The sequence below is a fragment of the Centroberyx affinis genome, unplaced genomic scaffold (assembly GCF_046629955.1).
Source record: "Centroberyx affinis isolate AG114_WGS23_722 - 3 ecotype Tasmania unplaced genomic scaffold, CSIRO-AGI_Caff_v1 ptg001096l_1, whole genome shotgun sequence".
Classification (NCBI taxonomy): Eukaryota; Metazoa; Chordata; class Actinopteri; order Beryciformes; family Berycidae; genus Centroberyx; species Centroberyx affinis.
The window spans coordinates 1-129328 of NW_027279641.1; the positions used below are offsets into that span (position 1 = coordinate 1).

The 129328-nt window shown below is 41.5% G+C and overlaps 2 protein-coding genes across 3 annotated transcripts; one reads left to right on the top strand and one right to left on the bottom strand.

Annotated features, from left to right (window-relative positions):
• Window positions 1-173: 173 nt before the first annotated feature.
• On the top strand, window positions 174-7704 carry LOC139647686 (serine/threonine-protein kinase 10-like; the record flags this gene model as incomplete). Its single annotated transcript, XM_071523631.1, is given in 10 exon segments — window positions 174-299; window positions 1598-1670; window positions 1673-1779; window positions 2071-2163; window positions 2642-2771; window positions 3389-3513; window positions 4181-4369; window positions 5029-5154; window positions 5428-5541; window positions 7186-7704. Coding segments are annotated over 10 exon segments (1224 nt in total), but the record flags the coding sequence as incomplete, so codon positions are not given.
• Window positions 7705-7855: 151 nt separating this feature from the next.
• Window positions 7856-59819, bottom strand: sh3pxd2b (SH3 and PX domains 2B). 2 transcript variants are annotated; one of them, XM_071523629.1, is made up of 14 exons: window positions 59513-59819; window positions 55294-55374; window positions 42155-42230; window positions 34131-34207; window positions 27836-27927; window positions 22550-22575; window positions 21698-21733; window positions 18900-19031; window positions 18062-18163; window positions 15566-15683; window positions 14796-15001; window positions 14237-14283; window positions 13766-13891; window positions 7856-13197 (listed from the first exon to the last, which is right to left on the bottom strand). In XM_071523629.1, the coding sequence occupies exons 1-14, from the start codon at window positions 59582-59584 to the stop codon at window positions 11647-11649; spliced, it is 2742 nt and encodes a 913-aa protein (XP_071379730.1). In that variant the 5' UTR covers window positions 59585-59819; the 3' UTR covers window positions 7856-11646. The 2 variants fall into 2 exon arrangements, with proteins under 2 accessions (XP_071379730.1, XP_071379731.1); XM_071523630.1 differs by lacking the exon at window positions 21698-21733.
• Window positions 59820-129328: the final 69509 nt, after the last annotated feature.

Below are 129328 nucleotides of genomic sequence, written 5' to 3' on the forward strand. Positions count from 1 at the left end.
TTAATTATTACAGGGATTAATTAATTACAGGGATAGAGCATTGCCTAAATGTCAAATTGCCAAAATGAGTAAAATACTTGAGAGGTTGTTGAACTGACGATCATGCTGAAATGACAGTTCTAATACACGTACCTCTTTTGTGTGTGTGTGTGTGTGTGTGTGTGTGTGTTTAGCGTCAGGAGCTGCGTGAGCTCCGTTTGCTGCAGAAGGAGGAACATCGTGCTCTGGCTGTTCTCAATGCCAAGCTGGAGGCTCAGAGAGAGCAGATGCAGAGACGCTTTGACCAGGAGATGATGTGAGTCTCTCTCTCTCTCTCTCTCTCTATCTATATCTATTCTCTCTCTCTCTCTCTCTCTCTCTCTCTCTCTCTCTCTCTCTCTCTCTCTCTCTCTCTCTCTCTCTCTCTCTCTCTCTCTCTCTCTCTCTCTCTCTCTCTCTCTCTCTCTCTTCTCTCTCTCTCCTCTCTCTCTCGTGATAGATGTGAATGAATACACCAACATTTTGGTGCATAAGCTCCTTGATCAATGAAGATTGGTAGCTATTTAACCTCTGTATCTAGTATAGTTGCTAATGCTTTAGCACACTGTGTATCTCGGTAGACTTTGCTTTATGTCAAATGAATGTTGCTGAATACACCAAAGAGAAACTGCAAGTAATCTTCTCATTGCACAACAGTAAGAAAAAAAAACAATATTTTCCTTTAAGTTGCCTTTAAGAAATAATTGGTACTTTAATTTAATTTCCTGCTAGAGGAAAAGTGCTAGGCCTCTTAACTCCTATCGTTACACATGTCATATCTCTATCTTCCTGTCTATATATACACACACACACACACACACAACACGCGTGCACAGAGAGAACAATCTGCTGAGTTTACTTGTGCTCTGACAGATAAACAATCCGTTTTCCACGGGTCACTCTAGAGGATAAGAAGTTTAAGGTGATGCCTGTATGTCATGTTGTGCCTTCATGAACAAAAGGGGGATATCCTCTCCAGAGCCTCCCTCCTGTTATTATCAAGCCCCATATGTTCGCCTTTCTTGACTTTTTCATGTTGACTTTGCTCTTCTCTATCTACTTTGTATAGTCTGGTAGGAAGGAATGTGGACATTATCAGTTTAATTAGTTTTCATAGTTCTACTGCTGAAATCAGGCTTGAGACTTGATCCTTTGAGCATGCAGAATAGGACTGCATTATATAGCGTATTGTCATTGTTGTCTTTATGTATATGCCAATTGGTGCGACACTTTTATTCAAAGCACCTTACAGTACCATGAATTTGATTCTTTCATTTTCTCCTTGAGTTGAAGGACTATTTCCTTGACTTTTCTTATGGTCTTAAAACAAATAACTCTGTGTTTTTTCATATATGTACACATTTCTTAAACTTACAGTCTTTGTATATTAAGATTTGAAAACTCAACTGAATACTTAAAACAGGCACATGGTTCACCTTCTGAAGGATTCATGTATGATCAAACCAAAGGAAAAGTAACCAGAAGAGGGGGAAAATGATTGAGCAGAAAAGAAGCCCCACTCTTTGTGTGTCTCTCTGAATGTGTGTGTGTGTTTGTTTCACCCTCTGGTCCCTCCCAGGCCAAGAAGAAGTACTATGATGTGGAGCTGGAGAGCCTGGAGAAGCACCAGAAGCAGACCATAGAGAAGATGGAGACAGACACGCCTTTAAACTCAAAGACGAGTCCAAACGCATCCGAGCAGAGCAGGAGCGCGAGCTCCATAAGTTCCAGGATCAGATGAAACACAAGAAAAAGAGGCATGTGCACAAGTTATTAGGTCCACCTCGCTCTCCTGACCAGTTGAACCTTCTTGATTTCATCTGTTCAATCCAATTAAATCATAAGGAGAGCATGCAGCTGAAGGGAAGAAAATGGGTCACAGAATATTTTTTTAGCCTTGAAAAACTGAGACCTGGATTGCACAAAAGATGGTGGTTGTAATATTTTGTCTGTCCATCTTCACATAGTTTGCTTGCTTAGCTGTCTTTTGTTCTTATTCTATGACAAAACTTCCTGAATATAGCTACAACGGTCACTCTCTTGTTTCTTTAGGTGAAACAATCTGTTGACAGGCTGCCCAGAAATGAGCGTAAAGAATCCATGAAGCAAAGCATGAACACCTTCCAGCAGATGAAGTTAAATGAGGTAAGGTTGAAATAAATTAAGGGAGATTGGTACTCTCAAGTGGGACTCTCAAGGTCTATAAAATGTCATACATTCTTAACTCAACCTATGAACCACTGGAGAATAGATTCCATTTTCAGATTTTCTTTTTATTAACACATACAGTACAACTTTATTAAGATTTAAAGGAAAAGTAAGTTCTCCTTATCTTGCTCTTCCTCCAGTGGGATAAAGCTTTTTTTAAAAGAATATTGGTTTCATATATTTTAAGTACTGAGGCATCCATAGTTTCACTTACCAGCCACTTCTGAAAAGTGATCATATCACCGGCAACAGCAAACATTTTTTGTTCTCTTCTTTTGAAGAATATTCTGTTACTACTTCACCCAGTTTTTGAGTATTTGACTCATTATTTGATTCAACAGTGTCTTATCTCTATTTCATCCATTCCTGCCCTCCATACTTACATGTTCTTCTTCTTCTCCTTTCTGTGGTTTAGGAGCAGAACTTCTTGGCCGCCCAGAAGAACCACCTGGACACGACGCTGAAGAGAATCATCTCGGACAACAAGAGGGAGATCTCAGAGACGGAGAGGGAATGCCTCAACAAGAAGCAACATCTAATCAGAGGTACAATAAGTGTTCGATAGAGGGTTCAGTCTCAAACCAAACACCCAAGTGACCACTCCGCTTAAAGGCTCTTTGAGACACTGTGCACCCGGACATCCAAATGTCTGAACTCCTATGTTCTACTATTTAAACTCCAATGTTTTACCATGTACTGAATGGTTTGCTAGATTACAGTGTGGAGATGTTTCTAGCTAAGGGACAATCAGATGGCCATTTGTTACAGAGGGCTAATAAAGGGTGCGGTGAATCACTGAGCCACTTGGCAACTCGGCTTTGAAAGAGTCTTCTAGTTCCTATCCAGTGATCAGAACGCATAGATCGAATTATCAGCTGTGCAAGTGGGCAGAAGTGTTCGGTTGGTAGATGCCATGGTTGGGTTTGTTTCATACTGTGACTCTGTGCAAGCAATCCTTTTTTGGCAGGAATTTCAGACACGCAACTTCCAATAATTTGTAACAGGACTATTTGATTTTCCTGAGATTTTTCATTACGTTTTGTGTTCTGTGTACTAACATATTCATATTCATATGTCATATTTCAACACATATCTGTGTTGAAATAGCGCGCTTTGCTTTAAAGACGATTCTCCTCTCAATTCATCTCCCTGCTTCCATTAGAGCGAGAAGCAACGATTTGGGACATGGAGGAGAAGAACCTTTATGAGAGACACCAGCTGATGAAGCAGCAGCTGAAAGACCAGTACTTCCTCCAGAGGCACCAGCTGCTCAAGAAACATGAGAAGGTAACCCAGTGGACTGCAACTCCCAAGCCCCCTCGCCGCAATAAGTTTTAAATAAATGCTCCACATCCATAAAACATGTTTGTTCTTGGCATGTAAATTATCTTGATCACATGTCGGTTAACTCTTAGGGATTCAGGCTCAAGGGGTTTTCCAGGTTTCACCCCATCAATACATGGACCAGGTGCATCCATATCTGTTAATCATGCATGTTAGATTTCATACTGTAGTTTTGGTTCAATACTTTCAAAGACGTAGGCTATTAAAGCACACACACTGTAAGTCACACCTCTGTATGACCTTATGTGTTCATACACTATCAGTCAAAAGTTTGGACATTCGCATTTTTCTTTATTTTTACTATTTTCCACATTTTAGAATAATAGTAAAGACATCAAAACTATGAAATAACACAAATGGAATTATGCAGTGACCAAAAAAGTGTTAAACAAATCTATCTTATATTTTAGATTATTTAAAGTAGCCACCTTGATTGTCTAAGAAACACATTTCAAGCATTTAAGCATAAGCCTTTAGATCAAAATGGCTTTAAGATAATGAAAAACATAGTGCATTCAATCAGATGTGTCCAAACTTTTGACTGGTAGTGGATACTTGATTGCTTTGAAGAACAAAGATGGTGATATTATGTCTATTTGTGTCATTACAGGAACAGGAGCAGATGCAGTGCTATAACCAGCGTATGATTGAGATCCTGAAGGCTCGGCAGCAGCAGGAGAAAGGTCGGCTGCCCAAGATCCAGCGCAGTGAAGCCAAGACCCGCATGGCCATGTTCAAGAAGAGCCTCCGCATCAACTCAACCGGCAGCAACTCCGAGGACCGAGAGAAGATCAAACAGGTACAGGGAGAGGGTGTTAAGATATGGAGTTACATATATCACTGTTGTCATGTGAAAACCTTGTCACTCCAGTTTTGGTGATTTTCATGTTTTAACTTCAGCTGAAGGATTACGCTTTGCTCCATGGGTTGAGAAAATTCTATGACCCCTGGGCTTTTGAAACCATTTGAAACCCCATTGGATGAACTCAAAGGAAGGAAATAGACAAAGCTTGTCCGCCTTCATCATCTGTGGGCTGAGGCTGATGTAAACATAGTGTTGCTAATATTTTTCTAACTTTTATTACCAAATTAAACATGTTAAAATTCTAAGATGCATTAAGTGAATAAATATGTTTTCTTGGGTATTTGCTTGCTGTTATGCGCTATCCCCTACCCCTTTTCTCTCTCCCTCCTTTTTCTTCACCTGCAAACCATGAATGTTTTCTAAATTAATTCTTCCTCAAGTTAAACCATTAGGGAATCGACAAAATTCCCACAGAACTGATATCAAAACTGGTTGTTGGATGCCAGAAATCATTGACATCTGAATTGGGCTTCTGCATGAAAGCTCACCCTGGATTATGGCACAAAAAATTCCACCATCAAATCCCATGTATTGGTAAATATCAGGCTACATTCTTGTGTTTAAAGTCTTTTTCTCTCCCTCCCTCCCTCCAGTTTTCTCAGCAGGAGGACAAGCGGCAGAAGGCAGAGCGGATGCACCAGCAGCAGAAACATGAGAACCAGATGAGAGAGATGATCGGTCAGTGTGAAGCCAACGTCCGAGAGCTGCAGCAGCTACAGGTGACGTTGTTTCTCTCTGCCCCTGTATAAAAAAAACATGGACTGAGATTTTCATACATCGTCTATTGACAGCTGTCAGAATTGTATCACAAAGGTTCCTTGCCTCACTGCCATATGTAATCTGGCACAGTCCATGTGATTGAAGATGAATCCATATTTTTATAGAGTTTCTCTTTTAGTGGTGATGTTTGTGCTCACGTCTTCAGGACAACACACAATACAAATGCAGTGAATGCCCTGAAGTTGCTAACAGGACTTTGTTGTGTGCTTCAGAATGAGAAATGCCACCTGCTGATTGAGAATGAGACTCAGAGGCTCAAGTACTTGGATGAGCAACACAACCAGCAGCTGAGGGACTGGAGGGATCAGCTGAAACCCAGAAAGAAGGTACATGTTTCCTGTTGGGATGGTAGAATATAAAGTTTCATTATTATACATTATCACACATTTCACTCTATTTCAGCAATCTGCATGGGTATCGAATGCTTGCTATATTCAAGCTCCACAGACAGACAAACAGATTAAAAGAATTGTAGTTATTTTATGCACAACAAATGAAAGGACAGCCTATAATTAACTTCACTTTTACCATTTTCCAAATTCATATCGATGATTTTGACAAAAATACCAGCTCAGTGTCCTTGCTCTTTCTACTAGCCCGGAGAAATTATTATTATTAGCTCAGTGTATGTAGTCAAGCTTAACAAGGCAGGTCAATGCTCTAAAATCGTAAACATGCATACAAATTCACAAGTTTGTGTTGTTGTTCTTTGTTTTTTTTCTTCAAAATTTTTAGAGGACGGTTTATTTTCCGGAGGTGGCAGTGGTACATTTGCAAAAAAATTGATACATTTTGTGTTTTGGATGAGGTTAATTCGTAGTACTTAATTTACATTAGCTAGCTTCTTCTGTCATTGAGCTAAACAGATGCCTGCCTGTCTGTTAACGCTGTCACCTCAGCTTTAAGCGTTGTCGCTATGACAACAGCACAGAGTTCCAGTAGGCAGTGAGGAGCCCTTGGATTTTAAGGCGGAATCCCAAAAATACAATACAAGCAACTGAATGTCTGAATGTGAAGCACTGAAATTTCAGTGACACCTTAACTAAATGTAGGTGTAGATTCATGCATGGGACTGGAATCTGCTGCCCAATCTCAGTCTCCTAACTGGGCTACTAGCTGCCAGCCTGGCTCCAGACTGGTTCCTGAATCGTGTCCCTCACACTCTTCAGATTTTGAGAGTCTGGTGTTGCTCTGGTCAACAGCTTGTTCTCGCTCGGAGAAACAACCGAGCCACTCTGCACCTTTGTGGGCGGGACTAAAGTTTGAACCGTTCATGCAACAGTATTTCATTGTTGTTTAGGCAGAATAGTATTTGTTGAAACCCAACCCCTTAACCAACATATCGTGTTTGCAAAGACGATGTCTTTGTCAAAATCGACCAACATTCTTGGTGAAGTTAGTAAATACGTCCAGCATCAGTGTCACTGAAAATGATGTCAGAGCGGTGGGATACGACAGTCACTAATGATTGGTTCGGGGAAAATCCCCCCCCCCCCCCCCCCCCCCCCCCCCCCCACACACACACACACAGAAAACTGCTAACAAGGAGGCAATCTCAGGCTGAATAATCGATTGGGAATGAAATGGCCGTTCAGTCTGAATATCAGATTAGGCTGCTGCTCCTTTTTCTGGACTCAGGCGAGTTTAATTTCATGCCCTGACTATATACTATATAGTCTACCTGGTCTACTGACTGGTCTCCAGATGTATGAAGCAGACTGTAGGACAGACCAAGGAACAGAATATAGTAACGTCACAGTGTAGGAATGCAGGTGCCAGTGCTGCTGACACTTAAGATATTCCACCTGCAGTGCGTCACAGAAGCGTCAAAGTGGGAGTGTCAAATGATGCAAGTCTGCAGTCACTCGTTCTTTCGTGCTTACAAAGGCCAGTGAAGTTTCTGTCCCGCAGTGAGACAACTATAACCCCCCCCCCCCCCTCTTCTCCCCCCTCCCCTCGATCACCCCCAGGCCCTTGAAGAGGAGTTGAACCAGAAGAAAAGGGAGCAGGAGGCTTTCTTCAGGATGAGTGAGAACTCGGCATGCCCCAACCCCAGCTCACCCAACAAACTCTCCAAGTTCCTGCCTTATGCCGACTCCTCCACCACATAAAATGGCCCCTGTGACTTTGCACGCCGTCTCCTGGCCACTGTTAGGACCAGCGCACACACACACACACACACACACACACACACACACACACACACCTGGAGGCGTATGATTGCCTGCTGCCTCAGTTTTTATTTGCTTTGCCGGTATTGGCAGCATACTTATCCCTCCTTTAGGTTCCTTTTAATTTTTTTTTTAGGAAATATTTATGTTTTAATTCATGTTTTAAGTTTTTCTTTTGATTACAAGTGTTGTATTATTTGATGGGATTCACAGCTCATCATGCGCTTCAGGTGACTTGATTATATAGCATCTGCTTCCATACAGTGTTTTGATTTCCTTTTTCTGTTATAGTCTGCCTCTTAGAGCTTATCAATGAAACATGAGGCTAACTTGATAAAGTGGCCGTTGGATGGTCTTAAGACACCCAACCATTTATCAATCTTGATGATTAGATATTAGAGGAAAAACACTTTGTTGATTATTTGTTGGTAAGAAGTTGCTTGTTGTCCAAAGACGCCCAGCTAGGGAATTTCTTTTTGCATGAAGCGGAAAATGATTATAACGCTTCGTGAAATGCTGTTGAGCCAGTAACTAAGCACTTTTTCTTTACCCCGAAATGTCATTGCTGTCTTCCAAAGATCATCATAACGAAAAACAAACCCAAACTGATCTAATTCACTGATATATTTTGTGTGTCTGTATGTCTTGGCTCAATGACCTTTTTGTCTACAAGTCAGATGCATGTTGTACATCCAGTTGCCAAATTCTGCTTTTATTTATTTTTACTGTTAAAGGACAAACTAAACTAAAAATCCAGATTAATCACTGTAAATATTAATTTAAACTTTTGCTAATTTTCAACCAGCACCCATGGTTTGAAGGATCTGCATATTATAATTATAAGTTTTATATCTTGTTTGAAATGGGGGAGGAAGTTATATCCAAAGTTATCCAAATGTATTTTTTTTTTTTTAACATTTAAAAATGATTATTTAGGGGTGAGATTTTACCAGACGGGAAGACTAATTGTGTTTCATGTAAAGTGTCTCTATTGTGACATTTGTTTTCAGTTGTATTTTTACTGTAAAATCTCTATCACACTGGATGGGAACTGACCAAGCCAAAGCAAAATACTGTTGTTCTTTGAAGGATGTTAACAAATAGGGGATTTAAATCAGAGTTAAAAAAGATATTAAGTGTATAATTGTTCTGTTTCTATTAAATGCACTGTCTGCTAACCAAAGTGCAATATTATGTCATTGCTTAGCTTTAAGAGGTTTATTTTTTCATCAACTTTGCCTTCCCTTGCACTGAGAAGGGGAAATAATATGAAGGGTTTCATTCCAAAATTATATTTATCCACTTTTAGAAAAAAAAAAAAAAAAGTTGCTTGAAATGTATCACTAAAAATCTAGATTTTTCATCTTCAACACAAGGTATGCAAATGACTTTAATGGCTTTTTCAGCATAATTTAGTAAGAGTAGGTTTTACGTTTTTCAAATAGTGGATCTCATTTTGGAACATAACTCTTCATATGTTCTTTGAGGGAGTGCAACAATTTGGTCTGTTGTAACATACCTGTATATCTTGAATCTTGAACTGAAACTATATTTTGCAGCTGAAGACCTTGTTGCCTTTGAGTGAGATAAAGTGATTTCTAGACCAGTTTGGCCTGCAGAATTACATTGAATCAGGTCAGTAATCAGGTACAGTTTAATCTGATCTCTATCTCTCTCTTTCCTCTCTCTCTCACTCAAAAGTATTTTAATTTGTTGTAAAATTCCTCTTCTTTCTGTTGCCATGTTTAGTGGCTGCATTCATGTCTTCCTCCCTGCCTTAGTTTACATAACATTATTTGTATGGAGGGGTTGTGAGTGTGAATGAAACTGTCCATCAGAAGGAACCACTGTTGTAAATAACTCTTAATAAATACAGATTTTCTAATTACTAAACTATGTGTCAACATAATTTGGTCATCATGATACATTTTCCTGTAAGGTTCTCGATTACACAAATTATTTCAATTTAAACAGGTTATATAGTGAAGACAGCTGATTCTGGATCCCTATAATAGCCCCCTGATTTCCCTTAGTAATTTCTGTCACTTCATTACAAATTGGCAAGAAATAAAAAAGATAAAAATACTTTGTAGCAGTAAACATTTTTCTCTTAAATTTTTGATTAAACTTTCTACATCAATACACACGGTATGACAGTTGAAAAATCAGAAATGTTTATTGACTTAATATGAAAGTAAAGGAAGAGTCAATGTAATGAGAAATACATTGGAAAAAAAAGCAAAGTAAATAGCAGACTACAGTACTGAAGTAATCATACCAACAACCACCCCATACATTTGTCTTGCATTGTAGTGTTCAAATACTGTACTTGCCTGGCTCACCTTTGCCCAATTAAATATATCTGTATATGTACAATTGAATCCACCTGTCTGACTCAATTGTAGGTATATTATCACCTACAGAAAACACATTGTTGTGTTCATAGTGGGTAAGATAACAGAAGTTTGTATGGAAATGGGATGGAAGGTGGTATAACATTATAGCAACTAGGAGCAGAACAGATTGACAGATAAAAAAATGCAATAAATCAGCAAGTTACAACTCCCAGCCTTGTCAGTGACCCTGCCCAAAACCATTAATTACTACCTTTATGTTCATTTGCCACTTTCACCCATGATTCCTTTTGTAAACCTAACACTTAATACAAAGGTGTATACAACAATAATTTCTGGACTACTTGGTATGAAATCAGCAGCCTGTTGTTTCACATACATTTAAATCCACAAGTGTTTTTTTTTTCCCCAAGCAGTGACAGATTTGTCTCTTGGCAGACAAAACACAACTCTCTTTCTCTTTCCCCCAACAAGCGATTTCCATAAAGCAACCAACCAAATTCCTTCTTGTCCCTTCCTCTTTCTAATCATCACCCCCATCACTATAGAATAAAAAAGACATAGCAGATGGACCATCAGAGAAAAGTGACAACAGTTATGATATGACTCTCATTACTGTACAATAAAAACTATTTTGCTATGATGACCCTGCTTGAGACCAGTCAAGCATTAATGTAAAACATTATTTTTATACAATGGTCATATTTCGCTGTGTTATCCGAGCACCAAAATTCGGTTTGTAAAGAACAGACTGTACACTTACAATACTGTGAATCATTGCACAAATCACTGTAGTAGAGTATGTAGGCAAATGTGCTTGGCAAATAAAGACGATTCTGGTTCTTTTTGGGTGTGTGATAACTTCAAGATGAAGGTAAAAGATATGACAGAAAACATATTTTTCAAGTTCTCATTTTGGATTTTTTTTTACCCTCAACTTTACATTAGTGGATTCTTGTTGCAATTAGTATACAAAACATGACTAGACTAATAAGATGCTCCATGGCATTCTTCCCCTCTCCTCCACCATGTGCAAACCTTAAACCTACCTCATCTGAAATGATTGGAAAAGTGCACATCTGTTAAAAATCACTGCAACATTAATTATGCAGTCTAACAAGAAAACAAAACAAAAAACATTACAATGGCACGAAAACTAATATGCATGTCTCTAGTATAACAGCACTTAAAATCTGCTTGGCAAAGACTTCTCTTGTAGTAATTCAATTTGCACTTGAAAGCCCAGGTGTCCTTACTGAACTCCCCCAGTGAGTTCAGACGCAGTCTTTGTAGAAGGCAAGAATATTTTTTTTGTGTGTGTGTGTCCACTGCTGGGAAAAGACTGGCTGGATTTGAATATTCATCTGGCGTAGGCTTTTCTTCCAGAGGCAATACATTGTCGGGAACAAGTCTATTGATTTTTCCTAAAAACATTTTGAGAATCAACAGGGACAACCACTAGAACTGCATATATCTAAGCATCGAAGCACTTTGCATATTATATTGAGGCACCGTATCATAGAAGGCAAGGGCGTAGATACATGAACTGCTGTTCTAGGCTTGAATACGTAGTTGTAAAAGTGACACAGGCTTTGAGTAACATATGGCACAAAAATGTGAACAGAAGCAAACAATTGGTTTACCTAAGATTTGATGTAATATCTGGATAAAACGAAAAACAAGTAAACATCACAAAACCCAACAAAATAATGTGTTATTGCTGGTTCAGTTTAGCTAGAATACAATTATAAAAAATTAAATGTAACAAAAATGTGAAAAAAGGGTACCTATAAATAAAAAAAAAAAGGCTAATTAAATACAAAATAGTGATATTCTGTTTTTTTAAATCCTTAGTTTATTTTTTTTTATTAAAAAAGGGCCATGGATTTGAGAGGACATTCAGTACCTAAGGTTTCTTGCTCAGGTAATTCGAGGGGATCCAGCTCTCGTTTTCTTCTCCTACATTTTTACAGAACCACCAGCCACTGCTGTTTTTTTCCAGCACCTCGAACACTGTACCCACCTTGAAGCCGGACGTTTGTTCATCGCCTTCAAAGTCCGCCACAGCTAGGTACAGCTCATCCTTACTGGGCTCCTTGAGTAAAGGGGGGAGCTTGTCCTTGGGCGGGCCCGGCTTCTCGCTCTTCAGCTGGGGCTTGGGAGGAACCGGGACTTTATTGGCCTTGGGCTCCTCTTTCTCCTTGTCTTTAGGAGGCGGCAGAGCGAATGCTTTGGGTTTAGGGGGAGGGGGTCTGCTGAGTTGGGGCGGTCCGGGCCTGGTGACGTCCTGGGCTTCTTTTAGAGCAGATGGCGGTTTGATCTCGGTCGGGCTGGATGGGTCGGTCTTCTTGGGAGGAGGGGGTCTCCTTGGAACCATGGAGGGGGGTCGCTGGGGGACTTCTCTGTGGGGAGGCACTGCTGGTTTTGCAGGGGTGGATGAGCTCTCCTGGCTATGACCGTTGAGTTGTTTTGGGGGGAACCTTGGCTCATCAGAGGGCTTGCCGTTGTTGAGAGCAGGGATATTGATGGGGGGAGAGCTGGGAGGTGGACTGGGGTGGGGGCTGTTTGGTGCCGCTGAGGTGTCATTCTGATGGTTCACTTCTGCCGATCCAGAGCCAAGATCCGCAGGTTTTGAAGGCCTCAGCTTGCTCCTCAGGTTGGTGATATCTAGTTTGTTCTCTGCAGGGGGATCTGGTTTGGCAGCTGGGACAGGTTTGGGCCGGATCATTGGTTTGGGTTTCATAAACACTGCTGGGCCTGCTGCCTCTGGTTTCTCCTCGTGGACGTCTGGTTTAGGTTTTGGTGGCTGTTTAGGTACGGGTTTCAGATTAAACTTCTTCACCTCCTTGGCAGAGATCTTGTGGCCACACTCAAGCCCCATCTCATTCCTAAGGTGCAGGGCCTTGCTCTTGTCCTCTTTCTTGGGCTCTGGCGGTTTCTCTGGTTTGAAGGGGGGTGCCTTGGGGGTTACCAGGGGCATGATGACCCCAGGGGCTGGTGGTTTGGGCGGCAAAGGTTTGGAAAGATCAGACCTGGGCTTCTCCGCTACCTCCAATTCAAAGCTCTTATTAATGGACTCCCTACGAGGCGGCAGAGCTGGTTTCTCCTCCGCTGGAGGGGCGGCTGGAGCTGGAGGTAAAGGCCCGGAGAAGGTGGAGGCCCCCTTGCTAGCGCTGGACTTCCAGTCTCTCAGCTTGGGCCGGGCGCAGGAATCAGACGCTGCGGTTGGCTCATCTGGTAAAGGCTTAGACCAGCTGTCATCTGTGCCCGGGATGCTTGAAGAACCGCCACCATCTTCCAGCCTCAGCTTCTCCATCTCATTGGGCAGAGGGGCCAGGAAATTAGGTCGCACGGCGTTGCTGGTCTTCTTGTACTTGTCGATAAAGGTGACAGGGGCCCAGCCCTCTTTGTCATCTATCTGGATGTACCACCAACCGCTTGAATTCTTCTCAATCACCTGGTAGGTAAAAGAAATTATCACTTTAAGATTGATCACAATTGAAAAAAACACACTCACACACCTGTGCATTCTCTTTACCTTTTGGCAACAGTCTTCACTAGGGATGGGACGATATGCTGATGTCACGATACAATGACAGATATGCGGTATGGGGTTCACAATACGATGTAATAAATAAAAGTTCAGTGACAACAAAGTATGACTGTGCAGAATTATGTTTATTTCTGAGCCACAAATCTTTCTAGCAATGGCATTGTAAGCAACAATTTAAAAATGTCACTACAAAGTGTAAATAATATAATTTGGATGGAGAGCGTGTTAAATTGTGATGGGCAAGCTGTCTCATTTGTGATTACTACAGCAGAATAAAATGCAGATAATATTTTTCTGCCCCACAATATGTATTGTCACATTTTTATATTGCGATATATATTGAATTTCAATATATCGTCCCATCTCCATTCTTCACCTTTTTCAAACTGAGTGTGCAAGAAATTTTTTTTTATTTACTTTTTAATTAACTTTTTAATTTTGATGCAATGTTATGAAATGTCTGGAGTCTCACCTCCACTTTAACTCCAGCCTGGAAGCTAATGCCATCGGGGATTGTGGTCTGGAAGTCTGCTATGGTGTAGAACTCTTCCTCAACCTGAGGAGGGATGGGCGGCTTGGGCAGGTTCACACCGCGCGGCTGTGGGATGTGAGAGGGACACAGACAGATGAAGTGGATGAGAGTGGAGAGAAATGGAGAGATAAAGTGGATGAAGACGGCAGGAAAGGGTAAAGAAGAGCATATATGGCAAAAAACAGGAAAGAAAAAGAAGGGGAAAAGATAGCTAGAGGACAGGAATAGAGAATAAGAGGCAGAAGAAAGGAAAGAGGAGAAGGATGTTGTAGCAGAGGCAGAGAGTAAGGCTAAAGTTCAGCTGAGAGAGGCTCGGCACCGGTGTTATCTCGTGGAAGATAAACGCTTAACGCCAAATCGATACAAACCCCATTGTGTCAAATGGAGATCGTTCTAAGTGGGGGCACTTACAATGGTGAGATCCCTGCGTGGAGGAGGTCTTTGTCTTAATCCCACTTCTGTGGAGGGAAAAGACAAAAGTAATTAAAGGATTTACTCTTGGCATTGTGTTGTACATTTGCAGTGCAGCAGGGCCCAGCCTATCTGCAAAACCTGCATTCTCTACCTACACATTTTACATTTAGGTTTTCATTTCAATTTCCATTTGGAGTTAGTGTTAAATGTGGTGTATGCTGATCGACTGCTGACGAAGACGAGTCTCTTATACAACAACAAATACCACAAATACTAAATACATGACAGCAGGTCTAGAAGTAAAATTTGTCATAACAAATATCTTTTCCAGATATTTTGTTCAATTCCAAAACAAAGATTCCATCTCCTGACCTGGAAATTATAAAATTCATTCACACTGTTCCAGACATTGTAGACTAGTGTAGGAACCCTGGCATTATTTATTCATACATTCATAGATTGATAGCTTTGAAATACAAAGTGTCACAGCAGTGACAGTGAGCAGTTAAATGTATTTGATTTATCACACGCTGAGACCGTCGTTTAATACACTTACTGCGTTTGTTGTTGTCAGAGAAAGGCGAGAGCTTGTTTTCTTTCTGGCCGTTGTCTCGGTTCTCTTTGGCCGCATTGTTCTGCTTGGAGAACCCGTCTAGGTCGTTTGCACTGGCGTGGGCAGCGCCGCCTGCTGACTGTTTCTGGGCCTGGATGTCCGCCTTCTTCAGGTAGGAGGCTGGGGCCCAGCCCTCACGGCCCTGGTACCTGAGAGCAGGAGACATGTACACTCAATGACTTCAGCTGACAGATACAATACTGAACAAAGGCATGGTCGTATGCTGACTAGGTAGAATTGCTGACAGTCAATCTATACAATCAGATTTAAGTCAGTTTTCTACATTATAATGTAAGGTATCTGTAATGCCAAATACATTTTCAAGAAGCTCCAGTACATTCTGATAGTCACTCATACTAAATTGTTTTAAAGTATGCAACCTATACTTACAGACTTGACAACACTTGTCTCTTTAGTAAATATTGCTGTGTATATTTTTGATATTAAAAGTAGGCTACTGAACTGGCCATCTGCTATTGGCTGGTCATTGGGGTCAGGTGATGTCACCATCTGTTGTGCTCTATAGAAGGTGACATCACCTGGCACAAAAGACCAGCCAATAGCAGATGGCCAGTTCAGTAGCAGAATTTTCACCATTAGATGTCAGACTTCACACAGATTTAGGTTTGGGGTTTAGTTACTCTTTAACATTGTCAGAGAAGTGTCCCAGAATAAGGGAAATGAAAGTGATGTTGTTGATCTTTCTCACTTACCTGATCTTCCACCAGCCCTCCAGGTTCTTCTGGATCACCTCCACAATCATGCCTCTCTCCAGGTCGATCTCATCCTGGTCCCTGGCTGAGTATGGGTAGATCACCGAATACTTCTCCTCTGAGGCAGGAAAAAGGCAATGTTGTTTAATATAAGAAGATAACATCCGTTTTGAAGATTATAGTATAGGTTCACAAACAGGGGAGCACAAATAATGCTGATGTAGGGAATAGTGTGGGAGACAAAGCACACAATGGCACAGTCACAGTTACAGGGTCTTGCAGCTTTTCAAGGCAATTCAATTCTATCTATAAGAGCTTTTAAGAGGTTCGAAATCTCTCCTACAACACTGACTGTCTCTCTGTATGATCTAGGGTAAGATAGTTTCCCAATACAAAAGTGTATTGGTTTTTACAAGGTTTGAGCATCATCTTGTGGAGTGAGAAGATGTGAGATAAACACACAGAAAACACACATACATCCTCCACAAATATCCATCACAAACAGGACAAACTTAGAACTGTGATAGAAATGCAGTCATAACTATCAAAGTCATGATCTGATAGATTATGTATTAAGACTATGTGAGAAAGATTCTATGAACTACTGATTCTATGTGATTTGCTAATGGTCTATCAATTATTTTATAAATGCTGGTTAACTGAAGTCATAAGTACTATAGATTATTTTTCTTGACATGCAACATAAAAACAAAGTCCACTCTGCATGCAAGGGTTTAATTTACATGCTCGGATCTCTCATGCAACATACATGCACACATACACATAGACAAACATGCACACAGATGCACACAGTTGTGCACGTGCACACACACACACACACACACACACACACACACACACACACACACACTTAGAATAGGGGGAGAAGAAAGGCGTGCGCTCCACCTGGCCCAAAGCCTGTGCTGAATAGATCCCCTAACGTTCTGCGGCGACCCACGTGCCTCGGCAGTGACCAGAATCTCCGAGGCACTGACATCACAGTGACATCACAGCACAGTGGGCGGGGCAGGAAGTCAGTAAACAGGAAGTGAACATTAAATATGCCTTTTGATGGATGTATTTATCCTAAAGTTATTTTCAGTATAAACATTTTCAGTATCAGTGGCCCCAGTAGAAATCAGACTTCTTATAGTCTTGGTGCTATGCTCTACCCACTCCAAGTTTGAATATTCTTGAAAAGGTGTGTATTATCTTTTTCTATCATAGTGTTACAGGTGTCATTCCTGCTAGCAAGGACTATAGCTTCCCCTTGGTCCCCTCTCCAGTCTCAAATCCTGAGTCCTGTGCTTGCTACATGGTTTTATGCTCAATCACACATTTCAGTATGTCAAAACAAGTTGTGCTGTGGAGAAAACTGCCATATATTGTATTAGTATGCTTTATTATTTCTGCTGAGTCACTACACAACTTGTTTCCCACAGTTTCCCAGAGCATTGTGCCTGTCTCCACCAGACAAGTCAAGGACATCTGAATCTCACAAGATAGTCCCCCAGCTGTTTCACCCCCCTGTTCCCTCACATACTCCTCATATGTTTCCTGCTTTGCTTCACTAGTCAGAGAACTGCATTGGCCAATGCTGTGTATTTCCCTCCACGCTGCATGTTCATTATAGAGAACACAGAACTGGACGATGGCTGAATCAGTGTGATTTGTTTTATTCTCATCATGTGCAAATTAGCCTTATACTGTATGTCCCTTGGCTGGCACTTCCTACCTGTCAAGTATCTTTTATGATGCAGCCAAAGCAACTATAGGCCAAAACAAAAGCTGCTACAGTATGTCAGCACCAGATGGAGAGAACAGGATGGCTTATCAACTAGCTTGAGCAATAAAAGAAGATTTGGCTATAGATGGAGGGGAGCATTGCTTTAAAAAATGGTCCTGAACCCCAATTTCTTTAACTCCCAAAAATGGTTTGTGGGATATTTTGGGTCGGTCCACATCTGACAGGAATACTAATATGCTTTAATGAACCCAGAGAGAGAAAATTCTCATTTAGGTCCATAGCTGTCAAGATTTTAGAAGACCCTATTAATCACTAATCAGGCTCCCTCTGAGGACATAGAAACAAAAACTCTGAGGTGAAATCTTTTTTTTTTGAGAAATGGGCACCAGCCTCCTGCTAGCATTAAGGTTCAAAGTCAGAAAAATATAGTTATAGTTATCATTTCGTTGTAGTGGGAACACAGACACAGATTTATTTTTATCTTTATAGTTATTTTTCTAGATGTGAATGGGGCTTTAGTCATCAAACTATAACAAGTGTTAATGCAGAATGAAACTGTCAGTCAAAATCGCATGAAAAGTACAGTTTTACTTGCCCTTACTATGACATTTTTCCAAGAGTAAGGAATGACTTGCATGTACAGTAAAAATTGAGAGTAAATTTTCCAAACAGCCTCTCAAAATCCTGAACCTTTCCTTGAAGAAATCTTGGCCCTAAACGATGACACCCAGACGGAGAGAGTTGCGTACCTTCTTCCCCTGGCAGAGAGAAGTCGTCGGGGTCGTCCTGGGCCTCCAGGCAGGTGGCAGGGACCCAGCCCTGGGCGTCGTCTGAGCTCACAAACCACCAGCCTGAGGGAGCACAACACACACACACACACACACACGCACGCACACACACAGTGGCACACCAAGTCCTCTAAGGCTACAGAACGGCATTCAATTTAAGAATTCATGTCAATTCATTATTGTAATGAATAACTGTTATTCCCAGACTGTTATCTGTTCATATTTGTAAACATGAATGATTCTCTCCCAAAGCCACAAATTTGTGACGCAATTAAAGTCTGGAACAGTTCCACAGGCAGCAAATGTGTGACTCAATTTGTGGACAGATTTTACCCTTTAATAATACTAATAATAATAATAATAACTTTATTTGTATAGCACTTTTCTAAAAACAATGTTTACAAAGTGCTTTACATACAATAAAACCCAAAGAGACAGTGATGTAAAGTCGAAAAAATAAATAAATAAATAAATAAAAAAATAGAAATAAAAGGTAACACAAGAGATACACAGATACAACTAGAAAACGGATAACAGTGGGTGCCTAACCACATTAATGCCCAGTCAATACAAGTTGTCCCCTAAAGAGACTGTAATAAATAAGTAAGTAAAAAACAAGTAATAAAACGAGAAACACAATTATTTACCCAGGAGAAATTAATTGAGCTTGGACAATCTTTTCCAGCAATGCCCTGCTGGCTCCTGAACCAGCAATCTTCCAGTCACAAGCCTGCTTTTCTGACCTTTAGGCAATGAGGCCATGAAAGAGTATAAATATTATCTGCCAGACTGGACTTACCTGACTCGTTCTTCTCGATCACCTCCACCACCTGACCCACATGCAGGCTGATCTCAGAGCTTTCCTGCTTCTCGTAGTCTGTAACGGCCACATACTGGTCCAGGAGCAGAGGGTCAGCTGAGGTGGAGTCTCCTGTTATGGGAACACACCAAAGCAAAGGGACATGTAACTCTTTTCTCTCTCTGGTCTTTACTCGGGCAGGCCAAGGATGAAATCTCAATCATATTACACTGCAAAAAACATCCATCTTAATGAGTCATTTAGTCTCATATTCAGCATTCAAATCTTATTTTTCTTAAACCAAGAGATAAATTCTGCCAATGTGGTCAGATAACTCCACCTGTTTCCAATGCAGTTTCACTTCTTTCAGTAATTTTCTAGAAATGAGTGTCACTACTATCAAGTAAATGACACTCGATTTTACAAAAACAATTTGATTTGCATTGGAGACAAGTGAAATTATCTAACCCCATTGGCAGATTGTTTCACTTACTTTAACAAAATTAGGATTTTAGGACTCAATAATGGACTAAATGACTTGTTAAGATGGAGATTTTTTGCAGTGTAGAAAGCCTCCTCTTCTCATCTTCTCTCATTCATTAACAATCCTTTGGAATAGCTGTTAATGTGAGGGATGAAAACAATTTCTATTAACTTGGAATTATAAGGTTCCATCTGGCTTTGAGATATTGAGCTTTTAAAGTTTTAGCAACTCATTGACTGAATGTAATATAACCTTTTAAAATGTCATTTATTATACGCACTTAAATGAACTTTTCCAAAAATCCAACTTTAGCCACAGGCTCTTAGAAAAAGCCAAAGACCTATTTGTAGAGCTACATTAAGCGAATAGCTCATTTTTTTATGAAATGTCAAACTAATTCCAAGGTCACAATTTGTTCAACAGCTGCTGAGTAAAAGGAGACAGTGAGAGGAGGCTTATCTAGAGTATGGAGATTCACCCAGGCAAGACACAGACGAGGAGGTGGCAGGTGTGATTGGAGAGATGAAGTGGAAGAAAAGGTGAGCTGATATAAAGGAATGGAGGGAGGAATGAAGGATGGGAGTGACTGGTAGGTGTTAGGAGAGTGTACAGGGTAGGAAATGGCAAAAGACAAAGGTTATGCCAATCATCAACATGGATGTGACTTCCAACACCGAAACAAGACCCACCACCAATGTTAGCACCAAGCCAGCCTGGAAAAAATAATATTTCATAAGCTGAGGGCTCACAATACTAACCAATGCCGCTAATAACTGATAACTAAGGACCACAATTTGCAGGTTTCCCCAGATATTAACAGATTTAAATCAGCTCAGGACATCAGAATTATTTTAAAATGAAATATACCTGCTGGTTGAAACTACATAGCACCCTGACTATTAAATGACCTTTGTGCCTTTGTGCGGAGGGTTGGAGGGGTGAAGGTGGGGACGTTGTGGTCCAGCACAGCATGCAGATCACTGAAGGTGCTGATGGATGCATTTTCCATCAACATGTGACTTCAACACAAGAGCAGAGCGGGATCGATCCAGAGTGGGCAGCAGCACACACTGATCTTGTGATTTTGTGCAACTTTTGTCATCAGATGTGGGTGGAACAGCATCTGAAAAGACTTTTTGTTTTAACCTACTTAGATGCCAGAAGAGTTTGCAGTATGGGACACTATAAGAAGAACTGAAGAGTTCAGAAAACTACAGGGATGTATTTGAAACTAAATGTAGTGTGTCAATCTGAAGTCCACATGCAGTAAATTCTATTTATCTGGCTCTTCAAGCAGGTTAAAATACCATTTGACTTGCCATGGCCATTCTTCAGTGAGCAGCTAGGCAGAGTTGCCTAAACAAGGTTGATTGTTTTCACAAAGGTACAGCCTTTTGCCAGGAAATCTGGAATAGATTTTTGACCCTGTGTCTGGGAGATTGGAGTTTTAGTTATACCAACAATTCTCTGAGGCAGGACTTCTCTGGAGGGGAAAATAATCTCATTGGATTATTAAACCTCAATGGACAGAGTCAAAGAACAATAGAGCAAGTAAGCTAACTTGCAAACTTGGATGACACGGAAAATAAATAAAAAAATATAAATGGTAATGAATCAATTTTTTAATTAATTCATAACCATGCCGTTCACAATCTTGAAAGGTCAGCAGCTCACTATCTTATAGCAAGGAGGTTCTATAGCTATAGGCTAGTATGGCTAGTTTGAACTTGGAAGGTCAGCTAGGCTAACTAGCTAACCTACATAATTTAGTATGGCTAGATTAGAAGTAGCAGGAGCAGGGTTTGTATAGCTACCCTCACTCTTAATCCTTGTCTTTTTCACTGGGTTTCAGCCTACTAACTTTACTCAGACAGAAAACCTTGGTTGTTTGGCTCCACCCATTGAGGTTCAACCAATTAAATTATTTCTGCCTTCAGAGCAGCTCTGCCTCAACTCCAATCTGCCTCACTTTGTTGCTTGCTGCTGGCAACATTGCCAATCTACATGACCCAAGAAATTGCCTATTGTATCCATGGTGCATATGATTCTAATTCAGCTACACAGTAAAACCCTGCCATCATCTTCAGCCCTCTCTACTCTATCCCATCACTCCACACTTGAATGCACCCAAGAAATCCCCCACACTGGTTCTAAAGCTCACCAACTATACTCCACCTTTCCCTACGGTACCAAAGCAAGCCCCAACAGAGCCACATCCCACCTGCCCAGGCCAGGGGAGGAGAGGGGGATCAGGCCGCTAGCAAACCGCGGGGTCACACACACAGCACGGCCAAGCATGACAGTCTGTTACTACCTCGCTTTAGGAAAGTAGTCGCTCTCTCCACAATCCCTGATGGAAAGGAAAATGAATGGAGAAGAAAATTGAAAAAAAATGACATGGATGCAACTTAAGAATGTTAGATGAATGGAGAAGATAGAGAGAATAAGATAACAAGAAACAGTGATACAATGGCAAGATGGTTTCTTTGTTGCCAATAATACTCAACACAAGGCAAAAAGCCGAGACTGTTCAGGGTAGAAAGAAAATTTAAATGCCTATATTTCACAGACCGGTGCGTTTCAGATACAAGTATTTGGCTGTCAAGAACATTGTATATTCAAGAGGGAATCAGGCCTGTGATAGTATTTAAATGAGCTAAATGTTATATTGCAGTGGAATGTCCCTTTAATACAACAGAGAATATGTGCAATACTATGTCACCACTAGATGGCGATAATGTCATGTATTAAAAAATGATATATCATAAATATATTGCAGAGGAATGACAGTATTGCTAATGAAAAGAAGTCAGACCTCGGTCAAATAGCATTTAAATACTTTTTATGGTTTGTTTTAACCTTCTTGTATGGGGTTTGCCATAGAGCTCAATCCAATGATTGCCAAAATTATGAAGTATTTTAAAGTAAATTTAGCATATATTTCTATGGCTGACAACTAATTTGACTTGATTTGATTTGTATCCAAACTGTCCTGATGCTGTAAAGCTCACCCATCGGTAAAATAATTAACTTATTAAACATACCTGAATCTATTTCTCCACTTCACTTAGCCTTTTATTTCAAAAACAAAATAAAATATCACACCATAACAAACACCGTCTTACCCCATATTAATTCCAAATACATAAATAAAGCTGTGTCTTACCTGATTTCTTCTTTCCGATGGGTTCCCTGGAAAACAGAGGAAATAATCACATTACCACCAGGAGATATCAAATAAATTTGCAGAGGTAAAGGAAATGTTCCTGGCCATTATGAATATTTCCAATTGGCTTGAACATGTTTTAGCTATAGTAGGACAATGTGTTGTGTATCAACACTGTACACTTTTCAAATGTTATGATTTGCCTTCATATGTACAGTCACTTCCAAATATTAACTGCACAGCACCTACACTGATTATTCTAGCCAGGCACTTAAACTGATTGCAGTAACATTTACCTTTCTCTGTCAGATGTATTACAATGTTACAGATGCATATGAGAAAGAATAGGGCTCTGTCTCTGTCTTTCTCTCTCCCTCTGTCTCTCTGGATGTCTCTGTCTCTCTCTCTCTTTCTCTCTTTTTCTCTCTCTGTGGCCTGTGTGAACAGGGAGATGCTAGATAGCTGATCTCTGAAATTACGTCTGATGTTAAATTCGATACAGCATCTGCTGTGTCTGGTTTAGCCATTAGCAGGACAAATAGTCCATCACTCCACAGCAGCAGTCAGGAGCTGATTCAATGTCCAGATGCCCAAAAAGTCAATGATGGCTAAAGCTAAGCATTTTGCTTTCTCTTTCTCTCTGTGTGTCTCCCCCTCCTTGCAATCTAAATATCCCCCCCTTGCTTTATAGCCTTTTCTCTTCTTCCTCTTTCCATCTCACATCTTCCACTTCCATCTCCCTTGCTCATTTTCCTTGGCGACTGTTCCTTTCATTTTCCTGCATCAACATGAATGCTCTCAATCACATAAAGCATTGTTCGATTGGCAGAGCTGTTAATTGTCAAGACTCAAGTCACAATAAATCTTTACCCATAAGTGAAGCCATTAACGCACTACTGAAAGAAAACCCTAGGCAGGCCAACCCAAGCAATACGGATGATCTGGACTATTGAAGGGCAGCAATGTGTGTGTGTGTGTGTGTGGGTGTGTGTTAGTTTGGAGCTGAGGTGAAAACAGGGTCAAGCAATGCACCAGACCGAGCCAATGATCTGAAGGCTTGGTCTAACATAATTACTGTATTTTAACCAGTTTAGAGCATTGGATCAAACAAATCACCCCCCCCCCCCCCCTCACGTGTTATTCTGTACCCCGTTACTAAAAAACAATCTCACCACTACTGGGCCGACTTCAATTTCCAACTTTCATGTGAACACTCACATCAAATAATAACAATAATTTGGGTGAGTCATGGTGGCCAGGGAGCTGTTGAATAGGAATACAGAGCATCACCACAGAGAGCAGACAGTTGGGTTTGCGTCAGTCTGGACTGTTGCACAAAAGAGGCAAGATGGGGTGACGTCTACCAAAGCTAGGAGAGGGATAGAGTCACTCCGGGCTTCACTTCTCGGGGGCCTATTAAACTAAAAGCCAGCTGGTTTCTAAATTCGGAGCCAGCCGATGCCATAAACAGGTGCCAAACCACAGAGGTCTCGCAGAATAATGATTTGAGTGAGTAATCGATCCCCCTTCTCATAATCTTCTCTCTCTCTTTCTATCTCTCTGTTGTAGTAGGCTCCTCCCACTCCTCTCCTCTTTGTATACAGGCTCCTCTCCTTTCTTTCCATCTTCTCTCTTCCTTAACTCTCTTACTCTCCTTCCAACCCCTCCTCTTCTCAGCCCCTTTTCCTCTAGTGTCTTCTTATAAAGTCTAATCTCCTTTCCTTCCCTCTCCTCCTCTCCCTCTATCTTCTACTCACTTCTTCGTATATGATCTCCTCTCTTTTCCCTTTTCCACTCTTCTCCTCCCTCCTCCTCACAACACTTCCTCTTTCTACACAGGCTCCTCCCTTTACGTCATCTTCCCTCTCATGCCCTCTCTTTTCCTCTTCCCTTCTTTCTCCACCCTCTTCTTTCCTCTTCCTATAAGAACTCCTTTCCTCTTCCTCGTCCAACTTCTCATTCTCTCCTCCTCCTGAGATGTCCCTCTCTGCGAAGTAGATTTATAGACGGGTGATAAATCTTTTTCCATGGTGGCCGGTGTGTCTGTAGACCAGCCCTGCTGTCAGTCAGCCAACCAACAGGCTGCATTAGCAGAGAGCTGTAATCCAATTTCAATAAAGACAAACCAAGGTCTTTTCTATATTCATCTTCCTCCAGTAAATGGTCCCTCTCTTTCCTCCCTCTCCCACCGCATGCTTGGGGTTTTGTATGAGGACTGAGAAGGTATGTGTCCTTGGCAACCATCTCCGAGGGAGGACAGAAGACTAAGTGTGTGTGTGAGCGAGCGAGCGAGTGAGCGAGAGAGAGAGAGAGAGAGAGAGACCTAGCAGTCAGCAACCATTCATACAGATCATGGCAGACAGGCCTTCAGTTCTTCCAGACATTTTGTGCATTTGTCATCAGACAATTAGGCCCTGGGTGACTATTTTGTAGATTTGTCTGTCTACTCTTGACTGCAATCATAAAACTGGCAAGCAGCCACTGAGGAATGAAAAGTATCCTCACATAATGAGTACACAAGTATTAATTCCTAACTTGGAAAACTCCTTGCTCTTACTTGATTTGTGCATACTGAGTGGTTGGGCAAATGACATTGTGTCAGGAGCGTTGTACTTTGTGTTATAATACAATAACCAACACTTTTGTTGGAAGTCTAGTTCCGAAAAGATTTAGTCCAATTTTTAATGGGTAGTTTGATATTCAATCATAGGATTGCTCTGATAAAAGCTTCAAATGGCATCATAAGATGAGAAGGATTATTATTGAGTCCTTTCTTAAATACTCAAGTGAAGCAAGTGTTTTCATATTCATAACACACTAATAGGATGCAGTTTATTTTTCATGAGGACAGATACAGAATGTTAGAGCTGTTAAAAGCCAGGGATGAGAGAAGCACCTGCTGTGTGGCATATTAACATAAGAACTGTAGCAAGGTTTGTGAAACTACCTAGCTGCAGGAGACAGTACTACACTTACAAAGTGACGTTCAATCCATTCACATGCCTAGTTACAGACAACACATATTATGGCAGGGTGACCTAGTGGTTAGAGTGCCTGTCCCATAACCAGAAGGTCACACTTTCAATCCCCATAACAGCTATGTGTCCTGTCTAATTGTCCTTGAGCATGACACTGAACCCCTATCTGCTCACTCAGTGTAAGTCACTCCTGATAAGAGCATTAGCTACATACCAAGACTGTGAATGTAATTCTGGTGTTGCTTTCAAAAAGATGTGCTAATAGTGACAGGTATTGTGCTGAACAGTAAAACAAGATGTGCCGTCCCTCACTAGACACACAGATTTGTTAAAAACATTATAGAGAAAAGGCTTAAAAATGAAAAGAGCTGTTTTGAAAATATGAAGCTAGAAAAATAAATTAATTTTTGCACACCTAAAAGCCTTAACAAGTCTAGGTGTGTGTGAGTGCTGTTGTATGAATAGGACAGGGGTTATAAAAAGCTGTATTGTATGTGTGTGTGTGTGTTGTATATGTGGCTGAAAGGTTATTTTATTTATGTGGAGTATTTTATATATGTGTGTATTCTATCTCCTTATTTGTTTATTGTTACTATTTTGCCTTTTTATGTGAAGCTCATTGAACTTACCTGTGTATGAAATGAGCTATACAAATAAAATTGACTTGACTTGACTACTGAGAAAGAAATAAAATCCTGCACAGGCAAACATGCTTTGATTGTGCGAAAATATGAAGCTGAGAAAAAAAAACATGAGCTAGAGTGTTAAAAATTAATGCATAAGTGAAGCGAGATTTTGCAATTTAACTGGCTCAACAGTGTTTCTGAGTCAACATATTGGGCTGTATGCTGCCATGATAAATACAAACCCCTCATTGATTGAGGTAAGCTGACTGAGGGAAAATTACATGAATACACACACTCACACCTGGGAGCTGCCCAGTTTGCCACCAAACAGTCTCAGAGGAAGTGCCTTGCTCAAGGACATACCAATAGCAAAAATTAAAGACCCCATGAAATGGCATCTTTACTTTGATTTTGTGGTGGGACATAAGGCAGTGAAGGATCGTTCAAAAGCCTAAACTAATGGAATATGAGTCAGGGAGAGAAAGGCAGTTTTATTTGATGGGAGGGGTGCGGATCTGATGGTTTTGTTGGTTAGAAATGTATATTTACACCTATTAGTGCAGCATGAGGTCACCATTAAAGCGACTGTGTTTTCCAGGAAGTAAAACTAATGGGACTTCATTTCATGGGGACTTTAAGAGAGTAGAGAATCTTAGACGCTCACTTCCAGAACCCAGACTTTCCCACCTAGTCCAGCAATACGAACCAAAAAACCTCCCAGTCACAAACTCTCTTCTCTAGCCGCTACGCCACCGCTGCCCCTACATGCACTCGAGGCATATATCACAGGACTTATCAACCCAATTTCCAGTCGACCGAAGCGACTTCTCAACGCCCGGTGCCACACATCAGCATGCGATGACAGAGAGGTTAAAACTAATGCCTCAGCTGACAGCTGTTGGTGGTGAGAACGTCCCCAGGGTCACAGTCTGCGCCCCACGTTACGGTCTCCATGAAACCAGTCGCCTGTAACCTCTACCGCCCTAAAGGTGTTGGTAACATTAATAACAACACGTTTGTAACCGAGGCTTGTGTGTGCATGCGTATGTGTGCACGTGTGTGTTGGGTCGTGGTGGTCGTAGTCCCTTTATGGCTTGGTTTTGGCACATAGTAACTGTCAGCACTGGGTATGACACTAATGTGTTGAGTGATATTTCCAAGAGACAACTGAGCAGGCCTACCTCAATCGTCTGAACTGAGCTGCCGCTACATGCGAAAACGCAAACTCAGGGTTTAAAGGACTCGTTAAATGGGTTTCTGTAGGTTAGAGAAGCCCCGGAGGTACAGCAGCAGGAGTATGACATCATATCCATTAAACGGTGTAATGTGTGTAGCGCTGATTACTGCCGGGACGCAGCTAACTGCCGCCGGGGCATGACATGACATGAAATGATATCCGTCAGGAGAACAATGAGGGATGTTTGGGGTTGTTTGTCAGCCTCAGGGTAAGATTGTAATGCTGGAGGAGCCGAGTGTATGTGTGTGTGTGTGTGTGTGTGTATGTATGTGTGTGTGTGTGGTGGATGGGAGGCTTGGGAAGAGAAGAATGTGTATATTTATGTACTTGTGTATCTGTGTTTGAGTGCATGTCTGAGTTCTTGTACTCACTTCTTGATTGTCTGTCTGTCTGCATTTGTGTACTTCCCCTTTGTGTGTGTGTGTGTGTGTGTGTGTGTACTCACTCCTTGGGTGGGTTGAGGTCTTCAGGTCTGGTCTCGAAAAACACTCTGACCTCCTCGCACTGGGAGATGTAGACTGGCAGCTGAATGAGGGCCTGCAGGCAGAGAAGACAGCAGGTTAGAGAAGTTAGAGAAATACACAAACTGACAAGTGCAATCAGCTCAACATGTACACAAGTTAAACAGAGGTTAAAGATGGTCGTCAGCACGTTTTGCCCACACAGAAGGCAAACGATTATTATATATTTGTTAGACATTAGGAGCACTTTCAGGCAAAAAGATCTGTAAGTCCCAACCTACTATCTTCCTACACAGAGATAAATGCTGTTATTGTGTATGAAAGACATGGAGCAAATGATTATTATATATTTTTTTAGACATTCAAAGACTTTAAAAACAAAAGAATCTGTAAGTCCCATCCCACAAACGTCCTACGTAAAGATAAAAGTTCTATTTTCATTAAATGGCATTAGGCTTGGGCCAATATTCGATAATAATTGGATATCGCCCAAGCCTAAATGCGACAGAATAGTTAATATTGGACCTCAATTCAAGTATTATTTCCATATTTATTGGAATTGTCCCCATTAGTGTAAGAACTTCTGATATGAGAGGCACAGAGTTAAGATTTCAAAAAGAAAAAGCACATCAATAATGCGGAAAAGTAATAACGTTGCCCTCCTCTTTTGAAATACTGCTCCGTCATGCCATCTGGTTCTGCTCTCTTTCCTCGCACTAAGCTCAGCTCATTGATCCCTCTCGCCTACCTTCCTCCTTCATCTCATGCCTCTGCTGAGGATCACTAGAGGCATAGAGAGACAAGGTCTGACAACACTGCTGGAGATGAAAGACAAACAACCGCATTCAGTTCTCTCTTTATTAGTCTGATCTCTCTACCTCTCTCTCTCTCTGTCACACACACACACACACACACACACACACACACACGATTAGACAAGTTATCACACAATCTCTTTCCCTTTCTTTCTTCCGCTCTGCTTCTCTCTCTTCTCTCTGGTGTCTGTTTTCTATCTCTCTCTCGTCCTCTTCCATCTCTCTCTCTCTCTCTCTCTTTCATTCATCTTTCAACCGGGCCTCCGAAGGGCAGCAGAGAGACAGATAATCACCTCTACAATCTGACGCCCCCAACCAGACGACAGAATGACTGCCGCCAACCACCAAGTGTTTGTGGACCGCACGGTGATTATCACTCCGTGGAGCGGTGCAGGAGCTAGGCCGCTCCCTCTTTCCTGCTGGCAGGCAAACCTCAATGCTATCCATCAAGCTTCCACTGCTGGCCTCTGCCTCTGATTTTAATAATCCTAAGTGCTTCAATACTGTCCTTTAAGGGAGGAGAGTTGCAGTCTCTCTCTCTCTCTCAGATATAACATCAGGGTTGACGGCTATGGAACTGAGGCCAAAGACCAGTCAAGGTGTCCTTGTCTAGTGTGACACACTGCCTTGTCATACTTAGGACCAGAACAAGTCCATGCCAACAGCTTGTGTTGAAGGAAAGGAGTGGGACCACTGCCATGGACAAAGTAGAACCAGTGTTCTCCATTAGCCACAAGGTCAGGGGGAGTGTGTGTGTGTGTGTGTGTGTGTGTGTGTGTGTGTGTGTGTGTGTGTGTGTGTGTGTGTGTGTGTGTGCGCCCACGTACATGTTTGTTGACCCATGTGTGCATGCAATTTCCAAAGATTAAAATGCTTTTTTTATGACCCGCAAATCTCCCTTTTCAGCTAAATTCACACCAAGAGGTTCTAAAGCTCACTAGCTGATTTAAGCATTTTTACGGGTGACCTCCAGCGCACCCTCCATCGCGCGGTCCTGGAGCCCAGAACGGCGCGCTATGCCTGGGGTCAGAGTGCGTCCTGAATTGGCCATCCTCTCCCTGGATTTATGCCCCTCCTCCTGTCAGCCTGCAGCCCGTCCGCTCATTACAATTCTCCCCAGGGAGCAGACGGTAGGGAGGCTCGGGGCGCATTACAGCAAATGGACTTTATGGGTGTTCTTTACAGCGGGCAGCATTAAGGTAATTGTGTGTGTGTGTGTGAGTGTATGTGTGTGTGTGTGTGTGTGTGTGTGTGTGTGTGTGTGTGTGTGTGTGTCTTTGTGTGTGTCTGACGGAGGAAAAATAAGACAGGGAAATAATAGATCTACTTGTGCACTCCCAGTACAATGTACAATGTGACGGCACACAATAACAGCGCACATGAAAGCACATACAGTATATGCAAACAATGGGGGTTTCTGAGGCCTGACAAACACCAACAAAGGAGGTTTAAGCTTTTAAATTATGTAGTATATTTCCATCTACTACCTCAAGGCACCCTCTCCATAACCTTTCCTTCTCCAAAAACATGCATATTTTAAATGATCCTACAAAAAAATATATATATATCTATAAAAGGGCCAATCTCTTGGCCAAGTTTTCAGTAAAAAGTGTCTGCATACATAAAGTATCTTAGAGAAAGTGTGTTCATCTAAGACTAGTTTGCCTCTCGCAAAAAAAATGTTGTTGGCATGAGAATAAAGCATATTATGACATATTAATAAAGTTAGGATTCCTTTGTTTACAAAATAGGTATCTTTAGGAGGATAAAATGATTAATGTCAGGTGGAAGTGTTGCTTTTCCTAAATGGATACACAGCTTTCTGAAGTGATGCCCTTCACTAAGTTGCATGACTTGACTAGTGATCCTAGCTCAGCACTCTTACACTTGGTTTATGCACATAATCCCAGTTTTCTTCTTTTTTTTTTGACTGCGTTTCCCGACTTGAACAATAACATACGATTTCATAACCAGGGGAATTCCATATGAGTCAGGTTGAGGCTTCAGCTGTACGACAGAAGGGCTGACACAGCAAAAACATGAAAAAGAACTGTAATGGCTCTCCGGTTTCATCTTGTCAAGCTGACTGCGTATGAAGGTGGTTGAAACTCATCACCCAGACAGGCCTTTGAACCTCAGGGTGAGGGGAGTTGATAAGAGAATTAAGGAAATAGGGTGAGGGAGGAAGGTTTGATCTGACCCCAGGGTGGTCAGTTGACCTGTCAATCAACTGGATGTCTTCCCTAAGTGGTGAATGGTACGCTCACCTGCCACTAGTATCGTAACAACAACAAAATTTTGACTTAGATGCCGACGCCAGCCCAATTTTATTGAAATAGGTTCTGCTTGGTGGACCAGGTGTATTGAAGGGTAAACATTAATGATTCAGAAAAGGTCTCAAGTCATATTCTTTGAATTCTTTGTACGGGACGATTTCTTTATCTCACGATACAATTTGATATGAGATATGGGCTTCACAATTCAATACAACTCTAATTCTATTTGAATACAGAGGCGGACGATTCCTGACAGCTATCACCCTGTTGCTAATGTGTGGATGTTATGTCAATCAAAAGGCCATTATTAAACTCTAAGTCCACAACAAAACATTACTCAAACTATCAATTAAATGAGAACAACCTTTCAGACTCTTCCACAATAACAACTGTGACTGCAGCAATCCCACAGACTTCCATTGAATGGCAAAACTATTCCTTCCCATAAACATCCACACCCACACAGACACAAACCCGCAACATGCCCCACCCCCCCACCCCCCACACTCCTATTTTTCAGATAATGGGTAAAAGATGTTGCCTCTTCCAGCTGTACATTCCTTTAACCCCAAACGACCCTCTTGATGAAGCAGAGCCATACATTCGCCACCCCCCCGCCAGTCCTCACCACTGTTTACTATACATAAACACAGTCTTCACTAACTGGCAACAGGCCTTGAGATCTGTTGTTTTCATTGAGGAGGGAAGAAGTGACAAAAAGCCCATCAGCACCACATCAGAAGAGCTTTACTTTACGATGACAGTAATTTGTACAGTGATGGTTTAACGAGGCTTTTTTCTGCGGGTCGTTTTGGATAAGAGCAGCGGCTCCATGACAAAAAAACAAGAGTTGAATATGCAAGAAGGCATGACTAAGGCCGGGGTCAGAACTACCTTGCAAAAACATCCTCAAATTTCCCCCCCTCAGAAAGACCCAAAGACGTGTGTATGGTTTAGAGGCCCTAAGGCGAGCCTTTTAAAACTAAACAGCAACATGGGCTGTAGATGTGCTGACTGGAGCAAGCTCAGCACCAGCTAGCTCTTCCCCTTTGGCCAGGATCCCTGACAACCAGATAGTTAAAACCACAACACAAGATACCAACTCATCCACCCCCTGTTATTTCTGAATACCAGACCGCTGTTTCACATCTCATATCACTCAGCAGGCTCCAAGAATCTGGTTTGTTTTGTTCATTTTTCATCAAATTAAGTATCGATTCGACACCTTTTGCCGAAAAGACGTTACTCCTTACTCCAGCTAACCGGTTAGAAACATGAAAGATTTTACCACTATTACTTTTAATTTATTTAGAGAGAATTAAACTTTTCATTGTTGGTTAGAGGCTGAAAGGCAATCTTACTGGGTTTGTTTACGTTGCTATGGTTACAGTTCTGCTACAGTCTAGCCAATGGATGTTACAGTTGTTTCTATGGTTGCAGTCCTGCTGAGCTACTATTTTTGGAGGAGGGTTGTAAATTACTTTAGCTTGTAATAAAAGCATTTTAAATCAATATTCTGTCTCAAATGATTAATGTCTTTGGTAAGCAGCCGTGTAATAAGCCAGATAATTTACAGGCTGTACATTATCCGTTACTTAGCAGATGTAAAGTGGCATGGCGGTGGCATTTCTAATAGTGAAACAGATAACACCAACACATCAGAGCACACCGCTAAACTCCCTTTAAAGGGGAATCCCTGCAGTCTTATGTTTTGCTAAACACACTTGGTGAATGTTCGGTGAAGGGCCTTAACACACACTGATCTGTTGTGTCTGTCCGTCTCTTTCAATGAGAGCTGTCCATTGTCTGCACAGGGCTGATGACGTGTCAGTCTCTGTCACATTTCCATCATTTTGACAGAAAATGAACAGAAAGTTCAACCCACTTTTTCCGGACAGAAGGATTTGTCACCATCCATTTAGCCAATCAGAGTCATTCCTATATTTGTTTTGGAAGAAATAGTGGCGAACACAGACAACAGTACGACCAAAACAAAGATAAAAAAGAGAAAGCCTGATATAATGTTGGGATGACTGGAGGTTTTCCAGGTCAGATTCTTATATAATTGATACTGTATAGTCTGTTTCTTCTTTTTTCTGTGAAGTAGCACTGTTATGAGCAAATATTTAGGCTACTGTATTTCTGGCTCTCCCACCATGTTGACATTCCAAAGCAGCCCAGCGGACAGATAATTCTCATCAATAATCCTGTCCATTTTCTGACGGATCAGTGTGGCCGCAGCCTAATACAATACCAGGAGTGTATACATTTATAGCATGGGCAGCCCCATAGGGGAATAAACCACTAGACTTGGTGGCAACATGTTGGTGGCAACAGGTTCATCCTCTTCCTATTGAGCTACACAAAACCACAACAACAAGACGCAACTGCCTAGAGCCGGCTAAGACAGATGCACACAACAAGATTATTTTGTGATACTCTATTGATCCCTAGAGGGAAATTCTCTAGTCACTTGTCTCCTGCAGCAGAAGAGACACCACAGCTTGCTCAAGGACACTTCAGCAGTTTGGATGTCTGCTGTCACAAAGGCTTCCAGTTCCAGCTTCCAGTGCCAAACGGGACTTCCCGTTGTAGCACGGCCTCCTTACTCATTATGCCACACACCACGCTGCTTCAATTTAGAAGGCTGGGGCAATAACATTATTCATATTGCTGTTCCCGGAACACTGTGATCCTAAAAATCTGGTTGTTATGGAAATCTTAAAATGTGCCAATGCTTAATTTTAATGGATGTGACCCCGTTATATCCGTGGGTGTGCGAAACAGCTAAACTGACTGTCTATCTGTTTGACAGCTGGGATATCTGAGAGGAGAAGGTAATGTTTACAAATTGGGCAAATTTGGGACAATAAAATCATCATGGGAAATGTTCAGTTCAGCCACAAATTGTCTTGAAACCAGATGGTCTGGTCACTCTCAATGTAACATAGCATGTGCCCAAAGAAACAGAGAGATCCTCATAATGCTTAAATAAACACAGAGTGCATAAAAAGATTATTTTCCATTTTCCTGTTCAACAGTAAGTTGGAACGTGGGCGGGATACATTTTTTTCTTTTCCATTGAACTGTACTTTTTACCTTGAGGACGTATTTAACTTCCCTGGATCCGTCTAAAACACCAGTTACAGTTTTCCAGGTTGAGGCCACATGTGGGTCAGTCTACTCACCCTGCAGTACTCGTTGATGGGCCTCAGGCGTTTCATGGCCACATCTCTGATGTGGCTCCTCCTGAACAGGATCTTCCCTGGAACAAATCAGGAACAACGGTGTTAGAGACCGGCGGTACAGAGAAGTCCAACTTTTAATCAGTTTCAGTTGTCAATTAAGATTATTTTCAGGGAAGTTTTTTGCCATTGCTTTCAAAATGTGCAGATAATGTGTTCATAGAGCCTTGTCTTTGATTTTAATAATTCATGCTTGCAGTAAAGTAAACTGAAATTGAAACTGAATCCTTAAAAGAGCACATTTGGACACGTGGACAAGACAAAGTACAGAAACATAACAAAAATGAACTAAAAGATCAGCAGAATAACATTTTTAAAAAAGGTATATGTACATACAAGGTTCCTCATAAGTTATTATCACCAAGTGAAGTTATTTTAAGATGCTTGATTGATCAGCCTGACTGCAGGTATGAATTTTGACTATAAAGTATTGAATGATTATGAAGTATTGAATTTTTCAGTCATATATTTCCTCATCAGTAACACTTCAAATAAACAGCTACCTAAGTATCAGTAATAGTTAAAAACATTTTGATGTTCATTGCGATATCGGCAGTACTTTTTTACAACATCACTCAATTCTTACATTTTCATTTTGCTGATGCTCTTATCCAAAGTAATGTACTAACTTTTAAAAAGTTACAAATCCAGTGAAGGACAATAAGGACATACTGGCTTTAGAAAACATAGTTAGTCCATTAGTATGCAGACACAATACAGTAGCGTCATCAATAACTCTTTGACAGCACAATGAGGTGGGTTAAGAGCTAGGTGAATGGCTGGCCTTTCTAACTCATGAATAAATGATTTCGGGAAAGCAAATTACGTCTGCGTGACATCTTAAATGCTACTCCCCTATTCTTATCTCCAGTCGCAAATAACCACAGGCACGGAGGAGCTGGGGTCGCCATAACAATAACAAGAAATGGCTACAAATAGGCCTCTTAAAACACTCTTCTAACTTTTATGGTATGCAGGAAATTCGAGAGCCAACATCTATTTTCTTCTCCATTTTAACTGGTGAGGGTTCTCCAGTAAATTCACTGAGACAGCTCTAATGCACGCATGTGAACTGGGCATCAAGTCAAGACTGTAAAAAGATCCTGAGTACAAAAAAGGGGCACAGTTTTAGGAGTGACTGTATCGCCTCCATCAAGGGCTTGTGGTATTTGTTTAGAGAGAGAATTTAAGGCAGACTCGGTGAAACATGAATCTATCGCACAGGAGATCGCCATTGAGAAGTCAACCCCCTCCAGGTCCGCCTTATTACCCATGATGCCTGAAATGGCTTTTCTGCTCCCTTAAGCAGCAGAGCTCAAAACCGCAGATGTCTGTTTTGTTTGTGTGCAAGTGTGTGTGCAAGTGTGTGTGTGTGTGTGCAAGTGTGTGTGTGTGTGTGTGTGTGTGTGTGTGAGTGAGTGACATACAGACAAACTGATAGTGATAGACACATAGAGACTTATGTTCATGTTGTAATATAATGTTTATCAAGTTTTACTGTCTTGTAATGTCAATTGTGTTGCAAAATCTCTGTTGATAAAAACTAAAAATATAGACAGAGGGGAAGAGAGAGAGAAGAGAGGCCGAATGTGTACAAAGTTTCAGATTCAGATCTCACAAACTTTACACAATAACCGCAACTACCAACACCCAACCTTCAACCCCTCCGCCTCCATACAGTATCCAACCATCTCATCTCTGCCCCGACCGCGGTCTGCCAGCTGACTCAGGTGGGTGGGGAAAACAGAAAGAGGCAAAAACCAGAGGAAATAAACACTCATTTACATTTCCTCACTTGAGGCACCCCTTCATCTCTCTTTTCCATGTGACTAACGAGAAGAGTGCTAATATTTTGTTTTATGTACGGTCAGCTTATCTATTTTGTTTATGATTTATCTCCAAAACAACCTGGTCTAATTGTGTAACTTGAAGCCTATAACTATTTGTTTTAAGCAGCTAAAGTCACCTAGCATTAGCTAGCCGGCACAGCTAAGATATATACAATTTGACTGACAAAGAAGTGCCAGTAAGAATATGTAACATACATTTCAAGGATATTATTAAAGAACAACACTCTAAATGGAGCTTGTCAGTTAATAAGAATTACACCTGGTTGGTTTGGAGATAAAAAATAACCTCAACAACGTAGGCTAATGTAGCCGACTGCTAATATGAGATTATGGATAGGTGAACCACTTCTGTGAGCTGGTCGGACATTCAACATCAGTGGCTACAGCCTTTGAGTTCTTGGATAATTTCTCTATTTGTCTTGACTACTTAATACTGTATGTGATTAAGTACAGAAAATAAGAATGAAGGCAGTAAATGTGAAGCAGAGTGCATCTGTCAGTCAGTCTAATTTCTCACCACATTAATGCAGACGAGGAGTATCCTGTACCATGCGAGGGAGAAGATTAAATGGGAGATTAATGAGACAAGACACTCCCAATCTCATCAAACCGTTTTGGCGACATGTTGCCAGAGAAACCCAAAGCAGACGCTGCGTCTGGACAGCGTCTAAAACTAAAGAGTTAGTTGAAAGTCAAGTCTCCTCCTCCTTGTCCACCTCCTCCTCCTCTGTCTCTGTCTTTTTCTTTCTCTCCGTCCCTCGTCACTTCTCAAATAGAAAGCTTTCTTGACAGTTTTCCAAAGCTCTCGGGGGTCAGAAGAAAAGCATTGACTCAACACTGTCCACTCTGTATGCACGGCAGACCATGGGTGCAGCCGATGAAAAGGGCTTGTTTGGGGAGTGGGGGGGGAGAAGGAAAACCGCTGCCTTGGAGCCAAGGATTAGTCAGGACAGGCTTTATGGTAAATCTGAGAGCCAGCAGTGACCAGGGGTATCAAACAACTTTTGTTTCCTGGGGAGAGTGAGTGAGACGGAGAGAGAGAGAGAGAGGTATAAAGAGACAGAGAGAGGGAACACACAGGTCGTTCTCCCTCACCTCTCAGGAAGAAAGAGGAGTGTGTTAAATGGAAATACAGTCAGACAAACTGAGAACACACAGAAAGTTGCTCTTAGCGCTGCCTCCTATTCACCCCTTAGTCTATATGTCACTGGATGAACCAGATCTAAATTCCTCCTGTCTCTGACCCTATTCTCGCTCTTGTGGGAATTTTTTGCTGGCTAAAACTTTTGCTTAATGCTGCGAAAAAAGGCGTGTATGTGGAGCTGCTAAGTTACAGCGTGAAACAATGAGGTGTGTTTGTGTCTGTGTGTGTGTTGTAATTACTGCGTTCTTGTGTAAGTTGCTGACTAAGAGCAGACACGACTTCATAAGCCGCCGTAAAAGACAGGTATGCTCCTGGCACACCGCACTCAAGCAGACAAGAGCAACGATTGCTTCTCTCTCTGCAACCTGAGGGGAGTAATGCATTAAGACAAGACATGAACGTGACGGGAATGGGGCATGAGCAACAAGGTAGTTTTAAGTGTTATTTTGTCTCGTTTTGCCCTTCACAGAGGCCTTCAACAGGGGAATGCAAGTTATTCAGCTCCACAGAAATACTTTCTAAGCCCTGATTTGTAAGGCTGAAGGTTTGAAGTTTAGCCAACGTACTGTAGGCTACCTCTCTACAGTGGCAGGCGGAGAAATCTCCAGCCAAGCAGAGCGGCTGAACACAGTATGAAGATCTATCATTTAAGGGATTACAAATTTATAGTCTCTTTCTGGGACCCAAGTTCATGAAAGCATATCACGTCTTTTATCATGCTGGGGGCCCAAAGGAAACAGACCCACATTCCACCTTGGGTTCTCACTCATAGTTTAACAACCTGGGGTTTAGATGATTGGTGAAGAGCACATCAACTGCTTTTCAAAGGGTGACCTACTGACACTACGCATTAAAATGCAGCGTTCAGGGTTCTGGGGCGAATAGATCAAATTCATCACTTTTTCCCAAAGGTTATCTATGTTATGTAAAAACATAGCATCGTGTGAGGTATTCAGAGGAGAAATGCCCAACAGGCATGTGTAATCTTGAACCAAGAAAAAAAAACAACAACAACATAATCATACAGGCAAGAATGACAATGAAGAAGTCAAAAATGGGCCTGTTTTGGAACTTTAGAAAGCTCTTCTTGAAAGGTCAAGGATGGACAGAATGTGATAGCTTGGCCTCTAATTTGGCAAAAAAAAAGGCAGTAGACATTCTGCAATGTACACACAGACAGACCACTTTGCTGATGTGAAGATACCAAAGGAGTAAAAACAGTTTGGGGCCTTGAACAAACCAAGCCGCGAAGGGAAAACCACTTCCGTGCCATGTTAGTCTGGTCTCAGACCAGACTTTTGCTCCGTCAGTAACACATTTTTACCACCATATGGTCTCGGTTGTCAGGAAACTTCCTGTGAAAATCAGACCCACTTCACTTCAACCTCCTCACAGAAGTGCCTGATCTGATCTGGGATCAGTCATGGTTGATCATCTAAAAAAAATTTTAAACCTTAATTTATCCAGGGATTGAGCATGCATAATCTTTTCCAAAAATACCCTGCTTCACATTCATACAGTTCCACATATTCAGTCCTGGGAGCCGCCCAGTAGAACCAGTCTTCTGTTGCTGGTCTCTCAGCAGATCCACTGGAGCAGTTTGAGGGTTAAGTGCCTTGCAGGAGGGAGGGGGAAGGGTCTCTCATTCACTCTCTGCCCAGATGTTCCCAGCCAATCTGGGGATTTGAACCCGCAACCTTTGGGTCACCAGCCCACTTCTCTAACCCCTTTACGGTGACAGATCCTAAATCACTGCTCAGACCGAAGGTGACTCCAAATTAACACCAGCTGGTACTACAGACAGGCAAGGTCTAAGTGGGAACAATATGCTAGTAGGAATAACACTGATACCCAGTTTTAGTTTTCTGTTCAAGCCACATATTTTTGGCTGGACCGCAACAGCGGGGCCAGCCCTACAAATGTGAATGTCTGTCACTCACTGACTGACTGACTGACTGACTGAGTGATGAAGTTACACCATTGGTCGGCCGTGGCACATGGCACATCATAGGATCACAGAGCCAGAAAGTTAAGTTTCGTTTTCTCCGCCATCTTGTTTCTCCGCTGAGATCGGGAGCCTGTTTCTCCCACACAGTAAGCAGGCTGACCAATATCATGCGTGTAAGCTGAAGCTAAAGTAGAATCTATACAATTATATCATATCGCCATTTATTTCGATGCATATGCGCAAGCTCAGTCCACCTGACAGTCAGTCCAGCCATATACTAGGTTTTGACCTAGTCTTGTTAGATCACTGGTCAACCAAATCTTGACATCTATTTTAGATTGTAGGTGAAAGTCGCTCGATATCAACCCAAAGAAAACACTGGAGCACACAAATCACTGGTTATAATATAATTTAATAGGTCAAAAAGTCAGAAATTGTCTGATGAAGACGGAATTGCATCGAAACATAAGTGCTTGCACCTATTAAATTAGATTATAACCAGTGATCTGTGTGCTCCAGTGCCTTCTTTGGGTTGATATCCAGAGACTTTCACCTGCTGAGTTGAGATACAGTGCTGTGTAAATCACTGCACCTTCATTCACTGATCTATTTTATGTTATTTAAACCTGCCATACTGTTGCACACACATCAGCTTTTACATGTCAACCAGACGTTGGTATGGTATGGATTAATAACTTTGTATTAATAGTAGCAGGCATAAAGAGAGACTGGCATCACTAGCGAGTTATATGTATCCTGCAAGTCAAGGATGGCTGTCTGAATCGCCTACTATAGGATATGTATTTTAGATACTGGAAACCTCAAGAAAAACCCCACAGAGCAGGATGTCAAACAGCTAGAGAATGTGTTTCCTGTCGCTTCCTGACAGATGAGTGGGTGGAGGGAGAGAGATCTGAGAGGGGACAGAGAGGTAGGAGTTAAATAAAAACCACCTGAACAAATGTCAGTTCAGTGTCTTTCATTCAGGGGGGAAAAAAGAAGGAAAGGGAAAATAAAACACTGTAACTGAAAACAGCAGGAGTGAATGTATCTAACAACCACACTGAAAGACAGAGAGAGAGGGAGAGATAGAGAGAGATAGGAAGAGAGAGAGAGACAGACAGACAGACAGACAGACAGACAGACAGAGAGAGATCCTTAATGGGAAATGGACAGCAATGCAAGAGAAAATCAATAAATTTCCAAGCCGAACAATAAAGGCAGGAAGGAAGCAGAGAGAGTTAAATGTGGGTGAGCATGGTTAACAGTATCTGTGGTCAAGTTTGGTTTGTCTGACTGTGTTTCCATTTAAATTAAAATCCCCCCCCCCCCCCCCCCCCCCCCGAGAGGGCAAATAAGAGGTAGTAAGAACGGCCTCCATTGTTTTCCTATCTCTCTCTCTCCCTCTCTCTCTCTTTTTTTCTCCCCCAGTCTGAGTTCATCAAACAGTGAACAGTGTAGGTGTGTGTGTGTGTGTGTGTGTCTATCCTCTCAATGAGTTCCAGACCTCCAGCTCGCCTCAGAAAAATCCTATCCCCCACCCATCCTACGCCCAGCAGGGGAGAGGTGGGTGGGGTCTTTGGGGTGAGGCTGTCTCCCAAACACTCATAAAGGATTACTTTCACCAGGGACTCAATCGCTCTATTTCGAAAGGTAGTCCAAAAACGCCCCAAAGCCCTTATTCAAAATAAACTCCACTGCCACTTGTACTTGCAGAGGAGTATTGGAAACTCTTAAAAAGCAGCAATCTTAAACTCCTCTGGTCAGTTTTTAGACGAGAAGATGGTGAGAGAAACTGACTCCTAACAAAAGTTTGCAGATTCCAACCATGCTACAGTTCAACTGAAGGCCAATAAAGATTTTTAGACTGAAGTCACCGAAAGTTGATATTTTGTGCCAATATTGAATGTCTTTAATCTTGACCATTTCCATGCCACAAAATTACAAGTATTCAGTGTTTCCCCCAGAGTTTTATTTTTGCCAGAATGGAAAAGCCTTTGAAACTGCATTTTTGACCATATGACACTAGAACTCTGCATTGCAACCCATAATAATGACATTCTTTTAAACTCTGGGATACATAACTCTTTAAATGAAGAACTAATTTAGATAAAACATTAACACAACACTGAACAATTAAATGAACAAATATGCAAATGCGCAAGGAAAAATAAATGCCAAACTGCTATCCAATGCGCCTATCAACAGCCATATGTGCTGTAAAATTAACTCCTACCTTCTCACTCACTGTAAGTTGGTCTGAATTAGAGCGTCAGCTACAGTAAATGTTTAAAATGCAGATGGAAAAACATAATCATGCTTGATCCACAGAAACAGTGAGGTTATGAGAAAGTGTGGTTGCAGGAGGTTATTCTGGTCTTACTGCCTACCTCTGCTTCATTTACAGTCTATCACTGAGTCATTTCTGTCTGTGTCTATATTTTAACCCGGTGTGTGTAGGTGTCCGCGATAGAGAAATCAAACGGAGGGACAATGAGCGATTAAAGTGGTAATCCTCGAGTTCCTTGTTTTCTTTTGTTGTTTTTTTTGGCAACATATTGAGCAAGAGATCACTTGTCAATCAAACAGTGTGTTCGGTACTGTGACGTCTTTTTCCTTGGATTTTCTGTTGATGAAGTTTGAGTTTCTGTAGGTGTCACTCTTTTCTTTGTCTGTTCAGCCATGGTGGCTATCGCTGCTCATGCTAACTACCCAGTTCTTCTTCTATTTATCCCAGACAAATTGCTGTTACTGCTGACAGAAAACTGAAATGCATCACTTCCCGTGTGCCAGAGGATTGTTCCCAGGAAAGACCTATCTAACGGCCAGTGTTTAGGACAGCAAGTGCTTTAATGAACTAGCTATAAGTTGATTCACTATTGCTTTATATCAATCGGCGATAAAGAGTAGGAAATTGTACATTTATTTATATGAAAATGAGATTATTACTCCAAGTGTGTAATATGTGTGTGTGTGTGTGTGTGTGTGTAGGGGCGTGGAAGATGACTGTGTGTTTAACTCTTACCTGGCAGGAAAGGAATGATCCTGCGCTTGGGATCTTTCTGGCCTCCTTCCACCGGGAATTTATCCAGCAATTCCATCTGAAAGACCAAGATTAATTAAAACTAATGACTACACAAAATACAATACACACACTGACACACATACACACATGAACACGTACAGAAACACGCACTTCCCATTACACACAACTGGAGAGCTGGGGCTGGAGAAGAAGGGTTCACATTTTTACAAATCAGCAGTTCCTAAAAGGAATTCGGCCAATAAAGGAAGGCCTGCCAATGATTAGGAATGCACTGAGCAGATGGTATGGTTTTTCCTTTCCAGTACACATGCTGCTGTCTCTGCTGCTGCTATGGGGCTGTTAGCAGCAAGGCAACACTGACATAGTGGAACATTTCTCCAATTTGAATAGTCCAGAGAGCAGCGGTTCCCTTGTCTCTCTCTCTCTCTCAATCCCCATTTCTCTGGATCTCACTTTATCTTTATCTATCTTTCTCTCTCCCTCACTCTCTGTCTGTCTGTCTCTATCTATCTATCCAGTTGTTTGGTCTCTTTCTGTTGACATCTCTCTCACTCTCACTTTTTTTTCTCTTTCATATTGCACTGTAGGTTATGTTCCATCATCTTGGCCACTTTCAGTTCAATCTGTGTGTGCTTGCACACATATGCCTGAGTGTGTGTGTGTGTGTGTGTGTGTGTGTGTGTGTGTGTGTGTGTGTGTGTGTGTTATTGGCCTCCAGCTGCATACGCCAAGCAGCTGGAGGCCAATAAAATGACACCTGGCTGTGTCGACCAATGAACTCTCTCTTGCACTTTCTCTTCTCATTCTTCATCTTTCTCTTCACCTCTCTCACCATGTCTCTCGCTCTCTCTCTCTCTCGCTCTCTCATCACCTCTTCCCTCCCTCTCTCTCTCTCTCTCAGCACAGACACACTGCACTCAAAAGCATTGCGTCACTCTTAGTCCAGCTGAGCAGACCATTACATGCTAAGCACAACAAAACGCAGGAGGTTTGATGCTGCCTGCAAGCACTTTCCTGACAGCAGATCTGCACTTTGTCTTCGCTTACGGATCCCTGTATGGTACTTGAGGAAAAACCGCCTGAAACCTCCTGCCAGAAGTCTTGAAAAATACTTGCAATGTTTGAGAAAGGAGAGCCTGGAAATTTCTTTGATATTGCACCCTGAGTGTAAAATCAAATATACCAAAAACACAAAAGGGAAGACTCTCACATTTCAAAGCTCATTTTATTCCACTACAGATAAATATTGTTAGGGGAAGTCAGGGAAGTGTTTGATGGATGAACCCCCTATAGCGCTTTTCACACTAGACGTTCATGCTTTAAGTTATATTTGTTTAGGGCTAGTTGGAGGTGCTTGAACTAAATTCAGTGTCATCCTCAGCTCACAGCTAAGAGCCCACTTAGCTAAGAATTAAGACAGTTAGCCCTGGGCGAAAGAGCTGTGGACACTGTGAAAGAGCATGTGATGAAAGTAATACCCTTCTCTGACTGTGTTATGTGCAATGTGAGGCTGATAAAACAGTATCTATCAGGGCTGTGCTCCATGGAGGCATCTGAGGGTCAAAACAAATTGCCCTGCTGTCTTCTTGATAAACCAGGAATGTTTTTCATTCCCTTCTCTATTAAAAATCTGTGAACCTGGACTGGTATGTGTGATTCACTCCTAGGTCTGAATGTAGAGGAATGTGGGAATATGCAGGACTGGCAATGTACAACTAGGAATATACAGTCCTAGTTTTTATGTACATCAGTAGTGGTATGTCTACTCTCTATACAAGATGGTTGAATTCATAGCTCAGTGTGTTGTGTGTGTGTGGGTGTATTTTCTCTCTTCCACCATCAAATGTCAAAGGAAAATGCAGGCTTCTGATGTGGTCAGTATGGGGGATTGTCTATTTGATGTGGTGTTCTCATTTTCACGCATCTCATAGTTGAGGATGTGAAGCACCCAGCTTGCTGCCCTCATAAAACATGATTGACAGGTATTCATTCAAAACAGGAAATTGGTGATCTGCCCACTGGTGGTCCACCTACTCCTGAATTCCAATCCAAATTTGTGAATCATAAAATGTGAACTATAAACAACAAACAGGCTGTTGCATTCCATCTGCTCAACCAGACATCACTTTCACTGAAATCTCTCAGTAGTTCACATGAACTTCTAATTATAAGATATATACACTACCAGTCAAAAGTTTGGACACACCCGATTGAATGTACTATGTTCTTCATTATCTTAAAGCCATTTTGATCTAAAGGCTTATGCTTAAATGCTTGAAATTGGTTTCTTATAGACAAATATAAATAGTGAAGTTGATGCCTTTCCTAAGCCTTTGCCTTTCCATCAAGGCAAATGGTGGCTACTTTAAAGAATCTAAAATATAAGATAGTTTTGATTTGTTTAACACTTTTTTGGCCACTGCATAATTCAATTTGTGTTATTTCATAGTTCTGATGTCTTTACTATTATTCTAAAATGTGGAGAATAGTAAAAATAAAGAAAAATGTGGTGTGTCTTTTGACTGGTAGTGTACTTTATTTCAATGTCATCATATGCCTATAGTTTCTTAGGTAAGCAGAATTAAAGCACCTCCATGCACACCAGCTGTACAAATGAAGGAGAGTAAAGCTGTCAGAAAATGTCCGTCGGCAAATCTGAAAGAAACAATAACAGTCCGATGTCGGATTGAGCCAAAAACAGCAGAGAAAGGAGGGAGAGAGGTGTGAGCCGAGGTGAGGTGAGAGAGAGGGTGTGGGAAAGACCCAGACCTGTGCCAAGCGGTATTTTCAAAAACTAGTTTATGGTTTGTTTTAGGATACTCAGGTGGAGAGAGGTGGTGTTTTCTATAGAACAGTGAGCGGCAGAAAGTTTAGACAGCCACAAGTCAATTTAGTATAGTTCTTTTTTTGAGAATTAGCAATTTACTTGACACTTAACTTGAAACTGTACTGATGTGGTAAACCTCATCCATCTGGTAGGCTGACTGGCACTGCCGCTAAAAGTTATTTGCAAATACTATCTGACCCGGTGTGAAAAACATGACAGATGTTCCAAGGATGTAGGAAGACATGTGTTTTACAGGTGAACAACGATGTACAAAGGAATCTTCAGATCTGCACATGTCTTTAGCTGTAAAGATGTGTGTAAATTCTACTGCTGGCTAGCCTGGGTCCAACTTCCTGAATCCCGCCCACTTTTCAGATTTTGTTGAGCGATTCAGAGAGTTTGTTGTTGCTCTAGTCCAGTGGTTCTCAATGTGGGGTCCGGGGACCACCAGGGGTCCTTGAGGGGGTTCCAGGGGGTCCCCAGCAAATTGATGAATTGTTAAACTTCACAATTATTTAATTTACAATAAGTTAGAGAATTAATAGTCATAGTTTCACTGTTATCTCTCTCTTTTGGACAAAATCATATCTAACAATAAAAATATTCTCAGATTTGGGTCCGAGAGACAAAATCTCATCAAATGGAGGTCCGTGGCCCTAATGTGGACTAAATTAGGGGTCCTTGATATGAAAAAGGTTGAGAATCACTGCTCTAGCCAACGGCTTGTTCTCGCTCTGAGAAACAATCGAGTCAGTCAGCGCCTTTGCGGGCGGGACTAAAGTTTGAACAGTTCGTGAAACGGTTTTTCATTACCGTTTTGGCAGAATGGATTTGTTGAAATAACTCCCTTAACATATTGTTACACATTATATTAACATATTGTCTTTGCAAAAACTATATTTTTGTCAAAATCGACCGACATTCTTGGTAAAGTTGGTAAATCCGCTGGCTAACCATGGATGTAGAGGCTAACTGGCTGCGCAGCATCAGTGTCAGACTGAAGTAACGTCAGAGCGGCCGGATACCTCAGTCACTAGTGATTGGTTAGGGAAAAATCAACCTCCCCACACAGAAAACGGCTAACGAGAAGGCAATCTCAGGCTGAATAATGGAGTGGTAATGAAATGGCCATTCAGTCTGAATATCAGGCTATTGGCCGTTTCTTGCAGAGCCAGAGGGTCTCCACCTTGTTTCTCCAATAACTCATGCTCACAACTAATGCTTCTAAATCCCCAGTGTCTATTTGATCATTTTATGTAATACCATCATTTCATATACATGGGAGTTCAACATGTCTCATAAAATCGATAACCTAATCTTCAAAACCTCCGAAGAGCTTCAAAGAGCCTTTGTGAACTCAACAAATCACCAAGCATGACATGAAATGTACCAAATATGAAACTGTTTTTTGTATCTAAATCCCATTTGTGACAGATGTTTGACTAAATAAACCTACACTCCCCTCTCAAAGGACTGCTGATTAAGTATTCCTCTCCTCTTTAAAAATGAGCAGAGCTGGCCAAACAAAAAGAACAAGCAGTCCATCGTGATAAGCCTACAGTGGAGAACTGATTCTTACAGGAAAGTAATAGCTAAAACACCGGGGCCTCATTTACCAAAAAAAAAAATATATATGAAAATATGATGAAACAACAAATCACAACATCTATACTCTTCATACCTTGGGTGATGACAGAAATTAGTTTTGACAGTTTTTTATATATTTAGTTTTAGTTTTTTTTATATCTCAGAAAACTGGAGAAAATCAAAGTAACCATTTTTCATAAATCATAACTTTGGCTTGGTTTTGGTTGTGAGAATAACATTTGTGCAGAGGAATCTTTTATATATGAGGCCCCAGATCAGCTGTCAGGCATGACTATCAAACCAATTATAGTCAGGGTTAAATGTAAGTGTGATTTTATACAGCACGTTAAACACAAAACATGTTTGACCAAAGTGCTTGACTTCTGATTGGCTCTGACTGCGAAAGCTCTACATCATACAGTTAGAACCACCATTTTCTCTGTTAAACAAAGCAATAAAACAATGAGAAGACACACAGTAAAGAGAGTCCTGAACCCTCTTTCCTCTATCACGACATAATGAAAAAAGCAAGATATACAAGTCTTTCAGCCCTCTTTCTTTAGTTCTACACAGACATGAGGGGATTAAAAAAAAGAAAAGCCCTAAACCGACGTGACATTTATCTGTCTGGCTAAAGAGTCAGATGCCTCATCATAGAGACAGAGCTTCCACTTTAAGAGCTAGAGAGAGAGACACAGAGAGAGAGAGAGAGAGAGAGAGAGAGAGAGAGAGAGAGAGAGAGAGAGAGAGAGAGAGAGACACACACAAACAGAGGGAAAGAGCCAATACCCCACACGCTGTAATTGTTCCCATGCGTCTGCCTGTGAGCGAGACACACCCAGCCTCTGTGTCCTTTTTACCATCTCTACTCTAAACCCTGTATCTACTCTGTAATCAGAGCCACTCACACGAGAAAAGGCATCTGGATGGAGTAAAGATGTCTCTTCAGGCAGCCGGTTACATCATGTACCCAACATCAAATATTCATGCTTTCCAGGCGGGCGGATGACAGGCTGAGGCGGAGCACAGCCGAGCTTCACGTGCCTATTGTAGGCTATGGTGAAGTATGTTTGCTTAACGATGCCCTGCTGCGTTCCTCTCAGTTGGAAGGAAATGCATGCTGCGTTAGCATTATACAGATTAGCATGATAACCGATTCATGTAAACATTTGTTGACACCACACACTGATCACATCGCAATAAAGTTGCCAGAAACATCTCAATTCAGTCTCTTTAAAGTAAACTAAAGTCATTTTACTGTGAATATGGTGTTTCCATCTGGATTAGGGCTGCAACTAACGATTATTTTCATTGTCGATTAATCTGTCGATGATTTTCTCGATTAATCGATTAGTTGTTTGGTCTATAAAATGTCGATCAGTGTTTCCCAAAGCCCAAGATGACGTCCTCAAATGTCTTGTTTTGTCCACAACCCAAAAATATTCAGTTTACTGTCATAGAGGAGTAAAGAAACCAGAAAATATTCACATTTAAGAAGCTGGAATCAGAGAATTTTGACTTATTTTTCTTAAAAAAGTACTCAAACCGATTAATCAATTATCAAAATAGTTGGCGATTAATTTAATAGCTGACAACTAATCGATTAATCGTTGCAGCTCTAATCTGGATCATTAAAGTTTGATCTTATCTTAGTTAAAAACATACGGAAATTTCACTTATTTTGTGGCCGACTGACTGTATTCCCATCCACAAACACAGGCCATTGACATATATTCTACAAACGGGAATACATATCAATATCTGTAGAAGTGGTTCTATCCGGTTGGAGTGACATCACAGGAACAGAACTTTCCACTGTCACATGACAAGTACATCCAGTCATACTGTAAGCCTTCAAAACGCTGTCATTTCATTTGACAAATGCTTGCTGGGTCAGAGACTAATGTAATTTTCCAACAGGCTATTATTTGTCTAGTCCATATCCTCTGTAACCACATCAACCAGCCTTTGAACAAAGGCTTTATAAAGAGGATGTGAGAGGCACCAGACTCATTGTGAAAGGCTCCGGAACAATGGCTGCTCTCTGTGCGACTTCAGTGTCTATATCTTGATAGGATTCTGATTCTTCCACTCAGGCTACTGTACATTCCTATCTGATGTGGATGACTCTCTTCTTAAAGGAATATGCCAAGTTTGTGGGAGATTGGCCCGTTGGTCGACTCACGCGTTAAGCAATGAGAACTTAAACACCAAAATCATCCATGTTCCCCTGGCAGGTCGGTCGCTCCCGTCTGGCGGTTTTGTGTAGGATACAATTTAGGTAAAATGTACACAAAATGTGATGCAAAAATAAACTAGTGCTTTGAACTAACAGAGACTACTTTGGAAGTGAATGTGGTGGGTGAGGGGAGATTTCACACAGTTAAAAATCACTGAGCACCCGATGAGTAAGCGGTTACTCATGTGAAACGGTTCCAAAAATAAACCTGGCTACATCAGCCATATTGAGTCAATGATATTTTATTTTTAAAATGTATAAATCCACAGATCATTTAATGAAAAAAACACTCAACTCTTTACTACTAAAAGGGTCAGTTTTCTTACTTTGGATAATGCTAGCCACACAATCACTCAACATAGTCGTATATGCTAAAGTGTTAGCATGGAGCACTGGAGCAAATGATCTATCGAGGACACATGGATGATTTTGGCAAAAACTTGGTGTATTCCTTTAATTTCAATCTCCATGACATTTACATTAGAGTGTGCTCAAACAGTTTAGCAGTCCCACAAAAACTTTACACGATCATGGAGAAAATTTTTATATAATTTCCTCCCTAGAACCATCTACTGTAAAAACACTGATCATGAAGTGTTGTCTGCAATGGACGCTAAAACTGGGTCTAGATATAGTCTAGATAATGTTAATGTGATATTTTATAACTCCCTGTAGGGACATTCTTTTCTCCCTTAACCCCCTCCAGGGAGGTCAGAGTGGAGTGGGAGGGTCAGCTATACAACAGCACCCATGGGGCTGGCAGGGATTCAGTGTCTCCTCAAGGACACTTCAGCAGGACGGAGGCTTGTCGACAAAGGGGCTTAAACCTGGTTCCTCCAGCTGAAGGCTCATCTCCCTGCTCAATGTGCCACCCTGCTGCCAGAAACTGCTAAGAAGTGTATTTTAACTTAAAGGCATACTGAGTAGGATTTTGCTGGTTGTGGCTTGTAAACAAAGTTGGCCCCTCCTCCCTAGCTCAACAAGATGCGAAGCGCACGCCCCTGAACGCGGTTGCTAGCGAGGTGAAACTGAATCTGGGGTTGGCTGTCAGCCGTTGGTGAGTATTGAAGCAGAGGATGGGGATGGGATGAAGAGCGATGCAGAGTTGGCCTGTTTTCTGTTGGACAGGTAGGTAGAGTTTGGGACCGCTACCATAACCAGCGTGGCTTTTAGATATAAAACGATTCAGCTGTGTTTTTTGGTTGCAGTCGGACACACCCACTGCCAAACGGTTGACACCCAGTAACGTCCCAAACATTCAGAAATAAGAAAATCCAAGCAGAAGGCAGAGTCTCTGCAGACACACACACTGTCACACTAGACTACCAATGGGCCATAAGTAATGATTGAGTAGGATCATATTTGGATGAGTTTATGCTATTTCAAGGGGGAAAATCCTGCTCAGTATGCCTTTAACATCGATCATTTGGTGGGTGCTTTTTGCCAAAGCGTCTTACAGCATCCTACAGAACTGCTAACGCTGGCTTTTCTAATGCTGTAAACATTGAGTTTTACAGGGCCGTGGCATTGTGTGCCCTCTCCTCATCATGAGCTGTTAACAAGACTCACTGGGAGCATGCCGCCTGTTGAGCTGCATGGGTCAACATCCCAGGGAGGAGACTGGGTTTAGACATGCATTTCCTGACTCCATGTCTGCCTTCCCAGCTATTTGCTCTCTCAGCACACAGACTCCAAACTACTGATTATTCTACTGAGGAGAATTGAAGGGTTTCAATCCAAAATGCTATATATCCATTTTTTGGGGAAAAAAATGTTACCTGATGTTTGTTACTCAGTAGTTGTTGCTTGTTTTGTAAGTAAATAGATAAAAATAGCTAACAACTTCGATAATATCCAATAGTGAGTTTTACTTTGAGATGCCAGTAATCATTATTTCAGAGCAGCTGTCATTTTTTTTGTTTGTAAAGAAAGTCTTCAAATAAAAAAAAAAAAAGAGAAAAGACGAGAAAAAATGGTAAAGGGGGAGAAAGGAGCCAGAAAGCAAAAAACAAAAAAGATCTCCCATTTCACTGTTGGCATGGTGTGAGTCTGGGACATACTGCCTAGAAACCACATCCATTCCCAACAGTCATAAACAAAAAGACACGAATAGGGAAAGAGTGAAACTGAGCGTTCTGGTGACGTAAACTTTTTGAATGTTTGTCTTTTGCTTTCATTTCACTGAATCATAAAGGCTAGCATCTCCAAAGCAGATCATATGGTTGTATGGAAAGAACTAAAACAAAGTTCATTTCACTGCGTTGAATAGTTTGGTTGAAAAAATGTTAAGATGACTCTACATTTTCTAACAATGGATTATTTTGGACTATTATATAGTTTCCTTTCATAGTATTCCACAGGTAAACACATCTTTAGTCCAACTTCTAAATCTCTTCTAAAACGACCCCTAACACATATACCATAACCAGTCCATGGTGCTTTAGCAAAGTATATCTATCTTTCATTCAGCATTTCCTAAGTAATAACACATTATGGGAAGTTACCCCCAGAACAAAATGCACGAATAAGGATGTAGAAGCTCAACTTTATTGCGAAAATGCCCGACTTACTGTGCACTAGTAGGAAATGAGCACATTTTTGCTGTTTTGTGAAATGCTCACAACAGGCAGCCCCATTGCTCACAGCAAAACATTGTGCACCCCTCCTTTGTTATTTGATTACTGCACATGGAAAATATGTGACAGCTGTGCGACTCTGAAGAAGCAAGTAACAAAGTATTGGATTTTACACAACTTTACGCTACAGTAACAAGAGTTTCTGTACTCAAACGAGACTGAGAAAGCTGGGAGACTGGGTTTGTGTGAAGTTGAGTGGACACGTGTACAGCATGGAAACTGCTCTTGGTGGCATGGAAATACAATTACAAAGCCACTAGGATGACCCCATGGCAAAAAATCTCTGCACTTTCCGTCTTTCTGAAGCAACCCATTAGTCAGTTTGTTGTAGATGTTTATTTGGAGGTTGTCAGGATGAAACGCAGGGACAAAACACCAGTTTTCTATGTTAAGATGCAAATTAATTCATGTTCAATTTGTTTCTCGCTTGCACAATAATGAGTAGCTTTTACAATAGATTGCACAACTTATATGCATACTTGCTATTGCCTACATGCATGGATAAATGCAGGGAATGGGGTGTTGTGCCTGCCTCTCCATAGACAGCTTAGTCATTCACCAATACACATAAATGGATACAACTCTCCCTTATGCTATTTAGGGTGAGCAGCCACATATAAACCATGGTTAGAGGAAAGACATTTCGGTGGGTGTGAAGCAGCAGAAATATCTTCTGGCTCTCTGTCAAGCAGCCTCAGAGTCAGGAGGTGCACACTGTACTGCCAGACAAGCAAGGTTTCAGTAATTAGAGAGAAGTAAACGCAGTTTCAGCCATGATGCCGGCCTTGTTCCCGAGTCTGTTAAGTTAATACTATGCTATTTGTGTTCATCACCTTCATCAACAGGTAACCACTTAATCTAAGAAGGAAGGGGAGGCATTACTGGGCCAGATAATGTAACATAAGCCCTGCTGTTAAAAAGGTGAAGGAATGTGAGTTAGCATCGAGACATCGTCTATTTTTTCCCCTTGTTGTCAAGATCACTGTCTGCTTAATATAACTCGGTCTGTATTTTGGTTGTTAAATGGAAGAAAACAAATGATAATACCTTATCCGATTACAAAATAAGTGGATTTAAAACATAAACCACTAATCATTTAGGTCTGAAAGAACACAAATCCCCTAAATAAACGTAGACTTTAGACTGACATCAGAATGTACTTGTCTCTGTGAAACAACTCTATCCTGTGGCCAGTGATCACACACAAAACCATGTTGCTGAGGTTCAATTTAAGCATCAGCTGCTTGGACTGGCCACTCTGACAGGATGTGATGAATAACACTTCCTGTCTGGCTCTGGTTTTTTTGGTTTTGGCTGTGAGCAGGGACACTTCATCTGTCACTTGTTACCAGCCCGTCTCTGTTCATTTCAACCCCTCCTGCAACACATGGCTGTCACCGTGAAGACAGCGTCACGTCACTGAACGAGAGATGACCCGGGCTGAAGGGAGAAAGGGGAGGAGGATAAGACGGAGAGACGGGAAAGAGGAAGAGAGGAAAGGGAAGAGAGAGAAGCTGGATGACTCAACTATATGTCACTATTCTGGCCAGACATCTGATGTCAAACCGATACCTTGTCTCTCATCATAGTCTGGTAAATTAAGTGAAGGGAAGGGAAAAATACAGCCTTTGTGCCCTCAAAAATCAAGGCAGGTTCTGTAAATTTACACAAGGTCAATATCAAGGAATTATTGATTTTTTTAAGAAGATTAAAAAACACAACTTCATGGAATGCTACAAACAACTGCATATAAAACATGTATAATCCCTTTTCAAGGTGAGGCTTGAGCAAGGTTTAGTCCTTTCCGAACAGCCACAAACACTCTTTCTCTCTCTCTGTGAGACATACCAAAGCCTCGGGGTAGTTTCATACCTTAATGCCAAACCTAACAGGAGATAAGAGATTGCCTTGTAATCTCTCCAGCTGGGTTTATCTACATCTCCCTCACCACTGACAGCCCACCCACAGGCTATCAACGCAGCAGGAAGCAGCTGAGCGGCACAGCAGGGGCGAAACACCAGCATGGGGAATGCCCCTGCTGAAAATCCCAGCCGGCTCAGTTGGTATTATTCATACCAGCTCATCGGTTTCAAAACGGCATTGATACAATAGCTTCTCACTGACGTCACTTGTGAATTGTGCTGGCAGTATGATGAAGTGGAAAACTTGCACATCCAAAAACATTTGTGCAGGTGCATCGGAGAAAAGCAGCAGACTCAACAATGACGAAGGTCTGGCGAAGGTCCAGTTGGATCGAAATGTTACTGTGAAATTTAAAAAAAAAGGTGTTGCACTGTAAGTACTCTACTACTTGCAATGCAACACCTTTTTTTTTATTTCAGGAGTATGTTCATTGTTGAGTCTACTGCCCCACAGCACAAAATGACGGAAGACATGGTTATTCATTAATACCAATGAGTCAACGATTACCTCGCCAGGTGCTGAGATTTCTGACTTTAAAAACTGACCCATACTCTCGGTTTTGGAACATGAAAACCTTGCCTATTGGAATGCAAAGACACTCATCCCTTACTTAACTACCCTTTAAATATTATCAATGAAGGGCAAACAACAAGCCTCAGCCAACGTATTTTAGCCTACCTGTGTACTTCACACTAAAAAAGGTTCTTGTTGATCGCTATAGATGGAGAATTACTTTGGCAAAGCCTGAACAGCAGAGAAAGGTGCTATGATTCAAAACTGCAGTGAATTACAAGAGCAAGAAGAGCTGATCTATAATTAGGCGCTTGGCAGCTTTTCCAGGCTTAAATCAACCTAATGAAACTAGCACTGAGATATTTTGTATCCTTGCTGTTAACAGTACATTTGCAGCCTCAGAAAACCCGAATGCATCATTATAATTCTGTAACTTAACTTCATTCCACTGCTCATGCCTTGACTATTCAGTTTTCCTGATCAATTAAAAGGAATATAATCCAATTAGGGTTGACAGCGTGCTGCGCCTAAATTGAGTGTGTGCTCATCAGAAGAGGTTGCTCTCTAAGCCCAGACAGGGACAGGAGCCTGGATCCATTACATTAGAAACAAGAAGGGAAACTAGGATACTGATGAGGTTCTCTCCTTGAGCAACACGCACTGCCAGCGTGACGTTCGAGAATGATTCAGACATTTCTGTGGTCATCGGTGCGGTCATCTTGTTCATTACTGTCCTCTATTAACTTCATTGGGGCATTTTTCCGACTCTTCGTGCTCATATATAATTATCGGTGTCATATGGGTGGAGCAGGGAGAGCTTTGCCAGAGACGCCGGCTCTCCAGAGTTGGGTGCAGAACTGTGACAGTGCTGCCATTCTCTTCCTGACCTGTGCTAGTCTTCATTGGCAGATAAATTAAGAACCTGTCACACTCCTTGCCCCCTAAATCACACAACTGCACATGCATAAACACACACACACATACACACACACACACACACACACACACAAAACGTATACATACAGGAACACATACCAAGACACTCTTAAAGACCCTGTGAAATGGCATCTTTACTCTACTTGATTTGATGAATTTCTTGTTGAAACAGGATATTGGGGCAGGACATAACACAGCGATTCAAGAGTCTAAACCAATGGAATATGAGTGAGGGGGAGAAAGGCAGTTTTATTTGATGGGAGGGGTGGGATTGTTAAAAAATCTGATGGTTTTATTGGTTAGAAATGTATATTTTTATGCCTACCAGTACAGCATAAGGTCACCATTAAAGATACTCTGTTTTCCAGGAAGTAAAAGTAATGGGAGTTTATTTCATGGGGACTTTAACACACACCAACATAAATACACACAAAGTACCACACACACACGCACTCACCTGCAGGTCAAAGAACTTGCTGTAGCGTCTGTAAATGATTTCTGTGCTGCCATCGCTCCAGGACACTTTGATGATGTAAACCTGGAACACAAAGACGGGGATAATTGGAACATTTGAACCAGCAAACCACCGCAATTGTCAGCGATCCGATGATCAAAAGCCCTTGGGACATCAGTCCTGACTCATGGTGCCAGTAATTGGCGCTGGCGTGAGCAGCAGTGAGGATAGCATGAGAGGAAAGGTGGATGCTATGTTCAGCGGGCAACATCAGGTGGTGTTCACTGTCATCATCCGCTCACATAAACGCAACAGGGATATCCTATGATTTCACTTCCCACTACATACGCATCATCACTTCCCGTGAAAGAGGAAATCATTATGCGTATGCAGCAGATTTGACCATGTTGTTTTTGCAAATTACTTATGATGGATGACAGATCTTTGAGGAACTGACTGTCATACCAGATATTACCATGTAGAACAAGCAAGGAAAACCATTACATCACACTCTAAATTTGCATGAAGCATCTTAAGACCTTTAAAATACAAAAGAGACAGCGCTGTTCAGCTTTGCATCATTTGTAGCACTAAAAGTCAACCTCTTGTACATGTGAAAGTGCACAAGACCAGATCAGCCTCAGATCAACACCTTCAACAGTGAAACAACATAAAAAGCATCTAACCCACTGCCGTCATCTAGCCTAATCATCACAGTCTGTTGGCTGGGCTTCAACTCGAACAAACACTTTGCTTTTTTTTTTCCCTCCCTGAAGCAGGAGAAGAGGAGAGGCAGGGAGGTGATTGGAAACTCCCTGGTGGCTGGCTGTGTCTGGATGAATGCTTTTGTTGGCCACGCTCCCAGACCTTCTCTGGCCTCGCTTTCCCTCTCAGGGCGCTGGAGTCAGATATGGCCATGGACGGTCCAATTGCGGGAGCTCTGCTGGCTAGCTGACAGGCTGTCTTCATTGTAGAAAAAGAGTTATATCCCCAAACAGTATATCCATTCTTTGGAAATGAAACCCTGAGCTAAAGTACAGAGGATCCAGAATTGTGTTATAATTTTGTCAACAAAGGATTTAAGTTACCTACTATACCTTAAAAAGTTCCATAACTTATTTCAACTCAGTTTGTAAGAATAGGTATCACTTTTTTACCAATGGTGGCTTCATTACACATCAAGAATGAGCCTAATGACTATATCCAGAGTATAGCTTGTGGCTAACTAAGTTTTCTGCAGTTCAGAAGGAGATTTATTCAAAGCAAAACATGTAGGCTGAGCTTTTTCCTTGCCACTGTCTGCAAGAATAATTAAGATGAATTAGTCCTCTAAACTGGGATTACAAGGTCCATACTCCTACCCAGGCAAGCGAGGCTGGGGCCTGTAAAAGGAAACAATTCCTCCATAGCTCCCAGACAGAAAAGGAGCTCAGTCACCATACCAATTATACCTATCAAAGTTCCTGAGGTCAAAGAAACACTCTCATATGTACATGCTCCCATACAAAGAGCCTCTCAGGGATGTGATTTTTCAGTTGTTTTTTCCTCCAGGATAGGTTCAACTCCCATTCATTTCAAAAGTGACATGACCTTTATCCTGCATTTTGTATTCTTAATCACACCTCAGGTTTCTGGAGGTCGGAGGTCTGAGGCCTCTGTGTTTAGAGAGAAGACCGGAAGCAGAAAACAACACGGACCTGGACCAGAGAGCAAACGGACAGATGGAAGAGACACAGGACCTCTAGAACCTCACGTCCTTCATCACTAACACTCACAGCGTTAAGGTCTGTTGGTCCATCAACCCAGTCATCGTTTTCACACATTCATGGATGCAAGCACACACACGCATATGGGAGCGCACACACACATGCACACACACACACATCGCGTATGCATATTCACAGATTGCAAACACAAAACCAACACTCACACCTGCCAAGCCTTTGGCAGTGGCCTTCACTGTTGGCCCTCTACTTCAAATGATGTCATGTTTGTTGCTTTAAATGGACTGCATGCAAAACAAACGGAATTTTGTAGACAAAATCACCCACATGATAACTCCCACTACTTGCTGTTTGGCAATAAAGATAAAGGCTCTATTGTTTATGAATTGCAGAGAAAGTGAGAAATGTGCTTTTGTCTTTTGGACATTTTTATCTCCCACACATGTCCTGCATAACCAGTGGGGATTGACTGTCAAAACAGGAAAAACACTGCTCCATCTGCCTCAAGAGACACTCTTCTTCTTCTTCTTCTTCTTCTTCACCCCCCCTCCCCCTGCCCCCCATGCAATGAAGGTACTAATTCAAAACAGAGCCCCTCATGTGGCAGAGACATGCTGGTGGAGAGACACTGTCATGGCAATGGCCTAATCACAGCACTATCACACATCATTTCCTTCCTTTCCACACCATGATTGCATTACTGTTGATGTCTCTCTTAACTAGTCTAGAATAGGGCTGGGCGATATGGTTGGAATCAATATCATGATAATCATAAGGATTTTTCTTGATATCAATATATATCACAATATGGTTCACGTATGCAAAATCACGTTAAATAATCAAATGAATGTTCATCTCATTGAACCAAATGGTAATGTTAGGTGTGATGTCAAACAAAACTGAAATTTTCAAATAGTATTCCTACCATACCTCATTTTATCAGAGTTTTTAAGTAAAATTTGCTTGTCATCATCAATTTAGACAGCAGAAATGTGTGTCACGATATTAAAATATCTTCATATCATCACAATATGATTCCACTGAAAGACAATAAACGATAATATTGAATTATTGCCCAGCCCTAGTCTAGAACCTGAGCTTTTCCCTGTAACAAGCCACTTGCATGTGTAATTTATAATCAACTTACTGTTGAGAAAAGTTGAGGCACATTATCAGCGAACTGGGCCTACTGAAGCCTTTGTAGAATACATAATTGGGTCAAAAGCTGACAAGTTAAAATATAACAAAAGCCTTACAACTACCATAAAGTACACAAAACAGTAGTCACAACATGCTCCAGGACATGTGGCCGGTCATCATAACGGTTAGGCTGTTTCCTTGTTCACACACTTCTCCACAGTTTTGTGTACACTGTGATAACAATGACCTTAGGAACTGTGTCTTGTGAGCATATGTGTACTTCCTGTTTGGCAAAGCCTGCAGCCAGGTATGTGTGTGTGTGTCTGAGTGAGCTGGAGAGCCTGGAGGCATGACAAAGCTGTGCTGCTCAATCTGAACTCCAGCCGTGAGGATTAATCCCAACCTCAGGGGATCAGTCTGGATTGCCCATGGATTGGATTGGATTGGTTGGATTGCCTATGATCACCAATGAAGAAGACTTATGGGACCTTCCTCTAGGATGGCACACTCTTGGTAGGTCTATGAGCAGTAATGGAAGAAATTTTGGAAGAGACTGGGCCTAATACTCTGCCAGCTCCATACAGTACCTTCCCTATTAATCTCCATTCATAAATTAGCATGCAAGGACCCATTTTCCACTCACACACCCTGTCAGAACAATACCAGTGTTCCCATACATACATGTGATAGGCCTAGTGAACTGCCAATACTCATAAACAGGTTATAGGGTTGTACTCTTGACAGTATGCCAACTCGGGGTCATAGGTCACACTGACCTGATCTATTTGAATGCTCCTTAATGGCACCCAGAACAACAATATTGACCTCATTCCCTCTAGGGAGGAAGAGATAAAACTCCTGGACTACTGATTTAATCTCTAACCCAAACAAAGAACTGATAAAAGTGACATAATTGTCCATTCTGATTCAACATTAAGATAATAACCTATCATAAAAACACTGACAAACTACTTAAATGTAAGATGAAGTACATCTTTAAGGGTGTCAATCTTTAAAGTGTGTGCATTTTTTTTATTTCTTCGTTTACTAAGTGTGGAGTCCTAATAAACGGACTGTTCCTGTTGTTATCGTGGCAACACGTATGATAATAAAACCCTAAAACAGTAAGAGTCTGAACCTGACAACTTTTCAAAACCTTTAATGTATTGTTGTGAAACAACGCCTAAAAATGTGGATGTCTGTCCATTTCGGCTGCCTTGGCAAACTGTAATTTGATACTCCCTTTGTTTTTACTTTACCCGACAGTCAGCCCAGGGAAAAAATGCAGGGAATAACCTAGATCTGTTGCTCTCCAAGTAGCAAAGCACCGCTGTTACGAAAATAAAATAAAATCTTACATAGTGTTTGTTCGGATTCCTCCGCTTCTGGACATCTTGCACTGTTACTTCTTGCACAGTCCGCCGTGGCATGATGTCCTCTTCTGTGCGTCTGCGTTCAAAAACTAAAATCCCCCGTTGGGTTTCACGAGCGATCAAACCCGATTGAGAAAGTTTGCACCGCGACGCTTTTTTGTCATCCGCGCAGCTCAGGGTCCGTGACTTGTGAATGCAACAATTGCGATTTTCCGTAATCGGCCTACGTCAGATTTCCTGTCCCACATTCAGTCGACCAGGGAGTCAGAAGTTGGTCGCTCGGTTCCTCTTTCCCCCCCTCTTCTCTCGTGCCTTGTCCCGTCTTGCTGTCGGCTCCAACCAAACTCCCAGCCTATCCCAGCTCACCTACTCCCATTTGCACAACTGGGACGCTCCATTATGCTCCATGGACCAACCCTCCGACTAGTTAACCACAGGCTGCAGGATCACTCAGACAAAAGTGGTTCAAATCCAGAAGTTTAAATGTGTATCTCTGCATGTAAACAGCTTTGATCTATATGTATCCATTTCTTATATTTGCAATAATATGATACTTTATTGATCCACCCAGGACAGGAGTTCTCAATCACTTTCATGTTAAGGATCCACAAATAGACACACCAAGGACCCCATTTCAATAGATTAGTTAGTTAGATTAGTCCCAGAAACCCCCATATGGAAGGATTTTTGTTATTGTTGACTTAATATTGAATTTTAGAACTGGGGAGATAGAGGTGAGAGTGAAACCTAGATCATTACAATCGTCATTCTTACACATTCTCTAATTAGGATCATTTGTAGTGAATTAAAAATGGTATGGAAATAAAACTGTAAATCAGAGGTCAGTGTCTCCCTGCTGCCCCAAAATTGGGAAAACACTCATGCATGCATCGACTTATTTTGGTGTTTGTTGCGCCCCCTATTGGTCAATTAGAAAATATCTTGCAGGACATGGTTAATGGACTCTACAGAGGCACAGAGCATGTGTAGGAAGTTGTATAATAATTAGATAAAAAATAATTATGGGTGAATTTGTGATTGACCACACTCACATGTAATTGATTCATGGTCGCCCTGTTGTTTGTCCAAGTGGTTTGGAAAATTATCTGATTCTGAAATTGAGTCCACTAGTGCTATGTAATAGGTTTTCTGTTGGTAAGTTAAACAATACAAATACAAAAATAGAAGTCATAGGGTATTAACTGTTTTTCAGCAAAACCACCATGGCTGACTATGATCTGATGATCTTCAGGAAATTTTGTAGAAGGTTTAGATGAAGAAGGGGAAGAGTCACAGAGAGAATGACTCACTGAAGCTGCATCACCTGAGATCCACATGTCACTATGTGGTAAATGTCTTGTTAAATCTGTCATGAGATGATTCCATGAAACTTTAATGGGGGGTAATTGGGTAAGGTGTAATTTCTTAAGCCGAGGATGAACAGCAAGTTAAAAACAAAGTTACTAGATGTTTCCTGGTTGGACACAGTGGCAGTAAACTATCACTGATGTGGTTGTTTCAAACATCACAAAATCCCTTTCTTAGGAAAAAAAACATCACTCACATTATCATTTATTGGAATCATTATGTAATGTTTCTTTCCAATATGTTCTTAAGTTTAACGTATCTTAACTTTTCTGATTGTGAAGCACTTTGTGTCATGAGTCACTCAAAGAAATGACTAATGTGATACTGGGCATTTATTACATGACCCGTTTTTATAACTTTTTGACAGAGCAGTCACACACTTGGAGTCTTTGACTGACAATTTTGTTGAGAAGCAGCTCCACCTTTTGGTGTGTTATGCTCATTACATCAACATGGTCTACATGTGGCAGCTGTCCCTATCTGCAGTAGGAGAACTTGAATGATGTAGTTTTCATTACAAGTGGTTAAAATATGTGGCTGCGTATGCATCAGGTTCCCAGTTTCAACTAATTATAGTAGTTTTGTCTCTCATTTCTCAAATTTTACTTAGAAGTAGAAAGTAGAAATCGTTATAATGAAAAGCAGAAATGAAAAATACAAAATGAGAATTTATTGTGTCAAATCAAAAGTACCAAAAGAGGTCATATCAATGTTGAGAGGTGGGACATTTGTTATATAAAAGGAGAAAGGTGAAAGTTTATAAGAACAATAATTCTAAAAAATGCTTTTTATACTTAACAAAACAAACGTGCTGTCAAGAAATGACACATCAGGAAAAATGAATGATGAAGTGCAGAAGCCATAGATCATATGAAAAGTGAAAAGTTGATTCTTATTGTATTTTAATTCTTTATTTATCTCTGTGAATATATGTTACTATTGTTTTTATACTGAAAGGACCCAGCATACAAGCATTTCATTACCCTCTAAGACAAATAAACAGACTTGAACTTGAACTTGATGACGCGTCAGAGGTGATAGGAAATGTGAAGAGTCACGGCTTAAATGAAAGGTGAGGGGTCAGAGGTCAGATGGAAGGTGAAGGGTCTGAGGTCAGATGAAAGGTGAAGGGTCAGCGCCGTCACACAGCTGCAGCTCCATGTGCGAGGTGATGCCAGCGAAGCGTTCCTGCAGCGGCAGCAGATAGCCCAGGGCTTCTCCCTGAGACACCGGGCCCACGTAACGGTAAGGACGGATGTTGAAGATCTTCACACAGTGCGCTGGATGAGACACAAACAGATAATACACAGGAATATATGACTGTTCAAAATGTATAGTGCAATGTATAAGGATACTGAATATCATTTGATCAGAAATAGACAATGAGATGATGACTAGGGGATGGGACAATATGCTTATCTCGCGATACGATTCGATACGCGATATGTGGTTCACGAGTCGATACAACTGCGATACGATGTAATAAATACAAGTTCAATGACAACAAAGGATGACTGTGTAGACTTATGTTTATGTCTAGCAATGGCATTGGCTTGCTAGAATGTAAACAACAATTTAAAAATGTCATTACAAAGTGCAAATAATATAATTACAATGGAGAGATTGTGAAATTGTGATGGTCAAGCCGTCTCATTTGTGATTACTACAGCAGAATAAAATGTAGCTAATATCATGATTCATTTTTCTGCCCCACGATGCATATTGTCACATTTTTGTATTGCAATATATTCAATTTCGATATATCATCCCATCCCTAATGATGACTAATTTCAGTTTTTAGGTAGAGCTCAGTATTTAAAAAAAAAAATGGTGAGTCTCAATAAAGCACTGTCTTAGGGAACGAAGGCAAATTTACACTCGAGTGCAGTCATTCAACGGAGGAAAAAGAGCACTGCTGCTTTCTTTTGTTGTTCATACTACTTTTCTTTCATTGGGAAGTCTTAGAATTGCTCAGTCATGTTTGTCCAATCACTCGAGAGAACGGGTGCAGCTGAATAGCAGAACAGCTCAACAGAGAGCTTATGACTGTTCCTCCACCACAGCTGAATAGATGTGAATAATAGGAGTCAAGTGGCTAATCACTAAACACAATAGTCATTGTCTTTCTCGGAGGAAGGCAAACAAGTTAGACAAAATTAGAAGACATTTCCACTTGCCTAAAGAAGTTACACATGTTTTATTTTTTCTTAAGTAACCACTTCTTTGGATCACAGAACTTTAAGGGGGATTTAAGCAGTCTGTACAGTGCAGCAAATCCTGTTTTTATGGTAGGCAAGCAGGTTGTCCCTGGGAATAACCTGCATTATGAAATGTGGAGATAAGTGCTCTATAATTGCTAATTTATAAATCCGAATGGGTCAAGTTAGGCTCAAGACCTTGATTAATAACTGTCTTGTTTACACCGTCGCCCCTCCTCCATATAGCAAACAATAACAAGCGAATTGTCAAGTTAGGAAAAAAAAAACCAACCTAAAAGTAGGCTAGTCTGGAACAAAGTCGACACTGCCATTGAGCTCCTAATGAATCAACGTCTCAGCATTAATGTGGGTATCATGGAGAGGCCGTGTGTCCCTGTGATGTCTAATCATGTCTGTGCTTTACCCAGAGATGAAAGGAGCTGACAGTACATGTGTTCTTCCCATAATGCAGTTCAATTAGAGGTAGAGGCAGAATGAGGAATAATGATGTTTACTCATCACTCCAGTGGCTTATCAACTCAGGATGCTCTCAAAGTACACACACACACACACACACACACACACACAGATATACATTGCGTAAACACTAGATATACATTGCACTCTCGGGCAGGCACATGTACACACCGTCTACACAGAAAAAACAAATGCTGATGCGTGACTCTGTTCTGTAATGATGGCCCTTAGTGGGGGATCATTATACATGAACAGGCTTTGATGGGGTTTCACATGGAGCGGATGTCAGAGGCAAGCAGGAGTTCACAGGAGTCTCAGCCCCTTCTCTCCAGCGCCATGACTAATCCCTCCAAATCACTGCCTGCCTTTACATCCCTACCCAACGCCTCCACCGTGAAACCCTGCTCTCACCCCTTGCCCTTAACATATACCATAGATTACCGGAATTACTTGTAGGGATAATACTAGGAGGTTACAGTGGTTTAATAAAGCATGCATTCTAAGGTCTGATTTTGCCTGCTGGTTCTGAGATGGGATTGTTCCAGAAAAGGGGGAAGATACAGTATGTCAGTTGATTTTGATTCATTATACAGTTGTTGCATATGAGGCTAATAATTAGTAGAATAGACTTTTTAGATACAACTTTTTCTTCAGCGTATCCAACAGTCATATTCAAAAATCTTGAATGTATTACAAATACAGTACAAAGATATAATATACGAGGAGTCTTGTTCCAAACTGAGATGCCCACCATAGAAGAGAAGACAAAAAAAATTAAGTTGCTGGTGTCAAAAAAGGTACTCCAGGGAGGGAAACCAGGGAGTTATATCACGAAAAGAGGTACATCATGGCTGGAAGGAGTGCTGGAACATGTAAAATATAAAAATGCAAAAAAAAAGTCCATTCTCATAATACCAAGGAACACTTTTTGAAGTGAAAAATATTAAAAAGCCTTTATTTTTTTGGCTTACCACTGAAATGCCTTGGTATTATTGCAAATTACCCTGCACTAGAGGCCATGATCTGTCTCTTTTCATGAGATACCCAGCCAGATTTGAAAACCTATTCTTACAAAATGATTGATGCAAAACTATAGAAAACTATGCATCATTGGAAAGTATCATCATTTCCAACATCATTTCCACAAAATGTTAACCCTTCCAAAGACTGGATCCTCCAATTTTTGTTTTTTAATGCATTTCTTACCGTCAACAAATCCTATGAAAATAACAAAATGATTTTGTTTTGCCAACAAGTCTCGTCCATGTAGCCGGGACCCAATGAAGCCATGTCCCAGCAGCCATAGAACTCCATTGTATTAAAAAAATGATTAAAAACAGGTCAAAGAGCCATGCTGCTGCTCTGGGCAGCATATTTCATCATCACGATGCACCGGGCCAGGCGACTTTTTCCTCAAACAACTTAATAAGCCGGCTGTAAACACTTTGCGATCTCAGGAAAGTAGTTCCGTAGCATAAAATAGTCCCCGGCGTAATGAAGAATTTGTTCCCATTTGAATTTGATTTGGTAATAACTACAACAGCCTGACTTTTCGTGGTAACAGTTAGCGATTTTTAAAATTGAAACTATGTCTTTGTGAGCTGTATTTCAAGGTTTTTAGCTTACAATTGGAGCCAATTACTTCCGGGTTGACGGCTAAAAACGGTACGTGGGAAGTCAGAAAGTAATGGGAGTAGAGCAAACGCATTGTTGATTTTGTTATTTTCATAGGATTTGTTGACAGTAAGCAATGCATTAAAAAACACCAGCCTTATCCTTTAAGCTAATATTTTTTGTCACAAAATGGACATTGTGTTCTGTAATCAAGCACTTCATACAGTGGAAAATCACTGATCGTCGACCTGATTCCTTCCTGTACTCACTTCCAAGTAGTATAACAGCAGAAATATATTGGGACTTGTGGTGCCTACCATCACTGAGGAGTTTGACCCCGTCATACTGGATCCCATCAGGCCCGGTCCGCCCGACTGGACCAGCCAGCGAGCCTGAGAAGGGAGCGTTGACGATGCCGTAGTCGTCACACACCACGTCCACCGCTTTATGGAGGTCCTCACCTCTGATAGAAGAGACGCAGAAACTATAATACCAGGTTGGAATTACACTACCATCTTAAAAGGATTATTTGAGTTATTCATGTGCTGCAGATCTGAGCTGTTCATGGACTGATCATTTATTCGGTTTTAGCGGTTATATTTACAGCAAAAAAATATCAGATGTGTCAAATACTGTAGCTGAAAAAAATAACTACCTCTAAAGTCTTAAAGCTGCTCTAAGATTTTTATGTGAAAATGTACCCTTTTCATCAGGCTACATCACAAAGTGAGGCTGCAACAGAAAACAGTGTCCCATCTACTAATACCCTAGTCTAATTGAGACCCTATAGATTCACCCTATTTGCCCAAATTAAAGCCTGGTGTTGGGTATGGACACTTCTTTGCCCACAGGAACAGATGACAGATCGAAACTGGAAACTGGACTTATCAACATTAGGTCTTTTACCTCTCATCCCTTTGTTATCCTTTGGTATATCCAGATTGAAAAACAAGAGCGCCACGTTACACAATTTCTGGATATTGAAGTTGAAATATTTCAAACTCGCTACCACCTGGAACTGGCAACATGCAAAGTTGCCTAGTGCAGCTTTAAGTAGGAAATTGTATACAATGTATGAATAATCTCCTGAAACTTAAGCATGAAGCTGAGATGGGACAGAATCACCTTCTGGAGTTGAAAGCCCCACAGCCGTACACATCACAGGCTCTCACTCTGTTGTTGTGATGACCAGCACACAGGACGCTCCAGGCCCCGACTACAGAGACAAAATGATATGAAAAATGACTTTTGAACCTTATTAATTAATTTTCCATGTCGTAACATACACCTATTTAACAATACATGCCAAAAAGTTAAGAAAACTGTCATTTTCTCATATTTTATATATCAAAAACTCTACTCTTTTACTTTTCATTCTGGAAATACAGCATGTTTTTAGTGGTTGCTGCACCATTTCCCAGTAGGCGCTCATAAAAATTCCAACCCATAAAATGTTTTAAACCCCTCGCCATCATAAAAGTGACACGAGTGGCAACATGGGGGACAAAATATTCCTCCTCTCCCTCTTCCTCCTGGGCTTCCTGTACTCTGACAGTTCTGTCCGCTGCCTGCAGGCTAGTGTCCAGTTCTTCTGAGTCACCTTCCATGTTTGCTATGCCAACTAACCCCCAAACCCCCAACCTCTCCACCACACACACACACACAAACACACACACACACACACACACACACACATTATGTCCTGCCTCATGTTCTGTTTCAACTGGAAATACGTCAAATTACAGAAGCAAGACACTCTCCAAATGCCATTTAATTTTGTCTTTGTTAGTGCAGCGATGTGTGTGTGTGTATAATAATAATAATAATAATGATAATAATGATGATTATAATAATAATAATGATAATGATAAACTTTATTTATATAGCACTTTTCAAAGCAAGGTTATAAAGTCCTTCACAGTGAAAAAATACAACATGAGTTACAAAAAATAGAGTAATATCAATATATAAGAAAATAAAAAACAATAAAAACACATTTAAAATGAGACACCACGAAAATGAGAACAACACAGTAAATGATATTTGATGCGCCTTTTCAAAAAATTGTTTTAAGATAAGATTTAAGTTTTAAGATGTGTATATGTGTGCATGTAATAGGTAGCTAGCCTGTGTGCTGGAGATCATTTATGTCCCTCAGCCATGCACTCTTAAGCTCTGTAATATTTGTGTGTGTGTGCATGTGTGTGTGTTTGTATGTGTGTGTGTGTGTAACTGTGTCACTGTACCTGGCATGCAGCACTGGCGTGTCTTGGCCCCGGAGCACTTGTCTGTCAGGTAGCGGCCCTGGCAGACGTAGCGGCTGGGCTGGCAGATGCCTCCCAGTCGGCTGCAGCTGGAGTCGCTCCTCGGCCCGGCGCCGGCTCTCCTTCTCCCCGTCTCCTTGACCCTTTTCCTCGGAGTCAAAGCCTTCGTCCGTCTGTCACTCGCCGCCGTGTGGTTCCTCTTCACCTTGATGCCGCTGTCAACTTTCCTTTCCCTCCCTTGAAATCCGTCACCCTTTTTCTTTTCATTTTCTAAAGCGCAACTTAACAGGAGGTCTTACGGAGAGATGAAAAGGTGGTGAGAGAGTTCAGGAAGGGGGGATTATAAATGACAATGCGGCTTGAAGCAACTTCCTTGGTTAAAGCAATACACCAAATTTTTTGGGAGATTGACATTTAAGATTACTTATCATTTTTCTTTAATTACTTAGCATTTAGAATTTTCTCACCTTTGAGATAATGCTAGTTGCCAACTACCACTTAACATGGTGTCACTAGCATGAATTAGCATGGAGAGCCTGAGCTAAAGGTCTACTGGGGACTCACAGATAATGTTTGCATTACTTAGCAGGTAAGTTTAACAGGCAAATTTCCCCAAAACTTGAACCATTCATTACATTTCTTCTAAAAACCTGAAATTGTGTTTTATATGGAGCCATCACAGGTAAATTCAGAGTGGGAAAATATTCATGAGGTAGTATCGGTAATTGGACAAGCTTCAATCAAGGTGTCACATTAGGCTCTAACTCTAATTGAAATCTAACTAATTTAATTCACCTTAGGGCTGAAACAACACAAACTCGGAGTGCAGAAATGGGCGTTAGTAAAAAATAAAATATTAATGGTCCCAAAACATTTAGATGCTGCAGCACAGTTCAGCAAAATCATCAGATTCCATGTGACATCAAACTGCTGATTGCTTCAAAATAAATAATAAAAGAAAGATAACAAGCACAATGTCCTCCTAGACTAGACATTAGCAACAGATGGGTGTTAAATTGATGGAAAAAGTTTAATTAGTTCATAAAAGTGACTTTTTAATTATGTCTATGAAGTACTTTTGTTTGACGTGGATTTTCATAACATTTTCTTAAAATTTAAACAAAATCTCAAGGAACACTTCAGCTCACTTCAGCTCGCCGCCTGGCCACACTTGTTGAAAACTGTGTTACTTCTCCACTGAGACGGCGAGAGTCCAAGTTCAGTTTTTCATGGTGTGTTTTCATTCTGACAGCAAACTAATTATCCTGCCCAGACATGAGTCTTTGATCTTCATTAACTCTATTAACCTCAGAGGCACAGCGAATATTTCAATCACTCTGCCCTGGCACAGGAACACACGCCGGGCCTCGTGATTGAAAGAAGCTGCTTATCACTAGAAGACCTTAATGGCTGGCAGACAGGCGGGCTGGATGGCTGGTACTGGCATGGAAAAGCAATTTCCCTCCGCACGTGGACTACCATGACTGAGAGGAGAGCATGTGGAGAGCAGTTGGTCTCCTAAAAGACTACGCAGGCAAGTGATACGTGACGTAAATAAGTAAGGTGCACGCTCGCATTTACAAAGTTTTCCTTGAGATTTTACAGCACTAAGATCTGGGTTTTGGATAATTCGAGTCAGTGGTTGATCTGAGTGGGGATGAAGGGGTTTTAGCATCACAAGCTAACATGTTTCACTAATCTTCAGGGTGGCTCTCGTTCTGCGGCCAAGTCCCAAGATCTACTGGGATATTTTTTTTTTTTTACATGCTGTGCTTTTTACATGCTGCTTTTAAATGGAATTGTTGAATAAGGTCTTGGCTGGATCATGAGCCTGAAGGAAATGGCATCCACGTTTGAAATTTGTTGCAAGCATGCCATTTGTTAAATTTAAAAATGTGGGGGGAAATGGCAATTTACCTGCCCACCATCCCCCTTGATAAATGACGTTACATCACATCAATAAACAAGTAACCAAGTTACTCAAGTAAACCGGTTTTGGGTGACAAGTAATCATGCTCCATTTTTTCTCTGAATATTCGGGACCAAAATAAGACAATATTGTTGTAATATGAATGCTTGAGCGTATCGTTATAGTTTATTGTTATCTTTATAGTTATCGCTGTAGGTGTGAATGGGCCTTTACTCTGGTTACTGAGGCATGGAAACTGTCTGCACAAGCTGAGACTAGCACAGTTATGGGTTCATTTTAGTGTCAACAAAAAACATGATGGTGAACCATTTCTGCTGCAATCATCATTTCTTTCCCATGTATTAGAAGTAACATTCGGCTCAGTCAAAGAGGGTAGCTGCACCTTTTCATACATTTTTTTGCTGTCAGACCGATCTATCTGTGAGTGGAAATCCACAGGTAGACAGGAATATTCTGTTAACCTGTTTATTAATGGAAACAGGGATATTCAATCAACCGTTAACCCAAATAAGACCTTAACTGGAGCATGACCAATAGCCGAGTTATTCTGTGTATGTAAACGTAGCCAATGACAGATAGCAATTAAGTACAGTGAGTAATGCTCAGTGCAGTACAGCATGCCACATCATGGCCTGAGAGAATACTCAATTCTGATTGGCTGGTCTGTGTCCATTAATTCTGTTTAAGGCACAGTATTGCTGGACACATTTGACGCAACTGACTGTGTACATGTCATTGTCCCACAGTGTCGCAGCAGAGTGAGAGCTGCTACTGTACGGCATGAGTCATTTCATCTCAGTAACAAGATGGCTGTCTCATTTTCATGTTGCTCAACAGGCCCTCAGAGTCACTGTGCCTTAAGCTTTGCAGTTAGACACAATTAATCTAATGTTGCATGAAGTATTCAATCATGCTTTAAATGCCCCATACACTTTAGTCACTCCAGCAATAGGCCCCAACCCCTGAGGTTTGTGTTTACAGGAGTGTACAGTCTCTTAATAAGGCTCAGTTCATGGTAATCCCCAGGCAGGCAGACATACAGTATTTATACACTGTTTATTGTTTCTATAATAGGAATCCCGTTAGCATTCACTGCTGAATTGTTTGTGTTTGTGTGTGTGTTTATGTGTGTGGTCAATTTTGTACAGTTAAGCATTCCATTTAAATTGGCTGGCAAAGTGTACATTTTGCATACAATAGGCTACTTACAGCATACTAGCAGAGCTGCAATAAGGCAGACCCTGAACAGCATTCTCATCAGAGAGGATGGAGGAAGATCAAAACTCAAAAACCTGCAGAACAAGCATATAAACATGAGCTTTTTCCATCTGCTCAGGTAAGTTTCCCACATGGTGTCATTTTCAAACAAAGGAGGGGCCATTCATGAATTAAATGAGAATGCATGGTAAATTCCAATTCAGTTCCTGGAGTTGCAGCTGGAGTTGGAATTGCAACCAGCTCTAAGGAAATAGAATTGGAATTTAATTTGAATGACAGGAAACAGAATTCCATGAAATTCCACTTCTAAGAGAGGTTGTCTTGACTTGCTAAACATTATATTTGAACTGTTTTTATTTGGATTTTTAATAATAGAGGATGGTGGTCACCCTAGATTGCTAGAGGCAAATTCTTTCTCAAAGTAACTCAGAAATGGTTGCCATATCTTGTAGAACTTCTGAGAGGAGCGACTTGCTAAACATTATAAATCAAACATTATGAATCAAATAAAAGACAGTTAAACAAATCAAATACATTCAATCATAATGCATGCATTACGATTACATGTTATGCATTAAAACCAAATGAATGTCCCTTTAACATTTTATGATATTCAGTATTGCTAATAAATAACACTTTCATTGAATTTCATTGAATTAAATTCAACCCTAACCCTGAAATTCCAGTTCAGTTCCAAGTCTTTTTCAATTGATGAGTTCATTCATGAAATGACCCCAACCCTGCTGCATCTTCTTGCAGGAGCATAACTGATCTCACCCCAGAAACCAAATCAGAAATGTATTCTTGCACATCACCCCAGGCTCATACAGTAAAAACGTGTTTCTGCTCCTGGGGGCCAAACAGAAGTAGCCCCACTCCCCATTTCTGACAGTCTTACAACCCAGATCTTATAGTGAGAGAAAAGCGAGCCATACTCACCAGTCTTGGGGAGCAGTTGTAGTGCGGGCGACGGTGCAGTGGGAAGAAACACAAAGACGAGACTGTTGGAAAGCAGGTCAGTCTGCTGTGGAAGCTGCATAGGCCCCGGCCACGGGACTTTCCCCCACTGTCAATATTGATATTGGCCTTTAGAAAACACACTCCTTTACTCTCGCCGGAAGATGGTCGCTTTTTTGGGGCTTTTTCTTCAGTATGCCGTACTGAAACACACACAGAACTACTGTGGCCACTGGAAAAGAGCAGCTGGCAATTAGGCTTGAACCTGTAACCCTTCAGCCACATATGAAATGAAATATTATCAACATCATCAATAACAACAGCAGCCACAACAACATTAATTCATTTCAATATTTTCTAAATTGCAAAATAATTTATTGTGCCATATCTCAGCCTTGTATGACATATTGGTTTGCTCTGCTCCTGCAAGTACTGAGTCTTGATCATACTTTTATTGCTGTGTAGATAAATCTGTCTTGAATGTTACACAGCAGACCAAAATCACTGAAGCTCTGTAGCAACTGATAATGTAATAACTAGTCAAAATGAAATAAAAATGTCCCTCTAAATGGGTTGAAAATGTTATAAAACCTGTCAATGTAATAAACTACCAGATAATGTAACAACATCACATAACGTTATTACATTAAACACCAATTATTACTTTATAGTAATACTTTATATCAGTTACATATAGGTAACTGATGATGTAATAATAATACTGAATAATAATGTAACAACTTCAGATATTACATTATCAGTCATAAATGTTGTCCAGGTAAACCCATGGCAAATGATTTCACACGTCTTGGATTCTTTTGGCCTTCTTCAGCATATAGATAAGGCTACCCATGTACTAGGGCATACTCTTGACCTTATTATGTCTTATGGGTTTTCTATTGACAATATTAATATTGAAGATGCATGTTTTTCTGATCACCTGCCTATTGTATTTGATGCCACCTTAACTAGTCCTCTGTGCACTGTCAAAGCCCCTGGTTACTATTCCCGCTACATAAATTCTCTCACTACAAATCAGTTTGCTGAAGCCTATCAAAGAAATGCCATTGCAACCTCTATTTCTTCTGCTGCTGAGCTTCTTTCGAGCCCAGATAAATTAATTTCTCTCTTCCATTCATCCTGCTCAGATATCCTGGACTCTGTAGCCCCCTTTAAACACAGACACCCTAAATTTAAATCCCACCAGTGGTTGGACGATTCAGCCCGTTCTCTTAGGCAGGCCTATCGGAAAGCTGAGCGGAGATGGAAAAAAGATCACCTCTCAGTTTCATTTGAAATATTTAAAAACTGTCTGTCTAATTTCCAAACAGCAGCCAAAAAAGCCAGGGCTACATATTTCTCTGAGATAATCAGTAAACATTCTCATAGACCTAAAATTCTGTTCAGCACTATAAATTCCGTCCTCAATCCCCGATCTCTCACGATGTTGAAGCATCCACGGACATCTGTGAGAATTTTTGAGGTTTTTCACTGAAAAAATTGAAAACATCCGATCACTGTTCCCTCCCCCTCTCTCTGACACCCCGCCCCAAAGCGTAGGGGGCTCGCCTACCTTTAATCATTTTCAACCGGTTTCCTTGTCTGAGTTGAGGAACATAGTTATGCACATGAAACCCACTACCTCCCCCATGATGTTGTGCCCTCCCATATCATAAAAGATACTTTTGATATAATTGAACCTAGCATCCAAGTTATTATTAACTGGCACTGTCCCCGCATGTTTTAAATACGCAGTTGTCCAGCCTCTGCTCAAAAATCATAACCTTGACGTTAAATGTTTAAATAACTATCGGCCCCTCTCTAAATTGCCATTTGTCTCAAAAATAATGGAGAAAAGTGTTCTGTCACAACTACAACCATTCCTGAATACCAACGAGATCCTTGATCCATTTCAATCAGGGTTCAAAGCCCTCCACAGCACTGAAACAGCTCTGTTAAAAGTGACAAACGATCTGTTACTCTCTGTTGACTCTGGGGAAAATGCCATCCTGGTTTTACTAGATCTTAGTGCTGCCTTCGATACCGTGGATCATGACATCCTTTTGGCACGTCTCGCACAGTGGGTTGGTATTAGGGGCACAGCACTAAACTGGTTTAAATCCTATCTTAAACATAGGACATTCTCAGTAGCTATAGGTCAGTTTTCTGCTTCCTCTGCCCCTGTCACCTATGGGGTCCCTCAGGGATCCATCCTGGGGCCAGTTCTATTTTGTATGTACATGCTCCCTCTTGGAAACATTATTAGGAAGTATAGCATCTCCTGTCACTTTTATGCTGATGATTCACAACTGTACCTCCCACTAAAATCTAGGGATTCCCTACAGCCTCTCCTGGACTGCTTCAAGGATATTAAAGGCTGGATGGCAAATAATTCAGCTACTGTTTAGCTTCAGCTAAACAGTAATAAAACTGTAATTATCTTTGGTCCCTCTCAGTCCAGAAGCCATCTTGCCAGTAAGCTAGGCCACCTCACCCCGCATGTGAAGTCACATGCAAAAAACCTGGGTGTTATCCTTGATTCTGAGCTCTGTCTCGTTAAACAAATCAGTTCTGTTGTTAAAAATAGTTACTATCAGTTAAGAAACATTTCCAAACTCAAGCCAAATCTGTCTTTCAATGATATGGAAAAAGTAATTCATGCCTTCATTACATCACGACTGGACTATTGCAATTCCCTTTATTTAGGCCTTCCCCAGTCTTCATTAACTCGCCTGCAGATGGTCCAAAATGCAGCTGCAAGGATGTTGACTGTTACTAAAAAGTGTGAGCACATCACCCCAGTCCTAGCCTCTCTTCATTGGCTCCCTGTCCATTTTAGAATTCAATTTAAGACCTTGCTGATTGCTTTCAAAGCTCTTAAAGGTCAGGCCCCATCTTATATTACAGACCTTATTCAGTGGCACTCAGCTCCTAGGTCTCTTAGATCTGACAACAAATTTCTCTTGCATGTCCCACAGTCACAACTAAAACTAAAAGGTGACAGAGCCTTTGCAATTGCTGCTCCATGATTGTGGAACCAGTTGCCGTTAGACATTAGATGTGCTCCCTCCATCTCTGTTTTTAAATCTAGGCTGAAGACACATTTTTATTCTCTGGCCTTTTTGGCTCACTAATCTTTTAATCTGTTGTCATGTCTATAACTCTGTATTTTATCCCTTGTTGTTGCTTATTGTTGTCGTTGGTATGTTTCTCCTTGTGTTTTACTTTTACTTTGTATTTTAATGTTCTTTTGTACAGCACTTTGGTCAGCTCAAGCTGTGTTTAAATGTGCTCTAGAAATAAACTTTACTTACTTACTTTGAGCTTTTTATAATATACAAATGCACAGAGAGAAATTTAAGAAAAAAATAAATTGGAAGAACAAAACACAAAGACCTGTATAACATGGATGACTGTTAATCATCCATACATGCTAGAATAGTCCTTGTCAACAATGTCTGTAGCTGCCAGAACTGAATGTCCACCAGATCCAAAATTGTCCTGAGGTCAGAGGAAATCATACATAACCATGATCAGAAGATGACCAGTGAATATGCAATGGAAAAATAAATGCAAAGTAGATTAGATCAAGATAAACAAATTAAATGTACAATGGGGCATACTCATCAGGGCACATATAGACCAACACATACACAAGACCCATACATCAAACACCCCGTCCCCTAATATGATCAATGAAGGGTCCCCAGATCTTCAGAAACCTTGAGTGAGAATTAGATGTGGAGTACCTTATCTCCTCTAAATACAAACAGGAAACCATGTCATTATGCCATTTCTTTTTTTGTAATTAAATGTTTTTTTTTTTTACATTTTTAAGTTTCCCTTTAAGCCATTTCTTGAAGCAAGGAGGGGAGGTTGATTTCCACTCTCTCAAAATAACCCTTTTAGCTATAACCATGTCAAACATGAGCGCCTGTTGGGTCTCGTATGGTAGCTCAAAGGCACTCTCAGAACATCCCATAATGGCAGGAACACAGTCGGGGTTGATCTGCTTACCAGTTATTACACTAAACCATTGAAATACTTCCTCACAAAATTTCAGCAATTTTGGGGCACGACCAAAACAGATGAGTTAATGTCCCATGTCCCGATTTACACTTGTCACATGTGGCTGGAATAGAAGGGTAGATCTTATTCAGCTTGGTCTTCGAAAAGTGTATGCGATGTACAACCTTGAACTGTATGAGCTGGAGCCTAGCATTAACATAAAACCTTTGATTCTATCTAACCCTTCATCCCAAAGCTCATCAGATATCTCAGAACCGATTTCCATACTCCATGCCTCCTTGAGATGGTTAGAGGGGGTGGTCACTGTGAAAAAATCGACAAACTGTGACACTAAGTGTTTGGAGGTAGGGGCCTGAGACATAAGGTTGTAAAAGACATGTTGGATAGGCAACAAGTCAAATTGAGCAAGAGACTGCCTTACAAAGTTTCTGGCCTGTAGGTGATAGAAAAAGTGACTATGAGGGAGACCAAATTTAGCTTGTAATTGAGTGAACAATGCAAAATGTTTGTCAACATAAAAATCTTTAATTACACATAAGCCCTTCTTTGCCCAGGCAGTAAAAACAGCATCCGTTTGACCTGGTTTAAAATTATGATTGTGGCAAATTGGCGCGTACACCGAGGTGTCCGAGAGAGTCAGCACCCCCTTGATTTGCCTAAGAATCCTTATTGAGTTACTCAATATAAAATAATCTTTTAGTTGCTTTAATGATGGATTGACCTTAGAGAATACAACAGCAGACAGGGATGACTTAGCCAGTGTAACAGCCCTATGTGCCTCCAACTCAACCTTGGAAATACATTATCCCCCACCCCAGTAGAAGGGGAGCCTAGATGCCAGAATACCATGGCTCTGGCATTACAAACCCAATAATAATGTCGAAAAACTGGAAGCCCTAAGCCTCCATCTGTCCTGGGTTTTGCAAATGAGCTTTGGAGATGCGATGGGACTATATGCCCAGATGAACGGCAAGATTATAGATTCCAAGGTCTTAAAAAATGAGGATGTAAGAAAAATGGGTATATTTTGAAAAAGATAGAAATTTAGGGAGTACCACCATCTTATTAGCATTCACCCGACCTATCATAGATAATGGTAAAAGCTTCCAATTTTCAATGTATTTTCTGAGCTTCATAACCATATCTAGGTAATTGAGCTTGAATAAATGCTTTGGATTCCTGGAAATTTTCAGACCAAGATAGACAAACTGATCAGTCAAGATTTTAAAGGGCAGGTTGTTAAGAAAACTTGAGTTTAAATCATCAGTAAGGGGCGTAAAGAGACTCTTTTCCCAATTAATAGAGAAACCTGATATCTTACCAAAATCCCCAGTCAGACTTGAAGAAGAGGAAGAGAGGTCTTCTCGTCAGAGAGACTCAGGATCACATCATCGGCATACAAGCCAATAAGGGACTCCACAGTGCCCAATTTTATTCCTGTTATTTGTGGGTTAGTCCTAATAGAAATAGCCAAAGGCTTGAGCGCCAAATCGAAGAGCATCGGAGAAAGACAACATCCCTGTCGAGGCCCACGATGTAATAGGAACTGGGTGGATTTATCATAGTTGGTTAACACAGCAGACCTGGGACAGGCATAAAGCATTCTAAGCAAAGCCATACATTTTTCACCAAATCCAAAACATTCAAGAACAGCAAACATATATTTCCATTCAATTTGGTCGAACGCCTGCTGTGCATTTAGAAAAATTATGGCAGAATTAGGTGCTTTAGCTGAGTACATTACATTTAACAGGTGGCGAACATTTTAAAAAGAGTATCTATCAGGAATAAAGCCTGATTGATCAGGATGTATGAGGGAGCCAATATGTTTATTCAATTGGTTAACTAAAACCTTTGCAATTATCTTTTGGTCGCTGTTTAGAAAGCTTAAATGCCTATAAGAAGCTGCATTAGTTCCATCCCTATCTTTTTTCAATAAAAGACATATGTTTGCTTAATATATTGTGCCAGGAAAAATTCCAGTTTTTACAGAGCAGTTGATCATTCAAAGCAGCAATGCTATTGTTTCTGAGCGTTAATTTGATCCCAAACCATCAGGGCCAGGAGCTTTACCATTAGGAAATGAACATATTGCCGATTTGATTTCTTCCAACGTAAATGCAGTGTCCAGCTCCTTTACGGCATCTGTGCTGAGAACAGGCATCTCTACAGCATTAAGAAAGTCGGCAATGTCAGAATTAGTGGCTGTGGATCTAGAGGAATATAACTGTGTGTAATACTCCAAAAACCTACCATTTATTTGTTTAGGATCTGTAATCAATTGCCCAGAACTGGAACAGATTTTGTGAATTGCCCTATCAGCTTACATGTTTATGTTTTAGAAGCTGAGCGTGATATGAATATCAACACAAGCCCCTATTTGGACGGGGTTAGTTATGTGCTGCATACATTTGAATGTACAGTCGAGGGAATCGTCATCATGAGCAGTCGGGAAGGAGGAGATCACTCCAGGAACAGCAGGAGGATGGAGATTTAAATTCATCTGACGTGGCTGGACACCTCAACATTGGAGTTGTTGGCACATACTCAGAGTAAAAATAGATCTGAATGGGGTCGGGGCATGGTTGATGGGCTGGGGATTTGGATGGATTTATAATATTCACTTGTATTTACTAATGTATATGTAGGCCTAATCAGTAGAATATGTAAAAAAAAGAGTAAAAGCATGTATGAAAATGTCCAAGTTTATTATTATGTTAGTTCAGTAAGTGGCAGGTTAATGTAATCAGGGCAGTAACACTCCTGTCTGGCTGGCCAAAAGGCTTCCCAGTTCAAGCTGCAAATGTGAGAAGTGAGTCACTTGTGGTATAAAGAGGCTTTTTTAGTATTGTACGACATATGAGGCCTTTTTCCTATGGTGAAGACGGGGATAAAGGCTACTTTGAAGAGGATCACATCCCACCACTGGAGTCTCTGAGGAGGGCAAGAGACCAGCCTGAGTTTGATTCAGCTGTTAATTTTTCCAGTGCAAATGATTGAGATCAGCAATCAACAAGACTAGTGTGTTGAGAAATGTACATGTGATGTTTCACTCCAAGCCAAGACAAGTCACCATGACACTGCAGTGTGCGCTCTGCTGCTCTCAGTACTCTGCTGGTACATATTTCAGGTCAAGGCAACTGGCTTCATTCAGAATAAAATGGTGTTCTCATCTGTGAAGGCTTTATCAAAGTTCATGTACACTGATAACAGACGGATGTTTTTAGAGGACTGATAACCTACACATTCAAAAGTGCATTCAGTAGCATCCATAAGTAGCCTGTCTTCAGTTCAGTGCAAGACCTGAAAGGAAGCTGAACACTTGTGAATGACTGGAGTGCTCCCTAAAGATGCAGAGAAAAACTTGCACTAACCATTTCACTCTGCACACCCCAATATATCTAGCCTGCTTCACTTCACTGTACTGCTCAAACTCAAATATATATGACAAGAAACAAACAACCTGCCGCATGGTGCTGAAGTCAAATCCATCCAATCTGTAGAACATTACTAAATCGAATAAAATATGAACAGAATTGATTCATATTGTGTGGGTCTAGTGTATGCTAACTCTCAGATACAGCAAATGTAACTACGCTTGGAAAGGCAAAATGAAACAGAGCTAATCATTCAAGGAAACTACAGACAGAGGTTGGCAGTATAGTGTTGAAATGACAAGTGTTTGATTCAATGTTCATTTAATTCAGTAAGAAAATGTGCACTGAATATAGAAAAGCCAGGGTGCAGGGTGATAGAACGTTAACGTTGTTGAACGTTGGTGCAAAATGGCCACACACACATTAGCCTTGACTAATGGAGTGATTAACTATTAATATCATAATTAGGCTGGACACACCTTTCCCTGTTACCTGGAATCATTGTTTTTCTCATTAATTTTTATTATCAAGTACAAGTTTTGTCATTATTGAAAGACTGGATAATGTACTTCAGTTTGATATCACATTATCCTGTGTAAAGAAGTGAAATAGGACCTAGCCTCTGTTTGAACTATATAGGCAGACTTACAGTAAGCTGAATTTAGTAAACTCTGTTTTAAAAAACAACAAAAATCAACTTACTAAGTGTTTATTATATTACAGTCATGTTATTTTCTTTCCCTGTGGCTCCTGTTCTCACTATGACATCACATTGCAAATGGAACATGGATGATATAGTTCTGGAAGCAATGGGCATAATTTGACCACTACTACTCAGACACACACTGCAATCTGTTCTCTTGGAGTTATTACTAATTACTCAGTTACTTAGTTATTACTAGTTTTCCCAAGCATTACCATGGCTGATCGAGAGCCAAAGAACAACTTTTTTCAGTTCCGGAAGAGGAACAAGAAACGGCACCACAGTCTGCACGGCTCTGATAATGATGCTGATGTAAGTTTGACCTGCTCTTACTAACGTTATGCTCTGACCGTCCTGCTGTTCACATCTCAAAGTTTGCTTTCATAGAAATTTTCCTAGAAAAATATTCTAATTTTTTTAGTTTTTGAAATGAACTTGTTTAACTCTGTAATTATGCCATATTATTATGTTTTTTATATTGACATTGTAAGTTATTTCAATAATTGGAATTGGTTTATAACAACTGTAATCAGTGAACACTGTCAGCTGAGTCTTAACTGTTTAAACTGAAAAACTACACGTTGCATTACAGTGTTACATGCAGAGCCACTCAGGACAGGTAGAGTCACCTCACCTCAGTGAGCGGGAGGCTCTGGCTGCCAGAGCAGACAGGATGTGTGCCTGGCAGGAGGCGCGCACCAAGGCTGTTCTGGAGAGGGTGGGACGCTCCTTCCAGCCTGAGCGGCCCCCTTCACCTCGACCCTCAGTCCTCAGGAGGATGCAGAACGCTGTTCTGGCCCCCATGAGGAACCTGGTCCAGAAAAAGTGGTTTTACCCCATTGAGCCCATCCAGACTGGGACCAGCAGTGGTGAAGCCTACATCCCTGCTCCTCCTCCCACTGGCTCCGTAAAGGACAACCAGAGGAAGAGGAGCGTCAAGACGTCGGCGGCACGAAAGACGTCCAAGACCCAGAATGTAAGGGCCGATGAGGACGACTTCTGGTCCATGATGGAAGATGAGGCCACGCGTACTCATCTGAGGCAGGAGGCCTGGAAGGTGGCTGAGTTGATAGCCAGAGACGGGAGGCCCAGCACCGCCAGGTCCACCGGCTCTCTGCACAGTTTGGATCGTGTGGACACAGAGACTCCCGCTGAGCTGCGGGGCTATCTGCAGGTCAGCAGCCCTGCTGAGGTGTCCCGCTCTCAGCCGGCTCACACTCCCACTCCTCCTCCTGCTGCTCCCACAGCCAGGAGGAAACTGTCCCGTCCCGGGAGGTTCCTGAGGCTGCCAAAGGCTGCCGGTGGAGCAGGTGAGTCCCTCTATGCACATACTGTTGCTGTGAACTTCTACTGAAGTGAATTCCTACCCTTCCTCTATTATAAATGACTGTTGACTTGATGCTGTAATCCATACATTTCTCCTACTTTTGATTCATACATTCTCCTTAACATGTCTTAGTGTTGGAGTTGTCAGCTTGCTATGTTGACATAACCTCATTAGCTATATTCATATTTATATTCTATGTTCTTTTCTGTATCCCATTACCATTTGCTGCTGCAGCAAACCAATTTCCTCAAACAGTTTATTAAAGTTTCATCTTGTCTTGAAGCCACATGATATTATTGCACAGAATCATTGATTTTGTCAGCACAATTCCTCAGGTGGAGAGAAAGAACTAGGTGAAGATAGATGAATGTGATGAATGGGTACAAAAGGTGAGTGATGAGCATCTTGCTCCTAATCTGAACAGATAAGCAGGCAGTCACTGAGCCAAGGGTCCAGGTAGAAGATCAGGATCAGGATCAGGATCAGGATCAGGATCAGGATCAGGATCAGGTCCAGGTCAGATTGCAGCCCCTGGCCAACCCTGAACGAAGCCTTGAGTTGAGCTTCAAACTGCTCAGCTCAGACGACTGGTGAGGATTTTACTGTAGTTAGAGAAAGATTCATGTTTTGATCAACATACTGTAACCTGCCAGGAGCCAGCAGCCTGTTGCACCAGCTGAACCTCCAGTACACTCAATCTTCAGTTAGGGTGTAGAGTCTACACTAAATGTTCTGTTGAAACCAGTTTGACACTAAAGCTGTGTCTTTGTTTCATTGCACCATGTAAGGTACATCTTCTAGCAGAGCATTAAGAGACCACTAACCAAATCATTGTCATAGACCGTGATGTTTTCACCCTCTGTGGCCAATAGAGTTCGAGCCAAAATCAGTTTCTCCTGTCCAAATGAACAGCAGTCTAGTTAATGTCAGCTAACTTACAGGGTAGTGAGAGAAAAAGAGGAAATTAACATCACCAAACATCAACAAATTGGTACCTTTTCTACAAAGTATTAGGATTAATTTTAAAGAAGACTATTTCAGTTGTTGCAACTGTTAAATGTTTAATAATGTGTGAACTCAGACTTAGACTAATACTCAGCATTTATGTTCAAACAAGCCCACATTTGAACTTCAGTTTAACTGCCAGGTTTGCAAGGAACATTTGTTTTGTACTTGAAGTCATGTAAAGTACAATTCAATAATACTTGTCACTGAAACACAGGGAGAAGAAAATTGATGGCTTGACATCTGTTCGAGCTTTGGCACAGCACCACTCAGCAACACTGGAGGCCAAACTCCATGAAGTGTGTCAGGCCGTCGTTGAGGAGGTATTGTTGCCGTTTGCCTCTTTGGCGCTTTCTTTGCCTCTTTGTTTTTGTGGTTCATTTATTTTTCATTTGCATGTGTGTTAGAAGTCTAGCCATCACTGGTGATCTTCATTGTCGCTCTCCAGGTGAAAAACCTGCGCTCTGCAGTGTCCCGTGTTGCCATGGTGACCCTCGGGGACCTGTTCGTTCACCTCCAGAGGGCCATGGACTGTGAGGCAGAGGAGACGGCCCGCATTCTGATGCTCAAAGTGGGCCAGTCCAACGCCTTCATCCAGCAGCAGGCCAACCTCGCCCTGGATGCCTTGGTGCACAACTGCAGCCCCGGCCGAGTCATGATCGCTCTGCTGAACGGAGGGCTGAGGTAGAGAGGAGAGAACAGGCTGCATTCACTTTATCACAATTTATTAAATGAAATGAAACAACATGAGCTTAGTCACCAGCTTCTGTAAATCTCACATCCCCATTACTTTGTCCCTCCTCAGCCACCGTAGTGCTGCAGTGAGGGGGAGTGCAGCTCAACACCTCCACCAGCTGGCTGACGTCCTCGGAGCTGCTCGAGTCCTAACAGGCAGGAAGAACTTCACCGAACGCTTCCTGGTTGCAGTCAGCAAAATGGCTCTGGACTCTGCAGCGGAAGTGAGGTGGGATGACTGAACTGTAAAGTTATGCATTTAGGTCACGAGGTTCAGAAATGCATTTTCTTATGATTTGTGGTTTGGGGCACCACCATGAAATCATGTTTGTTTATTTAACCTTTTAGGAATCTCAGTTCCACTTATCTGTGCATTGTGCTTACACTCTAAAGATAAAAGTAAATGAGAAGTCAATTTCTCCACAGGCACCACGGACGAAACATCCTCCAGGAACTTGCCCTCCATAGCAGCTTCCCAAAACTGTGGGCGAAGACGGTCCCTCAAAAAGACAGAGCTTTCCTGGACACAGTCATCAGGAAGCTGACTGTGAAGTAGAGTGGACCTTCCCTCTGGGTTGATGAGAGGAGCAAAGACATGTATTGGATTTCTGCAATATACATATGAAATGGAAATATGCAACATTGTTATAACAAGACTTGACATGTTGATTGTGTAAAAGTATATATTTTTTTTGAATATTTTATTTTTATTTTCATCTCCTCTACAGCCTGATCTCCTCTACCGGCTACCAGCTACCGGCTACCAGCTACAGCCTGATCTCCTCTACCGACTACCATTACCTACTCCTGGACTGGCTGGGCCTGATTCCGACAGTTTTGAGCTGCTGACAGCCGCTGTGTGGACACCACAACACGGCTAGCGGAGCTAACGGCATAGCGTTAGCTGCCCTACCGTAACTGCTGCTGCTGCTGCTACTACCGCTACTACTACCTTCATACTCATTCATGGCTCCACTCACCTCTCCTCCTGACTGTTCCGGCTGTCACCATCTCAGCCAAAAGATCGTCGAACTGGAAGGAAGAATATCAACGCTCCATCAAATAAGAGAAGGAGAGGAACTCTTCGATTCTCTCCTGCTGGCAGCGGCGTTGCGGGCGGCCGAAAACACCACCATCCCGTGGTCCGGCACCAACGCCACCAACATCCTGACAGCCCCGGTGGAGCATCCCTGGCCGAGATTGGGAGCAAAACCCAAATCCATCGCCTGCTCGACACCCTGTGCTCCAAACCCCTGGACTCTTGTTCCGGGGAAAAAACAGCAAGGGAGGGATTCTCCCCACGCCTCTCCAGATTGGTAATCGCTTCCAGGTTCTGGACGAGCCGGATAAACCTTCCTTCCCATCTCACCAAGATCCCCTGCCTGGTCCCTCTAGATCACCTACCGTTCCAGAGGCGGCTGATGTCCAGCGTCGGGGGACTCCAACCCACCGCCGCCCTACCAGGCCGCTGATGGCCTACGGAGCTGCTGTCCGCTCTCGCCGCCTCCATCAGCAGGAGCCGACTCCTCCATCAATGCTCATTATTGGTGACTCAATAGTCAGAAATGTGAGAGTCAATAGAGCTCATACTCTCTTTTTCCCAGGTGCTACAGTATAGGACATCGCTGAAAAAGTCCCAGACATAATAGAATCCTACCCTGAGGTTGACAGGATCGTATTGCACGTCGGTACAATTGACACTCCAAAACAGCAGTCCGAACTGTTAAAACGAGACTTCGTCCATCTCTTTAATGTCCTCAAACAGTCCCATAGTAGTGTTTACATCTCCAGCCCAACCCCCACTCTCGGCCGCGGAATGGGGCGTTTCAGTAGACTGCTCAGCCTCAACACCTGGCTCTCGTCTGCAAGTGACACCCACAGCGTGCATTTTATTGACAATTTTAATCTCTTCTGGTCATCTTTTCGGTGCAGATGGTCTTCATTTGAATAAAGCTGGAGCGTGGGCGCTTTTTGCCAACCTAGCATACAGCATCTACCATCCCCTTGCTCCCATGTCCACCTCCCCGGTCCTAGTCCCTACCACAATGGTTCCACCTCGAACACCGGTACATTTTCTACCAGGCTCGGACCTTCTAATGACATTTTCATCATTCCTGTCAGGATTAGCAAAAGACAGTCGCAGGTAAATATTATAGTCCAGAACAATCTTGTTGATATTATGCGACCGCTTACACTTGATGCGAGACTGCCCATCCATAGCAGAGGAGTGAATCTCCTAAACATTCGCCCACTGGAATACGCTCAAGTCACGGCAACCGGCCGTTTGCTTTAAGGCGAAAATGGCCCTTATTAATGCTAGGTCTGTGTCTAATAAAACATTCATTTTAAATGACTTTTTTACCTCCGGTGATTTGGATTTTCTATTTTTAACAGAGACATAGACTGGTGATGGTGAGTCAAACATTTCTGGTGAACTGTGTCCAGCAAACTGTTCCTTCATTAGTACCCCTAGGTGTGTTGGCAGAGGGGGCGGAGTGGCTACGGTTTTCAAGAATTGGTTTAAATTACAGACACTTTCTTTCGGGAGCTATTCTACATTTGAATCACAGACTGTAAAAATAGAATCTGTGGCTAACCCTCTAGTCTGTGTCTTGGTCTATAGGCCTCCCAAGCCGGTTAAGGACTTTATAACAGAATTCTCTGACTTCCTATCTCGTATTGTTCCATTGCATGATAGACTGTTGATCTTGGGTGACTTTAAAGCCTCTGGAAATGTGGCTTGAAATAGTAAAAATGCATATATCAAAGTTGAGTGTCTCAAGCATCCACAAAAATCTGAGTGAAAATAAACGTTCATAACTATTAGAAAACCTATTTAAAAAAACAGCTAATTTTGCTGTTTAGACCATTTCTCAAGACTGTGTAGGCGTGGCAGATCACGTTCAGTTTCACAATCACAATTTCATTCGTAACCAACCAAAATAATTAGTTCAGAGAGCTAATACTTTTAGTAAAAACTCAATTGCAGCTAGTGGACTTTTAGATTGCTAACGCTTTTAGCATAACTCAATGGAGTTGAACATAGCAAAAATTAGCATCACAGCTAGCGGACATCTTCTCTAGTTAGCTGCATGCTAGTGTAGTAGATGGATTTCTGCTCTCGTGTTGTGTAGCTAGTGAGTGAGACACACATCAGAGTTGAGGATCTGTGGAATTTATTCTTCACAAGAAAAAAAGAAAACACGGGCGTCACACGTGCACGAGTCATCTGCATCTCTCCACCATACAGCTCAGAGTGGTTACACTAGTTTGACTCGACTCACCAGTGCAGAAGGTTTTGTTGAATCTGTTTCTTTTTCGCTCAACAACAACTGACAACTGACGTGGATTTTTTATGATTGGTTCGCAGAATTAATTGCTAATAAATGTCTGAGCATAACCAAGCCCAATTCAAAGCCAATATCAGGAAAGTTTACAAAAACTTAAATGACAATATTTCGAATTTGGATTGAAACTTCTAATACTTTTTAGATGCTTACTATTATGTACATAAGACCCTAAATTACATAGTTAGAAGGTTATTGTGGATTTGGGTTTCCAGAGGCTTTAAGTACTAATGTGCGGAGCGGTCGGCACGCATGGGACTGTTGTGTCTCGAGTGTCTCTCACCACTGCATGTCCTCATGCTGTCAAACCCTGGCTCCTTCCCCTTAACAAGATAACAAAAAATCCATTATTCTCCAAGCTCAGTGCTCTCAGCATCTGCCTGGCATCTATTATGAGATAATTAGCTTTAAGCCTCACACAATGCAATGGGAGTCAATCAATGGTATGAATTTCCTCCCCTCCCCATGGTAGAATGAAACTCAGGCACGTTGATGAATGATGTGAGGCATGTGAAAGTAGGGCCTTTAAGAGTCTGTATTGTATGTTATGACGTTCAAAGACACCAAGTCAGATTTCTTCAAGGTTACACTGCAAAGGGCAACGCGGTAATCCCGTTCAAAGCTTGTGTAAAACTTGTGTGAGGCGATGATTCTGATTGGATTTGCAACACCTAATCTCACAAAATGGTTGTAGGCATGAGAATAAAACACATTCATGTAATATTATTGAAGTTATTAACTATCCTAACAGCTCTAAAATTCAAACATTTGTTAATTAATGAATGAGCATTAATGAATATCAAAAAAGAGTGTTGTTCCTATAAGGTTTTGAAACTACACCCTTCATTTCCTGACATATCCTGCTCTGTGGTTGTTTGATTGCTGTTTATATCCAAGGTTGTCTCCTGTCCATCTAGTATGTCCAAGCATCTGCAGCAGGCAGTGCCGCTGGTGGTACATTGTCTTGTAGTGTGGTGCAGATGTGGTTACTACAGAATTTGAATAGTTTCATTTCAAATCTGTGCCGGTTACGCTCTCTGAATCACAATGCACTGACTGTATAGGGGACGGGCTCAGTAGCGGCCAGCGGAGAGTTGAGCCTTTTGCAGCAAGACGGCTTTGATAATCAAATATCTGGGCTGAGGATTACACTGATAGACCATATGGCTTGGAATTTGAAAAGGAGAGAGGGAATGAGGGAGCGAGGGAGTCTGATAATGGGCAGAGAGAAAAGGGGGAAATAATGAGAGAGAGAGAGAGAGAGGTAACAGCTCAACTGAGGCAGGATGAGAGAGTTGAGTGAGAGAGTGAGTGAAGGAGGGAAGGAGTGGGCAGGTGTGAACAAATGAATAAGAGGCAGAAACATCTGGAGAAACGGAGCGAGAGGAAAAATAGTTGGAGAAAGAGAAAGAAAGAGGAAAAAACGGAGACTCCTCTCTAGCAGAAGAAAGGCGGGAGCGAGAAAGGCAGGAGATGAAGAGAGAAAGACAGCCGGCCAGAAAGACAGAAAGAAGCAATTGTAACTCTGCAGCCCCAGCCTGCCTGCATCCTAAGCAGTCGCCGCACCGGCAGAAGAAAGGCTTGTGTTGACTCTTTGAGAAACCCTTTGATAAACATGGCTACTTAGATAGAAACACACGCCACATTCTTCAAACTCCTGGGAGGATAGGACTGACATTTCACTCTGGCTTCTCTGTCAGTTAGTTCTGGCATTTCAAGGAGAGGGAGAAGAGATGCCACAAGTGTTTCCTAGCAACAGTTCGCAGCAAAAAAAAAAAGAAAAAAACTCCCCCTCCCACCTGCTCTCTATACCCCCTCCACCCTCCTTTAAACTCCCTCCTTCCCAGAGGTACGAGATGCAGCAATGCACCACTTGCTTCAGACCTGAAATACATTCTAATTCTCCTGACTCTCCCCCCTCCCTCTCTCTCTCTCTCTATCTCTCTCTCTCTCCCTCTCTCTGTCTCTCTCTCCCTACATCTCGCTCCTGTTCCCTTCAGCAAACTGCCACGGCTGCATCAAATGACATTCAGGCCCCTGTCATCTGTAAAGAAAAAGCACACAGTGAGGCTATTCCCTGTGAAGGTTGAAGGCACTGCAATTGAGAACTGGCGGCAGACAAAATATCGAAAGAACGCAGTGATATTTCACCCTTTTACAAGCCGTGCAGTTACTTGGCAAGAGCCAGGACTTTTTCTCGTTCATTTCATTTCATTTTTTTTTTTTGGTGCTTCTCTCTGTCGCTCAGGTGAAAGGAACATCTCACAAAAAAACGGCTTGTGAAAAGAAAGCGCTATGTGTCTGATGATGGATCGGAGAGGCTCTTGCGGGTCTAAATCAGCTTTCTCAACACAGCGGCCCAGTCACGCCCACTTGGCTCTGTCGATTTGTAAACATATTTGAGGGACTTGGGGAACGTGGGTTTAGCCAGGCTGAGCAGACAAACAGAGCGCCTCAGGGGCAGGGATGAACTCCGGGTGATACCGGCGGTGGCAGACAGGGGGCGCCAAAGTCTGGATAATGTCTTCCACTAATGGCGTTTCTATGTACGCCTGGGGAGGGCTTTCAAGGGGTGTTAGTGGACGGACTGGAGTCTGGTCACACGTCTGGGTCCTTCTCTCTGGGTCTGCGGGGAAAAAACAACAACATCATTTAGGCTGAACATATCCTTTAAAAAATATATGAATGTCACTCAGTGTCCTTCAGCACTCGCTCCCTGTGAATTCCAGTGAACCTGCAAGTTAAAAGCCGACCTGAGCAACAGGCGGAGAGGCAACAGAGCAGAAGATTGTATGTGACTGGAATCTTAAGGCCCGTCGATCTGAAACGCACGGGTACGGATCGAATGAGGGAGGCAATGTTTACTGCCGCAATATTCTTTCAGAGCATTAAATAACATCAATTATTCTAAAATGGATGTTTTTATTGACAGAGCCTAAGGTCCATTAAACCTAGTGCTGTTCCCAGAAGTACAATAGGGATAAAAAAAATAAAAAAATGCAGAGGTGGAAGTCATATGGTTTTTTCATTTTTTCCCCTCATATTCGCTGTTCTATAACACTGTTCGCTGTAATGAAAGGTGGCATTTAGAGCAGTGTTTGTGAAAGGTAACTGCTGTGTATCTTATCTTTTTCTGTTCAAACAAATGGCTCCATTTGACACTTTGACCTCTGACATTTCCTTTCGTGTCGCTTGACAACCTCAGTTGTGAGAGAGCTAATGAAGCCCGTGACACAACAAATGCGGGGATGAAGGAGAGAAAACAAGACGGGGAGCAAAATGAGAAAGTGAGAATAGTTAGGGAGAGATACAACGAGAGGGAGAAAGATGAGAGAGAGTGAGAGAGACAGAGGACATGTGAGAATGAGAGAGCCTTAAGTTTAAAGACCGAAGCCTTTGTACTGTGCAAGAGTGGATGGAACGAGAAGGGTGAATGTGATAGGCTGAGAAGATGAATGTCACACATGTCACGGCCAATCAGGTATGGATCAAAGCCGGGTGCCGCTCGTCCATGATGGATCGGTTGGCGCGGAGGAGAGTGCGAATACGAAACACAGCGGGGAGGATGGCTAAATCACATCCCTCCGCTTTGATGAGCAGGAAGAGAGAGGTACGCAGGGAAAGATGAGGTGGAGAGCGGGGGAACAGGGAGAGGAGAGAGAGAGAGAGAGAGAGAGAGAGAGAGAGAGAGAGAGCGTGGCAGGGAGCAGAAGTGGTGGAAGTCACTGCTGTAAAACATGGCAGTCAGTCTTGTCACTCTCACTAGCATGTGATCACAGCTGGGGGGGGGGGCAAAAAGGAGAGAGGAGCGTGTTTGAACCTGCTGTTTTCCCAGAAGAAGGAGTTTGATTCAGGTTCTCTCTCCGTTCATTGAGCCTGTAGCTAAGCTGTAGATTCACACTCCAGCCTCTCAGTCTGGAAATAACCGCGCAGGAGCAGGTATCACAAGTGTGTTCTCACATGTTTAAGCCAGACCAGCACAAAATAATGTTTGCCGCATCTTAAAGTTTGTATTTTTCAACAGGAAATGACAAAAGGAGACTAAGGGATTCTAGCAGTGTGTGTTGGTCATGAAGCACATATCCCAGCTCTCTTTGCATCGATTAGCTGCACTGTGAAGTCGTATTGATGGAGCTAGCAACAGGGATGCCACCGATTTGCACAGCAAAGATTGTTGTTGCAAGCTCATATAGGAGAAATTTACACTTTTGGAAGTGCGAACAATACATAGCTACAAGCAACTCTCTCTCTCTCTGTCCTCTCTCTCTCTCTCTCTCTGTCCTCTCTCTCTCTCTCATCTTCGCAACATCTCATTTAAAACTCTGTTCATTAAGAAGTACCTAATTACACCCACATTATCTATAATTACTGTGTTTTTACATCACGCTTGCTAGATAAAACTCCTTCAATGCAGCCTCCATGTATAATTAGCCTTAGTAAGCACCTATTGCAGACATAATTAGAGCAAAATTGATTCTAATACACCTGTCTGCCACTCAGAGCAAAAGCTAGAACCTATAAAAACACAAAATAGGGATGATCATTGTTTAACTGAATAGGTTGCAATTCTACCGGGCCAACAGATGGTGAGGAGCAGAGAGGTGCAAGAATAGATGGAGCAGAACTGAGCAGAAAAAGGCAGCGTCCCGATCATATATCTTCAAAGAGAAACACACACATACAGAGAAAGAAAGATAGATTAAGAGAGTGAGAGCCCATACCGCATGACCACTTGTTGATAAAATCAAACATTCAGCTGGACACCAGTTTATCATCTGAAGAATGTTTGGAGGTATAAAATCTCTGCTGCAAAAGCAAGTCTCTCTCCAAAGGACAAAAATAAAAAAGTAAAAAAAAACGTGTGCGGTCTGAACTGGCTTGCCTTTTGCGTCTGTCCCATCTTTCTCTCACCACGGGGACAGCAGGGGGGGTTTTGTCTGGCCAGAAGATGGCAGTAATAATCCACCAGAGGAGGCCTATGAGGCAGGCAGGAGGCACGTTGCAACAGCAGGAAACTCATAGGTTAATTACATAGCACTCTCATGCCAGGGAACGTGATCATTCAAACAGTAGCTAACTGGATAGAAGCACAGAAGAGAGATTGAGACAGAAAGATAAAGAGAAAGAGTGTGTGAGAGAGAGGGAGAGAGAGAGAGAGAGAGAGAGAGAGAGAGAGAGAGAAAGGGAAAGAGGGAGGGAAGGTAGAGAAAGAAGAGAAATCTGTTTGCTTGCTAATAATCTGCACACATTTTCTTGCTTTGCCATTACAGTTTCTGTGCCGAACATTTAATTTCTATCACTGACCGGGCGATGACAAACAAGACCTGGCAACACAGCGCTCACTGGCTTGTCTTGAGAGGGAGGAAGGAGAACAAGATAATTTTGTTGGCCAAGGTGTCACACAAAGTAACCAGAATTTCTTATTTTATCCCGTCTAGATACACACACATGCAGCCTTGTACACAGAGATATTTCATCAGTGAGGTCAGACTGCAGGTTCATCCATAGTGCAGCACCCAAGGAGCAAGTTTAGTGTTCAGTGCCTTGGTGAAAGGCACATCAGCAGTGAGGGTGTGTGATTCCAATTTTGGTGATTTTTATATTTTCACTTCAGCTGAAGGATTACATGCTCCTCAGATGGTTGAGAAAATTCTCTGACCTCTTGGGCTTATATGAAACCCAAAGAAAATCCACCGGATAAAGTCAAAAATGCATTATGATCAAGCTGAAACATTTTTCTTAGTTCCTGAAAAGTTGACATTTTGGAGATACAAGGTTTTCACCTGACAGTGACGAGATGTAAAACAATCCATCCTTTTTGTCCCCAGCTCATAGTCTAAATGCACTCTCCTATCTTCAGCTTCTCTATCTGTAGGCATAACGTGCCACACTTCTATCTCACAGTCTCAGGAAATTTCCCGAAATGAGCACAAACTCTGAAAGGCAGACAACGTGTTTTGGACACAAATAATGTGAACATTACGTTCCTCAAACCACAAAAGGATTATGTGACAACAGCACGAAATTGGACACGCCATTTTCAAGTGTTCGAGGTGAAAAAATGTTAGCAGTTGAGTTTAGGAAAGTAAAACAACTTTAGTTAACGTCGGGGTTAAGGTTAGACAACTTAAACAACTTTGGTTGAGGTTTAGGTCATAGTTAAATATGAAAACTTTTGCTGAAAATGAAAACTTCACTCGCTTTATAAAAATTCCACCCATTCACCAGCCTGACCTCCACACCTTTACCCTCCCTGACATCACTTCAATGTAAAAACTACTGCCTGCGAGGAGCACATTGTTTGTGTTCATTTCATAGAATTTCATGAGACCAGGTTTTCCACACTTCTCTTTCTCCCACAGATCCATATTCATAAAGGTTCAGATCTAAGGAGAGCAGATCAAGGATCACTGACCTGATATCCAGCCTTGACTGCTTCATTCGAGAAAACCATTTCTAAATCAACACTTCAACACTTCATGAATACCAAACCCTGGGAACTCTGCTGGTGTGTAAAAGCTTAGGAACTCTTCTGCTGGAGCTTTGATAAAACTTCTTGACTGCTTGATAAAACTCCTTCTACGCAGTCTCTCTCTGTATGTATATTTAGCCCTTGCAAGCAGCACAAATAATTCAAGCCAAATTTATTCTAACACATCTGCCAAAAAGGTAGCACCGTAAAAAATATAAAATACAAAATAAATACAACTTTTCATAGGAGTTGTTTATTCACACTCCTACTAGATAGTACAGGTCTAGCACTGATGTGATGGCCTTGACCAGCTTTGACAACCATAAAAACCCATTCTAGGCCAGCACATCCACTCTAAGAGACTGAAGTGATGAATACCAAACCCTGGTAAGCCATATTCAGAACTCTTCTATTGTACAAAACCATGGGAACTCTGATATTGGAGATTTTCTTTCTTTCTGTTTGCATGAGTATACATTTCACATTTTAGGCATTTAGATATTTACACGTATCCAGGGTGATTTACAATGAGTGAGCAGGTAGTGAGTTCTCTATGGCACTTACGTAATACAAGACTGTTAAGGCTGGACACATTAGTTGTTGTGGGGATCAAACCTGTGACTGTCCAGTTACGGGAGAGTCTTTCTAACCCAGGCTGCCCCCTCACCCTGCGTTGCAAACTGATGGCTTTGCATGGGTCTTTATTGGTTGAGTAGGTTTCAAGACTCTTAAAAGCATAGGAATCAGTTGGAAGACTCTATTCCTGAAAAGTAGATTTTTTTAGAGGATGCATGGTTATTCAAACACAACAAGACACAGCTGATCTGCAGTGATCAGGATACATGCTTTCATCTGGTTTTCAGAGCCTTCCTGTTTGACAGAGGCCTTGGCATTTTGACCTCCAATGTTAATAAAGTAAATAATGAAAGAAATATTGACTGTAGGTAAAAGAATGCACTGATGTAGATGTAGTCCATACATTTGATTACAGATGGTTAGAGATTTATTTATTTATTTATTTTTAAGGAAATTTCCCAATTATATATATTGTTTGATCAAATTTCATGTTGTCACAACCCTGGCTCAAGGGAAGGACAAAGAAGGGAGACCATGCACGGAATCAAATGTATACATATTCTGATGCTTTGCCATTCATTATTAAACCTGTTCACGGAGAATGAAAACATTTGTAATCATGCTCTCAGGGGCCGGTCAATTCATAAAGAGGGGAATGAGTGTGCAAAACAGAAAGGAACGGGCAATTATATTGATTGGTGTTCAGCGTTATATATATAATATATATATATGTATATAGCGTATTGTGTATGTGTGAGTGTGTGTGTACATATCTGTGTGGCACACTGCATTCAGTAGCTGAATAGTTAAAAATGAGAGAAAGAAAGCAAGGGAAGGGAGCGGGAGAGGAGAGAGAGAGAGAGAGAGAGAGAGAGAGACAGAGAGAGAGAGAGAGAGAGAGAGGGAGAGAGAGAGAGAGAGAGAGAGAGCTACAGTGTATGGTAATAGGCCCACAGTCTATAACAGAGCCATGGACATTGCTAAGAGGAGTCATTAGTTTCGCCAAAGTCAGACATAAAGGGTACAAAGAATGCACAGGGGCACCTTTTACTCACTTAGCACAGAAAGAATTGACCAACTTGGTAAAAATTCTCACTGTGTGTGTGCCACATCCCAATTATATTCTACTCCCATGGTGGTAATGTATTTTCCTTATCCTCCAATAAGAAAATGGCATTTTGTCATTGAACTCACCAGTGGTTTGAGTATTTTCCAGCATGGTGAGGTTAAAGCATTGGCTACACACAAATATGCACTTCTTCCATGTCACTTCACACAGTGTGACATGGGAATACAAAATGCTGTATATCAGAGTATATTAGAGAATAGCCCACTGGTGTCATTTATAGTTATAGGCCATTTACTTCTATCTACATAGTTTAAATTTCTCCCTATCATTTTGCAATTCATGCAAAATGTGTCAAACCCACTTGAAATCAACTGCTGTCCCACTTAACAAAGACACTGTGAATAAAAAGACAGGGATGTGACAATAAAGTTTGTAAGGCGACATGTTTTTGAGGAATTATTTCCTGATGGAGACTTCACTGGGCGTCAGGTGATTGACAGTAAGCACAGCTTAACGTAATCACACGGGATGTCAGCGATTGGTGAAAACATTTCTCTACATCCTATGTTTACATTGTGACAGCCACGCCCTCCAGCCTCGCTCATCCAGTCAAACAGTCTGAAATATTCTCTAGTGAGGACTCTCATGCACACACTGACTTGAAAACACTCAACTCGGGCACAATTAAATGATAAAACAGAAACTTTGACAAAACAAAGGTTTCATGTTTATTGTGATGGATTGTCTAGCTTGAGCAATTTTCAAGCCTGTGGAAGTTGTTTTTCATGCTGTACAAAAAATGAATAGCAGCAATGAATAGCAGCAAATGGCTTCAAACTGTAATTTCTCCAACTATGCTGACAGTGTGCAGACAAACCAGGAATGGCGAGGGGAAACCTAGACAAATGGCATCATTTAAATGCAATTAGAATAGAAATACCCTAAAGAAATAGATTTGTGGTCTCTGTTTCTGTCTAACTAAACTATAGAATTATCTTTGTCTCTCTCCATCCTAGTTTGCTGCATGCAAGGCTTTGTGTTGGTTAAAGACAGTGAAAGAAAGAGTAGATAAAGGCATGAGCGTTCTCACTGGAGGAAGAAAAAAGTTGGAGAGAGAGGGAGAGGAAAGTAGTGTGACAGGGAAGAGAAGGGGATCTGAGAGGCCGGAAAGAAAAGTCCAAAAAGAGACGGACTCAGCGATGAAATAACAAAATGCGAGAGGGCAGCAGCCACTGTGCTGATGTGGTGTGATCCCCCTCAGTTAAGAGGCTGCCAGCGGACGGGAAGGCAGGCAGGGAGACACCCAATAGGGACTGACACACATCACCCCACACGCCTCTCTTTTTCCACCGATGCCTCCGATCGTACTCTCCAAAACTTCCTTTTCTTCAAGCACCTATCCCACTTGCCAAAATTTAACTTTCTCCCACTCTGATGATCCTGATCTGCCTTAGCATTCACCCTGACGCTCCCAAACCCTGCATTTACTGCTCTCTTCCAGCAGTGAACCCCGGGTCTCTCTCCTCTAAATCTCACATCCATCAAGTATCATTCACCTCTGAAATATGACCTCAAGTATCGCCTTAAAGACCCCACTCCACTCTGTCCTAGAATCCACCTAGAAACCCCTCTCACCCTATAACACCCTGTACTATCTCTTACCAGTCTTTCTTCCTGCAAATTCCTTGCAATTTCTGCAGGAGTGACGGTTAGGGGTACTTTTGATTTAGTTCTACTTCTGTCCCAGTTTTGGCTCAAGTATAGGTTGTAGCACTAAATCCTTCCTTGTCTGGGTATATTATTATGATAGAAAACAAAATAATGGGTAAAAATATACTTCTGGTGTCAAGAAAAATACATAAATCGTGCTGCAGGCACAACTGAATTGAATATAAAATGCCTAATTTGGCGGGCAAAAAGATAAAAACACCACCTACGGGTTTCAGTTTCACTGCATGTTGTGTTTTCTAATAATTTATATTTTCCTTATATGCACTAACTCTAACACTCTTTACTTGTTACTGTTACTGACAGATTTTGTTTTTATGACCTCCACCAAGGAGATTATGTTTTTGCCCATTATTTAGTCTGTCTGTCTCTAGCAACTCTCAAAAACTTATTAACAGATTTCCATGAAATTTGCTGGACAGGTAGGCCTTGGGCAAAGGAACAACTGATTTGATTCTAAGTGTGATCCAGATCTGGGATTCCCGCCATTAGACGATTATTGTTTTTAACTCTAAACTATGAAACTAACAGAGACAGAGACATAAAGCTACAATCCGTGATTGATGTGTCGCCCCACTCTGTACTTGTTTCGTAAACATTGTGTTGGAGAGGGAGGTGGGGCGAAGTGCAACGGCGACACCTACAGGTAAACGTAAGGGGGTTTGTAAGGTCAAGAAATCAACATAACTTTAATTTAAGTGATAGGAACGAAGTCTTTGGGTGTAAAAACAAATTGGAGAATTGGTCAGCAAAGGTTTGTGCTCTCTGAGTGCCTTCCAAGTTATAGGAAGAGTTTTGTTCCCACAAGAAATCCATCATATGAAAATACATGACAGCTATGCAGATGATGCAGAGGTAATACAGCACACATTGAGTGGAAGGCAGGGAGACACCCTGGACAGTCCATCGCAGGTTTCCCTGCCTTCTGCCCAGTGTATGCTGGGAAAGGCTTTAGCCACCCGCGACCATGAAAAGGATTAAGCGGGTAGAGAAAATGAATGAATGAATGAAGATAATGATACTGAGATACTGAAAGGACGAATTTCAGGCACCAGTCAATGGAGAGCACACACACACAGAAACAGACGCACACAGAAACATTCGCCTTCTCAAACACACTCACTCTCTCTCTCTCTCTCTCTCTCTCTCACTCACACACACACACACACACACACACTGAAACAGACACACAGGAGCATCATATCTCTGGTGTTCACCTTGACTTAGCGGAGGGCTGCCTTCATAAATCCCTTCTTATCTCGGGTCTCAAATGCACCCAGATATATGACCGTGGAATCTGACTGAAATATGTAACACTATCAACAGTAGTGATGGGCACACCCATCCACACACACACACACACACACACACACACACACAAAGGCACACACACAAACAAGGATAGACAGACAGGCACGCACACACACACACACAAACATGCATCGACACAGGCTAGTGTGAGAAGACAATGTGACAAGACAGTCCCTCGGAGGAATTGTGAGTCAAAGTGTTAACATCACACAGAATAAATTGTGCCAAATCATAATAAAGTTAATAAAGTTAACATCTCCGTGGTAACAGCTTGTTGTTGTGGAAACTGTGCTGTGCTAGTTTTCCTAGATTCCTGATTTATAATCTTAATGGAGTCATTGTGAATCTGCAGAAAGTGGCCTCAAAAGCACTTTGCAGCTATTGTATAAGTGAATTGAGGATTAAGGTTTGGAAAATACTGCATTTAGATGTAGCCATCAAAGAAATATCACTTTTTACATGCTTGCTGCATTGATGCTGCACTCTTGCTAAATCCCAAAGAGGAACTGTCTAAAGAACTTCAGGTGTTAAAGTAGGTTAAACATGATCCACAACCCGCTTGGTTTACACTGTTGTTTTGTTCAAACCTTTCACACTCTTACTCTGCATTAAACCTGCACTAAGCAAAGTTTTCATGTAAAAATACTCAATACTTTTCAGCCTACAGAAAATCACAAACTGGTGTTGTAATACAGAGGAGCGGTGCTATCTCCAGTAAGTGTGATGCTGTACATTCATCCTATTTGCCCAAATTAATTTCAGGTATCAGGTATGGTTACTGATGGGAAATCCTCCCAATGTACATGAAGTGATGAATCGAAACTCTGAAGCACTCCGTTCAGATAAAGTGGGATGGTTGAACCTGCTGCGAAAAGATTGTTTTTTTGCCATCTCCACCCCTGCCAGCCTCTAAGAAGAAACTTTGGTCCGAGGAGTGCACACTTGATGTCACATTACATGATTTCTGGGTAATGAAGTCCTTCAAACCTTCCAAAAATTCAATACAAACAGTTATGTCTTGCTGCAACTTGGGGCTGTTAAAGTGAGCTGTTTCCTAATGCAGCATTAAGGTCGGTAGCAACCATAATGCTACGCTCCTTAGGCCAATTTGAGCCAGGTGATTGCTAGCTGTACCTGATCAATATGCAGTGTGCCTTAGCAAAATATATGAAAAATGCATGAGTGTAACTGTAACTAACAAACCATAGCAAATGTGCATTTAAAAAAAATTAATGCATGCCCTTGTCCAAATCAATCAATATTACACACGTACATACATTGGCACACACACAAACAGATATATATGAAAACACTACACTGGGTGTGGGTGTGGATGGGCAATCCATACGCATTGATAAACATACAGACAGCACCCACAAAGCATCTAATCATTTTCTGAGATCTACTTATATATATATATATACCTTCCTCCCACACACCCACATACTGTATCCCATGTATCGGCTCAACATGTGTATACACAAACACGTGGTGCTGTGGATGGATGTACCGTATGCATAAACTCACCCACCCACCCACCCACACTCTCACATGACGAGTGTGTAAGAAAGTGCACCGCTCTCTCTCAGTAGCAATAACAGGCAGATGAAACTAATCCACACGCACAATCAGTGTAACCTTGAAAATGTTTCTGTGTGATATGACAGTTAATATCCTCTGTCAGTGTTTAACAGCCTCTGTCTAAATGTCAACACTCAGAAATTCTAAATGTAACTAAACATGGGATGTAGTTTTAGCATTGAATCTACCCCAATCCACCGTCACATTTACTATCAGAATAACTTCTATGTAATTTAATTAATCTAATTAAGTGTAACCTTCAAGTATATGCAAAGCAACTTATTACATTTTCAGAAAGAGTCACTGGAGGCCTATCCATACCAATAATTTTTCAACATTTAAAGAGGCAATGAGTCAGATTTTTACTGCCCCACAGCACAAAATGACCATAATATATCTGCGGGGGGTTGTCCAATAACAGATGACTCAACAATTACTTTGACAGGTGCTGAGATTTCTGGCTTTCAAAACTCACTCTTTGGCCTGTTCTCTGTTTTGGAACAAAAACGCTCCTCCAACCCCAACCTACTGGCATTTTCAACCGCTCAACGATGGAGGACGGTGCCATGAGCGAGAGACTGCTGTCGTAAAACATTTCAGGTGTGAAGGCTAATAAGTCTTGTTCTCTAGTAAAAAAAAAAGCAAATGACAAAGCAGTATTATTAATATTAGTGTTTTGATATGTCATGATATGTTACCTCTTCTTCTATCCTCTTCTTAGTTTCTTTTATATTGAATTTTATCTCATGTATATAAAGTCTGATGTGTTGGATTTTTGTTTCTGGAGTGCCAAAGTCAATTTTCCATTGAAGTGGTGTCGTGGACATTGAATATTTATCTATCCATCTATCTTCCCTAGACATTTCTGTTGGATCTCTACTCTAATTAGTTAGCTTACTCATCACTATTTGGACAATGTGAGGTCTGCAGTATCCCTTTGCACTGTATGTGAAATCCTGTTGTTATACAGTATATCAGTATATACTGTCTAAATCTGTAAGTTGCCATCAGTGTCCCCAAAATATATTCCTATACGTTTACTGTGTCAAAGTGTTTTTTTAAATTCTGATTCTGAATTACAAACATGCTTGGGCTGCATATTGAATATTGTAGTATGGTATATGACATGTAGCCTATATGATTGTATGCAAAGCCCTTTGAGACTTGAGTGTGATAAAGGGCTATATAAACAAATAAATAAATGAATAAAGTGGAAGGTAAGACACAAAAGTAGTGAAACTCTTCTAAAGTCATATCAGACATCTTACCATCCATATTCCTGTAGACTTCATAGACAGCCTGCCAGACACTCAAACAGACAACAACACAGACATCTCCCTTTAAAATCCTTCTCCCTGCAGGCCTATACTAACCACTCTCTACATGGAGGAGAGGAGAGCTGTTAAGAGACAGGTGTGTGCAAGTGCATGTGTGTTTATGAGTGTGTGTGTATGTGTGTGTGGGTGGAACAGGGTTGGTCAAGACTCCTGGGAACCCAAACATGCCAGCGCCTGGAGTACTAACTGGCTGGCTGCAGATCCAGCGCCTGCTGAGCATCTTAAAACCAGAGGAGTCGTCTGGGGAGAGGAGAAGGAAGGGAGAGAGAGGGTGGGGGGCAGAGTGGAAAGAGAGAGAACAGTTGAAAGGGGAAAGAGAAGGAGAGACAGAATGATAAGGAGAGGCAGAGAGAAAGAGACAGAGAGACAAGAAATTTCAGACTTCGAGACAGGCAAGACAGTCTGCATTTTGATGGGAAAGTGAGTGCAAGAGTTGAAATAAGTGCAAAGGAACACGGGCGGGGGAAAGGGGGGGGGGGCAACAGAGTGGCGTCCGAGGGAAAAGTGAAAGAGAGTGAGATATGGGATCATTAAAAGAGAGAGGTGAGAGTGAGACGCACACAGAGGACATGTGAGGAGAACCGATTTGGAAGTTCGGAGCACCGAGGGATAAGAGGAAGAGGAGCGAGAGGAAGAGGACAGAACAGAGGCAGAACACAAAGGTTGGAGTCCTGGCATCCAGAGGGACAACCCACCTGCAGAGCAAAGCCACTGGGCATCGACACCGCCCCTCCCATGATTAATAGGGCTGTCACTTATGACAAATGCAGCACTGCATACGTGACCTACTTGAAGACAGCGGAAGCACAGCGTTCCTCCTTCTCCTCCTCTTTCTCCCTATGAAAAAGGAGGACCGACTACTCCTCCTTCTCCTCTTCCAACTCCTCCTCCCTTGTTTTTGTTAGATCCTGCCCACCTCCACTCCTTTCCCTGGGGCTACAGCAATCATCTGTAGCGACAATGGACCGGACTACTTCCTGGTGCTGCAGAGGGAGTTTCAAAGTTGTGTACGTGTGACAACGAGGCCCCTTGTGCGCCTATACAGGACTGACACCAGTGGGGGTGGGGGGGGGGAGCAACCAGGACAGATGTCCCGGGACCTGAGCCTAAAGGGAGCCTCACAGAAGAATCAGCTTCTTTCATGAGTCATTAGCAGGGCCTGTAACTTTGGGTTTTGTCCCAAGAAGTGGACATATTTGCCGCAGTTCTGCATCTATGTCTAGTTTTGATGCCTCTGGCTTCATGGAGCCCTACTGAGCTCAAGTCTCCCTAAGGTTCTCTCCCTCGTCCAGCCTGCATGGAACACACACACACACACACACACACACACACACACACACACACACACACACACACACACACACAATCAAACATCATTAGCAGCAGGTACAAAAGATACAGCGGAGTTAATCATAAATTATGGAAAGCACATGTACAAAGTGTACTGTAGGAGGAAGACTTTAACAAATGAAACAAAGTTAACTATATACATTATCTTCTGTTTATTTTTTATCCTCCCTTGTCCTCTGCACGTAATTTCAGAGAATGTGTGTGCGTGTGTGTAGGTGTGTGTGTGTGTGTGTGTGTGTGTGTGAGAGAGAGAGAGAGGGAGAGAGAGAGAGAGAGAGAGAGAAGTCTATTTAAAGTTGTAAAGTTTGACAGCGTGTGCTCATTGTAGTGAACTCAGCACCTTGCAGCAAACACGGTGACAGTCACAAGGGAACCAGTTGCTTGATAGGTGAAGACCTCAAAATGTATTTCTGGAAGAAGCGAAGAGATGATGGAAGGAGTGAAAAAGAGAGGACAGGGAGAGAATGTGAAAAGTATGTGTGTGAGAGAGGAGTGAAATACAAGTAAGAGGAGAGGGAGTTTTGTGATTTGATGGTTGCCTCATTGTAATAGGGCATTTGCTTGCTGCACACTCTCCAGAGAGCTGCTATAGCAAAGGTTAGCTGTATGCAAATTGTCCTCTCTCACCTAAATTGCTTACCATAGCAGAAAGCACTTCATGAGGCTTTTTATCCTGTGACCCCACCATCCACAAATGTTAGAAGGGAATTATTTGGCCGTGAAATCCTTGTCTCCGTGTAAAAGGGGTCAGATCTGGTGCCATGCACTGAAGACACATTCTGAATGCAATTCCCTTTGAGAATGACAGACATAATTCAGTGTGGTGTTGGCAAAATACATGCCACACCTAAGAATGTTGATGTGGTGAGTGCTTCCATGTACTGTAGTCAGTGTACCTGGCTGGTCTTTTCCCAAAGACTCGCTAATTCTTTATCCAAAGTTCTTCATCTGTCTATCTGTATGCCTCAAAAAAAAGTCTATCAAAATCTGTCTGTCTGTGCTTGAAGCCATTAGTTATGAGCTAGCCTGGCTTTCGATCCATCCCCTTCCACATGGCTGACTATTTCTTTCTCACTTGTCAAAACAAGTTGAAACTAAAATACACATATATCCTGGACACCCGCTCTTCCACAAAAAGCAGGTCATTGAGACGATGGAGAAGAATCTCTCTCTCTCCTTTCTATCCCAGGAGGGTATGGATGCCTCTGTGCTGTGCACTGAGCTGGGACGGTCCAGGTTCTAAAGGGGATCACATGGATGGTTCTCAGACATTTGGTGTATATACTCTGTGTGCGTGTGTGTGTGTTTGCGTGAAGCTAGAAATCCTACAGGATTCTGACAGTGTATGATAGAGTGCAGGCTGAAATCCCATTCTTCTGATGATGCCTCGTCCTCAAAAAGCCCCCAAAACATCCCTGAGGCTCTTAAGCTAAAAACTCATGGTCAAGGCTACTCAACAGCAGTCATCAAACCACATGGGAATAACATGAGAGAAGACAACTGAGGAATGGAGGATACAAAGAATTTCTTTTAATGAAAGAAATTTTCAACACACACTCACACCTTGGAGTCTCCCAGTACAACCACATTCTTCACACTGAGCATTTCCACCAGAGCAATTGAGGGTTAATTGTCTCGCTCAAGGGTGCCTTGCCCATGATTGTTGAGGGAGGGGAGAGTGTTTCTTGTTCACTTTCCTCATACAGATTTTACCAGCCAGTCTGGCCTTCAAACACAGTCCCCTCACTGCTGTTTACCGCTCTTGGTATTTTCTCTTAATTGAGACAGTAGAGACATTTCTGGTGGGACCCACTCTTAGGTGAGCAGGGGATCATAATCACTACACCATTTCATATGAATTAAAAAAAGAGAGTGGAGTTAATGGGGGATTGGGAAAGATGAATAAAATAGTGACAAGGAGAAAAAGCTGATTTTAGAGAAGTGGACAGGTAGGCTAGTGCAATGACAACAACAATAACAGCCTGAGAGAGAGAAATCTCGGGGAGGACTGACCAAGCATGTGATTTTGTAATCAGACAAGGGACCCTCTGCTTCCAAACCTGACTAAAGCAGACAGGCATGTTAACACCAGTAAACTGCACAATAATGGGCTGAGACAGCATAACTTGGAGCATCTACAAACAAAAACAAATACATGCATGCACGTGCGTAGATGTGTGCACACACTTATTTCTATGAACAATAAGTTATTTAAGATAGCAGTGCAATTCCAATGTGTATGCATATTATTTTAACCCTTACTGCAGCCGCTGCACCTAACTGGCAGTCAAGCTGATGAAGCCAAAAGGATGACATCATCTGCAAACAGCAGAGATGCTACCCTAATGTCACTGATCTCGACACTCTCCAGACATCGCCTTGATATCTTGTAAGTGAATATCACAAATAGGAGGGGGGCAAAGCACATCCTTCCTATCATGCCCTTCCAGGTTTCCCAGTCATTGCCACCATGAGCATTGAAGGCTTCCAGTATAACTATGGAGTCAGTAGCTGGAGCCTTGTCCAGCACCCCACTCATTGTCTCCAAAAGTTTGGAAAAGAGTATTCCAAACTGCTGTTAGAGGCATATGTACAAACAGTCAAACTTTCTTTTTCCTTTTCCCCAACTCGTAGTTGCATTAAGGCAACTTCTCATCCCATAGGGGTAAAGCTCTTGATTTGCCACTTGATCTTTGTTCCAACCCTCAACTACGGTCACAAGCTTTGAGTAGTGACCGAAAGAGTGAGGTCACAGATACAAGTGATCTAAATGAGGCTTCTCCATAGGATGACTGGCCTCACTCACCTTGTCAGCAATCCGGGAGGACCTCGGATTAAGGCCGCTGCTCCTCCACATTGAGAGGAGCCAATTGAGATGGTTCGGATATCTGGTGAGGCTGCCCCTCGGGCGCATCCCTTTGGATGCATACCAGGCACGGCTGACTGGGAGGAGACCCCGGGGTAGACCCAGGACACGCTGGAGGACTACATCTCACAGCTAGCCCGGGAGCACCTTGAAATCCCTCAAGAGCAGCTGGAGGAAGTTACTGGGAAAAAGCTGTTGCTTGCCCCGTTGCCACCACAACTCTGATTTTAACCTTTATTTGTCCAGGAACAGTCAGCTGAGCACACTTGGTCTTGTGCAGCAACACCCTGCCTCACATTTATGACTGACCAAGTGGGTAAATATTCCACAGATGCTCACCAGTTAAAGCTGGCCTGAAAGTGAGAATCCCAAGGATGTCTTGGATGGCTTAACAACTGTCCGCCAGGCAGGCTGTCAGTCAGCTATCACATGAGCTACCTTCAACACCCTTCTTAGTCTCTCCTGTCCCAGCTCCCCTGTGGCCCCAGTGGTTTGAATGTATATGCCTGTGTTTTGTGTGCATGTGTGTGTGCGCATTAACATACATGTGTCCCTGTTAGTGCATCCCCTTGTATTGCTTCCTTTGTGTGTCAATGTCTTACTTATGTGCGTGCATAGGTACCGTGTGTGTCCTTCTGTGTGTCTGTGTGTGTGTGTGTGTATGTGTTTGTCCCTCTGCGTGTGTGAGAGCGATCCCAGAGGTGTGTGTGCAACGATGGAGAGGGGAGTGAGAGCTGGTGTCACCCCATGCACCAGACAGCAGGCAGATCAAAGGGGAAAAACAAAGAGACAAGGAAGACCCTTACCTTGGCTCTCTCACTGGGAGATGGCTAGAACATGACAAGTCCATTCACACGTCCTAAAAAAAAAGGCCGGGGAGAGTAGAGTGTGTGTGCAGACACACCAACACACACACACACACACATACACACACACACACACCCACAAAACACATTATAAGGACACACACTGAGACAGACACTGGCAGAGAAGCAGACATGTAGACGCACAAACACACATATTCCAAGGGCAGACACATGCTTTAAAACACACACATATGTTTGTATTACTATATTTAGGAAGACTTTCATTGACTGCATTCATTCCCTAACTCTAATCTTAACCCTCTCCTCTACATGCTTAACTTTAACCTTTGTAAAGTAAACACGATCCTACTTCTAACCTGCATGTATGAGCAGACTAGCGGAAATGTAGTCACACAAACTCACTGTATATATTCTACTATTCCAAGGGCAGTCACAGGCTTGAACACTACGTTACAGTCACACATTTTGTGGCACACTCACACACGTTGATTGATTTGACAGTGGACATTGGGGGACATGTCATCACGGCTGTAAAACAGAAATGACTTTCATCACTTAGTGAGGACGGCGAGCAAAGGGATCCGGCTGCTTTCACTCTCTCGGTCCCTCCCTCTGTTTCTCTCTATTTCACACATTCCTCTCTTTCTCCTAGTCGACCATGCCTCCATCTCGATATACAATGTCTCCCTCCTGATGTCCTCTCTCTTTTCCTTCCTATAGTCTGTCATTTACCTTCCTATACCTCTTTCTTCCATTTTATCTTCTGTCATTCACTTTTTCCCTCCATTTTCTCCCTCTTTCCCTCCTTGCCTAACAACCCTTCATTTCCCTCTACTCACCCTTTCTCCCTCTCTCCCACTTCCTTTCCCTCTATCTATTCCACTTTACCTAATAATCTCTCATTTCTGAGTCTGCCCGACAGTTCCCATTTAATCTCACATATCATATCATATTGTCTACAATGTCAGTTAGAGTACTGAGCTACTTTAAAGGAGGCCTATGTTTTTTTATATTCCACAGAAGTACAGAAGTACAATGAATGCTTTCAGTTTATCCACAGACTTGTTTCATGTCTGGGAACTCTGTGCGCCTCATCACACTATTGTAAAGGTATGTGAGAAATCTTATGAAATTAGTTTCAATGCAGTTTTGATAGCACTCACTTGATCAATAGAAAAAATGTGCCAGCCGTTCAACTGTTAAATACTGGTGGAGGAGGAGAGGGAGAATCCATCGCCCTGTAGCCAATTCTTCTGACGTAAACGGGTTACTGTGTGGGGAGAAACTTGCAAAAAATTGTTTGTCTTTATTCTCCAAGTCTTTTTTTTTTTTTTTTTTTTTAGAATTCTGAAAACTCAGGCCTTCAAAGTAAAAGAAAAATTAGGAAGTCATGGAAGGATGAGACCATAGCATTTCCAGTGTTTCCGGTGAAATATAAAGGCGTCAAGTCACAAGTATGGAAGTTTTATAGGCTATCCAGAGGAAGCTGATGGATCTATTCAGGATGATGGGCAACCGATGTGTAAACAACTCAGAAGAAAAGTGTCTGTTAAATAAATTTAATTTTTGTACTCATTTAATATTTTGTTTCACACAGTTGTTTGTTTTTTCTGAAGGGTCACATTAAATTATTATTAGTATTTTATAAAGAAGGGTAACATTGTGATATATCATCAAACTACCTTACAGTGAAAATATCACATTCCTGCATTCCTAGTGGGGAGTCTGTGTGTGTGTGTGTGTGTGTGTGTGTGTGTGTGTGTGTATTTTTATAGGACTGAAGTGTCGCCATCATCTCTCAGCTGAGACTCAGACACAGCTCTAACCACTAAAGTGAGATTGATAACATGATGGAATTCCAATAACTCACCAATTTCCTCAGTTGGAACCTCAGTCCAACACAGAGGCCATATACACATTTTTCCCAAGTGAAAGAAAAATGTCCCTCTGCACAACACTTCTTTGTGGGTGGATGTGCGTTTGTGGTGTGACACAGAGCTCTGCAATGTTCAACATTCTTCTTTTTTTCCCCTCACATTCTTTACAGAGACGGAGAGGACTGAGCTCTCTCACACAAACCCCATCTGTCTCTCTGTATCTGTTGTCTCTCATCGTTTTTTTTCCCTCTCTCTCTCTCTCTCTCTCTCTCTCTCTCTCTCTCTCCCTCTCCTTCTTTCCCCCTGCCACCCCTCCCACCACCTCCACTTTCACATCACAGGGAACATTGTCCAGGCCAGACAGGAGAAGCTGTCATGATGCATCTTGAGAGACAGATTGCGATGAGCACTGTTTCTGACATGGTAAGTGGGTATAACAAAGGCCTGAGGAGAGCCTCTCGAGCCACTGTAACTGACTAGCATGGGGATCAGGGGATGTGACTGGGTGTGTGTGTGTGTGCGTGTGTGTGTGTGCGTGTGTGGCTGGGGTGGGAGGGTGAGAGGACGGGAGATGGGTGGTTTTATACGTCAAGAGCAGATCTCAGTTGTCAGCTGACAGTTAATTCTCTCTGTATGGTCTACAGTGGCCATTGGGAGAGAAAAAAAAGTTATATCGAGTCCACGATTTACTGTAACGAGCGCACAAGATACAATTTGTTCCCTCGATTTCGTTAAACTGTGCAGTTTAGGAAAAAATGCAACTTAAAAGGTACCTTTTAGGTATTCCAGATAGGCCTAGTAAGGGTTAGTAAATTTGGTATGTTAATATCCATTGTCTGTTTACACTGAATAGGCATATCCCCCAAATATTGCAACATATTTAGCCACTTAACCTTCAGGCCATGTAAACACAATCAGGTGGCTGCAACACACCCAGGACAGCGCCACATTTAAACATAATCACCAATATGTCCACTGATTCTTTATAAGCTCGTGAAGAGAACATGTATTATATATCGAGAGCACGATATCACTATTTCAAGGGCACGTTTTGGCAATTTGTGCGCACGTAAAGAGGAAATCGAGGGAATGAATTGTATCTTGTGTGCACGAATAAACCAAAACGAGGCTCATTTTAACCAGATCGAGGGAACGAATTCTAAAAAGAAAACAAGAGCTCGAATTGCATATCGTGCGCGTTACAGTAAATCGTGGTCACGACATAAATTATTTTTCTCCCGATGGCCACTCCGGGCTTCGTAGTCTCCAGATGTATGAAGCACAAAAAAAAAAAGGGTAAATACGGGTCTATTTTATAAGGTTTACACATTTAAATTATGTCCATCAAACTCAAGTAATTCTAAATGAAAATAAACTGAATAAATGAACTTAAATGCAATTTGTGCTATAGATCCAAGGACAGTCTGACACTTTTATTTTTGTCTGTTTCAGTCTAGTGGATATTAAACCATATAAATTTGCGTTTTCATTTTAAAAATATTTTCTTGAAACAATCTTTTTTCTTAATACCTAAGAGGGTCAATATTAATTTATGAGCGTGTTGCAGTTGCTGTTGCTATCGTTGTCTTTGTTTTATGTCTGTCTCTGTCTCTCTCTGTCTCCCTATCTCAATACATCTTTGATTTTCTTCCCATTTCCCTAAATTCTCACTGTATATTTTTTCTCCTTCATCCACTCGCCTGTTTTGCCCCCTCACACCCGGTCTTCTTCTGTAGAAACAGGATGTGGACACACAATAGAAGAAGAGAGATAGCCAAACTCCAAACTCTTCTCTTCTTCAGGTGCTCCAGGTAGCATTTTAACATCAATGAATAATTACTGCATTCATTTTGACACATTAGTATAATTACCATAAACAAACAAAACCATTGCTGAGAAGACTGTCAGCTTCTAACGGTCTCAGCTCAACTCACATTTTACATTGTGTGCCACTGGGTTAGATTTCATAGAAATTCTGCTGTATTGCTTTACGGTACAAAGGGAGTTTGCCTTACGGCACAAAACAGGAGGGCTGCTGGTCTTTTAGTAGCAACAATCTCTTTGTTACAGGAAACAACACTCACTTTTGGTGGTCTTAATTTTGAGAAACACCAATAATACCCCAAACTTTATAGAGGCTACCAATCATCTTGACCAGGGTGTCATTTGTTTATGGTAGTAATTATACCAAAGTATTGCAATCAATTTGACAATATCTGTGTTCAGAAATGCTACATGTAGCACCTTTAAGGTAGAGAAAGAGAGAGAGAGAGAGAGCGAGAGAGAGAGAGAGACATTGGAAAAAAATAAAATAACACACCGCTTGAGGATTTGGAAACGCTTTCGCCCATCACACAGTGAGATAAACACTCAACTGCACCGCTGTGGCCCATTCCAACTCATTTACACATTACTTAAGGACTACAATCTATCGGTACAACTGTAAATTCTGCGGTGATTACCATTAAACTGTGTGTGTGTGAGAGAGAGAGAGAGAGAGAGAGAGAGAGTGAGAGACAGAGAGCAAGACTGAACAGGAATATCACAAAAATAGTTTGAGGATTTGGCAAGCCTTTTTTTTCCTGAGTCCTGTTCACTGTAATGGAAAACTGATGTTAGATTTGCTTTGTGGGATCGCAAAGTATCATTTGCCGTGTCAGCAAAGTGTTCGTTTGAAAGCACTGTAGCGATGAAGTGGAAACACCGCTCTGAGCAGCATGACATTCAACCGTCTTTGCTGGAAAAACAAGTTATCCCAAAATTTAATTCACAGGTTCTGTCCCCTCGCCTGACCTCCCCCCCAAGCGAGTTTAAGCGATAGTTTGAGAGCATTCACTGGAAGATTAAATTCACCCCTAGCTAAATCTCCTTGTGTCCTATTTGATTCCTGAGGCAGAGGAGAGGGAGACGTCATCACTTTCTCAAATATTGCTGCTGTGCATCTCCGGCTGCTCTTCTGTCTACGCTGCCTCAAATGTAGCGACGCCAAGAGCGGCTTCATTATAAAAGGGTCTTAAGGCCAAGATTTGTGCTTGTGATAAAATCCACATTGAAGTTGTGAACAATGAAATTTGATCATGATGACAATATCAGTGGGTTAGATTTTTATGACCTACCGAAAGTTTAAGCTAATGTTAATTAGTGCCTGCAGTTTGAATGCCATGAAAATGACTTTAATGATCAAATGATGGAATTAAGGATCAAATCAAAGAATATTTAAAGAGCTTCATTCCAAAATGAAACAGAAATGTGAAAAACATATTATAAAATGAGAAAAAAAAAAAAAAGATGGTTATAGTCTTTGGATTGAAAAAAAAAAAAACACTTATTCAGTGATGAACCTCAGCTAATATTTTCTTTTTTTAGAAGGGATATATAACCTCAGTCTTTTGAAATGAACTTTACAAATTAACCCCTTGCCATTTTCTTCCACTGTTCTCACATGTAGGTTACCACCACCTCCAGTTTTGCCTCTTAACTGTTCTGCAACAGCAAACTCTCCAAGGAAGTTGTCAAAGTGGGACAAATTCTATTTCATCCCCCAAACCATCCACCATGTATTTCCCTCTGTTCTCCGCTCTTAGGAATGGCCGTGTGTTCATCGACCATTTCAGAGACCATTAACTTTTAAAATGGTTATTGTTCCGCCTGTGCACAGTGCTCAAGGCACCTGAGGAAGTAATACAATTAAATACAAAGAGAAAGATCCTGAAAAGACATCTCACACCGCTCCATCAAATAAATCAACACTGCCAAAACCGCTGCCGCCGCCACCATCCCCCCTGTGTCTTCTTGCTCTGTCTCTCTCAAAGCAACCATGGACAGACACCTTTCTCAGGATGGATGGTTTCCTTTGAAAATCTTTCTATTGGCAGCAGGAGAGGAGAGATTTAAGCCGTCTGCCAGTAAATCAGACTGAATCTTTTTTATGTCGCTTATGCTTGGGTGTGGAAACTGTATGACCGTCCACACATCTCAGGCCAAGTGAGCACAGGTTATCAAATTTCATTAAAAATGGTGAACAAGCCACATGTATCCCAAACAGTGCATGGTTTTGCATGTTATTTGTTCCATCGCAAGATCGTATTCACCGCTTGGCCGCATTTGTAGAATTCCAGGAGACAACAGACAATGACAACTGACAACGCTCAGGCAACGTTCTGTGCAAAATGTTGATTCACATCACCTCAGAGGCAAGTTGCCTTCAGCGTCCTTCAGATCCAATACAACAGCCGGAGATTAGCCGCACTCGGGGATATATCAGAACCCCTCGACATAATATATTCTGGTTGCCATGCCTTAAGTCAGACCTGACATTGGGCCTCTGCAATGTAACAGCCCCTAGTCACAAGCCTCCCCAGTAATCAGCCAACAAAAGAGCTGAAATGGAGGATCAATGTGAGTTAGTGTTATCTCTCTTAACTGCCTGCAGCGCAAAACACAGGAAGGAAAAGCCAGCGAGGGAGAGTGATTCACATTCAGACGCTGAGTGCTGAGCTCTGGGCTGCATAATCTACACGCACCTCTGAGAAGGATGCAATGCTGATATGGTGAAGGTGCAATCAATAACAGGTAAAAATGAGAGAACACAACAGTGCACTCAGCAGTTATATTCTGCAAGGAATATCTGTGTGGAAATGACTCATTATCAACAGGTGACGTTCATGACCTGCTTTTAAAACATTAGCTGGAGTAGCTGTCATTCAGCTGTGTTATTTTCAGAAGTTTACATGGACCTCACAGCTGCCTTGATCTGCCAGGTGCAATGGCCATCAAACATCCCACTAGCTCACCCGCTGTAAAACTATGTATGGGCTAGCCTGCCTGCACAGATGATGAATGAATCAAGTGCATCCACTTGAACCTGCACCAGCTCAAATGGATTTTGCATTCTACTGTGTGTTGCACTGACAGAGAACTGCCATTGCACAATCAGAAGTGATACTATTAACATTATTTCCTTGGAAGAGATGGTGGATGCTACCATGGCAGCAACTTGGAAAGTGCCAATAAGAAGAAACATTGTTATAAGCATAGAATGGTGAGTTGTATCATAGTTTGTGATATTAGTGTAGATCAAACTAAAGTAACTGAATAGTAAACTTAAAGTAATTCCTTGAAAGCTCATTCACAGTAGGGAAACCATTAAAAAAGTATGACCAGTATAACAATGGTAACTGAAATGATATTATTACATGACAAGAGTATCCTCTCCTCTTCTCTTCTATCCTCTGCATTCTTGTGTGTGTTTTGTTTATTTTTGGATTACAAATAGCATTTGCCAGATTGGTTTAGCCTCCAACATACACACACACACACACACACACACACACATACACTTTGCAACATCCTCATTACGAATTTTGTTTGTTGGATAGAGACTCAATAAATATAGTTTCTAAAAAACGCATTCCACAGAGTATGAATATACATCTTCCATGCAATCATACAGTAGCTTCCCTTCGATTGCTCAGGTTTCTCCTCTGGTGAGACTGCAGCGTCTGTTCCTTAATGACTTCCCACCTGCTTGACTAATTACCAGCCCACTACGAACCAACCGAGCGCGCATGGAAGACAAGAGAAGGGACAGGGATCGTTCCATAAAATTTCACACGTACAATTAAACCAACATTAGTCAACACAATTGCTTATGTGTGTGAGTGTTTGTACTTGTGTGCAGATCTACAGCGCTCTCTGTAAAATCAGGGGTATTAAACTGTGGGAGATTTAAGAGGAATCCTATATACACGTCATGGCAGTTTCTCGCTAAAGCAGAGGACCATTCACACTCATCATTTCAATAGATCGCCTGAAGCAAGTAATGGGGGGAATTTCTGTGGTTTGATTTGAGCCTATGTTGAAGGCCTATACATATTCAATCACGCAGTGGTGTGTGCTCATATATGCCACACACACACACGTGCCAAGAGATATGCATTTGTAAAGACAAATGCAAGCACACCCCACACACACACACACACACAAACACACACAGTCGTGAGTTCTTATCCTCGTGCTTTGACGTCGAAGAAAATACAGTATCTCATAGTATTTACTGAGGATTTAGAGCACTAAATCACTGTTTGATCCCCTAAGACAGAGCTGTCACTCTACAGGGGGAAATAGAAGACAGCAAGCCGAGCTGGATAACTTCTTCCTTCTCTGCTGCCCTCTATCAGATCCAGTGTCTTCTTTAAATAAACTCTGTAGGGGCCATAGAATATTTTGCATCCTTGAGTGAGTTTGACATCTTTAAGCACCGCTCAAACATCAAAACACGAAGAGACGAGAAGAGCAGCTTGAGGATGTGAGTCATCTCAAGTCACCACTTGAAAATAGTTGCATCAACACTTGAAAACAGCAATTTGTTTATGGCAAGTGGCTGGTGCATATGTGCTATTGTGTGCCCTGTGTGTGTGTGTGTGTGTGTGCATGTGTTCTTGTGTCTATGTACACTACCAGTCAAAAGTTTGGACACCCCTTATTGAATGTACTGTTTTCCATTATCTTAAAGCCATTTTGATCTAAAGGCTTATGCTTAAATGCTTGAAATGTGTTTCAGAATCAGAATCAGCTTTATTGGTCAAGTACACTCACATGCAAGGAATTTGACTCCGGTTTTTCGTTGCTCTCAATGTACTTACACAGAATAAATATATAGCTAAAAACAAGGACAACAAGATGAACAGAGGTGAACCTAAACATTTAACTACTATGTACAAATATGCATATAGATAAAAAGTATATATATATATATATATATATATATATATATATACTATTTTACTTTTTACACATATGTAAACAACAATAGGACAATAGTGCAATGGTGCAGAGTGCAAAGATGCTGGAATAAATATGGAGTTGTTGGTGTAACAGGTTACATTATATACATTCTTAAACAAACATACTTTCTTAGACAAATATACTTAGTGAAGTTGATGTAAGAATTTCTTTCCAGAGCCTTTGCCTTTGCATCAAGGCAAAGGGTGCAACTTTAAAGAATCTAAAATATAAGATAGTTTTGATTTATTTAACACTTTTTTAGTCACTGCATAATTCCATTTGTGTTATTTCATAGTTTTGATGTCTCTACTATTATTCTAAAAGGTGAAAAGCTGTAAAAATCAAGAAAAATGTGTGTGTTCAAACTTTTGACTGGGAGTGTAAGTGTGTGTTTGAGTGTTTGTGCGTTTGTGTGTGTGTGGAAAGTATGGCCCTCCCTCCTTTTTGCCTATTAGATGCTGGCAGGCTAACGTATGGCTCTGAGCGTTCCCCAGGCTTCCATCTAATTGGTTCTCTACGGGGAACGTGGAGGCTTCCATCCATCAGGTATTGCCATCACTTACTACATGCAAGCATGCCAGTTAACTTTAAACACACACACATACATACAGTACATACAGCAGACACATACACACATAAACAAACGTGGACACACATATACTGTATACACGCACATACACAGGCAGATACACACATACGGACGTCGGCATGCATGTACACACACACAAGCATTCTCACACACAAATGTACACACTCACACTCACACACACACACACACAGAGACAGCAGGTCCGCATGAGACCAGAAAAGCTCCAGAAAACCAGCAAAGTAAAATGAGCCATATGAAAGTCTAATTTTTAGCTGGAAGCCCTTTGGCTCTCTGGCTTAATGCCTTGTCTGACTGGATGCATGCAAAGCAAAATGCCACATAAGGACACAGAGTTATGTAACGCATTCAGAGCACAACTAGTGGCGTATAAGTCACACATCAAGTCCTTGTGATAACAGTGTGTACCGTGTAGAACAACCATATGTAAGTATAAGATAGAATAGAATACAATGTTTTATTGGAAATTTGCGTTGTGCAATCACATTCACACGCACACAAAAGTAGTTGCACCGCACCACAAACTGGTGAACTACCTGTTACATAAACACAACTCCATAACTTCCTAACTGCATGACCCATATCTCCCCAAGTACTTTAAAAAAAAGTATACTCTGAGAATTAAGCCATATGAGAATAGACTGTGCAGCCTGTCAGAATGCTGACTGCAGGTTTGACAGGTGGATGTATGTAGGCTGAGTTACAGAGCTGAGAGGCAGCAGATGGTGAGACACCATATGGGAACTCGGAGACATTGAGACTGTCTAAATAAAAGCCAGGAAGGGAGAAAACACTTTGTAAAATTATTCTCCGGGAACTCTCTAAAATAATAGTTACATAAATAATCCGGGATCTTAAAACAGTTTTTCTGTGATAGACCAATTAATGCATAACTTTTCCAACTAAAAACATCTATGGGATATTCTGGTAAAAGTACATAGATTATACTTTCAAGTCCTTGAAATGTAGGTAAAATGGCTGATTAAAAAAGAAAACATAGGGTGCCCTGGTGGCTCACCGAGTAGTGTGCGTACTGCATAAGGCTCAGTCCTTTCCGCAGCACCCCGGGTTTGAATCTGGCCCGTGAACATTTGCTGCATGTCCTCCCCCCTCTCTCCCATACCTTCTTGTCTCTATCAAAAATAAAGACTAAAAAAAGAAAATGTATGCAAAACTCATGTTTGTCATTAACTTTTCAACGACTGACCTGTTAATTTCAAACAAGTATCATGTATAGCATTACGTTTTAGAAAATCTGCTATTTTTCTTATATCACATTCACTTTCTTACATGCCTGTGTTGGAGCCTTCATTCATTGGAGATTATGATTAAGGGAATCCTGTTAACAACAAGGCATGATTAGCATAGCTATCTTCGTCTCTGGCTGGTGTACCGCCTCCCCTGAAGGCAAGCCGGTGAAAGAAGAATGGCGGATCGATCCATTCCCATCCCTCTCGCTTCCAGCACTGATTAAGTTCGGTCGGTATGCGTCTCCTCCACTTGTAAGACAAATAAATTAAAGCTGATTCGGATCAGACAGGTGTGATTGAACAAAGGCCAGAACACATGGAGGGAGTGGGCAGGAGATCGATCCTGGGCCGTGCTAACATGCTAATGTGAAAGGTGATTAAGGCTGACAGGCTAACAAGGCTGCTGACCTCAAACCAAGGATCTGTCCTTCGGCCCGGTGTACAGCCACGACCGCTGCCTGCCTGCGGAGCCACGCACAGGACCGGAGGCACTTAATACACATGTGCAGCAACATAAGTAATGTTCAAAACCACAGTCCTTAAAGATATCAGGGCTCACAAGGCTGGTCACCTTAAAGGAATTAGTTCACCCAAAAATCCAAATCTGGTCATTATGTACTCATCCTCGTGCCAGTACAAACTTGGATGAGTGTTTTTTCTTCATACAACTTACCAGGCTCACTGCCAGAGAAGCTTTCTTCCTAACAATTGCAGTAAATGGAAGCCAGTCCATTAGGCTTCAAAAAGGGCAAAAAATGTCCATAAATGTTCTCCATACAGCTGCAGCATCATCGTAGTCTTCTGATGCCATACAATCACTCTTTGAGTGGGGAAAAAAAGTAAATTTGCTCAATTATTTAATGCAAATCGAGTCTTCCTCCATTGTATTCAGTTTTGCCATTACCAAATCTCACGAGGTCATGCAGCCATGGAAGTCACGCACTGTTGCACACACTATTGTAGCACGGCCATAGTGGCCTCGTGAACTCTGAACCTGTCCTGTAGCCCAGCAAACAGCTAGCAACCAACCAAAATCATACAGAGAACAGAAGGGTACGGCACAAAGGTAGATTGCTTTACAGCACAAAACAGGAACCTTTTTTTTTTTATTTGCAAGGAATACACAACTTTATTAAAGTTCCACTATTCTAACTGCATAATTTCAATGTCACATTAGCTTACCTGGACAGAATGCATACACACGGAGGGGGGACAAGTAGGAATGTCCTCTTCGTGACAGCAAGCAACAGGGTTTATGGGAAATGTGGTCTTAATTTTGAGAAACATAAAATGTTACACGTTGCATCTTTAAGGTTTGTAAATTGATGGTGTGCAGGTGGGTGGCTGGATCAGGATGAAAGACTAGTTGAGTGAGAGGTGTGTGGAGCCAGCTGTTGACTGTGGCCCAAGGAGTATTTTATACATGGGTAACCTTTGGTATAATTAGGTATAATTAAAACCTTAGTTGTAATTAGGTATAATTAAAACCTTAGTTATAATTAGGCGTGAATCAATTAAAAATTTTAAGCAGGGTGCTGAAGCTAACACTGGGAAAGCAGGGACATAATTACGCCATGTGGTGGAACTTTAAGCGCCTTACATTAGCATGTTACCATGTGTAGATGCTTTTTAAAATTATTTGATGGTCCCAGTAGAAAGTCACCCCTGAACCCTAAAGATGGATGGCATCATAGTTTTTCTATATTCATCCATGTGCTAATAATGATTTCAATTATTTAAATCTACAATGTTCTCAAAGTGAAGTGACAAAAATCATGCTGTTTATTCGATTAAGACTCAAGCGCTATTAAAGTGTGGCCACATCTTAACCTGAAAAACGCTGAACAACTTGTTTAGAAGTCTCATTATCTGGGTAATATGCAGATGGTTCAGTGACAACAATCATAATTCATGTAAATTGAATTAAGTGTCAACAAAGTGCTATCTGAAATGAAGGTCAGCTCAAAAATTCAGCAAATTCTTTGGCTTATCTGACTTAATGGATCTGGATTCAAACCTTTCCTGACACATTAACGCAACACACGTGGAGCGCAGATGAGAAATAGAGGCTCCCCCCATTTATCGTGTTGAGAAAAAGCGTTCAGAAGGGGAAATAGATTGATTCAATCCACACACCATTAGACTTTCTCCCATATAACCTTCACCCCGGGCTGCCTTTGATGAAGAACGATGCAGAAGAGAGAAATTGGATTGACTGTGTTGTATTTGTCACTGGCAAGTCTCTTAGCATGCAGACCTGTCAGCAGATGGCCTTCTTATCATTTAATAGGAAAGGGTGAACCATCTGATTACTCCCACTCCTCATTTACCCTGGATCCATACAGCTGAATGAACTGAAATCTAGGTTTGTGAAAGTGTGGGGAGGCAAAAACACACACTGACACACTCAAACGTCATCCAAGCATCAGATATACTCTTCAAAAATTATGCCACCTTAACAAGTGATTTAATCTTGTATTGAGTCTTTAAGTCTTCAATTTTCTTTAAGCAAGTCAAAAAATCTATCCATGGGGTGAGATAATTTTGCTTGCTTTCAATGCAGCTTCACTTTCCAGAATTTTCTTTGAAAGAAGTGACATTTTCTTGAATAAAACATCAATCTAGTTGTTTCAAAATGATATCATTTGATTCAAGAAGTCTTTGAACAAGTTGATTTGCATTGGAAATTCTCTTACCCAATTTTTTTTCCCCCATTCGTTTAAAGCTAGTACCAGTAGAATTTGAAACTTGATGACTCTGGGAACCCCTTGAGTCCCTTGGTAGTAGTATTTTACATTATTATTGCAAAGACGACTCGCCACTTGTTCCTCCCAATACAAAATGAATAATGGAACTGGAATAAACTTGTGTAAGGAGTCAAATTCAGGTCAGTCAGTCAGTTGATGAGTTGGTCAAATTTTTTTTTGTTTTTTGTACTGTAATGTTTGTAATGTGTTTTTTTTTTAATCTTGTGCTGTAATCAGGGCGTCCTTGAAAAAGAGAGCTTGCTCTCAGTGGCCCTCCCTGTATAAATAAAGGTTTACATACAAATGCTGCTCCCACAACTTGTATTGAGTGGTGCTCGCTCGACCATCACAATGTATGTTTGGAACTGTGGAGACAAATACATGCGTTACAAAAATATTTTGTTGGTGAATATTTTAGTTACAACTAGATTGAGCTATCAAAACAGTTTTGCCTTATAGATGCGGAATTTATTAAGTTTGGGCAATGCTAGGAAAACATTTTGGCTAACAGGCCACTAACCGTTAGCTGACATTGAAAGACAGCTAACCTACCGCAGAGTAGCAAAACAGTCGAGTGGATGTGTTATGTATTATGCCTTATTATATTCTGCGCATTTCACGGAAAGTCATATCAAATAGAATAAACACAATAAACACAGAGAGGCACACAGCATTGACCAATTGACACTGCTATGTTCTCATTTTTCTATAGCCATAATACTATTCTATCAAAAAATAATTTGAGAATGATATGTTGAGGTAAATCTTCTACACATGGGGGTTTTAGAAAACATGATTTCAAGACTCAGAAATAGATGACATGAATTAAGATAAAGATTTTTGCTGTGTAGAAAGGTAGGCAAACATCACAATCCTATCATCAGTATTGAATACATAGTTGGTACTCAAGCAAACCATCAAATATGAGTGATTTGACATTGACCTCTTTGAAGTAGCAGTGGTGAAGTGAAGAATGCTTGTTTCTGGTTCTTACGTTTGTCAATTTTGCCTGAGAAATGTCACACTTAACAAATGAGTAAGTTGTGTTGTAACCAGGACTGTGCTCAGACATTTTATGTAGGAGTAGGAGCTCAAGACAAGAAAAGGGCACTCGCACATTGAAAACCTTTTAGAGAGAAGGTTAAGGTTAAGGTGCTGCCCATTTTACAGAGGGATATTTCATTTTGTATAGTCTTAAAACACATGAACGAACACATTCATGGCCACTTTCCCCAAAGGAATAATTTAAGTGCCATCTCATCTTGTAACAGGGCACTTTGTGAGTTGGATCCCGTCTGTTTCTATGCAGGTAATTTGATCACTATCAGCTTTAAATCATAAGTCATTATTTGATTCATCAAAGTTAGACAAGCCTCCAAAGGTATATCTGCACCTTAAACTTAAAGCTCACGACTCGTGGTACATTTATTTATAACATCAAAGCTTATTCTGTACATGTGATCAATTCTGATTCAGAAGTCTCACGCACAAGTCGACTTCTGTGATTGTTGTGTTGGAGAAAGTATAGTGCCACTTCCCTAGAGACACGTAGCATGTTTCTTTGGCTCGGAAACATGTAGTACAAGCCCCAAACATCAAAGCCTAACCTCAATCAATAATGTACATACCTCTAGCAACACAGATACAATTAAGAGTCAAAAGAGAACGAAAGGCGTGTTTGCTTTGGAAAGTAGACAAAGATGTTTTTGAGACTCTGGTGAATTATTCAGCTCCCATTGTCCTTATCAGCCAACAAAGTTGGAAGAAAGACAAGCCTGAGTTTGACCATGTTGTCCCCATGTTGTCTGAGGCCCAAACAAACCAGCCAGAAAATATATTTTACTTTTATATTTTACTTTTGCAGATAATTAATATTCATGTACAAGCTGGTGGATCCATGGATAAAAGAGAATTTTGGGGTCAGTGTAAAATAATGATTTCACCGCCTGCAGCGGAATGCATTCACAGTTATTAGAATTATCATGTGTCTTTTTAAAGTTAAATTTTCCACTTTACTTTAACTCTGATTAAATTTTTAACAGCATTTTATCACAGGCCAAGCGGGACAAAAAAAAAAAAAAAACATTTTAGTGTGAGTAAACACAGATTGCATTTTGAGATTTTAGTTATATAACATCTGCACAAGGGACACAGCATATTAATGTCAATCTAATGGGATAAATAGAGAAATGTTAGTATATATTAGTAGTTATACAGTATGGGACCCATCCTGTATAACATATTCTGTCACATTTTTGTGATCTGACAATTATGTTTCAAGTGACTCTTCTGTTTCTCCCATGGCACAGCCGAGGGCATCACACTCATTGAGATGTTGCTCCGTGAGCGTGCCACGCTGATGACGCTGACCCGACCTGTGCGTGCAGTCGATGTCATCAGCGTGGTAGCATTAGCTGTAGCTCCCAGCTCCAAAAAGCTGCGTTTTTTTAAAACTGAAGACTTTATTGAAACTTTTATGGTGCCGTGAACATGATACTAAGCCCAAGGACACTCACTGTAAGTTTGAGCCCCCAAGGAGCAGGAGTTTGGAAGGCGTCGCTAAATGAAGTTCTCGTTAACGGTGAGTTGGATAAAGATCTTTGGCAGAGAGTGGGGCTTGTGGTTAGCCCCAAAGGGACGCTAGTAATGGCATAGCCATCTAGCGTCCAGAGGCTAACCAAATGGCTATGCCATTAATAGAGTCCCTTTGGGGCTAACCACAAGCCCCACTCTCTGCTGTTAATTTACATGCATCCACGTCTTTCGTTGCCCTATAAACTTTAATCTTTAAACTTTAGGTAATGTTGTTACCTGTGGTATCTAAGTGACGTTAGTGGAATTATTTAACCGATAACAGTGTCGTAATGCTTCAGTGCATTGAATTGAATTGAACACACGTGCCGTGGGTTTGTACAGGATCTGTGCTTGTTTAAGTTGCACATAGCCAGTTTTGGTGCTGTGCCATGCAAGAGAAAAGTCTGGTTGACACTATGTGTGAAAAGCAAATGATGTGGGTGTCTGGAATTGGCCATTTCTTTTTATAATCTGCTATTATGCTTTGCTCTGCTTCTTTATATTTGTCCTACCATTCTGTTCGATTGTTGGTCAGTTAGATCCAGTTAGGCTCATTCTCTGTAAAGTCCTTTGAGACATGCTTGTGATAAAGGGCTGTATAAATAAACAAACTGGAACTTGTATCTTAGTTGTTAGGGCTCCTTATGTCACTTTAATTTAATTATCCAGGCCTGTATTTATGCTTTTGCCTTCTTCGATTTACCAGACAGAAACCTTTCTTTGGCTCTGCCCATTGAGGTTTAACTGAACTAGTGAGATTATTTCTGCCTCCAGAGCAGCAGCTCTGCCTCAGAGAAATGTTTGTATAACTAAACCAAATTCCTAATTACAGTCTGGGTGATGTGGCAGCTGAAGTGCTCTAAAGTTCCTAAAAAAGGAACCATCCGTTGAGTCAGAATACCGTTCCTCCAGCATCAGTTCTGCACTCGCTCCCAGGAGAGGTGGGCGGAAAGGGGTTGAAAAGGGCTACGGAGGAGTTTTGGTGTCAGAAGACAAAGTGGGACAAGGAGCTCCTATAGTGAGGTCCCTCTCATGAAACTTTCAGCAGAGTGGGAGTTGAGCATCTCACGAGTTCTGTCAGCACATTGCTGAAAATGCATCCAAATGCTGCAGTGATACTTTTTGTCACTGTCATACTTTTAGACATTGATAAATGATGCACAAATACACATCATGTGCATTTAAGGGTATTTACTGTATTGTAGTCTTGAAAATATACTGCTATTATTTTTCTAAATTACACTCCATTACTTTTTGAGTTGTTTTCTTTCTTATCTGACAGCTGTAAGATGCAAAAATAATTTCCCAACAGACTAATAAATAAGTCATCAACATTATTTTCTTAGAATCTCAATGTTTTATGTAAGCACTTTGAGGCCAAAACATTGACACTGTGTTTTGTATACTAAAGATATTTATCATACAGGTTGCATAATTGCAGAGCAAACAAGGTTGGGTAAACAAGTGATGCAACATGTGGTAAAATCTCATACATTTTGTGTTGGGTTCTCTCTCTCTGTATCCTGTGTTTCTTTGCCTAGTTTGGCTAGAATACCAATGTGAAGCATGTAGCAATAGGTTTATATGAAGCCTAGGTGTAAATGTTATTTTTTGCATTCACACTTGATTACCTGGTAACTAAACCTTGGAACCTTAGTCTTGATAATTAAATTTGTAGAGGAGTTACTGTAATGAGCTTTTTGTAGTATCTCTATTACTGTCGTCATTGTACAGTTGAATTAGATTCGATGTTCTAGTTAACACAAAGCTTTGACTTCAGTTGCAACTGTCCCTTTACAAGACACCATGGGACAGGTGAATGCTTCCTTATAGGAACTGACTCTCAACCCAGTAACTCTTAATGTTGACTTATATAGTAGTTTTACAAACCTTTTTTTTTTTTTTACCATAGAGAGTTGAACTGCATCAGAAAGAGATGCAGAAAAGGAGAAGAGACGCCTGGTGAGAAAGAAATAATCTTTGATTTACCAAACCTTTTTATGTCAGTGGAACTGGATGAAGAGAGACGGGGGAAAGGAAAAACATAAAGACTGTTGAGAAACAAACTATGCTTGTAAAGCCAGAGTTCTCCCCATGCCTTGTTTCACTTTGGTTTAGAGAGCAATGGAAAGTCTGGGTGAGGTGTTGTGAAGCAGGGTAAAGGCATACAGAAATTTCACATTGTGTTTTTATTTCCTCAGCCAATCACAAAGCCTGGCAGCATTCAACACTAGGAGGTTGATAGGTGTATTACGTGTATGTTTGTGAGTGTTTGATTACCTTTGCACCCATGTGAGATACAGAGCTGAGACAAGGCAGGAGAGAGGTCTGGCGAAGGCAGATGTCAGGTGGGAATAAGGTGTCAAGTAGAGAAAATTTCAAGTGTTTATGTTTTTCAACGAATCATAATCCACACTGGTGTTCAAAACAAGCGGTTGTCATCTTGTCTGCAGGTTTGCAAGCGTTTGACTGTCTTTGTACCCATGTGAGACAGAAGGGGTGATTGGCTGCGAAGTGAGGACCGAGCTGAGGGATGAGGGATAAAACAAACAGAGCTGACTCACTCCAGGGAGAGAGAGAGTGCAATTTGATTTTCTTCCTCGAAACATCTGTTGTGCGAGACGAACACGCAGCCTCACGCACCGACATCAGGAAGAAGAGTGACAGATCCAGTCAGGAGGAGAACATTAACATGCTGGTGGCTGCGACGGATCACAGCTTCCTCACTCACTGATGAATTGTCTGGAGTCCCAGTGTCTGGCCCCTTCCCTTCCTGGAGTGCCAGTTTCTCTGAGACTTAACCCCCCCCCCCCCCCTCCCTCCCTACACCCTCCATCCACCACACTGCTATTTTGCTTTGAAATGCTTCCGTCAAACTTTAATTTGTATGGAAATGGACACTTTGTGTCCCAAGATAAAGTATGGCATTTTGCAGAGGAGGGAGGAGAGAGGGGGAAAGAAACAATTTCAAAAGTAAACTGACCGTGTAAATAAAAGACTATATTTATGGCTTGTGGGCCAGAGTAAGAGTACGATAATTGAAAGGCGGGGTGTGGGAAGTGTGTGTGTATGTGTGTGTGTGTGTGTGTGTGTTTTTGGGTGATGTAAGAGGGGTTTACGCTAATGGAAAGACTTTTTGGTGGGGGTGGATGTGTCCGCAGTACCAAGGACATCACCTGCAGATTCGGTGCCTTTTATCTCCAATGCCCTCCACTCCAAATCCGCTTTAATAGGAATTTGGTGGAGAGGACCTAACTCACGACTCTGTCTGTGCATGGGACTAAGCTAAGCCCTCATTTTTTATCTGTGAATGGGTGCTGATATGACTCTGTATTCAAAAGACTTCAGAAGTTCTCTCTCTCGCTCTCTTGCTTTCTCTCTCTGTCTCTCACCTCTCCCTCTTTCTCACACACACGCACACACACTAACGTTCTGAGAAGGATATCAACTGAGATCACCTTGACATAGTTTTTACTCCTTAGAAGAAATTCAGAAGGCCACAGATAAACTGCTTAAATGTACAAAGGGATGACTGTACATGTTTTTAAATGTGAAACTTTGGGGGGGAAATCATTTAAGTCCACTGGGCGGGAAATATCTGCAAGTGTACTGCTCACTCCAGATAACAGAATGATGTATTCATTATATCAGCGTGCCCTTGGGTAAGATAATATAGAAATAGAAGTGAATGCCTTTCTCTTCTGGCTCAGCCCAATGTGAGCTGTGCACTCTGGAGACAGCAATTCCAAAATACTGGAGGGATGATACAGTACAGAGCACACACACATACACATACACACACACACACACACACACACACACTCTTGCATGCAAATACACACTCGCACACATGCAAGCTCATGCATAAACACACGCCTCATCCATTTCCATCTCCCGGGCTTGGCGTATGAATAAGCATCCTTGTTTTTTATCTCTGGAGCACCGTACCTTCTACGGGGGGAGAGGAGCGGGTCTCACAGCGAGCAGACGAGCCAGAAGACTGGTGTCGGGAGTGCTGAGGCAGAACAATGAGGCGATATGAAGAGCAACCTTGTCACCTGGAACAGGAACATACAGAGAGACAGCTGCCACCAGCCGCTGGAGCCAGCGCACCACAGGCCTGCTGAGACTGGAGCAGAGGCCTCTTAGACACACGCCTGAGCCTATAAATGCACTCACATACATGCACTCACGCACAAACACACTCATATCGCCTATACAATATGCTCAGAAGCATGCAGTGGTGGAAGAAGTACTCTGATCCTTTACTTAAGTAAAAGTACCAATACAGAAATGTAAAAATACTCCATTACAAGTAAAAGTCCTGCATGAAAAATCCTACTTAAGTAAAAGTACATAAGTATTAGCAGCAAAATGTAGTTAAAGTATTAAAGTAAAAGTAGTGGTTTGGTCCCTCTGACTGATATTTTATTATATATGACATCATTAGATTATTAATACTGAAGCATCAGTGTGTAAGCAGCATGTTACTGTTGTAGCTGCTGGAGGTGGAGCTAGTTGGAACTACTTTATATACAGTTAGCTAGTTTAGTCCAGTGGTTCCATACCGAGGGGTCGGGCCCCTCCAAAGGGTCACCAAATAAATCTGAGGGGTCATGAGATGATTAATGGGAGAGGAAAGAAGAAAAAACAAAGTTCTGATACACAAATCTGTTTTCAGTTTTTGGACTTTTTCTCTAATCTTAGATTTTTGATGAAATATTGGATCATTTGAACATTTATTGAAATGAAACCATGTGAGGTTTAGAGGGAAAAATCACTATTTGGTGGAGCTGTTAACAACTCATAGACATCTGAAATGTGACCCCGACTACACACTGCTTTTTGTAAGATGTCAAAAGCCAAAAAGGTTGGAAACCACTGGTTTAATCTTTAACAATGTGTTGTATTTTAAAAGCTTGTTATATTACCTATTGTGTCAAATCTCCATCTGAAAAGTAACTAAAGCTGTCAAATAAATGTAGTGGAGTAGAAAGTAAAGTACAATCTCAAAATTGTACTTAAGTACAGTACTTGAGTAAATGTACTTAGTTACTTTCCACCAATGGAAGCATGTCAGGTTAAGTATACTCTCTTACAAAGGATGTGTCATTTTTAACACATCTGTCTTTGGGACAGCACACACGTGTGTTACTTTTCAACACAAGATATGTTAACCCCCTGAACCCCTTCAGTTTCCCCTTAAGTCGTGTCAAAATTTTTTTCCAAACTGTATGACAATGTCACATACATATTCTGTATCTGCTTGTTTCAACGCTTCGTTGAAGCCATAGCTGCTTACATTGTGTGAAATAGTCAAACCCAAGATGCCATTTTGTTATGGCTGCACCACAGCAAAAGGAAAACATCTAAATGTCTTGTGCACCATTTTATACACATTTCCTTGCAATTCAGCATGACATATTTGGTATCTTTGGAAACCTTGGGATCTTGACTAGAATTTAAAATAAAGTTCTGTGAGTTTGAACAAAGCTTGGCCACACAACAACAGTGTATGCAATGATGGATCCACCAGTGGGACCAGCAGGGTGGAAGAGTTAATAACACAATTTGTGTATGTATTATCATTAACATATGTTGTGTTGAGAAGTATGAAAGATGATGCAGTAAAAACATTTGAAACAGAAATTGGGTCCCCAGTAACGTTCATGTGGATGAGAACGATAAGAAGAAGAACATCAGACAAATCATTCCTGCTCACAGCCTGCCTCCTTTAACATGAACCTGACTCTTCATGAAATTCAGAGTTTATGCTCTTGGTATTTCATGTGTTTGGCGTTCTCTGAAAGGTGACGCTGGTTTCTATTGTGCCTCCTTCTCCTCCTACACACGAGCCGCTCGCTTCGCTGTGACTCCTCCAATTACTTTTTTTTTTTTTTTTTTCCAAGAAATGATGACCAATGGAATGCTCGGTTGTCATGGTTATTGGAATGTACAGTAGCAACAAGGCTCCGAGTCGCTGTTCCGTCTATTCTGCAACGATGCATGTGGGAGGATGTTTCCATATTTAGAAAAGTGCACAAAGTTTAATGGAGAAAATTACATAACATTTGACACTTTTTTTTTTTTTAACCACTGACTTATCAACAGCCAGATAATGGAAAGGATAAACTCTTTGACATTTCTAAACATAACAGAACATGATATGTCATTTGGTGGATACTTTAAGTGAGAGTGCCCTACATGTATGAATGCCTACGTTTTCAGCATGGGTTGTCCAAGTAAAAATTAAAAAAACTGAAACCCCAAACCTGGCGGGTTTAGTGCCATGCTCCACCCACTGAGCTTCTTTTCTGTGTTTACTATATAATAGACCAGAAACGCCATCAAATAATCTCAAAAACACACCAAGCGAGGGCCTTTCAGTATGACAAAGACACGGACCAGACCGATGATACCAACACTGCATTCAAAGCTATCAATTAAAAGACAATTAGTTTTGTACTCTGTGGGAATACAAAGTCGCTCAGGTTCCTCATTTTCATCAAAGTTTTGTGATGGCTAATTAACATCGAACAATTCATTCAAAGTAAACTTGATTTGAAAGTGCATGGCTGTGAAAAATGAGGGCAAAGTTAGGCAAGACAAATAATGAACAGAGCTGACAGAAAGAGAGAGAAATAGCAGACAGAATTTAATAAAGGTCAGCAAGGCACAGAGTAAGGAGGCGGAACGCTCCTCACACGCATTTTTATGTGAATTAATTTGAATCTTTTTGGTGTCTAGCTTGAAGGACAAAAGTTTTCTAGCACTCCCCCCTATGTATTCTTATTAGCGCCGGCACAAGGGAATGTTGTAAAACCATTCTTCATTATCATAAAAAAGAAAAGATTTAAATCAAGATGACATTTTTCAGAACATGATCCAACTCAAGTTTGTGCAGAGTATGGAGCGCATACGTCCTTTAAAATGAGATTACTGCTGCAGAAGTAAACCCAAGGAGATTTCATCAGTGCAAGTAACTGCTTGAATTGCCTGAAATGGAATGGACAGATTGACTTCAATGGCCGTGTACACTATATCAGCATGAGGCCAATGATTAGAAAGCTTGTCCCATTGGATCAATATGCTCAGCCTCCATATAATTAGCTTGGCCCTTACCTTCTTCATTGAAAAGGCCTACAGCGATCATTATCACCCGTCATGATGTGCTTTAGGGTGCCATCAAAATGGACGTCGGCTGATGCTGTCACAATCTGTATTTAATGATGATAGTGTAGTCTCTGCTAAACAGCCCATTAAATGCCCAGACTCATGCAGGGACGGGCAGACGGACGGTTTGGAATACACTGATGATGTTGACCTTTGTAGTGTGACCTCCTGTCACGGATGAACCTGTAGATATAATTGGCCCTGCAAGCATTGTGGAGAGATAAATGAATGCATGATCCCTGCAAGGCCACAGTCGATAAGGAGAGCCGACACGGTGAGGAGGATGCATGTGATAGGGATAATATTGATAGTTACAGGGGAGAAGATTATATTTTTGCTGCACACAAGTGTAAGCCATCTGTCTGTCCATCTATCCTTCCATCCTGCCATCTCTCCATTCACCCATCCTTATCAACAGTGTTTTCATTTGACCAAAAAGCAGATTCTCCAGTGTTCAATTCAAAATTATTTTGTCAAGGAAAGTCAATTTGTGCTATGGTAATGGCTTGGCCCCTAGCTACTTGCCTATTCTTCATGAAAGCGGTGACTGGCCACAGGCCATTGCTAAGCTTGTAGCTCATTTTCACAGGCCAAGCCAGGGGGAAAATTATGTGCCAACTAATAAAGACTCAAGGTGCCGCAGCAGAATCAATAAAACTGAACAAATGGCTGCATTTGGATACGCATTACTCTGGGACGGTGTGACCTCAATCAAGTTTTTCAAAAGTACACTCGGATTTGCAGACATTTTACGCTTGATTCCAAATATAAGCATAAAAGTTGTATTTTTCAAGGATCTATGCTAATATAACCACATTTGCATTGTAGATTTCAATTGTGTAAGGTGAAAGTTTCATAAGCAGCCTGACTCACCCCAACATTTTGGTTTCAGCCCTCTTGCTTGTCAATCTTCTATTGAACACAAGTAGGACTGGGGGCGTGAAAGGTAGATGTTAGAAGTCGGAACAGTTTGCAGTGACTTTGAGTGGGAGACTGTACAGAGCTTTTAATACCAGTTTAATTCATATTCAATCATGTCATCTCTATTTTAATGAGATTTTTCAGGCCCCTGCTTTTTAGGACAAACTTCTCCAGGGTTTTTGTCAGACCCATTTACATAA

Excerpts from the sequence above, each read along its gene's own strand:
- sh3pxd2b (XM_071523629.1), bottom strand. The coding sequence starts at position 59,584 with ATGCCACGGCGGACTGTGCAAGAAGTAACAGTGCAAGATGTCCAGAAG. Across the intron at positions 27,928-34,130 it reads CCATCAACGAGTACTGCAGG|GCCCTCATTCAGCTGCCAGT; the intron begins GTGAGTAGACTG and ends CTCTGCCTGCAG. Across the intron at positions 15,684-18,061 it reads CTCTCTGCCAGGGGAAGAAG|AGGAGAAGTATTCGGTGATC; the intron begins GTACGCAACTCT and ends TTCCTGCCTCAG.